Source organism: Saccopteryx leptura, chromosome 7, assembly GCF_036850995.1.
Source record: "Saccopteryx leptura isolate mSacLep1 chromosome 7, mSacLep1_pri_phased_curated, whole genome shotgun sequence".
Taxonomy (NCBI): Eukaryota; Metazoa; Chordata; class Mammalia; order Chiroptera; family Emballonuridae; genus Saccopteryx; species Saccopteryx leptura.
The window spans coordinates 83,689,140-83,833,318 of record NC_089509.1 but is presented as its reverse complement, the minus strand read 5'-3'; the positions used below and the strand labels follow the sequence as shown (position 1 = coordinate 83,833,318).

At 41.2% G+C, this 144,179-nt stretch overlaps 3 protein-coding genes, 1 long non-coding RNA gene and 2 other non-coding genes across 8 annotated transcripts in view; 3 read left to right on the top strand and 3 right to left on the bottom strand.

Moving 5' to 3' along the window:
- Window positions 1-9,000: 9,000 nt before the first annotated feature.
- On the bottom strand, window positions 9,001-11,907 carry MARS2 (methionyl-tRNA synthetase 2, mitochondrial). Its single transcript, XM_066346010.1, has one exon. It carries the CDS (start codon window positions 11,815-11,817, stop codon window positions 9,976-9,978), a length of 1,842 nt encoding a protein of 613 aa, XP_066202107.1. The 5' UTR covers window positions 11,818-11,907; the 3' UTR covers window positions 9,001-9,975.
- Window positions 11,908-18,567: 6,660 nt separating this feature from the next.
- Window positions 18,568-18,643, top strand: TRNAV-AAC (transfer RNA valine (anticodon AAC)). The gene has a single exon. It is a non-coding gene; the product is annotated as a tRNA-Val (tRNA).
- A 12,526-nt stretch (window positions 18,644-31,169) lies between these two features.
- On the top strand, window positions 31,170-115,300 carry RFTN2 (raftlin family member 2). Of its 2 annotated transcripts, none has more exons than XM_066344874.1 (9): window positions 31,170-31,829; window positions 62,381-62,564; window positions 64,543-64,657; window positions 69,801-70,074; window positions 73,617-73,859; window positions 82,999-83,120; window positions 84,308-84,411; window positions 96,825-96,903; window positions 113,843-115,300. In XM_066344874.1, the coding sequence occupies exons 1-9, from the start codon at window positions 31,691-31,693 to the stop codon at window positions 114,113-114,115; spliced, it is 1,533 nt and encodes a 510-aa protein (XP_066200971.1). In that variant the 5' UTR covers window positions 31,170-31,690; the 3' UTR covers window positions 114,116-115,300. The 2 variants fall into 2 exon arrangements, with proteins under 2 accessions (XP_066200971.1, XP_066200972.1); XM_066344875.1 differs by having other exon boundaries at window positions 31,171-31,829; window positions 73,656-73,859.
- LOC136378252 (uncharacterized) lies at window positions 59,769-66,288 on the bottom strand. The gene is made up of 3 exons (XR_010746592.1): window positions 66,209-66,288; window positions 64,836-65,027; window positions 59,769-59,828 (listed from the first exon to the last, which is right to left on the bottom strand). It is a non-coding gene; the product is annotated as an uncharacterized lncRNA (long non-coding RNA).
- Window positions 102,133-102,208, top strand: TRNAA-UGC (transfer RNA alanine (anticodon UGC)). Its single transcript has one exon. It is a non-coding gene; the product is annotated as a tRNA-Ala (tRNA).
- A 14,753-nt stretch (window positions 115,301-130,053) lies between the features above and the next one.
- The window catches only part of LOC136378931 (MOB-like protein phocein), a 64,251-nt gene continuing 50,125 nt past the window's right edge, over window positions 130,054-144,179 (bottom strand). For both annotated transcript variants that reach the window (XM_066346366.1, XM_066346364.1), the window contains 3 exons: window positions 135,915-135,994; window positions 133,043-133,154; window positions 130,054-132,914 (listed from right to left, as the gene is read on the bottom strand). In XM_066346366.1, coding sequence (XP_066202463.1) covers window positions 132,783-132,914; window positions 133,043-133,154; window positions 135,915-135,994 — 324 coding nt within the window. In that variant the 3' untranslated portion in view covers window positions 130,054-132,782. The remainder of the gene's footprint in view (window positions 132,915-133,042; window positions 133,155-135,914; window positions 135,995-144,179) is intronic.

Genomic DNA, 144,179 nt, shown 5'->3' with positions numbered 1-144,179 from the left:
GATAAAACATTTCAAACTCTAGGTTTACATTAGAAATTTTGATAGCCATTACTACATATAAAAATAATTTGTATATTTATGGAAATCTGTCATATTATTACCAATTATTTTTTACCAGTTACTATGGGCAAAATTGACACTATTCTTAAATATACTAAATTAGATACCTCCATATCTATTTCAGGCCCTCTTTTGTCATCCATATAAGGGTTCTTATAGCATCTTAGCAAGAATAGGCATTCACTGCATATATCATGTCAGATTCAACACATATTTCTCCCTTTAACACAGTGACACTGTCAATATTCCCTTTTATTTTCCATTCAGGTCTGTTTGTAAGATTATTTTATTCAGGCTATATCCAACAGCCTGTAAGAATGAGGACAGCTTTCAATTAAAATAACACACTTAATATCCTAATGTCTATCTATGCCAAAGGAAAAGAAACTCAGCAATGGTCCTGCTTCTACCAAATAGATGTTAATGCCTGTGCCCTAGCTACGTGTCTATCTTTAGAGAATGACTTGTTTAAAACTCTTGAGTTCAGACTTACCTAACTTAACATAATGAATATTTAAAACATCTACCTCTACAAACGTATCAATGGTGAATTTTGATGACTTGGTTGAACTTGGCTAGTGCCCTGGGTCTTACTACTCTCAATGTTAAGCAACAAGTTTTCACCATTTTTCCTTTGTTTCTGTCAGAGATAAGATTGACTTTCTAATTTTTATGCTGAGGTAGACATAGTTGTGCATTTATACTGGTTTTTGTGCCCCAGAACTTGTAACTCCACTTTTAGATGGTCTCCATGGATTATGGAAAAAGGAAGAAACCCTAACATATTCTCCTTAGGCTAGAAAACTTTAAATACATCTGTTACATCCAAAATGGTTTATTTAAAACTTGTTAGAATTATCTACCTTGTAAAGACTGACTTAATGTGTACATTTTAACAAGACAAAACTTGCTACTTTGAAGATCAATTATTAACTAATAGTTTTATACTAGGACAATGTCATAATGAATATTAAAAATATTTCCTTTATATTTAGTAAAAAAATACTCCTTCCAAATCCAAAAATGGTGTGGAAACTCAACCATCAGCTTTCATGCAGTTAACCATACATATTTTCAATAATTCATTTTATTTTAATAGTTTTCTCCTATAATACTGATATAGGCTTTTTACATGTTGTAACTTGATTTATTTAAATGTGTTCCAGTAATAAGTTATAAAAGAAACTAAACTCAGAACTAAAAAGTTTTGCTTTCTAAAAATGTAGGGAGTTTCCACAAAATAAGTTTTATAGAACTCTAGTTAAATGTAGTAATTTCAATAACCAAAATTGAAGATTTTTTACTTTGAGAAAGCCTTTATAAATTCCTTTAGTGATTTTAAGGTAATCAAAAAATTTCATATTTATAATACATACATCAGTGTAATTCTACTAGTGAGTCATAATCTGCCATGCAAAAAATACTAAAGAAAGAGGCCATCATGCCTTGTTAACTGTGGGACTGTGTAGCTTCAATTTAAAAGAGTTGTGGTGAAATTATTTAAAACATGGAATTAAGATATAGATGTTCTTGACCTTCCAAATTAGCAGGGTCTCTAATACCTTTTATAAAATACAATTTAGATGCTAGCTAAGAGTTTTATATAAACCTAGGTTTTATCACACTTCTCCAAGGTATAGCTTATGTCTAATGTAATAGCTACATTTTATAAAACATAAAATATGACTGTATTTTTTATGCAGTTCATAAAGTTTCTAATTTTAGGAAATTAGAACATGTTTTGATAGTCATATTTATGATTATATTTTACCAGGAATTATCCAGTATGCTGCATTTTAGCTAATGGGGTGGTATTTGCTTTGGTAATAACTGGTGTCAAAATGTATTTATCCTGGTTTCTGCAGGCTTGTTATGAAAGATGTCATAAGAATACAGTAATAAATGTTCAGTAAATTCATAGAATTTAAATTGTTAGTAAATAGATGATTTTTAATAAGTTCATTTGTATTAAAACTGTATGTATGAAATGAAAAAGTTTCAGTCTTTGTAAACTAATAAAATTCTCTGGCCATGTTACTATGATAGTTAATTCAACTAAAACTTTTGAATATTGATGTTTTCATGTATGGAGAATAAACGTATATTTTAAGTTATCAGTTAGTACAATGTTATTTCAAAATACTTAGCTTCATGAATATGATAAAATACTTTCACTTAGAGGAGAACTGTTGGAGCCAAGAATTTGGAACACTGTTCTGAAAATAAGAAACAGAATAATCTTAAGGAAAGTTAGAGACTAGAGTTATTAAATTTTTTTAAATTTTACATCTACAAACATAAGTAGGATTAGGATAATAAAGGAAACTATTAAAAGCAAAAGAGAAATATATTTTTGATAAAGGTAAGACTTTTCTAAGCTTCTATTTTGGCAGTCATCTGTTTCATAATCTAGTGATCCAGTGCTTCATCTTAAAACACTCATATTTCAATTAAGGCTTCTTAGGCTTTTCATCTTCAGGGCTTTAGATCTGATTATGCAACTTCCTCCTCTCCACAATACAGTGTCCTCGGTATATAAACTCACTGATTGTGGTTTTGGTGCTAAGGGTGGTGCTGAAGCTCTGGCATTGAGACAAGTTTGAGTCTAGACTCTTCCTGTTTTACAAGCTGTATAACCTTAGTCAAGTTACTTAATCTCTCTATGCCTCACTTTTTCATCAGTTAAACAGAAAGAATACTTCACAGAAAAATAAATGAGAGAACACATAAAAGGAACATAGAACTCTTGGTTCTCTCCCTTCACCTTCGCTTATTACTGAATAACAATTAGAAAATTTAGCAAAATTATGGCCATCATATTCTCCCTTTTAAATCCATAGAGAGGATTTACTGAAGATATAGTATATTCACTGACATTTCTATTCAAAAACCAAGTTATTATTTTCACAGAAGTATGCATGGAAAGAGTTTTAGTCACAATCTTGCCTGCTATAAGATTTTTTTTCACACTTAATGATAGTACACTTGGTAGTGAGCAATGAACTGCTAATATATAGTTTGTTATATTTTTACTTTCTCATTGTACACTATCTCTGAACTCATGAGGCTTTTTTTTTTTTTTGCAGACTTGAACATTTGTCATTTTCAATTCTAGCTTTAGCTTTTTATATGTTAAGACTGCATTATTAGATTGTATAAGTTCATAATCCTTAAAGCTTTTTGGCATTATTATTTTTATATCATCTTACTTTAGTAATGATTTTCTCTTCAATATAAATTGTCTACTATTAATATTATACCAGCTCTTTTGGTTAATATATGTCTGTGTTTTCTTTTTTTTTTTAAGAGAAAGGGAGATAGACTCCTGCATGCACACCAACCAGGATCCACCTGGCAGCCCCCATCTGGGGCTGATGCTAAAATCAGCCAAGCTCTCCTCAGCACCTGAGGCTGACACTCAAATCAGTCGTGCCACTGGCTGCGGGAGAGAAAGAGAGAGAGAGAGAAGGGGAGAGGGAGGTGGAGAGAAGCAGATGGTCACTTCTTGTGTGTGCGCTGACCGATGATTGAACCCAGGACATCCGCACACCGGGCTGATGCTTTATGCACTGAGCAAACTGGCCAGGGACTAGCTAGTGTTTCTTCACGTTGTATTTTCTGTTATGCTTAAGTTTATACCTTTTAACTACAGATAGCTAACTTTTTAAATTTAAGCTTGAACATTGCTGTCTTCTAACATTCTATTATGTTTCAACTACTAATACATTTGTATTTATTTATGTCATCTTATTATAGGTTTTCTTTTATCAGATTTTTTTATTTTTCTTTGCCTTTTTTCCTCCTGTATTCTGTTGTATTGAGTTTTCTTTAACATTTCTTTTCATGTGGTTTGAAAGAAATATCTATTTCTATTATTTTAATGTTAACCTAAAATGTGTAACATGTTTAACTTTGTTTTTAATGTTTATAGCTTTTAATCCAATAGACGCTTATAGACTAGTTCAAAGGAAGCTAAATTACTAAAACTATCTTATTTAATGTGTTCCAAAGCAATATTACCCTTTTAAAAATATTGTAATCAGGCCTGACCAGGTGGTGGTGCAGTGGATAGAGTGTAGGACTGGGATGCAGAGGGCCCAAGTTTGAAACCCCAAGGTCACCAGCTTGAGTGCGGGCTCATCTGGTTTGAGCAAGGCTCACCAGCTTGAGCCCAAGGTCGCTGGCTTGAGTAAGGGGTCACTCGGTCTGCTGTAGCCCCCGGTCAAGGCACATATGGGAAAGCAATCAATGAACAACTAAGGTGCCACAGTGAAGAACTGATGCTTCTCATCTCTCTCCGTTCCTGTCTCTGTCTCTGTCACTGTCACAAAATATATATAGTAATCAGAAAAATGTAATTGCTCATATATTATTTATTCAGTGTGTTGAATTAAGAGAATAGAACAATGATTCCAGTCTGTAACAATCATAAATTCATTTTTGAAAGCTCATCATGTTAAATCCCACAAACCAGTGATTGTCACTAATGGGGGTTACATGCATGGGGTTAGACTTGGGACTGGTATAGCATAAGGAGGTTAGTACCATTTCATTATACCGTAGGCTAAGAAAGTTGGCATCATCCACTTCCACAGTTATTCCTAGAGGTGTCATTCCAGTTTACTCAGTGAGTCTTCCAGGCCTTCAGAAATTTCACCCTAAAATCCTTAGTGGTTTGAAGGCAGGGCTTATCTCTCCTTGGAGCTATAATTTTCTTCTTGCAGATGGCACACTTGGTTTCCTGATCTCTCATACCATCTTACTCTTAAGTGAGGAGGTATCATGAACTTTAAAATCCATGGTGAGCCCTGGCCGGTTGGCTCAGCAGTAGAGCGTCGGCCTAGCGTGCGGAGGACCCGGGTTCGATTCCCGGCCAGGGCACATAGGGGAAGCGCCCATTTGCTTCTCCACCCCTCCGCCGCACTTTCCTCTCTGTCTCTCTCTTCCCCTCCCGCAGCCAAGGCTCCATTGGAGCAAAGATGGCCCGGGCGCTGGGGATGGCTCTGTGGCCTCTGCCCCAGGCGCTAGAGTGGCTCTGGTCTCAATATGGCGACGCCCAGGATGGGCAGAGCATCGCCCCCTGGTGGGCAGAGCGTCGCCCCATGGTGGGCGTGCCGGGTGGATCCCGGTCGGGCGCATGCGGGAGTCTGTCTGACTGTCTCTCCCCGTTTCCAGCTTCAGAAAAATGAAAAGAAAAAAAAAAAAAAAAAAAAATCCATGGTGAGTTAAACTGTCATAAATTAAATGAGGGTTAAATTCAGTTCATAGCCAAGTAGGGAACTTCTATACTATAGCCTTGCCTTACTTCGATGAAGATTCAAGTATGGCTGAGCAAAAGCTATTCATGGGGAGAGACAGTAGAGAGTACATTATTTCTAGTTGTCAGTGCATTAAAGATCTTCTTGGTGGGTAGCTCTTCCCAATTCCCTTTCCTCATCATGAAAATAGAAGTAGAAACTGATATAATCCTAATCAAAGTATTTTAAATATGGTCATTGATTCTATTAGATGGTTTCATTGATTCAGAGGCTCTATACAGGATAATGCAGGACAACCGAAACACAAAGGAAGAGTTGATTGTACCTTCAAATGGATTAGTCCCAGAAAGGAAGCCAGCTTAAGCCAGACTCATTGTGTTACCTTAGTTATTCATTGATTGCTTTCTCATATGTGCCTTGATCTCTGGGTCTACAGCAGAGTGAGTGACCCCTTGCTCAAGCCAGCAACCTTGGGCTCAAGCCAGCAGCAACCTTGGGCTTCAAGCCAGTGACCTTTGAGCTCAAGCCAGTGACCATAGGGTCATGTCTGATTCCATGCTTAAGCTAGCGACCCTGTGCTCAATCTGGGTGAGCCTGCACTCAAGTCCAATAAACCCACACTCAAGCCAGCAACCCGCGGGGCTTCGAACCTGGGTCCTCCGTGCCCCAGTCCGATGTTCCATCCACTGTGCCACTGCCTGGTCAGGCAGGCTGAGCTTCTTTTATCCTTTGTCTCAGAAAAGAATAAGATACTCTTCTTGAAAAGTTAAAATCCCCACTAACTAACTTTAGTTAACTTGGTTGTTATTGTTCTGGCCCTTCCAGCAATATTAACCTCAAAATTTGGTCATAAAAGTTAACCAATCCTATACCAAGCTCCTACAAGAGGAAGGGGCAGGCCTAGCTGTGTTGTACTGAAATGATATATTTGATACCATCTTTGTTTTTCAAGGCACTAAAAGGCTTTCTTCTAGAACTGCTCCCCCTAAAATAGACACATGGCTGTCAATATGTACATACCCTTTGTCAAGAGGGCAAGAACCCACTAAGATTTACGTTACAGCACCCCAGACCTCACCACCAACAGTTGCTCTATATCTGGCAGAATTCTGGAGGCATTACCTCCAGGAGGCAATTATAGGTAATCATACAGCAGCTTTATGGACCAAGTCTTGGTCAAGAGGCATAGCCTCCCCCCTAACTCAAATGCAGGCCAACTTACTAGGGGTCAGGCAGTCAAAGAGATCCAGGAAATCATCCCTACCTTAAAGGCAAGGAGGAATGCCTATTGAATGCCTGAATGCTTGGTACTGCCACATACTGCTCAAGTTACTTTATGATTACGTCCTCCTAGTTAGAGCCCCACAACCTGACCAACTACTGGCTTTACTAAAGTTTTAGAACTTCACAAATCTATAGAGCTATGTCCCACTCAACAGGTACAAATCCCCCCCCCCCCAAAAAAAAGACCTGTGCCTCAGGGCCCACCTTTCTGCCTAGGCTTTGTTGAGTACTTTTGCATCAACTGAGTAGTCAATTTATAGGCTCTTCTCGGCCCCTACAGTCACACAGGTCCATAATGAAAAAGAAGAGGCCAACCTCCAGAGTAACTGAATTTTCAGTGCAATCACAGATTATATCTATTTCTTGTTACTGCCTTTTTTTTTTTTAAAACAGGGACAGAGCGAGAGATAGATAGGGACAGAGAGACAGGGATAGGGACAAACAGGAATGAGGAGAGATGAGAAGCATCATTCAGTTTTTCGTTGCGACACCTTAGTTGTTCAATTGCTTTCTCATATGTGCCTTGACCGCGGGCCTTCAGCAGACTGAGTAACCCCTTGCTCGAGCCAGTGAACTGGGTCCAAGCTGGTGAGCTTTGCTCAAGCCAGATGAGCCCGTGCTCAAGCTGGCAACCTCGGGGTCTCGAACCTGGGTCCTTCCACATCCCAGTCCTACACTCTATCCACTGCGCCACCACCTGATCAGGCTGTTCCTGCCTATTCTTGAGACCTCCATATAGCCAAAGGTCTTCCAGCTTCAGAAGTGCCTGCTCTATAAGTTTACTTGTAGAATAGCCCTCTAGAATGATGCCACTTAAAAATTATACATTGCCACAACTTGTTGTGTGACTTCATAGATAGGACTGTAGTCTACTGACAGCTTGTTATTACTATAACGTGACATCCTGTGAACACCTGATTAGTGCTCTTTCATTACCTCCTGCAACACTGCCTATAAGAATAACCTATAATGAAAACTTGAGAGCCTCAAGTAGTAGTATTTGGGAGAAACCCCTTCTGGCCAAGGGATACAGAAATGCCTATGAGATGTTAGTTCTGGAGTAGTGGGAATACTTAGATGTCTACAAGTTGATTGTCTCCCAAAAGTGGTTAGGTTGCTGTCTCTTGGAAGTGCATGCCCTCAAGTTTTAAGTTTTACCTATCTTCTACTTGCCGATCAAACTGAATACATTGTACCTCCTACAGAGAATCAAATTGGTTCACCTTGCGTATCACACAGAATAGGTCAGATCTAACTTCCCATACCTCTTCACTCAAAATCTTGTCTTCTGTAATAATTATGCCCTTTCCTCTTTGAGTCCCCTCTTTTCTTGTGCCCTACAGTACAAAAGCTTTCTGGTAGCCAGTTAAATGCCTACATAAATGACAGATTGCACAAAAGGACTCCATTAACACCCAGCAAGCCAAGGTCCAGTGAATTGACCAGCACAAGGCCATAGGAAAGCTCAATCAATAGAAGACCCTATCTCTCCATTCATGACAGAAACTGTAAGACTACCTGAAGGGCACTTCAAACGCAGAGGATATCATTCCACTAGTTTTCCAAGTCATTTTTTTCTTTCATCCACGTGAACACATCCCATGTCTATCACCACTCTGCTCTATCCTGTTCTAAGAAACATATATTCCATCCTGGGGCCCAGTAATCAGCCCTAAAAATTCCAGCAGGTAACTGAAATATGTCATATGGAAAGCCAAGGATTCCAGTATGAAGAATAAGGAGGATCTGAAAAAAAAAAATTGTATAAATAATCCTTGAACCTTTAGAATGTCTTCAAGTATTCTTTTTTTAAGCAGTGTTTCCTAGCAAAAAGAAATCTCTCAACAGAAACGAGCTAGATAGTAGCAGATGAAATAAATTTGGGAAACGAGCAGCGTAATTGTGTCCTTTTCCATGAGCCCTCTCTGCTTGCCACCATGCTTAGAATGGATATTTCAAGGCAAGTTCTCATTTTAAATTTTGGCCTACCTATCCAGTCAATCACTTATGAGATACAATGCTGGCTTACTGTGTTATCGTCACTGTATAAATTGATACCTTAACATCTTCTCTGTGATGTTCTCTTATGAAGCCTTGGGAGATCCCTATATCCAGTTTGAGATTCTTGGAGCATTGATCATTTCCTCCCTTCACCATCACCTTCAACAAATGCAACAGTACATACCTGAATAAGGTACCTAAAAAGTTTTAAATTTTAATAACTTAAGTTTTAAAAGAGCAAAATAAACAATCAGTAAAAACTACTTTAAAGTGAATGTACTAACATTTATAATAACTATTCTACAATTTCTGTATTATATTATAGATACTGATTAACCAAAAGAAATCATATAAGGTAAATTATGTATGTGAATAACGAAATTAAGACTAAGAAATATAAAGAAAATACTGCCTTTTGGAACATTTTTCTGATTCTTAAATATCTCTAAATCTGTTATTAAATTTTTTAATGTTGAACATATCATGTACCTCAAGGGAACTTTATAGTTTATCATAGATAATCCAAACTTGATACATTTACTTACTTGCTTACTGAACATTTAAGTAGAATAAATATCCTTTTTCAGTAGTCTGAAGAAAACTGAGGATTCTGATCCTTTTTTTTACCGCTATCTATAAAAGACCAGCGGTTGTAGGTCTCTCATTTTAAGAAAAACAATGAAAATTTTCTTTAAATTCTGCAAAATTAGGAAGCAAAAAAATTCTCAAGATTCAGAAACCTCAATGTTGAGTAATTTTATATGTGAGACTAGAGCCATCAACTAGCTGGTTGAAGTGTAACGTAACAAAGCACAACTACTGGCCTATGAATAGTAACTAACAAAGTATAGGTAGTCGTAGGAACTGAAAATACAAACATGAACAAAAATCATCTGGTCGAGGACACTGATTTTTAAAGGTTTAATAAAAGAATCTTTTATCAGGAAACCCAAAGTAGGACTAAAAACTGAGGTAGGGGGCCTCCAATCCCCACTCTAATTTGCCCAGCAGAGGCCATGCCAATGGAAAACAAGCGATGCGAGGTAGTCTGGACATGTAACCTAACCGTGGTTTGGAAGGAGGCACAATAAGAAGGAATAGTATCAGCAAAGTTGTCTCTTACCCATCTTTTCCCTAGATACAGCTTAGAGACACTGGTATGCAAAAGACAGTGGTTAATGGACACAGAGAACTGAAGAGTCAGAGGTCAGCACCTGAAAGGTTATAAACTTCTTTTCACAGGGACATCGCTTATGTGCTCATTTGACACAACACTATAGAAAAACATTAATATACCTTTCCTGAAAATGCAAAATAAGAAAATAACATATTTGCTTTTTTTTACCACAAGCCATAAACCATAACTGAGTTTCTAGGTCCTATGGGCTTTCACCAGCCAGGACCTGGACTGGTCCAGTCGTGGAAACAAGAGCCCAGTTTCAGGTCCCAACCTCCTCCCTTCAAAAGGGCAAGGATGTCCATAGAATCGAGGCAAGAAATAGAGCTCTCCAAGGCCCCTCTCTGAGGCAGAGACCCCTAACCTGGACAGCAGCTTGTCAGCTAGGCTTGGAGTGACAGGTTGGAGCAAAGTTCCAAAGACTCGCAAACATTCCAAGGCCACATGAAGCACAGTACCCAGCCACGGAGCATCCACTGGGCTCTCCCAGTTCAACTTCCATGGTGCATGCCTTTGGACAAAGCCATTAGTTTGCCGGACACAGCTAGACACTGCCTCCAGAGCCTTATAGATCTGAAAGTTAGCATAGTGGTCTGCTACCTCTTTGGGCAAAGAGGCCATTGCGCTCACCAGAGCATAGTCCTCTGCCTGAGCACGAACTGATGTCCCCACCAACCCTGGCTCACTGGGAAAGCAGGTAGTGCAGAAGGCTGGGTAGGTCCCAGAAGGATTTATTCTACTGGCAGTGCATCGGTTCAAAAGACCTCCCAAAGCATCTGCCAGCTCAGAGTCAAGCAACTTAACCACCTTTTCATCATAGTAATCACAGTCCCAGCTGGGGACGCCCTGACGAAGAAGAAAGTAGCGGAAGCCATCCACAGTATAGCGGTCAAGGCAAGTTCTGGGATCCACCACGTTGCCCAAGCTCTTGGACATCTTTTGGCCACAGACTGTCCAGTGGGAGTGGACATAGATGCGGTATGGTGGACTCATTCCGGCCCCTAAGAGGAGAGCAGGCCAATAGATAGCATGGAATTTGAGAATGTCCTTGCCTATGACATGAGACGTGGTCGACCACCATGACTTGAACTGAGCATCTGGGTAGCCGATTACAGTAAGATAGTTTACCAAGGCATCCAGCCATACGTAGATGGTCTGTGAATCGTCCCCAGGCACTGGAATGCCCCAGTGCAAGTGGCTCCTCCTGCGAGAGACTGACAGGTCCGGCAGCTCTTCCTCCAGCCACTGAAGGACTTTGTGATGGAATGGCTCCGGGGTGATCACCTGAGGATTGTTCCGCAGCCAGCGCTGGAGCGGCTCGCGGAACTGGGAAAGTCTGAAGATGTAGTTTTCTTCCTTGGTCCAGGAGACGGGATGCCCGCTCTCGAGAGATACAGGACACGAATCTCCCGACGGGTCCGGCTGCCAGCTGACCTTGGTCTCTGGCAGGAAACATTCGTCAGAGGCGCAATACCAACCTTCATAGAGCCCCTTGTACAGCAGACCCCGGGCCTTCAGCATTCCCCAGAAGTGCTGCACTGCCACCCTGTGCCGGACCTCCGTGGTGCGGATGAAGTCGGTGGAGGAGATGCCAGCGTCCCGGAAAAGCTGCTGGAACTGGGCCGAGACTCGGTCGCACAGCTCAGTCGGGGCCAGGCCCGCAGCGGTCGCTGCCTGCTGAATCTTCAGGCCGTGCTCGTCTGTACCAGTGGAGAATCGCGTGGCGGCGGCGCTGGGAACTCGGAGGCGACGGTGGCGGCACAGAGCGTCCGCCAGTAGCGCCGAGTACAGGTGCCCAATGTGCGGCGCCGCGTTCACATAGAAAATGGGTGTCGTGAAGTAGGCGCGCGCATCGTGAGCGTCGTCGCCGGCACCGAGGGGGCCCGAACTGTAGCGGCGTGAGCTAGAGAACCCCGGGAGCGAGAGCCTAACCGCCAGTGTGCGTCCTAGCAGCCGCAAGGCAGAGATGCGCAGCATGGTGCAGACCCGGCCCAACCCGCGGAGGGGGCGTTCCGGCAGCACGTGTGAGGAGCGCATGCGCAGCGGGCCTCCCGCCGCTTCCGGCTGGAAAGCCAATGAAAACGGCCGAATCGCCGCCGGCCCGCCCGCCCGCGCCTCCCCTCCGCGGGTCTTGGAGCTCGGACTTTGCAGCTGCGTATTGCTGCAGGGTGACGGGGCTCTAATGTAGGCACTAGGCTAGGAGAAAGCTATGAAAGTGGGTAAATCCTTGGTTTTCTCTAACTTCCTGTATGTCCTGCTTTTGGGTTGTAATTTTATATTTAAAGATGTTTTCCTGTCTAGGCTGAGCTGTTTGTGGGCAAGAAATCTGTATTCGGGCATTTGTCAAACCCCAGTCAGGGCTAGCACAGAACAAGACTCACAGTGCCGTTTGCACCGGCTCTGGACATCGTAGGGCTCTGAAACACCTAAATTTTATCCGAGAACCTAGCGGACACAATCTGGGAAGGGGGAGGAAAGAGGAAGGAAGAAAAATAGTTACCTAGAGCACCTGAGGAAAGAATAAGAACCGAAAAAGAAAATCTTTAAACACGCTCAGTATTTGTTGATTCAACAAAAAAGATTTGTAACATGCCAGATCTTTGCCAAAGATTATTTAGCTCCAGGGAGGTGGAATGTAATATGTTATCACTGTGCAAATAAGGAACAGTCAATTTTCCAATTTATTTCACAAAGTAGTTATTAGTAATTTTCTTTTTAAATGGTTTTGGCGTTCCTCTTAGAGTAGGGTTTGTTTTGTTTTGTTTTTCATGTTTGTTTTTATTAACAGAACTCTAGCTCTATTGGAGGGGATGCTTCTGGAGCCCAGAATTGGATTAATATTAATCCTTGCCTCATGACATGGTCTCATCTTTGATCTATGACTAGCCAATTAGCCATTTTTTAATACTAGAGGTATTTTTAATATCTTTTTTAATTTTTATTCATTTTTTTAGAGGAGACAGAATGAAAAGGAGGGAGGAGCAGGAAGCATCAACTCCCATATGTGCCCTGACCGGGCAAGCCCAGGGTCTTGAACCAGTGACCTCAGCGTTCCAGGTCTACGCTTAATACTAGAGGCATTAATAATAAAATGCAATGGAGCAACCTGGGAACCCACAACTCAACCTAAGAACTAGAACTGGTTCTCTTAAATGTCCCAGAAGAGCAGCATTAGCAACACCTGGGACCTTATTAGAAATGCATATTCTTAGGCCTCACCCCCAATCCTCATCTTCTGAATGAAACTCTGAGGGTGGGAGCTAGCAATCCAAGTTTTAATGAGCTCTCCAGGTGATTCTGATGCACAGCAAAGTTTGAGAACCACTGAACTATATTAACAGTGATTAACAGATAACTATATTCAGATGTGTTTCTTTTCTCCTTCTCTTCCTGTTCTCCCAGAGGTAATCATTGTCAGATTTTGTACTTTTGTATTCATGTTAATATATATAATATTATATATTATATATGGTATATATTATACAGTGTGTCCGTAAAGTCATGGTGCACTTTTGACCGGTCACAGGAAAGCAACAAAAGATGATAGAAATGTGAAATCTGCACCAAATAAAAGGAAAACCCTCCCAGTTTCTGTAGGATGATGTGGCAGCATGTGCACGTGTGCAGATGATGACGTAACACCATGTATACAGCAGAGCAGCCCACGGCCATGCCAGTTGAGATGTGGACGGTACAGAGGAAAGTTCAGTGTGTTCTGTGGCTCTCTAAATTTGAATCTGTGACCAAAGTGCAATGTGAATATCGGCGCGTTTATAACATAGGTGTAACATTACTAGGTGGGATAAGCAGTTGAAAGAAACCGGCAGTTTGGTGGAGAAACCCCGTTCTGGTAGGCCATCAGTCAGTGACGAGTCTGTAGAGGCTATACGGGATAGTTTCCTAAGGAGCCCTAAAAAATGTGTGCGTGAGCTCACATCAAACTGCACTGAATAGGTATGAAACTGAGAGAGTTTTCCTTTTATTTCGTGCAGATTTCACATTTCTATCGTCTTTTGTTGCTTTCCTGTGACTGGTCAAAAGTGCACCATGACTTTACAGACACACTGTATATATTATATATATAATATATATTATATATATGATGTCTAAGCAACATATTCTTCCATTTTGCTTGTATTTAGACATTTTTTTATGCATATCATACTACATGTAGTCTTCAGCTTGCCTTTTTCACTCAACATTTTGTTTCTAAGATTCATTCATGCTTTTGCTTGTAACTCTAGTTGAGCCATTTTGACTGTGTTATAATAATTTATGAACAATGGCATATAGTAAATTGGATCTGATTTTTTTGGTGATATGGAAAGTGGACCAAATTCTCTGTAAGAGTTACATTAAGGACATCAAATATCCTGTGGGCATTTAGCTGAAGTGCTTTACTTGATCCAGCAGTTTAAGAAGGGAAGTGAAGGATAGGTGAAACTTAAAACTGGAGGGGATGTACACCTCCAGAACTAGGAAACAAATCCAGCCTACGTGTCAGAGAAATCAGCTTCTCCAACAGTTCCTCCCCTGACCCCCGCACTTCTTCATGGAATCTATTCTTCAGCATTGAAGCATGCTATTTTTTTCTACTTTAAAAAAAAATTCTCAATTCCTATTGTTGCTCCATTTCTTTCCTTCCCTTTATAGCAGAACTCCTTGAAACAAACAGCTGTTGATGCACATTTGATTGGTTTGTTTTTCCTCTTAGGAACACTACTGCAACTAACTTTCTCATATATTTTCTGATACTTATATGCTAAAGTTTATCTTGGATATATATATCTAGGAGTGAGATTGCTGGATCATAGAGGATGTGGATGTTCCATTTTGAGAGATAATGCTAAGTTGTTTCCCAACATGGTTAAACAAATTGACATTCCCATCAGCCTCACACCCTTAAAGGGGCCTCTCCAATTCTTAGATTTATCTAGTTCTTAATTTGTTGCCATTCAAACAATAAAATGCTACCTCACTGATGTTCATAGAAGCAATATTTACAATAGCCAAAAGGTGGAAACAACGCAAGTATTTCATCTGATGAATAGATGACCAAATGTTATAAAACCATACAGTGGAATCTCATTCTGCCATAAAAAGAAAAGGAGTATGGATACATACCACCAAATAGATAAACCTTTCAGCATTATGCTAAATGAAAGAAACCAGACACAGAAAATAACGTATCATAGATTCCATTTGTATGAAATATCTAGAATAGACAAATGATTAGAGGCGGATAGGAAATTAGTGATTGCCATGACATGGGAGAAAGTTGCAATGGAGAGTGAATGCTTAAAGGATATGAGTTTTCCTCTTAAGGTGACAAAAAAGTTCTGGAGCTAGATAGTGATGATCATTGTACAGTATTGCCTGAATTGTACAACACTTTAAATGGTTATAATGATAAATGTTTAATGTGTATTTTATGACAATAAAATGTTATCTCATTGTGGTCTTGATTTGCATTTCCTTAAATGAGCCATCTCTTCGTGTATTTATTAAACTATATGGGGTTTTTTTGCCTATGAAGTGCCTATTTATATCAATATTTTGTGTCTACTTTTTTATTGGCTTGTCTTTTTATATAATTATTTTCAGGAGTGCTTTATATATTATTGGTACTGTTTTTTTACTGGTTGATATTTTGCAAATCATCTACCAATTAGTATGTAGTCTTCACATTAAAGAGGCTTAAAGCATCAGGCCATACCCATTTATTGGAGGCTCACAAACACAATTATCTTACAATTGTTTTATGATTAATCATTTATGGTTATTTTATGACTATCATTTTGCCTTAAAAATACTCCTAGTTGTGACAGCATGGATGGACCTAGAAGGTATTATGTTCAGTGAAATAAGTCAGTCAGAGAGAGATAAATACCATAAACTTCACTGATATGTGAAATCTAAAGAACAAAATAAACCTGAAATAGACCTATAGAAACAGAGAAAACTGGTGGTTGTTGGGAAGTGGGAGGAGGTTAGGGACTGGATGAAAGATGGAAGGGAAATTGGGGAGATGAGTGAAAAGATGAAAGGATTAAGAGCTACAAATTGGTAGTTACAGAATAGTCACAGGGTATGATATAAATTATAGCATAGGGAATATACTCAATAATATAATACTTGCATATGGTGTGAAAGGAGTACGAGATTTATAATGATGATCACTTAGTAAGTTATATAATGTTTGATCACTGGGTTATTCACCTGAAACTAACATAATGTATGTCAACTGTAATTGAAAAACAAAAAAAATATTTTAAAAAATACTGTTAGAAAAAAAAATTTTAATTTAGTACTATGATGTCAGCATAAATATTTATATTTTCATATAAAAGCATAAAATTTTGGCTTCAGCATATTCATATTTTCATATAAAAGCATAAAACTTGCTTTTGATGTTCAAGTATTTTATATAGAATTGAAATTTTTTATATATGATATGAGGTGGGCATCCAATTTCTTCCCCAAATAGATAACCAGTTATTCCAGTTCCATTTCCCCACTGATATACCATGCCACTTCCACCATATGTTACATTTTCACATATACCATGTTTCTGTTTCTAGGCTGTCTATTCTGTTGCATTGGTTAACTTATCCGTGCTTTGCTAAAAACATTTAATTACTTTAGCTTTATAGTAAATCTTAATATAGAAAGAACCAATCTCTCCTTTTTATTCCTCAGAAATATCTCATTCTTGACTTTTTATCTTCCACATAAATATTAAAATCAACTTGACAAATTCCATTCAAAAAATGCCTGTTGGGGTTAATGTCACCATTGCATTAAATCTATAGCTTAAGGACAGGTGTCAAGGGCTGGGAGAGATATAGTTACAATATTAAGTGTTCTTTAAAATATGCATATCAAAGTTCGGGGCAAGATAGCGATGGAGTAGGTGAACATACCAACTTCCACCCCACAGAACCAAAGTGGATTACAACTTAATTTTAAAAACCATCATCTTAAAAAAACCAACTTTGGACTAAACCAAGAGGACTCTTTAACCAAGAAACACTGAAGAAGCCACACTGAGACTGGTAGGAAAAGCGGAAACGTGGAGAGGGCTGCCCAGCTCACCGGAGCGAACGGCAGCCGGGAGAGACTCACGTGGTGGGAAGTGAGTTTGGCAGAGAGGGAAGGGTACTGGGCCCCAGGAACAAAGCCCCAGCCTGCAGCCCCAGAGCCTAGAAGATGTGAATGGACAGTGTTTAGCTGCGAAACAAGTCAGGATACTTTTGTGAGAAAGAGACAGATTTCTCAGAGCCAGGATTCCTCTTAAAGGGACTTCACAGAACACCTCTTTCACAACCACTAACCCAGGACTCTGGGAGACTAGGAGAGTTGAGAGGACTGAAGTAGCAGGAAGAGAGTGTAATCTAGGAGACACAAAGAGAAACACTTTGAGGGATAGCCACCCTAACTCGGGCTGAGTCACTCCCCAAATCTAAAGTGAATATTTCCCCTGGAATCAGCAATACCAGCAAAGGGAAGCAGGACACCAGCCAAACAAGCTCTCCCACGGCACTCAAAGCAGAGTCATTTAGAAGGAGGGAGCCTTCAGGATTACAGTATTGAGTGCTGAGGTCTGAGCAGCAGCGCCCCCACCCACACTGCTTGCTTGAGAGCAGGCAGCAGCAGGACGTGAAAGCGTATCCCATAGGTGGGTGCAGAAGCCGGGCCATCCAAAACTGAGGCCTGGTGTGAGCTCAGTCTCGCCAGGCAAAGGCAGAAGGGGCACACAAAAGTGGTCCAACCCGTCTGTGGGTAGGGTGAGCAAGAGCAGTCCTGCCTGCAATCCCGCCCACCGGAGAAAGGCAAAAGCTGGGGAACTGCAGAGACCCACGGCAGAATGCAGGCACACAGCCCTGCTGGTACACAGACCCAGGGCTTGCAGCCAGTGCCCAAGCACAGCTCCACCTGTGGGGGCGGGGCGAAGACCGGTGGAGGCTTGTGGACTGGGCACGTGAACACAGCCCCTCCCATGGACGAGAGGTAGAAACTGCAGCGACAGCCGCAGCAGGCTGGCCCCAGCAACGCCCATACCCAAATGCCCAAGGCAGTGGCAGAGGGGGTGGCAGGCCTACAGACAGACCACACCTAGTGAACACAGAGGCCAACCCATTGGACTCCAGTGGCCACACCCTTTTTATACATAAACAGAATGGGAAGGCAGATAAATTCAACCCAAATGAATCAAGAGAAATCCCCAGAAAAGGACTTGAACAAGTCAGATATAACAAATTACCAGATGCAGAGTTTAAAATAATGGTTGTAAAAATGCTCAGAGATCTTTGAGGATGGTGGACATAACGACACCTAAATAAAGAGATAACAAGTATAAAAAAGGACATTGAAATAATAAAAAAGAATCAGTCAGAAATGACAAATACAATATCAGAAATGAAGACCACAATGGAAGGAATTAAAAGTAGGATGGATGAAGCTGAGGATTGAATCAGCGAGTTAGAGGACAAGATAAAGGCATGGAAGCAGAGCAGCAAAAAGAAAGACTCAAAAAGTCAGACTCAAAAACTCTAAGAGAACTCTGTGACAACATGAAGAGAAATAACATCCGCATCATAGGGGTTACTGAAGAAGAAGAGAAAGAACAAGGGATAGAGACTTTGTTCAATCAAATCACAGCTGAAAACTTCCTTAAATTGATGCAGGAAAAAGTCACACAAGTTCAAGAAGCACAGAGAATTCCATTTAAGAGAAACCCAAAGAAATCTACATGAAGACACATCATAATTAAAATATCAAAGCTAAGCCCTGGCCGGTTGGCTCAGTGGTAGAGCGTCGGCCTAACGTGTGGAGGACCCGGGTTCGATTCCCGGCCAGGGCACACAGGAGAAGCGCCCATTTGCTTCTCCACCCCTCCGCCGCGCTTTCCTCTCTGTCTCTCTCTTCCCCTCCCGCAGCCAAGGCTCCATTGGAGCAAAGATGGCCTGGGCGCTGGGGATGGCTCTGTGGCCTCTGCCTCAGGCGCTAGAGTGGCTCTGGTCACAACATGGCGACGCCCAGGATGGGCAGAGCATCGCCCCCTGGTGGGCAGAGCATCCCCCCTGGTGGGTGTGCCAGGTGGATCCCGGTCAGGCGCATGCGGGAGTCTGTCTGACTGTCTCTCCCTGTTTCCAGCTTCAAAAAAATGAAAAAAAAAATATCAAAGCTAAAAGATAAAGAGAAAAATATTAAAAGCTGCCAGAGAAAAAAAGGCTATCACCGACAAAGGAACCCCCATAAGTATGACATCTGACTTCTCAACAGAAACACTTGAGGCCAGAAGGAAATGGCAAGAAATATTCAAACTAATGCAGAACAAGAACCTACAACCAAGACTACTTTATCCAGCAAGGCTATCATTTAAAATTGAAGGAGAAATAAAAAGCTTCCCAGACAAAAAAAACTCAAGGAATTCATTACAACAAAACCAATGCTGCAGGAAATGTTAAGGGACCTGTTATAAACAGATCAAAGGGGAAAAAGAATATAGCAAAAGAGGAATAGAGCTTTAAAGAATAAAATGGCAATAAACCACTACATATCAATAATAATCTTAAATGTAAATGGATTAAATGATCCAATCAAAAGATATAGGGTAGCTGCATGGATAAGAAAACAGGACCCATACATATGCTGTCTACAAGAGACACACCTCAAAACAAAAAATGCACATAGACTGAAGGTAAAAGGATGAAAAAAATTTTTTTCATGCAAATGGAAATGAAAAAAAAAGCTGGGGTAGCAATACTTATATCAGACTAAATGGACTTTAAAACAAAGGCTATAGTAAGAGATAAAAAAGGTCACTACATAATGATAAAGGGAGCAATCCAACAGGAAGATATAACCGTTATAAATATCTACGCACCTAATATAGGAGCACCTAAATATATAAAGCAGATTTTGATGGATATAAAGGGTGAGATCAACAGCAATAATATAATAGTAGGGGATTTCAATACCCCACTAACATCACTAGATAGATCCTCAAGAAAGAAAATTAACAAAGACACAGCTGACTTAAAGGACACACTAGATCAGTGGTCCCCAACCCCTGGGCCATGGACTGGTACCAGTCCATGGGCCATTTGGTACTGGTCTGCAGAGAAAGAACAAATAACTTACATCATTTCCAGTTTTTTTATATTTAAGTCTGAACAATGTTTTCTTTTTTAAAAATGACCAGATTCCCTCTGTTACATTCGTCTAAGACTCACTCTTGACACTTGTTTCGGTCACGTGATACATTTATCCATCCCACCCTAAAGGCCAGTCCATGAAAATACTTTCTGACATTAAACTGGTCCATGGCCCAAAAGAGGTTGGGGACCACTGCACTAGATCAACTCGATTTAATAAATATCTTCAGAACCTTTCACCCTAAAGCAGAAGAATATACATTCTTTTCAAGTGCTCATGGTACATTCTCTAGGATAAACCACATGTTAGGGCACAAAAACGGTCTCAACAAATTTAAGAAGATTGAAATCATATCAAGCATTTTCTCTGATCACAATGGCATGAAACTAGAAATCAACCACAACAGAAAAAATGAAAAATACTCAAACACTTGGAAACTAAATAGCATGTTATTAAATAATGAATGAGTTAACAATAAGATCAAAGAAGAAATAAAAAAATTTCTAGAAACTAATGATAATGAGCGTACAACAACTCAAAATTTATGGGACACAGCAAAAGCAGTACTGAGAGGAAAGTTCATAACATTACAGACACACCTTAAGAAGCTAGAAAAGCTTAAATAAACAACTTAACCCTACAACTAAAATAACTAGAAAAAGTACAGCAAGTAAAGCCCAGAGGTAGTAGAAGAAAGAAAATAATAAAGGTCAGAGCAGAAATAAATGACATAGAGGCTAAAGAAACAATACAAAGGATCAATGAAACCAGGAGCTGGTTCTTTGAAAAGGTAAACAAGATCGATGAACCTTTAGCCAGACTCACCAAGAAAAAAAGAGAGAGGACTCAAATAAATAAAATTTGAAATAAGAGTGGAGAAATAACAACTGACACAACAGAAATACAAAGGATTGTAAGAAAATACTATGAAGAACTGTATACCAAAAAATTAGACAACCTAGATGAAATGGACAAATTTCTTGAAGCATATAATCTTTTAAAAACCTAAACAGACCGATTACAACAAATGACATCAATACAGTTATCAAAAACTTTGAACAAACAAAAGCCCAGACCCTGATGGCTTCACAAGTGAATTCTACAAAATATTCAAAGAACTTACTCCTATTCTTCTCAAGCTATTTCAAAAAATTCAAGAGGAAGGAAGACTTCCAAGCTCCTTTTATGAGGCAAGCATTATTCTGATTTTAAAACCAGGCAAAGACAACACAAAGAAAGAAAACTATAGGCCAATATCCCTGATGAATTTAGATGCTAAAATCCTCAACAAAATATTAGCAAACCAGATCCAGCAATATATGAAAAAAATCATACACTATGATCAAGTGGGATTTATTCTGGGGAGGCAAGGCTGGTACAATATTTGCAAATCAATCAATGTGATTCATCACATAAACAAAAGGAAGGAGAAAAACTACATGATAATTTCAATAGATGCAGAAAAAGCATTTGATAAAGTCCAGCACCCATTCATGATCAAAACTCTGAGCAAATTAGGAATACAGGGAACATACCTCAACATGATAAAGGCCATCTATGACAAACCCACAGCCAACATCATACTCAATGGGCAAAATTAAAAGCAATCCCCTTAAGATCAGGAACAAGGCAGGGGTGCCCCCTTTCACCACTCTTATTTAACATAGTTCTGGAAGTCCTAGCCACAGCAATCAGACAAGAAGAAGAAATAAAAGGCATCCAAATTGGAAAAGAAGAAGTAAAACTATCATTATTTGCAGATGATCTGATATTGAATATAGAAAACCCTAAAGTCTGAGTCAAAAAACTACTGGACGTGATAATGAATTCAGCAAGGTGGCAGGATATAAAATTAATACTCAGAAATCAGAGGCATTTTTATACACCAACAATGAACTGTCAGAAAGAGAAATTAAGGAAACAATCCCCTTCACTATTGCAACAAAAAAATAATAAAGTACCTAGGAGTAAATTGAACCAACGAGGTTAAAGACTTGTACTCAGAAAATTATAAAACATTGTTAAAAGAAATCAAGGAAGATACAAACAAGTGGAAGCATATAACATGCTCATGGTTAGGAAGAATAGACATCATTAAAATGTCTATATTACCAAAAGCAATTTATAAATTCAATGGAATACCAATTAAAATACCAATGACATACTTCAAAGATATAGAAGGCATATTCCAAAAATTTATATGGAACCAAAAAAGAACACAAATAGCCTCAGCAATCTTGAAAAGGAAGAATAAAGTGGGAGGCATCACACTTCCTGATATCAAGTTATACTTCAAGGCCATTGTACTCAAAACAGCTTGGGGCTCTGGCCGGTTTGCTCAGTGGTAGAGCGTCGGCCTGGCGTGCAGGAGTCCCGGGTTTGATTCCTGGCCAGGGCACACAGGAGAAGCGCCCATCTGCTTCTCCACCCCTCCCCCTCTCCTTCCTCTCTGTCTCTCTCTTCCCCGCCCGCAGCCGAGGCTCCATTGGAGCAAAGTTTGCCCAGGTGCTGAGGATGGCTCTGTGGCCTCTGCCTCAGGCGCTAGAATGGCTCTGATTGCGGCAGAGTGACGCCCCAAGATGGGCAGAGCATCGCCCCCTGGTGGGCATGCCGGGTGGATCCCGGTCGGGCACATGCGGGAGTCTGTCTGACTGCCTCCCCGTTTCCAGCTTTGGAAAAATACAAAAAAAAAAAAGAAACAGCTTGGTACTGGCATAAGAACAGGCATATAGATCAATGGAACAGTACAGATAACCCAGAAAAAAACCCACACCTTTATGGACAATTGATATTTGACAAAGGAGGGAAGAGCATACAATGAAGTAAAAACAGCCTCTTCAACAAATAGTGTTGGGAAAATTAGACAGCTACCTGCAAAAAAAAAAAAAAAAAAAAAAAAAAAATGAAACTAGACCACCAACTTACACTATTCACAAAAATAAACTCAAAATGAATAAAAGACTTAAATGTAAGTCATGAAACCAGAAGCATCTTAGAAGAAACATAGGCAGCAGTTTCTGACATCTCTTGCAGCAGTATATTTGTTGATTTATTCCATGGGCAAGTGAAATAAAAGACAGGATAAACAAATGGGACTATATCAAACTAAAAAACTTTTGCACAGCTAAAGACAATAAGAATAAAAAAACAAACCACACAATGGGAGAACATATTCGACAATACATCTGATAAGGGGTTAATAACCAAAATTTATAAAGAACTTGTAAAACTCAACACCAGGAAGATAAACAATCCAATCAAAAAATGGGCAAAAGAAATGAATAGACACTTCTCCAAAGAGGACATACAGATGGCCAATAAGCAGATGAAAAAATGTTCAACATCACTAATCATTAGAGAAATGCAAATTAAAACCACAATGAGATACCACCTCACACCAGTCAGAATGGCGCTCATCAACAAAACACCACATAATAAGTGCTGGCGAGGATGTGGAGAAACGGGAACCCTCCTGCACTGCTGGTGGGAATGCAGACTGGTGCAGCCACTGTGGAAAATAGTATGGAGATTTCTCAAAAAATTAAAAATTGAACTGCCTTTTGACCCAGACATCCCATTTTTAGGAATATATCCTAAGAACACCATAGCACTGTTTCAAAAGGAGAAATGCACCCACCCCCATGTTTGTGGCAGCATTGTTCACAATAGCGAAGATCTGGAAACAGCCCAAGTGTCTATCAGTGGACGAGTTGATTATAAAGCAGTGGTACATATATACAATGGAATACTATGGAGCCATGAAAAAGTAGGAAATCTTACCTTTTGCGACAAACTGAATGGACCTGGAAACTATTATGTTAAGTGAAATAAGCCAGGCAGAAAAAGAAAATATCATATGACCTCACTCATTTGAGGAATCCAATGAACAATGTGAACTGAGGAACGGAACTGAGACAGAGGAGAGATCAAAGGGACCAGAGGAAAAGAGGACAGAGGGAAAGGGGATGATAGGAGGGGATAAACCTGAAGGGAAGGGAGGAGGGCGTTATGAGGAGAGGGGCAAGGGAGATGTTGAGGGGAATATGGGGGAGGGGGAATGCATTCAGGACAACACTAGAATTTATGTAAACACAATAAATTAAAATCAATAAAAAATATGCATATCTCACTGTTTTCTTAGGTTTCCTTTCATATTGTTCAAGAAATGTTTTATAACTTTCTACATACAAGTCCAGCTTATATTTTGAGAGATTAATTACTAGAGAAAAACTACATAGTTTATCAATAATGTAATAGTGTACTTTTCTGAAAATTATAATTTTTTAACTGTTACTCAGGTTTATGAAACTGGTAAAAATCTAAGCTACTGAATTCTGTTTGAAGAAAGAGTGGCGGGGGGCCCAGAGCCCCACCTGCTCAGCCTTCTCTCGTGGGCAAAGGCCCATCTCTTCACAAGAACAGGCATCTCTTTGGAATCAGAGGCCTCTGCCATAGTAGTTTGAAAACTTCTGATCTAGAAGAATAAACAGTTAAGAATACTCAAAAAAGCCTGACCAGGCGGTGGCAGAGTGGATAGAGCATCGGACTGGGATGTAGAGGACCCAGGTTCGAGACCCTGAGGTCGCCAGCTTGAGCGCAGGCTCATCTGGTTTGAGCAAAGCTTGAACCCAAGGTCGCTGGCTCGAGCAAGGGGTTACTCGGTCTGCTGAAGGCCCGCGGTCAAGGCACATATGAGAAAGCAATCAATGAACAACTAAGGTGTTACAACACGCAATGAAAAACTAATGATTGATGCTTCTCATCTCTTTCCATTCCTGTCTGTCTATCCCTCTCTCTGACTCACTCTCTGTCTCTGTAAAAAATAAATAAATAAATAATAAAAAAAAATTTTTAAATACTCAAAAAAAATTTTTAAGAGTAATAATATTGTGGACTGCCCTGACCAGATAGCTCAGTTGGTTAGATCATCGTGCTGAAATTCAGAGGTTGCCAGTTCAAATCCCCAGTCAGGGCACATACAGGAACAGATCAATGTTCCTATTTTTCTCTCCCCCTTCCTCTCTTGCTAAAATCAATATGTAAACGTGTGTGTGTGTGTGTGTCTTGAACTGATGAACATTGAAAGACTATAAAGCTATAAATAATTTTAAATGTTATGTTGAGAAGTCAGACTATAGCAAACAAAATAAAAAGGCAAAAGACAAATCTTAGTCTATATAACTATTAACTATGTAATGAATATGGCAATTATAATCATTTTTAAAAAGTGTTTTTTGCCTGACCAGGCAGTGGCGCAGTGGATGACCCAGATTCGAAACCTAGAGGTTGCTGGCTTGAGTAAGGGATCACTTGGTCTGCTATAGCCCCCCCATCCCACTCCACCCCCGTCAAGGCAGATATGAGAAAGCAATCAATGAACAACTAAGGTGCCACAATGAAGAATTGATGCTTCTCATCTCTATCCCTTTCTGTCTGTCTGTCCCTCTCTCTGTCTCTGTCAACAAAAAAAGTTTTTTTCAATAAGTATTGCTTTCAATAAGTTACTAATGAGGAAATATGACTACATTGTGAAACTAACACTACATTAAAGAGTCAAAACTTAATATTAGTCTTCTAGCTTGTGAATTCTGGAGAGCATAAACTGGCTTTTTTATCTTTGTGTCCACATAGTGCCTTACATGTATAATAGGTGCTCCATAAAAATTTGTTGAATTATCATTAAATTTACATCTTTAGAGCAGGACCTCATAAAATAGATTGTATTTAAAAGTTATGTCCGGCCAGGTAACTCAGTTGATTAGAGCATCATCCCTGAATCACAAAGTTTGTCGGTTTGATCCCCAATCAGGGCACATACAGGAAGAGATCAATGTTTCTGTCTCTTTATCTCTAAAATCAATAAATTTATTTTTGTATTTTTTTTTTGTATTTTTTTTTTCTGAAGCTGGAAACGGGGAGAGACAGTCAGACAGACTCCTGCATGTGCCCGACTGGGATCCACCCGGCACGCCCACCAGGGGCGATGCTCTGTCCACCAGGGGGCGATGCTCTGCCCCTCCGGGGCGTCGCTCTGCCGCGACCAGAGCCACTCTAGCGCCTGGGGCAGAGGCCAAGGAGCCATCCCCAGCGCCCGGGCCATCTTTGCTCCAATGGAGCCTTGGCTGTGGGAGGGGAAGAGAGAGACAGAGAGGAAGGAGGAGGGGGTGGAGAAGCAAATGGGCGCTTCTCCTATGTGCCCTGGCCGGGAATCGAACCTGGGTCCCCGCACACCAGGCCGACGCTCTACCGCTGAGCCAACTGGCCAGGGCCTAAAATCAATAAATTTAAAACAGAAAAAAAGTTACTATTATGCAAGAACTTTTCTTTGGAGGAAACAGAGTGGATGATACCTAATTAACACTTAGAGGCCTTAAGACTGGTGAACTCAAGTGATCTAAATTCAAGTGATCTAAATTTGAGTAGTAACTAAGAATAATAAGCAGCTACCAATTGTGAAGAATTTTTCATAAGGTTCATTTATTCATTAAAGGACTAAGTGAGCCCACACTAGAACATAGACAAGAATTGATCATGAGTCTGCATCATACTCAGCCACATAAAAGCCTGCCTGCCCTGGGGAAAACCCCATTTAAAAGAAAATACAGAAGGCTGTCCCCAAAACCTACAGTTAGCAACAAACAAATATAACTCGATACAGAAAAAAATAACCAATGTTAGAAAACATTCCAAAAATTTATTTTAATTATTATAAGTACTAAATATATGACAAGCCTGGGAAACATAATTGGTAAAAGATTGTCTATGAAAACAAATATGGTTGTGACAGCTGGAAAGCAGGGTGGAAAAGAACAGAATTAGATTCACATCTTACCCTTCATAGTATAATGCCAGATGCATCCGAATAGAACCGGAAGTAAGGGTTGTGTGAATAGGTGGAGCACAGATAGGACAGTGATAGCACTCTGTAGGATACTGTAATGGTGGATACATGTCATACATTTGTCCAGATCCATAAAATGTACACCACCAAGTGTGACCCCTAATGGAAACTGTGGACTATGGTGATAATGATGTGTCAATGCAAAGTCATTGATAACTAATGTGCCACTCTGGTATTTGATGTTAGTGGATGTTAGTAGAAGGTTATGAATGTGTTGGGAGAGGGAATTCTCCTTACTTTCTGCTTAATTTTGCTGTAAACCTAACATTGCTCTAAAATATCAAGTTTATTTATTTAAAAACAAACAAATCAGCACTGACCTGGAATGCTAAGGTTGCCAGTTTGAAGCCCTGGGCTTGTCAAGGAGCATATGACAAGCAACCAATGAACAGCTAGAGTGAAAAAACTACTTCTCATCCCCTGCCCCCTCTCCGTAAAATCAATAAATAAAATCTTTTTTAAAAAATCAGAACATTTGTTCAAAAATTAGAAATATACCATCAAAGAAATGTACATTCTTTTTTCTTGAGAGAGAGAGAAAGGGAGAGAGATGAAAAGCATCAACTCATAGTTGCATCACTTTAGTTGTTCATTGATTGTTTCTCATATGTGCCTTTACTGGGGGTCTCAAGCCAAGCCAATGACCTCTTGTTCAAGCTAGTGACCCCACACTGAAGCTGGCAACCTCGGGGTTTTGAACCTGACACTTTAGCATCCCAGGTCAACACTCTAGGCACTGCACCACCACCACTCAGGCAAATGTACATTTTTCTTAAGGACAAAATGAAGAGGTGGAAATTTTTTTGACTGTAAGTATTTGTTTAAAAATGAAGAGGCAAAAATAAAATAATTAAAATTTAAATAAAGTAAAATGTCAAGGCAGTAAAGGGGTATGGAACAAATATATATGATAACCAACAAAGCTTACTATTCAAAATGCAGTTTTAAAGAAAAAAAGTAAGAGTAATGCCTTAAATAGTTTTATGGCCAACCACATATTTCTGTTTTTTTTATTTTTGTTTTTGTTTATGTTTTATTGTGGCAGAGACAGAGAAAGGGACAGATAGGGACAGACAGGCAGGAAGGGAGAGAGATGAGAAGCATCAGTTATTCATCATGGCTCCTTCATTGTTCATTGACTGCTTTCTCATATGTGCCTTGATGGGGAGGGAGAGGAGCTACAGGAAAGCAAGTGACCCATTGCTCAAAGCCAGCGACCCTGGGCTCAAGCCAGCGACCTTGGGCTTCAAGCCAATGACCTTTGGGCTCAAGCCAGCAACCATGGTGTCATGTCTAGGATCCCACGCTCAAGCCAGTGACCCTGTGCTCAAGCTGATGAGCCAGTGCTCAAGCTGGATGAGCCCTCGGTTCAAGCCAGCAACCTCAGAGTTTCAAACCTGAGTCCTCTGCGTCCCAGTCTGACGCTCTATCCACTGCGCCACTGCCTGGTCAGGCCCACAGATTTCATTTTGTAATATAAAGAATTATTTACTCATTAGAATACATTTTCTCTGCTTAATACTTTTTTTTTTTTTTTTTTTAATTTTTCTGAAGCTGGAAACAGGGAGAGACAGTCAGACAGACTCCCGCATGCGCCCGACCAGGATCCACCCGGCACGCCCACCATGGGGCGACGCTCTGCCCACCAGGGGGCGATGCTCTGCCCATCCTGGGCGTCGCCATATTGCGACCAGAGCCACTCTAGCGCCTGAGGCAGAGGCCACAGAGCCATCCCCAGCGCCCGGGCCATCTTTGCTCCAATGGAGCCTTGGCTGCGGGAGGGGAAGAGAGAGACAGAGAGGAAAGCACGGCGGAGGGGTGGAGAAGCAAATGGGCGCCTCTCCTGTGTGCCCTGGCCGGGAATCGAACCCGGGTCCTCCGCACGCCAGGCCGACGCTCTACCGCTGAGCCAACCGGCCAGGGCTCTGCTTAATACTTTTTAATTGATTTTCTTGTATGTAAACTATTTTTCTTTGACCATTTATGAAGTAAAATCTAAGTATCTAGGAAATACTAAAGTGGGAAAAAAATAATCTTTACAAATATCTTCACTATAAAAATTTTAAAAACACCCAAATGTTACTAACAAACATTGTACTAACTGATACAATGAAATTCCACATACCTGTTAAAACAGCAAGAATGTTTGCCATATTAATACCTGGAAATGTGTTGTTGAAATATTAAGATAAAATTTAATTTTGTTGGACTATGGAGACAAAAATGATTACTCGCTGGCTCAAATGTGAACTAAAGGAACTGTAGTTCCTTCTAAAAATAAAAGAAATTCTTTAGGGACATAATGATGCATCATATTCATTCATTCATTTGTTCAGTCATCAGCTATCAACCAGACTTCTGCAATACTCTCCTGACTGACTTGTCTCCCTCCATTCTTGTTCCCATGCAAACTGTCTTCTCCAAAGCAGTCTTAGTGATTCATCAAAAATACAAACCGATGTTACTTGCCTACTTCAAACTCCTCCTTTGATATTTTTCATTTGATTATTTGATTCTCCTTTGTGCCTACAGTATAAAGTCCAAATTCCCTTTGTATGGCATGTGGCCCATTACAACTTAGCCCTTCCCTCCCTTACAGTTTAGTCTTCTTTAAAATTTTATGTTCTAGTAATTTCTGTTTCATGTTCCGTCAAGTGTATGCATGCTGTTCCGTGACTCTTTGATATTGCTCATACTTTTCTCTTTCTCCTGACACACGCTTCCACCTTTCTTTATCTTACGCCTATTCGTACTCCAATACAGTTTATGTATCACCCTCCAGGCTGTGTTGGAGGCCTCTTCTTGGGTTCTACAGCATCTTATGCATGCTTTATCTCAGCAGCTATCAAATCATATTGAAATGATCTGTTTAGAAGTCTGCCTTCCCCATTGTATGTACGTTTCTTTAGGGCAGAAGCCACATTTAGTCATCTTGTGTATCCAGCCTACATCTGGAAGAGAGCAGACACGTAATAAATACAGTGAGTACTTAATAAATAATCTTCAAGCACTGCTATAAAAACTAATGAACTTCAAATATTCCATTTTCTACCATACAGGAGCTCACAGCCCATCACACAAAAGAGACCATAAAAATGACAGGCATGAAAGCACTGTGAATAGTCAAACGAGTCACACTGGGTCAGAGTCTGCTGTCTTGAGCCAAATTTACCCAGAAATTGCTTACCACCAACCATGATCATCTTTCAGAATGAAGGACTGTGGAATTTTCCTCTGTTACAAACACTTCTGAGAAGTAAACTATTTAAAGACAAGTAGACAGAAGGAAGAGAGAAGAGGTCATAGTAATCTACAAATTAAATAATCCATCCCCTCTCTGAGAGTTTTCATGTGTACTCTTAGTGTGATTGAAAAAAATCTTTTCAGGCTTGTGTTCTCTAGAATCTGAAATGTGATCAGGGTTTACTTTGTAAACAATGGGAGTGGTGGCAGAATCACTTCCTATTACTTCTCTCAACCCTGTTTTAGAATATAATAAATTTATTTTGTGCTATTAGGCAGGCATAGAATGTGAGATAAGATTATCTCATTCAACCTTCATAACAAATCTATGAAGTAAGTACTATTATTAACTTCATTTTATCAGGGAGGAAACTGAAAGTTGAAGAAGTCAAGTAACTTGCCAAAGATCACGTTTCTAGTAGGCACTAGAAGCAGGCTTGAACCCAAACTGCCTGATTCTGTGGCTCACAGTTTTGATGAATGCATCATAGCACCTGACCTGTAAATGGTAAAAATGCAGTGAACAGTCATTACAATTGGCCTGTCATAAATTGTTCTGGATTTTGGGTAAAGGGCAATTTATAAGACTGAATAAATCAAGTTGTCAGTATTGTTGTTTATTTAATTATGGATCGTTTAGGACCTGTAGAGTATTATTAGTTACTATCATAAGCCTTCTAATAGTAAAATATTTCAAACTTTAAAGATGTTGGGGGAAACTAGTTATCCACTTATCTGTCTCTCCTTTGCAATTAAATAAAGTCTTTTTATTAAAACATTTTAATATTTTTTTTCTATTTGGCAGTTGTAATTAGTGTATAATTTTTCCAGCAAAAAGAACCTTCATGTGGAAAGAAATCCTCAAAAGTACAACCTAAAAACTAAAAGCGTTTGTTTAAAAAAGAAAAACAACCTTTCTCCTTTTAGACTCCACACTTTCCTCATAAAGCTAACTTCCGTTCTGGAAATGATTTTTGTTCCTAACCATGTTGAAAATCCATTTCTTTCATCTCTTCCCTCTCTCCTTCTCCCTCTCTCTCTCTCTCTCTCCTTTTGCTTTCTTGGTAGTAGCCAGGAGGAAGGAGGGGGTGGGTACAGGAAAGAGGGGAAAAGAGAAAAAAAGAAAAAGAATCACACGCCACTGGGGTCTGAATATATCCTCTACTTGTAGATATTTCCATCTGAGTTGCACTTTTGCCTTTTTATTTCCGTTTTGGACACCTCTTTTATCATCCAGCCAACTGGAATAGACAAAGCACAGTTGGTGCTCTGAGCGACAGAACTCTGGTAGGGGGCTGGCTGTAAATTGACGTGGCATGGAAATTCTCCGCTAAGTTGTAGCAGCTTGCATGTTTCTCCGAAGATCAAGCCCAGCCTCCCGGAGCTGTAGCTTAATCATGACCGGCGCAACGACTGTACAAAAAAATGGATAGAAAAAGTCTTCAGATTCTTTCTTTGGACTCAAATGTTTTCTTTTTGAGTATCTATGGTTTAGCTGAAAAAATCAAAGCAGTTAGGTCTGTAACTTTCTTTTTGCAGCTTAAACAACACAGTTTGCTGCTCTCCTTCCTCTGTCCTGCAATTTAATTCATTACAGATTTTGCCATGGGGTGCGGACTTAGAAAGCTAGAAGACCCTGATGATAGCAGCCCTGGAAAAATATTTTCTACCCTGAAGAGACCGCAAGTGGAAACAAAGACAGAATTTGCTTACGAATATGTATTGCTGGATTTTACTTTACAAGGTACTTTTTCCTTCTGTTTTATTTGTTAAATGAAATGTTTCAAAGAAAGATAAAAGACTACTAATTTTTCTAAGTGTTGGTTTGTGAATTTTTAAATTGTTCTTCATAATCAGATTGTATAATCAATCTGACACTAATGCTTTGTCTCTTAATTATATATTAAGGATTTTATTTTGATTGCTTCGTTATTTTGTGACATGATTCATATGTACTTTATAAAATTAGAAAAACTGCTAAGAAATATTTCTCTCATTTTTAAATCAAATGCTTATTTGTAGAAGTGTAGATGGAAAATGCTTGATTTCAAGGCCAAATAGCTAATGCCTTAATGACAGTTTGTGTTTTGAAAATGATCTGAAAGGCACAGAAGGTAACATGTAGGAAATACTACTTGCATCGTGTGAAAGAGTATTTGCTAAGACAATTCTGAGGTTTCCAGCTACGTGAAATTTTGTGATTGTACTCGTTATATGATATTTTTGACCAAACTACACTTAAAGTTTCAACATACAGTAAAAAAGAAAAACATAGTCTCCTGTAAGACACTTCCTTTGCTTGGTGCCCTGTCCCTAACAGAAACTCCCTGTTCCAGAAAGTTGGAAACACAAATAAACAAGCCCAGATGGCAGCCCTGTGGAAGGAACAGAGGCAGCTCGACTTCACAAATACTTTGCCTCACTTCTTTGGGAAACTTAAGAGTTTCCAACCTCACAGATGAAACTGAGTTTTTACAAAGCAGAACTGTATCTTTACTAATGGGATATTAAAATGGAATTTAGAGCTTGCTGTTAGAATTTCCAGATACCAGTATTTTAAGTTCTTATTACAAAGTTATATACTTTTAATATGAGAAAGCCACACTTGTTATTGGTGGTTAGAAAGTTTAAACTGAGCATAGTATCATGTTGGATAGCATTTAATTTCTTTTCAACTTAAACACAAATTCTCCATGTTTTGGTTTGCCCTGTGAACAGTGCATCTTTGTGCGAGAAGCAGCAGCAGCCCATTTTTCTTTGTCAAAAACTGAGCTAGCCAGCCAGCAAACTCCCTTCCAGGGGCAGACACAAAATCTGTATAGATACTTTTAACATATTCACATTTTTACTTTTATCTAAGGATAAGGCTACCAAAGGGGGAAAAGGTTGGTGTTCTTAATTATCTTTTTAATTATGAAAATTAAAAGTCAATTAAGTTCATGGCAATTAAAGAAGTAACCAATCGTATGAACTTTCTCTATACTTTTTCAAAAACCATTATTTGAGAAAATTTTTGTGATGTTGTGCAATATTTCCTCCATTGATTGTCCATGTCTGTTATTTTTTAAGGCTGATTTCTGTAAATCCATAGGACACAAACAGTCACTCTCCTTAAACTTAAAACCTTGTCTAGTCATCAACTTCAGGCCAGGGCCATTTTGATCTGCACTTTAAGATTTGCTGCACAATTTCTCATGGGATCAAGAGCTTACAGTAACTTGAAATATTTTCTGTTTTATTTCCTCCCAACAATGTTAAAAATGTCAAACAAATCTGTGTAAATGCGGTCATCATTAAATCAGAAAGCTCTACAGCATTTTTTATAAGTCATTTTGATTTTGTTATTATCAGAAGTCCTCTCTGTGAAAGAAATACAATTTCTACCTTCCACACTAGGTGTTTGGAGGAGGTACCAGATTGTTACATTATAGTTTGCAAATGTTAACACACAAAGCAGGCATATATTTTAAAGTTGCATCTGGTTCCTATTTGGTCCAGATGCCCCATCTCCTGATGTTCCTTTTCTCACCAATTATTCCACGTTTTTGTTTTGGTTTGGTTTGGTTTTGTCTTTGCCTCAGAAGCAAAGGCTCTGCATCAGCCCAAGTCCACAGACCACCTTCCTGTTTCATCCCTGACCGCCACCAGCCACTCCAGCATACAGAGGAGCGAGTCAGGGAAGATGAAAACATGCCCGCCTTGCATTTGGCACTGGCGGTTCTGTCCCGGGATACCTGTAAGGAGGACGGAATAGTGGTACCCCTGCCTCTCAGCGGCCACTATGTAATGAGCACCCTTCCAGGAAACAAAATGGTCTGGTGACAGCTGTGTGTGCTCACGATGAGCCTATCTCTTACCTTGTCTTCCAAACACAGAACGCGAGACAGAGTAGTCTCAGTGGGGCAAGAGGAGGAGACTCTTCCAAATTTCCTGTTATGGGGGCTATAATTATCTTGAACAACTTAATTATTTTCCACTAAGTTACATGTTATAGTCTTTCCCTCTCTCTCTCTCTCTCTGCCTTCTCCTACACTTGTTTTTTTCATTGGGGGGGGGACATTCTTTGAGCCATTATTTACATCTCTGTGGGAGAGATAATAGCATGGTCATTAAGCATGAGCCTCTAGAGTCAAAAGGTTCTGAATCCCATAACTGTGGCAAGTTTGTAAACTTAGCTATACCTCAGTTTTCTCATCTGTAAAATGAGAGTTCAGTGGAGCTTACATAACAGAGTTAGTCTACGGATTAAAGGAGATAATATAAAATAATCTACTTGTAAAGGTACCTGGTACTTTAGTAAGTACTTAATAAAAAATTATTACTATACCCCCTGGCTTTATGCCAGGTGTACGAAATACACTAGTGAGATTTCAATACATTTTTGGTAATAAATTTTCTGGTTTATTGTATAATTGTGTATGTTCATTTACCAGAGTGTGTGAGTATATATATGAGTATCTTAAATATAACTTATTAATGAATAGTTAAATTAACTCTGCAAATTATTCAAAGGGTTTGTTTACCTCCCTGTACAAGCCCAGTAAACAATCTAAATAATAATAGACTTACGGATTTTTAGAGCATATTTAGCTTTATGACTAAAATGAGTTTCTATAATACTAAAACCCAACAGAAGGACAGCTGGTAGGTTCTTTATTTTAATTTCTAGTAGAATTATGTAAAATATATTAAGTAAAATTTTGCTGACCTCTAGCTTACTTTCTTATTATTAGAACAAGAAACTCTCGTTGTCTTTTATCATAACTGTTAACAACAATAAATATATATAATATATGTATTCTGTAGAACAGGGGTCCCCAAACTACGGCCCGCGGGCCGCATGCAGCCCCCTGAGGCCGTTTATCTGGCTCCCGCCGCACTTCCGGAAGGGGCACCTCTTTCATTGGTGGTCAGTGAGAGGAGCATAGTTCCTATTGAAGTACTGGTCAGTTTGTTGATTTAAATTTACTTTTTCTTTATTATAAATATTGTATTTGTTCCCGTTTTGTTTTTTTACTTTAAAATAAGATATGTGCAGTGTGCATAGGAATTTGTTCATAGTTTTTTTTATAGTCCAGCCCTCCAATGGTCTGAGGGACAGTGAACTGGCCCCTTGTGTAAAAAGTTTGGGGACCCCTGCTGTAGAAGATGCCAATAAGTAGTGCAAATGTAAAGAAGAACTAAGACATAATTTCTGCCCTCAAGTATTCTATATTATGATTGGTCAAAGGGGCCAAGACCATGAACTCCTCAAGGTCAGGAACAGTATCTTAACCACCTTTGTATCCCCTGTGTTCTAGCACAGGGTTTGACACAAAACCAATGGCTAATAAGTTATGTTGAATTAACAAATGAAAAATTGCAATACAAGACACAGGAGGTGTCAAGAAAAAGAAAGTCCATTCTGAATATGATTAGTTAGAACCCAAATTAGAATTTTAACTGACCCTGAAGAAAAAATAGGGCTTTGATAATCAGAAAAAGGCAAAGAGTTTGAGAGGCTCATTCAAGGGCTATTGAACAGAGCAATGAGCTAAGAGAGGTTATTTAGAGAGAAACAGAAAATACAATTGGAAATAAATGGAGTATGGAATGCTCTGATTTGAATAACGAGGGATTTCCTGATTCTATGAGGAATAAATAGCTATAAATAAAGTTTTTGAAAAAACAGTTGATAGATACAGAGAAATGATTTTAGAATATTCATGTGAGCCCTGGCCGGTTGGCTCAGCGGTAGAGCATCGGCCTAGCGTGCGGAGGACCCAGGTTCGATTCCCGGCCAGGGCACACAGGAGAAGCGCCCATTTGCTTCTCCACCCCTCTGCCGCACTTTCCTCTCTCTCTCTCTCTTCCCCTCCCGCAGCCAAGGCTCCATTGGAGCAAAGATAGCCCGGGCGCTGGGGATGGCTCTGTGGCCTCTGCCTCAGGCGCTAGAGTGGCTCTGGTCGCAACATGGCGACGCCCAGGATGGGCAGAGCATCGCCCCCTGGTGGGCAGAGCTTCGCCCCCTGGTGGGCGTGCTGGGTGGATCCCGGTCGGGCGCATGCGGGAGTCTGTCTGACTGTCTCTCCCTGTTTCCAGCTTCAGAAAAATGAAAAAAAAAAGAATATTCATGTGAATCTTCTGGAGAGATGAGAGGGAAGAGAAAAGTTAGAAGACAGCTGTGGTAGTCAAGGCTAATCAAGTAGGAGCCTCACATGAGGGGCAGAAATAAGTCTGGAATGCAAAGGGTAATTATAACAGACATCGTGAAGGAGGAACTGGCTGGATATGAAGGGACAGAAGGAATGAGGAATCCAGGTGACTTCCCTGTTCTGAGCCTGAGTAACTGTGGAAATACTGCCTCTTACAGTAGGAGGAATGTTCCAAAAAGAGCCTGTGTGCGGTGATAGAGCAGTTCCATTGCAGGCATGCTGCATTTGAGATGGCCAAGGAATATACTGATAGAGACAGTTATAGATGCAAGGCTGGCAATGATTTCCAGGAGAAATTGAAATAGATCAAGGCTTGAAAAGAGGGAATATAAGCAGAGCACAAGTGTCTTAGGCTGAGTTGTCAGGCATATTTAGCCACATTGAGGACAACTCAACAAAATAGCAGAGAATGAATGGATAGAGCCAGAGAACACAAGGAAAGGGAGGGTTTCCAAAACAAAACATGCTCAGCAACTTTACATACTAGAGAACGTTCCAGAATAATGAAGATGCAGCACTGAAGAGAATGCATTTTAAAAATCCACAAGTGCAAGCAAGGGGTTACTTGGTGCTGTAGCCCCACGGTCAAAGGCACATATGAGAAAGCAATCAATGAACAACTAAGGTGTCGCAAGGAAAAACTAATGATTGATGCTTCTCATCTCTCTCCGTTCCTGCCTGTCTGTTCCTATCTATCCCTCTCTCTGACTCTCTGTCTCTGAAAAAATAAAATAAAATTGAAAAAAAATTCACAAGTGATGAATAATGGATCAGAAAATAGGGGAGGGGAGGAGGGAGGGAGGGAGGGAAGGAGGGAGGGAGGGAGGGAGGGAGGGAGGGAGGAAGGAAGGAAGGAAGGAAGGAAGGAAGGAAGGAAGGAAGGAAGGAAGGAAGGAAAGATCCAGATAAAATTTCTATTTCTTTCTGAATCTGTTAAATTCTTGGGCATTTCCTCAAGCAGTCAAAAGATTTTCAAGCCTGACCAGGCTGTGGCACAGTGGATAGACCATCAGACTGGGACATGGAGGACTCAGGTTGGAAACCCCAAGGTTGCTGGCTTGAGCGCAGGCTCATTTAGCTTCAGCACAGGCTCACCAGCTTGAGCACAGCGTCACTGGCTTGAGCATAGGATCATAGACATGACCCCAAGGTCACTGGTTTGAACAATGGGTCACTCGCTCAGCTGCAGCACCCCACCATCAAGGCACATATGAGAAAGCAATCAGTGAACAACTAAGAAGCCACAACAAAGAATTGATGCTTCTCATCTCCCTTCCTGTCTGTCCCTATCTGTCTTCTCTCTCTCTCTCTCTCTCTCTCTCTCTCTCTCTCTCTGTCACACACACGCACACACACACACAAATTCAAATGTAAAATGCTACATAAAAAGAAATTAATAATAAAAAATATACTTACTTAAATGGCAACATAATCTCTATCATGGTGCCTAGCCTAAATTCCTACCAGGTGAAAAAACTGTATAAGAAGTTCCATTTTGTTTGACATGGTGAGATATTTTAATTTAGGAAAAACAATAAAACCTCACAAATTCAGACTGTTGTGGAAGAGAACGAGCTTATTCTGAACTGGGGGAGGAGAAAATCTTTCATAATAGCAGAGAGTTGACTCACTTTAGTAAATATCAAGTATACTACTGATGTTGGGAGAAAATGCATATACATTTCTATCAGCAACCTACATTATATTGGGATTTTGTTCCTATATATGGCTCTTCTCTCTGGTTAGACATGTATTCATTGTTGTTGTTTTAATTAATTAATTAATTTATTTTTGCAAGAGAGATAAGGACAGAGAGAGAGACAGAGAGAGGGACAGATAAGGACAGATAGGCAGGAAGGGAGAGAGATGAGAAGCATCAGTTCTTCGTTGCAGCACCTTAGTTGTTCATTTACTGCTTTCTCATATGTGCCTTGACCAGGGGCTACAGAAGAGCGAGTGACCCCTTGCTCAAGCCAACGACTTTGGGCTCAAGCCAGCGACCTTGGGCTTCAAGCCAGCGACCTTGGGCTTCAAGCCAGTGACCAATGAGGTCATGTCTATAATCCCTGGCTCAAGCCAGCAGCCCACGTGCAAGCTGGCGATCCCGCGCTAAAGCCTGATGAATCTGTGCTCAAGCCTGTGACCTCAGGGAGTCTAACCTGGGTCCTCTGCATCCCAGTTCCACACTCTATCCACTGCACCACCGCCTGCCTGGTCAGGCCATGTATTCACTGTTTGAGCCTAGTGCCTGTGCTCTATGAACTTGCATCCTGAGCATCCTACTGAGACACCAATAAAGGAGCACGCAGTTATAACATGTATACTGCATGCTGTGGTACAGGCTATGCTAGAGATGTAAAGGTTCTAGATCCTGAAAGAAGAGCACCCCAACCTGATTGGTAGGACCCACAAAGACTCCTTTAAAGAATGCCATCTTATCTGAGATCTAAAGAATGAGTAGGGCCTGACCTGTGGTGGTGCAGTGGATCAAGCATCGACCTGGAACGCTGAGGTCGCCAGTTCAAAACCCTGGGCTTGCCTGGTCAAGGCACATATGGGAGTTGATGCTTTCTGCTCCTCCCCCCCTTCTCTCTCTCTCTATCTCTCTCTGTGTCTCGTCTAATAAAAATGAATAAATAAAAATAATTTTTAAAAAAGAATGACTGAGACTTAGACAAAGATTTGTATCCAGAATACATAAAATATAACTGCAAATAAATCAGTAAGGAAAAGACAATCCAATAGAAAAATAGACAAGGACCTTGGACAGGCAATTCACAAAATAGAAAATCCAAATGGTCAATAGATGTATGAAAATGTGCTTGACTTCGTTAATAATCAGAAAAATGCATGTTAAAACTACAGTGGGGTACCACCACAAATCATTCAAAATGGCTAAAATGTAAAAGTACTGCTAATAATAGGTATTGGTAAATTAGTGGGATCAGGTTGAAAAAGTGCTTTGACATTATGTAGTTTGTGTACATATAATCAACAGAAATGTGGGCACGTGGGCACCAGGAGGCACATGCAAGAATGGTCATGGAAGTGTCATTTGTAATAACCCAAAAGCGAGAACAACTCAGAAATTCAAGAACAAGAGACAGGAAAGATAAACTGTGGGATAGTCACAGAATGTAACACTATCCTACAGACGTTAGCATACTTTTTCTGTAGAGGGCCAAATAGTAAGTTCTTTAGGCTTTGCAAGCCATATGGCCTTTGTCACAACTGCTTAGCTCTGCCGTTGTTGTGCCAACATACCGTTTGTAACCAAACAGGCCACAGGCGGCACTTTGCCAACCTCTGCTATGCTGCAATTTAAATGAACAAACTACAACCACACAAGCCACACCAGACAAATCTCGTAAACATAATGTTGAGTGAAAGAAGACAGACACAAAAGTACATACCGTATAATTCCATTTATATAAAGCTCAAAAAATTAGTAAAACTCAACTGTAGTGTTCAAGACTGCACACTTGGATAGCAAGCGGAAAAGGAGAGCAAGGAAGTGATGACCATAAGCATTCAAGTAGTACAGAGAGGGAGAGGAGGCGCAATTGGAAAGCGTGGAAGGGGAAGCTTCTAGAATGCTCACCGTTTTCTGATTTGTGAATGAAGCTGGCTGACAAAGTGTTGGCAATTCTAAGTATGTTTTGTGCATTCTTTTGTATGTTCCATTTCAACCCCCACCCAAACATTTTTTAAAGGTTAAAAAATAGACTGAGTAAGAAGTGAGGGAAAGGCAAACAAGGCTGAAAGACAAGATGTGCAGACTCAGAAATGACAGAAAACTATGTGTGTCTGGGAATTCCGAATAAAACAGAATGGAGGGGGAGCAGCACACGGTGGAGGCCGCAGGGAAACAGGGCTGCAGGAGCTCGGAATGGCCACAGTGTGATCCTTCTTGTATCCGCCTGGAACAATGAACTACATGGTTCAACAGAGATTTAGTGTATTTTAAAACTACAGGGATTGCCCTGGCCAGGCAGCCCAGGTGGCTAGAACATCATCCTGACACGTGAAGGTTGAGGATTCCGTCCTCGGTCAGGACACATACAAAAATCAACCAGTGAATGCATAAATAAGTGGAACAACAAACTGATGTCTCTGTCTCTCTTTCCCTCTCTCCCTTCCTCTCTCTCTAAAAGTAATAAATAAAAATTTTTAAATATATAAAAATAAAACTGCAGTTATATTACTTCAATTGAAAATATTAATGAGTGGCTACAAAAAAGGCAGCTTTCATTAAAAACATAAAAGAGGGTGGGGGGAGGGGGGATGGGGTGAAGAAGGAGAGAGGGGTTGGGGGAGGGGAGGGGCACAAAGAAAACCAGATAGAAGGTGACAGAAGACAATTTAACTTTGGGGGAGTGGTATACAGCACAATCAAATGTCAAAATAATCTAGAGATGTCTTCTCTCAACATATGTACCCTGATTTATCAATGTCACTGCATTAAATTTAATAATAAAATAAAATAATTTTAAAAAAACATAAAAGATTGCTCATTTAGATACGGTAGTTTATATGTCTACGTAATTTAAAATATTTTGATAAGTAAACCAGATACTCCTTTTAAAGCCCATACATTAATTACTTAATAATTAATTGTAGTCCAAAAGCTTTAGCCCAGCTCATGTCTGAATTTTCACAAATTCTGAATTAAAATAATCCAAATCAATGAAGGTTACTTTCCTATACGTGGTCAAGCGTCCTTAGGGTGGGGCACTGGCTCTGGAGTCACTCTGTCTGGTCCAATCATTCCTACCACTTAGTAGCAATTTGGACAATTTACCTACTGTCTCACATCCTGAGTTTTCTCATCTGAAAATAATGATAATATCTACCTTATGGAATGTGTTAGTTAAGATTAGAAATGTACAGCCATATTCATTGTATTGCAGAGTCAGTAATAAACCTTTGAAAATTGCACACACAAGAAAAGAAAGAGGTTAGGCATGTAAAGTATTTTGTGTGTCTGGAACAAAACATGCACTTGGTATATGTTCCTTATTCATTTTTACTATAATTGCTAGATAGAATATGGAGATTGACAGTCTGTTTCCTTTTGAAAATATGGTAAAATTACTTGCCAGTGTTTGCACATTGCATTATTATCTGAGAAAACACTGTTTTATAAATATTTCAAAAATATACACTAATGTTCAGAAGTAAACTGGTGGAAAGAAAATATATATGTCTTGGACTGTTTTCATAGTTACATCATCAGGGCAAAGCTTTTGGCATTGAATAAGTTCTCCACTTTATACTGGTGGTGTGACTTTCTGTTTTTAAAAGTTGGTCTTTATGAAGACTTTAAGGAAAGGAGAATTTAAAAGTCGTTGATCACTTTACTTCAGAAACTATAAGGATAAATGATTGCCGCTTAACCTTCAGCATGTTTTGATTTTAATCATAAATATCCACTTTGCTCTTGTATAGCTTTCAAAGCAAATTACAAAATGCCTTCTTTCATCAGTCCTTCACAATCGCCTTGTAAGGTATAATAAAGCTTTTACAAAGCATGTAGCGTCTATTTAACAGTAACCAACCACACCCATTAATGCTATGAAGGAACACCATTTGTTCCTTCTCCCAAAGAACTGAGAAAGAACGAATGGTGGTGAGCTCAGAGCAAGATGGTTTGCAGCTGCTGCTAACCGCCAGTGCTATTCAAATTCTAGCCAAAACAACCGCCACCTCCCCCATAGTTTCCTGTGTTTAAAAAAGTAATAGAGCCTCTGATATCACTGCCCCAGTGTAAGGATATCAAATCAAAGGTTTGGCCTCCAACACTGCACCTATCATGGAGACCCATGGGCACGCCTCAGTCTGTGTGCACGGCTCTCCCCTTCCTCACATCTCTAAGCTGAATCCGCCTTCCCGCCTCATTTCAGCACAGTGGAAAGCATTGTGAAGAATCAGGGAATTACATGGAGAAAAGTTCTCCACACAATTCCCAATTTATTTTTCCTCTTCTTGTTCCTGGGTTTAACTTTCTTGACTGATGCTAGCATGTTTAAAGCCAAGTCTTGCTGTAGGATAAGAAGGATGATTTGTAAATGGAGTGAACCGCAGTCCTCCTATTACCCTCACCATCCTCTCTCCACTAATGAGGGAGACTTGAGTCCCTTCTTCTGTGTCCCAAGATGCTGAACACTGTCTGAGTTGGTCTAGGACTCTAGATGGCATGGCCGAGACCTGGGAATGCTCTGGTCTGAGGAATCCTGGAGTTGACCCAGAGCATAAGTCACAAACCAATGAGACATGGGTCGTATTTTAGCCATGAAACAGGTCTCACTTGGTGTGTACAGGGTTAAAATACTTGAACTCACTGTCACTCTTAAAAATTGAAAGGTATTACATAAGAGTTTGGGGGTTTTGTGGAGATTATAAGATCCAGTAACACTGGACCCACACGCCCATACGGCAGCTCTCAGCAGGGCTGCTGCTCTCTTGGAATGAGGTTTTGAGTATCCGGCACCACAGCTCCTTTCTTTGTTTTATCAGCCTGGTGCCTATGGGCCTTTGAGTCCATGACTCAGTTTGGTAGGTCAGTGCGAGTGAGGGACCCCTGATCTGCAGTGTGAGCTAGGGACTCCTACTCTACAGTGTGAATGTGGGACCTGAGATTCAGAGCACGAGTGAGGGACCCCTGATCTGCAGTGTGAGCTAGGGACTCCTACTCTACAGTGTGAATGTGGGACCGGAGATTCAGAGCACGAGTGAGGGACCCCTGATCTGCAGTGTGAGCTAGGGACTCCTACTCTACAGTGTGAATGTGGGACCGGAGATTCAGAGCACGAGTGAGGGACCCCTGATCTGCAGTGTGAGCTAGGGACTCCTACTCTACAGTGTGAATGTGGGACCGGAGATTCAGAGCACGAGTGAGGGACCCCTGATCTGCAGTGTGAGCTAGGGACTCCTACTCTACAGGGTGAATGTGGGACCGGAGATTCAGAGCACGAGTGAGGGACCCCTGATCTGCAGTGTGAGCTAGGGACTCCTACTCTACAGTGTGAATGTGGGACCTGAGATTCAGAGCACGAGTCAGGGACCACTGAGAGTGTGAGTTAGGAGCCTTGATTAGATTTTTACAATTTGGGAGCCAGGCTATGTTTTTGGAATAAATCCAAATCTCTACAATGATCTTCTTCCTGGAGATTTTTTAAATGAGCAATGACTTGTCTCTGAGGACAACTTCATTTGAAACAATCTTCCTCAGAGCTGGGCCACCAATAGGACCATCTCTGAAGTCTGTGTGCTTACTCTGTGCCCGGTACTGGGCTCAGGCTTTATAGTTACTAGCAAAGCCACTCTAGAAAGTCAATACAGTGGTTTGTCTGTGTCTCAGAGAGGTACAGACTTGTTTCAGATCATATACCTAGTAAACGGCATAACTAGGATTCAAACCTAAGCAATATGCTTTTTTTTAATTTTTATTAATTTTAATTTATTGTGTTTACATGGATTCAACTGTCCCACTGAATACCTCACCCCCCACCCCGTGTCCCATTTTATACCCCCTTCCCTCCCCTCCCCCTAACTCCATCCCCCCTTCCCTCTAGGATTTGCTGTCCTGTTATCTATAGCTCTGTGTTATGTATATATAATTTCACTAATCCCTTTACCTTCTCTGATCCCGTCCTCTCATTCCCCTTCCCTCTGACTGCTGTCCCTCTACTCCCTGTGACCCAGGGACCCTCTGCCTCTAGCCCGTTCCTCAGTTCACTTTGTTCATTAGATTCCACATATAAGTGAGGTTATATGATATTTGTCTTTCTCTGTCTGACTTATTTCACTTAGCATAATAGTCTCCAGGTCCATCCATGTTGTTACAAATGGCAAGATTTTCTTCTTTTTAACGACCACTTGGTATTCTATTGTGTATTTGTACTACTGCTTTTTAATCCACTTATCCACTGACGGACACTTAGGCTGTTTCCAGATCTTCACTATTGTAAACAATGCTGCACTAAACATGGAGGTGCATATCCTCTTTTGAATCAGCGGTTTGGTATTCTTAGGATATATTCCTAAAAGTGGGATAGCTGGGTCAAAAGGCAGTTTCATTTTTAATTTTTTGAGGAAATGCCATACTGTTTTCCACAGTGGCTGCACCAGTCTGCATTCCCACCAGCAGTGCAGGAGGGTACCGGATTCTCCACACCCTCGTCAGCACTTATTCTGTATTGTTTTGATAATGAACGCCATTGTGACAGGTATGAAGTGGTAACTCGTGGATTTAATTTGTATTTCTCTGATGATTAGTGATGTTGAACATTTTTTCATCTGCCTATTGGCTATCTGTATGTCCTCTTTGGAGAAGTGTCTATTCAATTCTTTAGGCCATTTTTTAATTGCATTGTTTACCTACCTGGTGTTGAGTTTTAGTTCTTTATAAATTTTGGCTATTAACCTTATCAGATGTATTGGCGAATATGTTCTCCCACTGTGTGGGTTGTCTTTTTATTCTGTTTATGATGTCTTTTCCTGTGGAAAAAGCTTTTTAGTTTAATATAGTACCATTTGTTCATCCTGTCCTTTATTTCACTTGCCCATGGAGATAAATCAGCAAAAATATTGCTACGAGCCAACAACACATAATGGAGAAAAGAAAGCCTCTTCAACAAATGGTGCTGGGAAAACTGGAAAGCCACATGCAAAAGAATGAAACTCAGCTATAGTTTGTCCCCTTGTAATTAATTAATTACTAAAATTAATTCAAAATGGATCAAAGACCTAAATATAAGACTTGAAACAATAAATTACATAGAAGAAAACGTAGGTACTAAACTCATTGACCTTGGTTATAAAGAGCACTTTATGAATTTGACTCCAAAGGCAAGGGAAGTGAAGGCAAAGATAAATGAATGAGAGCACATCAGACTAAGAAGCTTTTGCACAGCAAGAGAAACTGACAATGAAACAAACAGAAAGCCAACTAAAGGGGAGATGATATTTTCAAACAACAGCTCAGATAAGGGCCTAATATCCAAAATATACAAAGAACTCATAAAAATAACAAACAATCAAACATTCCAATAAAAAAATGGGAAAAGGACATAAACAGACACTTCTCCCAGGAAGAAATACAAATGGCCAACAGATATATGAAAATATGCTCATCTTTATTAGTTGTTAGAGAAATGCAAATCAAAACTAAATGAGATACCACCTCACACCTGTTAGATAAGCTATTATCAACAAGACAGGTAATAACAAGTGTTGGAGAGGCTGTGGAGAAAAAGGAACCCTCATCCACTGTTGGTGGGAATGTAAAGTAGTACAACCATTATGGAAGAAAGTATGGTGGTACCTCAAAAAAACTAAAAATAGAACTACCATATGACCCAGCAATCCCACTACTGGGTATATACCCCAAAAACTCAAATACACTGGTACGTAAAGACACATGCAGCCCCATGTTCATTGCAGCATTGCTCACAGTGGCCAAGACATGGAAACAACCAAAAAGTCCTCCAATAGAAGACTGGATAAAAAAGATGTGGTACATATATACTATGGAATACTACTCAGCCATAAGAAATGATGACATTGGATCATTTACAACAACATGGATGGAACTTGATAATATTATACTGAGTAAAATAAGTAAATAAGAAAAAACTAAGAACTGTATGATTCCAAACATAGGTGGGACATAAAAATGAGACTAAGAGACATGGACAAGAGTGTGTTGGTTACAGAGGGGGGGAAGGAGAGAGAGGGAGTGGGGGGAGGGGAGGGGCACAAAGAAAACCAGATAGAAGGTGATGGAAGACAATTTGACTTTGGGTGATGGGTATGCAACATAATTAAATGTCAAAATAAACTAGAGATTTTTTCTCTAAACATATATACCCTGATTTATTAATGTCACCCCATTAAAACTAATAAAAAATATATATTGCTCTGAGAGATATTAGAGTTTACTGCCTGTTTCCTTCCAAGATGTTTATGGTTTCATGACTTACATTTAAGTCTTTTATCCATTTTGAGTTTATTTTTGTGAATGGTGTCCAAGTCTAGTTTTATCTTTTGCATGTACCTATCCAATTTTCCCAACACCATTTATTAAAGAGACTATCTTTACTCCATTGTATGCTTTTACCTCCTTAGTCAAATATCAATTGACCATAAAGGCATGGGTTTATTTCTGGGTTCTCTGTTCTGTTCTATTGATCTGTATGCCTGTTCTTCTACCAGTACCAAGCTGCTCTGATTACAATGGTCATGTAATATATAACTTGATATCAGGAAGTGTCAGGAACTTGATACCTCTCACTTTATTCTTCCTTTTCAAGATTGCTAAGGCTATTCGTGTTCTTTTTTGGTTCCATATAAATTTTTGGAATATGTGCTCTATATCTTTGAAGTATGCCATTGGTATTTTAATAGGAATTGCTTTGAATTTGTAGATTGCTTTGGGTAATATAGACACTTTAATGATGTTTAGTATTCCTATCCATGAACACGGTATATGCTTCCACTTGTTTGTATCTTTCTTGACTTCTTTTTTCAATGTCTTATAATTTTCTGAGTACAAGTCTTTTACTTTCTTGGTTAAATTTACTCCTAGGTACTTTATTTTTTTTGTTGTAATAGTGAAGGGAATTGTTTCCTTAATTTTTCTTTCAGACAGTTTATTTGGTGATGTATAAAAATGCCACTGATTTCTGAATATTAATTTTATATCCTGCCAACTTGCTGAATTCATTTATCAGGTCTAGTAGTTTTTTGACTGAGACTTTAGGGTTTTCTGTGTAGAGTATCATGTCATCTGCAAATAATGATCATTTTACTTCTTCTTTTCCCATTTGAATGCCTTTTATTTCTTCTTCTTGTCTGATTGCTGTGGCTAGGACTTCCAAAACTATGTTAAATAAGAGTGGTGAAAGGGGGCACCCCTGCCTTGTTCCTGATCTTAAGGAGATTGCTTTTAATTTTTGCCCATTGATTATGATGTTGGCTGTGGGTTTGTCATAGATGACCTTTATTATGTTGAGGTATGTTCCCTGTATTCCTAATTTGCTCAGAGTTTTGATCATAAATAAATGCCAGATTTTATCAAATGCTTTTTCTACATCTATTAATATTATCATGTGATTTTTATCCTTCCTTTTGTTTATGTGATGAATCACATTGATTGATTTGCAAATATTGTACCAGCCTTGCCTACCCAGAATAAATCCCACTTGATCATGGTGTATCATTTTTTTCATATGTTGCTGGAATCAGTTTGCTAATATTTTGTTGAGGATTTTAGCATCTATATTCATCAGGGATATTGGCCTATAATTTTCTTTCTTTGTGTTGTCTTTGCCTGGTTTTAAAATCAGAATAATGCTCGCCTCATAAAAGGAGCTTGGGAGTCTTCCTTCCTCTTGAATTTTTTGAAATAGCTTGAGAAGAATAGGAATTAGTTCTTTGAATATTCTGTAGAATTCACTTGTGAAGCCATCAGGCCCCGAACTTTTGTTTGTTCAAAGTTTTTGATAATTGTATTGATGTCATTTGTTGTAATCAGTCTGTTTAGGTTTTCTGATTCTTCCAGATTGATTTTTAAAAGATTATATGTTTCAAGAAATTTGTCCATTTCATCTAGGTTGTCTAATATTTTGGTATACAGTTCTTCATAGTATTTTCTTACAATCCTTTGTATTTCTGTTGTGTCAGTTGTTATTTCTCCACTCTTATTTCAAATTTTATTTATTTGAGTCCTCTCTCTTTTTTTCTTGGTGAGTCTGGCTAAAGGTTCATCGATCTTGTTTACCTTTTCAAAGAACCAGCTCCTGGTTTCATTGATCCTCTGTATTGTTTCTTTAGCCTCTATGTCATTTTTTTCTGCTCTGACCTTTATTATTTTCTTTCTTCTACTACCTCTGGGCTTTACTTGCTGTACTTTTTCTAGTTATTTTAGTTGTAGGGTTAAGTTGTTTATTTAAGCTTTTCTAGCTTCTTAAGGTATGTCTGTAATGCTATGAACTTTCCTCTCAGTACTGCTTTTGCTGTGTCCCATAAATTTTGAGTTGTTGTATGCTCATTATCATTCATTTCTAGAAATCTTTTATTTCTTCTTTGATCTTATTGTTAACTCATTCATTATTTAATAACATGCTATTTAGTTTCCAAGTGTTTGAGTATTTTTCAGTTTTTCTGTTGTGGTTGATTTCTAGTTTCATGCCATTGTGATCAGAGAAAATGCTTGATATGATTTCAATCTTCTTAAATTTGTTGAGACCGTTTTTGTGCCCCAACATGTGGTCTATCCTACAGAATGTACCATGAGCACTTGAAAAGAATGTATATTCTGCTACTTTGGGGTGAAAGGTTCTGAAGATATCAATTAAATCTAGTTGATCTAGTGCAGAGGTCCCCAAACTTTTTACACAGGGGCCAGTTCACTGTCCCTCAGACCGTTGGAAGGCCGGACTATAAAAAAAACTATGAACAAATCCCTATGCACACTGCACATATCTTATTTTAAAGTAAAAAAACAAAACGAGAACAAATACAATATTTAAAATACAGAACTTGTAAATTTAAATCAACAAACTGACCAGTATTTCAATGGGAACTATGCTCATTTCACTGACCACCAATGAAAGAAGTGCCCCTTCTAGAAGTGTGGTGGTGGCCAGATATATGGCTTCAGGGGGCCGCATGCAACCTGCGGGCTGTAGTTTGGGGACCCCTGATCTAGTGTGTCACTTAAGGCCCCTGTTTCTTTGTTAATTTTCTGTCTGGAAGATTTATTCATTGATGTTAGTGGGGCATTAAAATCCCCTATTATGGCCCTGGCTGGTTGGCTCAGTGGTAGAGCATCAGCCCAGTGTATGGAAGTCCCAGGTTCAATTCCCGGCCAGGGCACACAGGAGCAGTGTGCTTTTTCCCCCTTTCTCTTCTCTGTCCTCTCTCTCCCTTCCCCTGCCATAGCCAAGGCTCCATTGTAGCAAAGTTGGCCCCGGGCACTGAGGACTGCTCTATGGCCTCTGCCTCAAGCACTAGAATGGCTTTGGTTGCAATGGAGCAACAGCCAGAAGAGCAGAGCATCGCCTCCTAGTGGGCTTGCTTGATGGATCCCGGTTGGGTGCATGCGGGAGTCTTTCTGACTGCCTCCCTGCTTCTAATATCAGAAAAATACAAAAAATAATAATAATAATTAAAAAATATATCCCCTACTATTATAGTATTGCTGTCGTCTTGCCCTTTATGTCCATCAGAATCTGTTTTATATATTTAGGTACTCCTATATTAGGTGCATAAGTATTTACAATGGTTATATCCTTTTTATGGATTGCTCTCTTTATCATTATGTAGAGACCTTCTTTATCTCTTACTATACCTTTGTTTTAAAGGCTATTTTATCAGATATAAGTATTGCTACCCAAGCTTTTTTTTCCTTTCCATTTGTGTAAAATACTTTTTTTTTTTTTTTGTATTTTTCTGAAGCTAGAAACGGGGAGAGACAGTCAGACAGACTCCCGCATGCGCCCGACCGGGACCCACCCAGCACGCCCACCAGGGGGCAACGCTCTGCCCACCAGGGGGCAATGCTCTGCCCCTCCGGGGCATCGCTCTGTTGTGACAAGAGCCACTGTAGCACCTGGGGCAGAGGCCAAGGAGCCATCCCCAGTACCCGGGCCATCTTTGCTCCAATGGAGCCTCGGCTGCGGGAGGGGAAGAGAGAGACAGAGAGGAAGGAGAGGGGGAAGGGTGGAGAAGCAGATGGGCACTTCTCCTGTGTGCCCTGGCTGGGAATCGAACCCGGGACTTCTGCACGCCAGGCCAACGCTCTACCACTGAGCCAACCGGCCAGGACATAAAATACTTTTTTCTATCCCTTCACTTTTAGTCTATGTGTATCTTTTGTTCTGAGGTGGGTCTCTTGTAGACAGTATATGTACGAGCCCTGTTTTCTTATCCATGCAGCTACTCTATGTCTTTTGATTGGAGCAATTAATCTATTTACATTTAAGGTTATTCTTGACATGTACTTATTTGTTGCCATTTTATTCTTTAAATCTACATTCCTCTTTTCTCGATTTATTCTTTTCCTTTGCTCTTTTTACAGCAGTTCTTTAACATTTCTTACAGCACTGGTTTGGTTGTAATGAATTCCTTGAGTCTTTTTTTGTCTGGGAAACTTTTTATTTCTCCAATTTTAAATGATAGCATTGCTGGGTAAAGTAGTCTTGGTTGTAGGTTCTTGTTTTGCATCACTTTGAATATTTCTTGCCAATCCCTTCTAGCTTCAAGTGTTTCTGTTAAAAAGTTGAATGTCAGCCCTGGCTGGTTGGCTCAGCTTTAGAGCATCAGCCTGGCATGTGGGGTTCCCAGGTTCGATTCTCGGCCAGGGCAAACAAGAGAAGCACCCATCTGCTTCTCCACCCTTCCCCCTCTCCTTTCTATCACTCTCTTCCCCTCCTGCAGCCAAGGCTCCATAGGAGCAAAGTTGGCCCGGGCACTGAGGATGGCTCCATGTCCTCTGCGTTTGGTGCTAGAATGGCCCCGATTGCAGTGGAGCAATGCTCAAGAGGGGCCAAGCATCACCCCCGGGGCGGACATGCCGGTTGGATCCCAGTCGGGCGCATGTGAGAGTCTGTCTGTCTGCCTCCCCCTTGCTTCTCACTTCGGAAGAATACAAAAAAAAAAAAAAAAAAGTTGGATGTCATCCTTATGGAGGCTCCTCTGTAAGTAATTAACTGCTTTTCTCTTGCAGCTTTTAGTATTCTTTCTTTGTCTCTTAACTTTGGCATTTTAATTATGATGTGTCTTGGTGTAGGCCTCTTTGGGTTCCTTTTTAATGGGACTCTTTGTGCTTCTTGAACTTGTGTGACTTTTTCCTTCATCGATTTAGGGAAATTTTCAGCTATGATTTTTTTCAAACAGGTTCTCTATCCCTTGTTTGTTCTCTTCTCCTTCAGGAAATCCTATGATGCAGATGTTGTTTCACTTCATGTTGTCACAGCAGTCCTGTAGAGTTTCCTCAGTTTTTATGGGCCTCTTTTTGTTTTGCTGTTCTACTTCTGTGCTTATGTTTATCTTGTCTTCTAAATCGCTGATTTGATCCTCTGCTTCACCCAGCCTGCTACTGATTCCTTCTAGTGCCACCTTCATTTCTGATATTGTATTTGTCATTTCTGACTGGTTCTTTTCTATGATTTTAATGTCCTTTTTGATACTTGCTATCTCTTTATTTAGGTATTCATTATGACCATCCATTGTTGCTCTAAGATCCTTGAGCATCCTAAAAATCATTATTTTAAACTCTGCATCTGGTAGTTTGGTTACTTCTATTTAATTTAGTTCTTTTTCTGGGGATTTCTCTTGTTGATTCATTTGGGTCACATTTCTCTGTCTGCCCATTTTGTCTGTGTACTAGGTAGCGCTGTCTGACTTTGAACTTTTTGTAGTTTCTTTATGAAGAAGATGGGCTCAGTGGTACTGACCTTCAGGCCACCTGTTTTCCTTGTTCCAGGAATGCTTCTTGAGGGTACTATTTTTCTTCCTTTGTCTTTGAGTATTGAATGCAGTTGGACCTTTTGTGGGTATGGTTATTTCTTTAGGCTGGCTAGCTCTAAGAATCAACCTTGATCATGTGTATAACACACTGTGCAATGTCCATTTTGTTGGGCATATTTATTCTCCACAGTGTCTGGTACCTGCTAGACTCCTCCTTTGAGGAGCTAGTTTGTGTAGCTAGCTGAGTCTAAGATTGGTGCTGTCTGCCACCCACTACCAGTTGTGTTGGTTCTAGAGCTTCTTGGGTTGGTGTCAGCTATTGTCTGTAACCCACTGCTCTTTTTGCTGTTTGTGTCTTCATTTTCTGTGCCTGGGTAGTGTGGGAGGGGGCAACCTTTGTATGAGGATTAGCTTCTTCCTGCTTATAGGTGACAGCAGCTCCGTAAAAGCCCCAAGCTTTGTAAGATTTGCCTCCACTTTTCAGCTGCTCCACCTCCTCTTGCAGCTGCCTGGTCTTCCCACAGAGTCTTCTGTAGAAAGACTATATATAGTGTGGGCCCAGACTGACCTCACCCAACTAACCCTCCTTCAGGTTGCAAGCTTATTTTGTTAGGGAAGCTGAGGTTGGGAATCCAACATTAGTGGGACCCCCTATTTCAGGGGTCTCTTGGTCAGTAGCTCAGTACAGGGAACATGGCTTCTACTTCAGAGCCTAATCCCTCAGACACTGATGGATACTCAAATTTTATTTCTCCCCAACAAGGTGATCAGCAGGTTCAGGTCAAAGTGGGGCTGACAGTCCCCTCTGCAAAAGTTCTTACAGCTGGTGAGACCCTGGTCTCAGGGAGGAAGACTGAGAAAATCCTCTCCTGGGGCTGACTGTGCCCCCACAGAAAGTGGCTAAGCCCCTCGACCAGATCCAACACTAGGCTCACAGGGACCTACACTTTAAATGTCCATGTTTCAAGCCTCTCTCTCTTCCCCCAGTGGAATCTAGCCCAGTATGGCAGGATATCCAGCACCTGGGCTGGCTGACTGTGAAACTCCACCCTATTCAATGCACATGAGCCGCTGTGCTGGTGCTGATCACAGAGAATGAAATTTGCCTCAGCTGGGCCAGATGTGGAGTCCTTCCTTTGGATACCACGCTAGCAAGGGTTGTTAGATCCTGAACCGATGCTCTCCATAGCTGGCCACTGGATGTGCCAGCCCTGGTACTCTCTGGCAGGAACCCAGCACAGACCAGTGGGAGACACCACCCATTAGTAGACCTCAGCAACTTCTTGGAGTTACAAGCAATCTAGAGTTTGTGGCTGCCTCTGCTGGGACCAGGTGCACATAGAAATACCAAGCTGGACACCTAGGCTGGGTTTTACCACAGTAGTCCTGGAAGAAAGTTCCCTGAGTCCTGCCTCCTACAGTCTCTGTTTGCTTGCTGGCTGTTTGTTGGGCTCCACCACTGAAAAAACCTCTGCTAGAGTCTAGAGCAGAGGTCCCCAAACTACGGCCCATGGGCCGCATGCGGCCCCCTGAGGCCATTTATCCGGCCCCCACCGCACTTCCAGAAGGGGCACCTCTTTCATTGGTGGTCAGTGAGAGGAGCATAGTTTCCATTGAAATACTGGTCAGTTTGTTGATTTAAATTTACTTATTCTTTATTTTAAATATTGTATTTGTTCCCGTTTTGTTTTTTTTTACTTTAAAATAAGATATGTGCAGTGTGCATAGGGATTTGTTCATAGTTTTTTTTATAGTCCGGCCCTCCAACGGTCTGAGGGACAATGAACTGGCCGCCTGTGTACAAAGTTTGGAGACCCCTGGTCTAGAGCCTGCAGCAGTTCGGGGATTAGGAAGGGTGGTGGGTGTGGCTCCACCCCTGTCCCCAAGTGTCAGTCTGTCCAAACTTTTTCCACAGACCTCAGTAGGGTGTGGCACCAGGAGTCTGGTGAGTATGGCCTCTGAGACCCAGAGGTATGGTCTGCCCACACTCTGGACAGTTTCCACTGAGTCTCCCGTGAGGTGGAATTAACAGTCTTAGACTCTGGAGCATGGGGGCAGGGGGAAGCTCTGACCTCAACACCAGAAAACTGAGTCACTGACTGCTTCTGCCTCCTGGCTTCTCAGTACAACCCAGTCGCCATGACTGGAGCAGGAAATACTCCCAAGGGTGGAGCAGTTGCTTCTCCGTAGGCTGGTGCCACTCAGTGGGCACTGCTCCACCCAAGAAAAATGGTGACTGCAGTACTGGAGAATGACTCAGCAGAGGGGTTCCGGTGGCCGTCTCCCACAGTGTCTCTACCTGGGCCTCCAACATTACACTCTCCTCATGCACCTAACTCTAGTTCTCTCAGCTCTCCCCCGCTGGAGCCCCAGTAAGTGGCTGAGCACGAGATTTTCTGCAGGGGCCCTTTAAGACAGAGTTGGCATCTCCGAGAGCTCAGTCTCTTTCTTTTCTTTTCTTTTTTTTTTTTTTTTTTTTTTGTATTTTTGTATTTTTCTGAAGTTGGAAACGGGGAGAGACAGTCAGACAGACTCCTGCATGCGCCCAACCGGGATCCACCCAGCACGCCCACCAGGGGCCACGCTCTGCCCACCAGGGGGCAATGCTCTGCCCCTCTGGGGCGTCGCTCTGCCGCGACCAGAGCCACTCTAGTGCCTGGGGCAGAGGCCAAGGAGCCATCCCCAGCGCCCGGGCCATCCTTGCTCCAATGGAGCCTTGGCTGCGGGAGGGGAAGAGAGATACAGAGAGGAAGGGGGGGTGGAGAAGCAAATGGGCGCCTCTCCTATGTGCCCTGGCCGGGAATCGAACCCAGGTTCCCCACACACCAGGCCGACTCTCTACCGCTGAGCCAACCAGCCAGGGCCATCAGTCTCTTTCTTACAGACAAAAACCCTGCCCTTTTCACCGCCAAATATCTGGGTGCCTCTTCTAGGCTCTGGGGCTCTAGGCTAGGGCTCTGGGCCTCGGGCTGAGCACCCACACTTCTCAGGGAGACCCTCCCCGCAGTGAGAGTCCCTCCTGACCTTAAAGTCCACTCACTCCTGAGAGCGGGGCAGCCCTTTCCGCATCTCCACCCTTCCTACCAGTCTTGGTGTGGCTTCTTCTGTCTAGAGCCTAATGCTCTTAATGAGAATAATGTTTCCCTGTAAACAAGAGTTGACCCTATCTAACAAAGCACTCACTACATACCAGATACCATCTAGGAACAAATATTAATTTATTTAATCCTCCTAACAACACTCTAAGGTAGATTCTATTATTTTTCTCACTTTGCAGATGAGGAAACAGAGACAGATGGATGTAAAAGTATCCTGCCAGGCACGTCAGCAGCAGAGCTGGACTTTGGAGCCAGACAGTCTGGTCCTAGAGTCTATTCTCTAAACCCCTGCTCTATGAGTACCCTGGAGCTCTATTAATAGAATATATAAACATTGGCCCTGGCCAGTTGGCTCAGTGGTAGAGCCTTGGCCCATGTGTGGATGTCCCAGGTTTGATTCTCAGTCAGAGGACACAGGAGGAGCAACCATCTGCTTCTCCACCTCTCCCCCTCTTGCTTCTCTCTCTCTCCCCTCTCTTCCCGCACCCATGGCTCGATTGGCTCAAGCAAGTTGGCCTGAGGATGACTCCATGGCCTCCACCTCAGGCACTAAAAAAAATGGCTCCCCGTTGCAATGGAGCAACAGCCCTAGATGGGCAGAGCATCACCCCCTAGTGGGCTTGCTGGGTGGATCCTGGTCTGGGCACTTGTGGGAATCTGTCTCAGCCTCCCTTCTTCTCACTAAAATAATAATAATAATAATAATAATAATAATAATAATAATAATAAATATGTAAAGGTTACATCCAATGTTTTACTCAGGTTGTTTTGTTTTTTGTTTTGGGGGTTTTGTGTTGTTGTTGTTTTGAGAGAGAGAGAGAGAGAGAGAGGAAGGGAGAGAAAAAGAAAGAGAGAAGCATCAACTCATTATTCCACTTAATTGTGCCATTAGTTGCTTCTCATATGTGCCCTGACCAGGGATCAAACCAGTGACCTTGGTCGAGCCAGCCACCCTGAGATGGACCCCATGACCTCAGCTCTCCTGGATGATGTTCTATCCACTGCACCACCAGGCAGGGCTCAGTTAGTTTTTAAATATTTCTTAAGCACTTACTGTAATTGTCATGGCTATGCTGAGTGCTATTTATCAAATACAGAGACATCAAGGTAGGAGAACATTTACACATGAGACAGTTAAATAATTAACATAGAGCACTGGGGCCAAAACAAACTTGATCTTTACATAAGTTTGGTAAGATATGTTTATTAGTACTGATGTACAATATTTTTTCCTTTATAAATTGTCTTTCTCAGTTTGTAATCCTCCTGAAGCTCCCTTTGTGAGTTTGTGAGCTTCATGCATTAAAATTTATTTTGTTTTGTTTCAAGAACTAACATTACTTTATCAAGAGGGCAGGAGACTGTAGATTAGATCAGAAAAGCTAGATTTATTCCATCAAAACAAAATTTCTCTTACATATCCAGAGAATAGGGTGTTCCTTAGAATTACATTCTCTACCTGAACAGGGTCCTCTTTAAGCACCAGTGTTATTCTGTTATAGGTACCTTCTTGGTGATAGTTTTTAACATGGTAAATAAACCCTCTTTTGAAAACCATGTACTGAAACAATACAGTGGAGGGAATGATTTTCATTATCAATTTGGGCCAATGAAGTGTGGAAAGCTCTTTAAGTGACCTCAGACTGTCAAGTTTTTATAGTTCTTTTATATAGTTTATAATTCATTTTATTCCCTCTAATATCATCTGTCCCCTTAGCTGTTATCAGAATGCCCCTGCTATTTTTAACCGAGTGGGTCTCCAAACCTCCACCCAATGACTTAGCATTGGACATGAGATGCTTTTAAGTCGTACACACAGACACAGAATTTAATAACATTGAAACACATAGATAGAAAGTTGTGTGCTATTCAATTCTTTTTAAGCCTTCCAGTTTAGAGTTATATCTTTGACACCTCTCTAATGATTAATTTTCCTTTTCAACAAAGAGCAGTGCTATGGCTCAGAGTCTTTGGCAGATAACAGTATCTAGGTAAAGTCTAATGTGTTTTCTTTTATTGTATTTATTTGTATGGTAATTGATTCTGTTTTTATGGGTATACAAGAGATAAATTCTTTTTGATATAAATGTCAGTTTATTACAATGCACGAATTAAACTATGCCTTACTATTTTGTTTTATAACTTAGTAATTTTATTTTAACCATCTTAACCATTCTTTAATGTACAGGTCAGTGTTACTAAGTACATACACATTTTTGGGCAACCATCACCTATCTCCAGATAATAATAATCGTTAATGATGAAGGGGGTGTTATACAACTAAATAGCCAAATACGGTTGACTCTTAAACAACACAGCTATTGGGGTGCTGAACCTCCAAACACACACAGTTGAAAAATTCATGTATAACTTTTGACTCCCCCCAAAAATTAACTACTAATAGTCTACTATTAACCAGAAGCCTTACCAGTAGCATAAACAGTCAATTAACACATATTCTGTATATTTTAGGCATTACATACTGTTTTCATACAATAAAGTAAGCCAGAGAAAAGAAAACATCAGAAAGAAAAAATACATTGACAAAATTTATTGAAAAAAATCTGCCCATAAGTGGATTTCAAATCTGCGTTGTTCAAGGGTCAACTGTAATATTACTAACTGCTGAGCATCTGGTGAGAATACAGAATAATTTAAATATTTTCAAATATTCTATATTTAATAACAACTTAAGTGCTTCTTTGAACTCATGATATGTTTCTCATGTGTCAGCCACTGTACTACCCCACTCTCTGGGAAAGTGACAAGATCTCAGAGAACAGGCAGGACATCAGGCTGCCTAAAGTGCTCTGAACTCTAACCCAGGGCTCCAGGAGAGAGGGAGAGGGGACTGTTCCCAACCCTCAGTTCTTTTTTTATCTTTTTTTATCTTTTTTTTTTTTTTTTGAGATAGAGAGGGTGGTAGAGAGAGAGATACAGGAAGGGAAAGAGATGAGAAGCATCAACTCATAATTGAGACACTTTAATTGTTCATTGATTGCTTTTTCATATGTCCATTGACGGGGTTGGGGGACTCTAGCCAAGCCAGTGACCCCCTGGTCAAGCCAGCGACCTTGGGCTTCAAACCAGTGACCTTTGGGGTCAATCCAGCGACCCCGTGCTCAAGCTGGATGAACCCATGCTCAAGCCAGTGACCTTGGGGTTCAAATCTGGGTCCTCAGTGATCCAAGGAGTCACTTCATTGACCCCTTACTCAAGCCAGTGACCATGGGGTCGTGATCCCATGCTCAAGCTGGCAACCTGGTGGTTTCCAACCTAGGACCTCAGCATCCCAGGTCCACGCTCTATCCACAAACCACCACCGGGCAGGCCCAACCCTAAGTTCTTGATTCCTGGGATTTCCTTGTAAGCAATGCTACCAGAGTAGACTGGCTGAGACACTATAGGACCTAACAGCAACTCCAACTAGCCAGAGAGAGAAGCCAGGCGAACAAGAGCCAGAAGCAACCCCCAAACCACAGGCTCATTCTCTGTCTGGGGTGCAATCCTCTCCTAAATTGTTATCCAGACCTCAAGATGGAGCTGATTATACCCAGCGTAGCTCCACCTCTCATTACTTTTTACCTTATTTGAAACATGGGTTTTGTATTTTCTTTCCATTGTACTGTCATTAACCAGAGGAACCTAAAGGCGGGCCTCAAGCGAGAGCCGTCTGAAGTGAGAATGGCCTTTCATTCTACCCGGTTGTATTCTCTCTAAGTTCTTGACCACTTTCACTTTTATAGCCAAAAGATAACAATTGTACAATGCTGCCTATGTGTTCTTTCCCTGTTGTGTCTCTCTTTTTGAAGGCCTAGATAACCTGTCTGATTTTTTCTAAATTTTATGACCCTTTTTTTTTATTCCCACTAACTAACTTGATGGCTTTTCCTCCTTTCTGTAATAATTTCACCTCAATTCCCCTTATGAATGGTAATCCCCACTTAACATAATGTCCTAGGAAAATGGCAGGCATAGAAAGAGGAACGAGGTAGGTTTCTTGTCCTTAAGGGACTCTTAGTGGAACAGCAGAGTGAAGCATAGAAATAATGAACCGTGACACAGTCCATTAAGGGAAGTAGCGGCACGCACAGCACAGAGGAGTGACTGACTCAGGCCCGGGGGAGCAGGGCAGGAAGCAGCGTGCAGCTCCAGGACTCCAGCAGCTCGGGCCTGACGAAGCAGACATGCAAGAAGGACAGAGCAAAGGCTGAAACATAGGCAGGGGCCAGACGATGAGCCTCTTTTGTATCATGCTATAGCATTTCCACATTCTCCAATAAGTCCATTAAATATTGAAATTTTCTTTAAAACTTTGTAGGATTCGTATATAGTTCTAAAAAATAAGTTTATGTTCATTCCTAGTCTTAACAGTTTATTCTGTTTAATAGTTTTCCGGTACCTTTATTTGGAAATCAGCGTTGACAGTTAAAATACTGAAAAATGGTAGAACTCTACCTAACCAGGTGATGGCATAGTAGATGGAGCATTGGCCTGGGACACTGGACTCAGGTTCGAACCCTGAGGTCACCAGCTTGAGCGTGGGCTCATAGGGCTTGAGCATGGGCTCACCAGCTTGAGCACAGGGTCGCCAACTTGACCCTATCTATGGTCACTGGGTCAGTGGTTTGAGCCCAAAGGTCACTGACTTGAGCAAGGGGTCACTGGCTTGGCTGGACAAACCCCCCCAAGCAAGGCACATACAAAAAAGCTATCAATGAACAACTAAAGTGCCACAACTATGAGTTGATGCCTCTCATCTCTCTCCCTACCTGTCTGTCTGTCTCTGTCTGTCCCTCTCTATATCTCTCTATCTATCTATCCCTCTCGCTAAAAAAAAAAAAAAAAAAAATTAAAAAGAAAACAATCCAATGACTCACAGAGTAATTGCCACACACTGGGCAGAACTGGGTTGTTCTGCAATGAAACTCAGCTGTGTCTTCAAAGTCCAGGGTCATTCTCTGGTTTTTTTCATTCCTATTCATATTGATGAAGAAAATAGATTATAAATAGATTACTTTAAATCCAAAAGAGGATAAAAACTTGAGGAGATAGATTCGTCTTGTTATATATAACTTTTCCACTGAGTGCTATACTTTTGTTGGAGAAGTTAGCAGGAATACCCATAGATGACTGATTTCAGTCTGTCACGTGGACATGGGTGTGCAAGGAGGAGGGGATTTCCTCTGACCCTTCTCCCCTGTCTGCTTCCTAACCTCTTTCCTGTATTCAGGCTGTTAGCAGCAGTTCTGTGCTGGACGTCACTGTCCACACCGACAGAGGGCCAACAGCCAGCACTGCCCATACCTAGAATTAATTTTATATGTTTTGTTACTCAAAAGATATTCAAACCGCAGGCCTTTTTCTAGATATTAATTCTCGATTGTTTTCCAGAAAATAAGAAATTACAGAAAGCTATTTTTTAAATTAATACTGCTGGAACGCTAAGAACATTTTCCCAAGTAACACACCCTATTTCTTTTACTAAAAACTGTACTGATTGTACTATTGTATAGTTTCTAAAGATTTACTTTGCTTCAAGGGGATGGTTGAGTTGCATATCAAGTATACCGGTACATTTAAATTTCCTATACATTTAGAATTCCTACTTATTAAAAAGAACTTCTGAATACCATTACTTTTTCAATTTAACATTTTTTTACATTTATATAAGTGCCATAAGACATCATATTTTTGTCCCTGGCCAGGTAGCTCAGTCAGTTGGAGTATTGTCCTGATGCTCCAAGGTTGCAGGTTTGATCCCAGTCAGGGCATATATAAGAGTCAACGAGCCCTGGCCAGTTGGCTCAGTGGTAGAGCGTCGGCCTAGCATGCAGGAGTCCTGGGTTCAATTCCCGGCCAGGGCACAAAGGAGAAGCACCCGTCTGCTTCTCCACCCTTACCCCTCTCCTTCCTCTCTGTCTATCTCTTCCCCTCCCGCAGCCAAGGCTCCATTGGAGCAAAGTTGGCCTGGGCCCTGAGGGTGGCTCTGTGGCCTCTGCCTCAGGCACTAGAATGGCTCTGATTGTGACAGAGTGATGCCCCAGATGGGCAGAGCATCGCCCTCTGGTGGGCATGCTGGGTGGATCCCGGTAGGGCACATGCGGGAGTCTGTCTGAATACCTCTCCATTTCCAACTTCAGAAAAATACAAAAAAAATTTTTTTTAATTAATTAAATAAATAAATAAATAAATAAAGAGTCAACCAATGAAGGCAACAACAAATTGATGGAACAACAAATTGTTTCTCTCTTTTCCCTTCTTCCCTCTCTAAAAGTCAATAAATTAAATGAAATCTTATTTTTAGCTTTCCAGAAAAACTTAAAACGTGGTTTAAAAGTGTAGTTGGAAATGATAATTCTTACTTAGCAAATACCATTTCTCCCATTTTTAATTTTTAGATTTGTATAAATTTTTAAGAAATTATACATCTCATCTTGTTCAGAATCATAAAAGCAATTAGCTCTTCAACTTAATATTGTTTCTCTTATGTATGTCTTCACTATTAATGGAAATATTGTCAAGTGAAATCCTAAGAAATAAAGCTGCCTTAATTGAAAAAAAGTAAACATATAAAGCATTACCATATTTTTCGCTCCACACTTTTTTTTCCCCAAAAGTGAAGGGGGAAATACCTGTGCGTCTTAAGGAGTGAATGTTCTTTTTTTTTTTTTTAGCTGCTGCAGGTTCCCAACAACTAGAAGAGTATTTGAATTATTAAAGTCTCTTCTCATTTGTTAATGACAGTGCTAATGGTGTTGATACTGCTGTTGAGTTTACATTGTTTAAATATTATTATGGTATATTTTATTAAATATTTTAACACACCATTTGGTTCAGAATATTTTTTTTCTTATTTTCCTCCTTTAAACCCGAGGTATGTCCTATGGAGCAAAAAACACGGTATATTTTTACTTTTGGGGGGGTTGTTTATTTTTTTTTGTATTTTTCCGAAGCTGGAAACGGGGAGGCATTCAGACAGACTCCCACATGCGCCCGACCAGGATCCACCCGGCATGCCCACCAGGGGGCGATGCTCTGCCCATCTGGGGCGTTGCTCTGCTGCAACCAGAGCCATTCTAGCGCCTGAGGCAGAGGCCATGGAGCCATCCTCAGTGCCCGGGCCAACTTTGCTCCAATGGATCCTTGGCTGCGGGAGGGGAAGAGAGAGACAGAGAGGAAGGAGAGGGGTAGGGGTGGAGAAGCAGATGGGCGCTTCTCCTGTGTTCCCTGGCTGGGAATCGAACCCAGGATGCCAGACTGATGCTCTACCACTGAGCCAACTGGCCAGGGCCTATATTTTTACTTTAAGATGTATTGGTAATATTATATATCTACCAGTTCATAAGGTTACTGGTCTTTTTCGGAAATTAATTTAGAAAATATATAATACATGATAGTATAAATTTATTTAAAATTAAGTCATATAGCTATGTTTCCTACTCATTAGTATTATCACATGTAAGTAGAAATAATATATTATTCAATTTTATGAATGTACAAATTTCTCTTTGTATTTGATATTTCAGCTTCACCAAACCCAGAAGTCATCAAGATAAATTCAATTCCTGATATAGTAACAAAAGTGGAAGATTACTATCTTAAAGGATATATTGTTGGGGCTATTCATCCTGTCATACAACCTGTGCGGCAGCGAAAACACCTACCTGCGAGTTATCTATACAGGGTGGTGCTGTCACGCTTAAAGTTAAGGTAAGCCTGCTGCTCAGAAACAGTCACCTGAAGAAGCTGTTGAGAACGGCAGTTTTCTTTGGCCAAAAGAATGGAAAGTTTGAACAAAGTAATAGAAATAAAGGATAAGTAGGGCTTTGGGTTTAAGACACGTTTTACAGCAGCTGAATTGGACTGGGGACAGAAACTTACGTTTCCTTCCGTAAAACTCCTCATTGATTTTAGCCCCTTGCAGACAGACAGGTGCTACTGAGGGCATCAGTGAACAAAGGGGAAGGGAAACAGACGGGAGCAGCACCTGGAAGCTCCTACCGCACCCTCAGCAGCTGAGCGGGGAGCAGTTAGTGACAAGTCCCACCTCTGGGCCAGCGGAGCTGGCTGGACTGATGAAATCCACTTTCTCTGAGCATTTCTTTGAACTGTCCTATATTATTTTATTAACAGTGGCCACAGAAACCATCCTTGCCTTCTAAAACATTTACTTCAGAAGGCGTGCATGCCAGATTCTCACAAATTGGATAAACCTCTTACCAGCTTGTTCTGAAAAATAGGATGTAAAAGCCACCTATTTTAGTTCTGTTGTTTTTTTTAACTTTTAAAAATAGCTACTTTCCCAAACAATACCACAACCATTTTTGCCAACCTAGCTTATACGTTTGATAGTTTTCAAATACTGTTTCTTCTTCCAATGAAGAATGAAAATAACTAGACCAATTTTCTTTGACTAATACATTACGTTTGTTGTTTTTTTTTTTTAAACAACTCTTCATCTATATCAAAACCACTTCAAAGATCAGGGTAAAAACTGTGTTTTCTCTTTATAGTAATGGACTAATACATCACCCACTTACAGCATGAAAGGGCTAAGCAGAGAAGAGAAAATGAGTTAAAAAAAGAGAGGAAACAGGAATATTGAAGAAAAAGAGGTTTTTAAAAAAAATGTAGGCCCTGGCCGGTTGGCTCAGGGGTAGAGCGTCGGCCTGGCGTGAGGGGGACCCGGGTTCGATTCCCGGACAGGGCACATAGGAGAAACGTCCATTTGCTTCTCCACCCCCCCCCCTTCCTCTCTGTCTCTCTCTTCCCCTCCCGCAGCCAAGGCTCCATTGGAGCAAAGATGGCCCAGGCGCTGGGGATGGCTCCTTGGCCGCTGCCCCAGGCGCTAGAGTGGCTCTGGTCACGGCAGAGCGACGCCTTGGAGGGGCAGAGCATCGCCCCCTGGTGGGCAGAGCTTCGCCCCTGGTGGGCGTGCCGGGTGGATCCCGGTCGGGCGCATGCGGGAGTCTGTCTGACTGTCTCTCCCCGTTTCCAGCTTCAGAAAAATAAAAGGGAAAAAAAAATGTAGGTGTGCTTGTAAGGGATACTATCTGCTGCTGCGTTAGGGCCCACTTGTTCGTGTCCCAGAGGCTGTACACAGGCTTCAGCCTTCACTCCGATGTGGGCCTCATCAGACGTTTGCTAGTCCAATCATTCCTAAGCAAGCATGCCATTTTATCACACAGTAGTAACACTTATTTCTTAATTACAGCTTTATAAACCGTGTATACACTATTTTGTTCTCTGTTGGCATTACTTAAAATAGACTCAGTAGTGCCCTGACAAGGCTAAGAATAAGTAAGTGTTAAAGAGCAGGAAAGAAAGAAGAGGAAAAAATACAGGGTAGTATTCATCTGCCTTAGAATAAGATTTTTGCTTGTGCTTTTGTACAATAATGAGGTATAACAGCGATCTAAAATCATTTCTTATAACTTTTGTTAAAATAACAGACATGAAAATTTTCTTTCATATTAAATTAGAAATTAATTGAGATTTAAATTAAGAAGATTTAAATTAATACAAGTTTCTGGTATTTTTGCATAAGAAGACAAACATTGGGCTTGAAATAACAACAAAGAAATTATTGCCTCGACCTTACTTGCAAGTTGCTCACTCGTTTTCAAATGAGCATATTAGCTTAAAATTGGCAATTGGCTTCCAACCCTGACTATATTCTCTGTTACAGCCCAAAGCATCCAGCAGCACCCAGTGGACAAAGACGACCACGACTTGTGATTGAGGAATGTCCTCTAGCTTATGAGACACAAACAAATGACATTGCAAAAGAACTGATAGAAAAGGTACTAAATGTATACATTTTTTCATGGGGTATTGATAAACATTTGATATTTCTTCATTAATTTCCTTTCTTGCTTTTGAAAAGAACAAGAAAATAATAGGTCATTTGTTCTACCATAATTTAAAACAGATTGAAGCATGTATACTAAATTGTACAGAATTAGAAACAGAAACACAGACCTGACTGGTGGTGGCTCAGTGGATAGAGCATCAACCTGGGACACTGAAGTTCCAGGCTCAAAACCTGAAGTCACCGACTTGAACGCTGGCTTATCTGGCTTGAGTGCAGGCTCACCATCTGGAGCACAGCATCATCGAGATGATCCCAAGGTCGCTGGCTTGAGCAAGGGGTCACTGGCTCAGCTGGAGCCCCTGGTCAAGGCACATATGAGAAAGCAATCAATGAACAACTAAGGTGTCGCAACTACAAGTTGACGCCCCTCATCCTTCCCCCTTTCTGTCTCTTTCTTGCTAAAAAAATAATAATAATAATTAAACAAATAATTAAAAACAGAAATACAGACTAGTGAAACAAAATGGGAGTCCCAGAAATAATTTTATACACATAGAAGTTTTTAAATAAACCTGATGAAATAAAAGAGGGGAACAAACATTACTTAAGTGCTCCTGGGATAGTGGGCAGTATTTCTGTAGGAGATACATGCCACAGATTTCAATTGAGATAAAGATATATATTTTAAATGAGAGGAGGGGAGATAGTAATAGAGACTCTCACGTGCATCTCAACCAGGATCAACCCAGCAACCCCCTTCTGGGGCTGATGCTCAATAAACTGAGCTATTTTTAGGGCCTGAGGCTGATGTGCTGGGACCAACCGAGCTATCCTCAGCACCTGGGCCAATGCTCGAACCATTTGAGCCACTGACAGTGGGAGGGGAAGAGGGAGAGAAAGAAGAGAGGATGGGGGAGAGAAGCAGATGGTCGCTTAAGAGATCATTTTTAAGCCTGACCAGGCAATGGCACAGTGGATAGAGCATCAGACTGGGACGGAGACAACTCAGGTTCGAAACCCTGAGGTCACTGGCTTGAGCATGGGCTCATCTGGCTTGAGCATGGGCTCACCAACTTGAGTGCAGCGTCACTGGCTTGAGCATGGGATCATAGACATGATCCCATGGTGACTGGCTTGAGCCCAAAGGTCACTGGCTTGAAGCCCAAGGTTTCTGGCTTGAGCAAGGGGTTGGTCACTGTGCTGCAGCCCCCCACCCCAGTCAAGGCACATATAAGAAAGCAATCAATGAACAACTAAGGTGCTGCAATGGAGAATTGATGCTTCTCATCTCTCTCCTTCCCGTCTGTCCCTATCTATCCCTCTCTCTGTCTCTCTCTGTCTCTGTCACACAAAAAATTTTTAAAAAAATAATTTTTAAGTATAAAAAATCTGGAAGAAAATGAAAAAGTAGACAAATTCAATTATAAATAGATTGAGGAATTTGAGTTTAGTATATAAATACAACATACACTAGGAAAATGAAGCTTTAAAGAAAGAATCCGGGGGAAATCTGTAACAAAAGTGTCCTATGGTGCCTGACCTGTGGTGGCGCAGTGGATAAAGCGTTGACCTGGAAATGCTGAGGTCGCCGGTTTGAAACCCTGGACTTGCCTGGTCAAGGCACATATGGGAGTTGATGCTTCCAGCTCCTCCCCCCTTCTCTCTGTCTCTCTCTCCTCTCTCTCCTCTCTAAAAATGAATAAATAAAATTTAAAAAAAAAACTAATTTGAAAAAAAGAAAAGTGTCCTATGGCAATTTGGTTTCAGACTATATATGAAATGAATACAAATGCATCAAAGTGAGGTTCAGTCCTGAATGAACAGACAGAATCCATAAACAGAGAATGCAAAAGAAAACACAAATAATAAAGAGATATTTGGCAAAAGTTCAATGTAATTGATAATTTTTAATGTAAAAATAACTGAGAATTAATACCTCACCAGTATTAAATGAGAAATTAAATTGAAAGCATTAAATCTAGTGTTGGAAGAGCTTTAAGAAAAATTCCCATATTGCAACTGACATTGTAAAAAAAATTAGTACAGTGTGCCTGCATATCAATTTGGTAATAAAAATTATCAATCCCATTTTACTTTGTGACTCAGTAATTTTCTCTCTAGGAATCTGTTCCAAGAAATTAATGAAGAAGGAAAAAAGTCATTTCTATACAAATTCATTATAATCAACAGTGAAAAGGGGGCCAAATTCTCAGTAATTGGAAAACTGAGAAGGAAGCAGTGGTATAACAAACAATACAATGGGATATTTTATGGTTGTTAAACATGAGAACTATATTGACTGTCATAAAACCTAGTTGAAACTTAAATGAAAAACACAATATATATACATATTGATGAAAATCAAGAAAAATATATACCCTTATAGGTTTCCTAGACAAACGAGCTTTTATAGTGAAAGTTTTCTTTTTAGTTGCACTAACATATTTGTAAGGTTTTAGCTTTTATTTAAATGAGTACAACTGAAAACCTAAGGCATTTCCTTTCCAGTAAGAAACTGTGGACATTGTAAACAACTGTGTGTGTAAGATCGCCTGTGGTTTGCATATAGCTAGTTATAGCTGCTAATGATATTTCCCATGTTGGTATAAAGTCACCATTCAATAAGGTTTTTCAGGAACACTCTTTGAGACTAGATTTTTATAAATAAGTTACACATACTGTTTACTACTACTATTCTGGGAAATTTCTATTTTTTTCTGGGAATAAGTCCACAATAAAACATTTCTTTTGAAAACAAAAATGTAACTACTAATTTATTAGTAGATCACCATCAGAGCTCTTGTTTTGCATTTGATTTCCTGGAGATAGTTAAAGATCTATTCAAACAGGAAAGTGCTGTTATTTCAGCAATTGGAGTAATGGGGTTATTTCATAAAGAGAAAAGCTTCAGGAAACATAGCACAGGAGATATTTGAACGTTGTCCCATATGTGAACAAGAGCAATAGATGAATGCCTAGTGTTATTCTTGAACGGCTGCCTGGTATAAAGAGTTGGCTGTTGAACAGCTAGATTTTAAGTCATTTCAATGTTATATCAGTGCTTGCTCTATTTTTAAAATTAGGTATCCAACTGTTTTCCCCTGGATTTTCAAGTAAAAATAACATTGGAAAATATCAATCCTCCAACTTAAAAAGTGGAAAAAACTAAATAATACAGTCTATTTGTTACCAGACTTTGCCAGATAAAGCTTTCCAGTAGTAGAAAAAGCCTTCTGCAGAATGCCAGCCAGGTCAAGGATGCTTCCTTACCGCCTCCCTCTCTTCACAGGACGCCTGACATAAAGGACAAGTGATTATTTTTAAGGTCTAGTGCATGTTACAATGTCAGTATGTTAACTTATACGAGTAAATAAATGATATTGTATCAGCACAGTCCTTTGTCCTAGCTCACACACCCACACTCCATCCTTCTCAGAAGTAGTCTTCACTTCATCAGCAGAAGCAAAATTACAGTCACCACCTTTGACTGGACATTGTTCTCTGGCTTTGCCTCACTTCTTCCTAGCCTTTTTATTCCATTTTCTTTCTGACTATAGGTGTTTACATTTGCAACCTTCATCATGTCCTTCTTCCCCTCCCAGCTAACATTTAAAACATTTAATGCCTGACCTGTGGTGGCACAGTGGATAAAGCATCGACTTGGAATGCTGAGGTTGCCAGTTCAAAACCCCAGGCTTGCCTGTTCAAGGCACATATGGGAGTGATGCTTCCTACTCCTCGTCCTCCTCTCTCTTTCTCTCTCTTTTGTCTCTCTAAATAAGTAAATAACCTTTTAAAAAACCATTTAATGTAAATGCTTAAAACAGCAACCATGTAAAAGACTCCACTCCTTCATTTTAATTTATTTAAAAAGTACTTATAAGGCACCGATAAGTACAAAACATTACAATACAAAGATGAATAAGACACGGTCCTGCCCTCGAAATAATTGCCATTTAACATGGTGGGGGTGGGGGGAAGACATCGACACAAAAAGAACAAAGAAATGAAGCAAAAGCAGAGAAAAGGAAAAGTGCTGTGTGTGAAAATAACCACTCTTAATGTCTGAAATTGTTTCAGTGCAATTTCTATGCCATATGCTTCTAAATCCTATTCTTCAACTTCTAGGATTAAATCTAATGTGTTTATCTGGCCAGATAGGCGACAATACATCAAGATACAGAAAGTTTCCTAAGAAATGTATTATGAATTGGGTTTATACATTATACATACACATTTGTCAAGAATTCATCTTTTACCATTTTTCTTTACCTACATCAAACAATGAATTGCCAAATATTTTTGAGCAACTGTATTTCTTTTTGCTTTTAAATTAACCTCTCTTTTTATTTTATTAAGATGTTTAGTAAGGCCTGACCAGGCAGTGGTGCAGTGGATAGAGCGTACGACTGGGACACAGAGGTGGCAGGTTTGCAACCCCAAGGTTGCCGGCTTGAGCACGGCTCACCGGCTTGAGTGTGGGTCGCTGGCTTGAGCAGGGGATCATAGACATGACCACATGGTCGCTGGCTTGAGTCCAAAGTTAGCTGGCTTGAAGCTCAAGGTCACTGGCTTGAGCAAAGGGGTCACTCACTCTGCTATAGCCCCCCTGTCAAGACACATATGAGAAAGCAATCAATGAACAACTAAGGTGCAGCAACAAAGAATTGATGATGCTTCTCCTCTCTCTCCCTTTCTGTCTGTCCCTATCTGTCCCTCTCTGTCTCTCTAAAAAAAAAAAAAATTTGGTAAGGTTATTTTTGAGGATTACTTGGAATAGTTTTTCATTTTGCTTCAACAGGAAAGACCATGTGTTAACAGGTCTGCAAGAATTATATTGTAGAATTCTTAGTTCTTTCCTAATAGTAAGCTTTTAAAGAAAAATATAATTTCTGCTTTTATAATTTCTGAAGTGTACTAGTTCTGTCTGAAGAAATCACGTTAGTAGTTTGACATAGACTCAGGAGTAGTGCTCTATTAGAGGTTGTTAATTTGTTTAGGAATGGCTCTTTAGTTACTGGCAATTTTACTCCTTCTTATAAATTTCCTTAATAAGCCTAAAAGTTAATTAATATGGTGATCAATTCAAATAAAATTTATATTATGTTCTACCCTCTCTTTTTAAACTTCAGATTAATGAAGCTTCTAAAAGTGGAATGAGATTTGTTGGGTTCATATCACAGCATTACCCACCATTCTGCAATGGAACCAGCCATGACAGAGAGACAGAATCAACACCGCGCGTGAGACACACGTCAGAGGAAAACTGTAAAAGCTGGAGTGAAGGAACATTAAGTAGACAATCACTGGAAAGTGGAATTGAGGAAGAATTTCATCATGAAAGTCGGCAGTGTCAAATGGAACGAGATGGCAGTCCCAGTTCCTCTAAATCAAAAAACGGAGAAGGTAACAGACAAGGGTAGAAACAGAACATATATTACATTAAATTTAGCAAAATAAGCGTTTTAGAATATAAGGCAAAGTAAAATTCTAAAGGTTATAATAACTAAGTAAACTAATACAAACTTGTTTTGATTCTTTAAAATTATTATAGCCAGAATAAGGTAGGACAATTTCAAATAGTTGTCTCTGGTGTGGTCATAGACTGCCACCCACATAAGGAAACTTTGTGTTGAAAATTGCTTTCCGTCTGACCAGGCAGTGTCGCAGTGGATAGAGCATTGGACTGGGATGCAGAGAATGCAGGTTCAAAACCTCAAGGTTACTGGCTTGAGTGCAGGCTCACCAGCTAGAGCTAGGGGTCGCTGGCTTAAGCCAAAGGTCGCTGGCTTGAGCCCAAGGTCATGGGATTGAGCAAGTGGTCACTCACTCTGCTGGAGCCCCTGATCAATGCACATAATGAAAAAGCAATCAATGAGCAACTAAGAATTGATGCTTCTTATCTCTCTCCCTTCCTGTCTGTCTTTCCCTCTCTCTGTCTCTGTCTCTGTCAGACACACACACAAAAAAAGAAAATTGCTTTCCATTTAGTCATTCACCAGCTCCCCTATAAAAATGCAGGCTGTACATGTATATTAAAAAGTGATTCTATAAAGAAGGCTGTGCTAATTTATGTTTGTCCTTATAAACAGTGTGTGAGAATTTTAGTTTTAGCTTTTCCCATTTCAAGGATGGTTTTTACCCTTGAAGTTAATTTGGCTTTCTTTGATCATCAGTTTAGAATATGAAAATGGCACATCATGATGAAGCAATTAAAGTAACAATAGTGCCTTCATCCTAAAATGTCTTTAAAGAATAGTTTTATTGTTCTCAGCCAACTAGTAAGTCTTTCGAAGAAACTGAGAGTATTTTACTCATGTTTTTGGACTGTTCAAAGTTTTCTGATACCTTAACAGGCATGCCTTAAAAAGCACTATTAGAGAAAGGCTGTATACCTTAGAGTTAAGAATATACTTAACTTCTGGAATAAGAATAAGACTGCCTCAACTTCTTTATAGAAAGGGGGTTGTTGTGAGAAAAGACAAGAGATGTCTATAAAGTGCTTGGCACAGTGCCTGGCACAGAATAAACTCTGTATTAAGTTAGCTAGTATTAACTAATCCTTTAATCAGTGTTGGTGCTGCAGCTGCACAAACTGGTGACATCAGCTTTCTGGGTTGTAGTTGAGATGTGCTTAACGTCCTGTACATGACAAAGACCCATTTGACCAAGGCCAGCACAATCTTTTAAAAATCCGAGAGCATTTTCCAACTCATCATCTCACCCATCCCCTCTACCACCACCATCCCCTTTTCCACCAGTTCCCTAGCTAGCCACCACGCTGATGCTTCTGCAGTGTAAAAAAATTAGGACTGTAAGAGTGAACAAGGGTTGGAGCTGTGATCAGAGAGCTCTTCACTATCTTTCATCATGGCTACTGATTGGTTCCTATCCTGAATTGATTAGATCAGGTGTCTAGTTCCAGTTTTTTTCAGTTCTAAACCCAGTATACTACCTACTCAATTTAAGTATCAATCTTTAGATTCCACTTTCCAAGTAGTATATTTTTAAATTATATACTTCTTAATAACTTTTCTGTGGCAGTGGTTCTAAGAACCACTAAGAGGAGTTGGGAGAACAGACACATACAAAAGACCTCTTAGAGAATCTGATGAAATTCAACCCAGAAAAATGCACATAACACACATACCCAAATTCTTTTGTTTGTAATGCAAGTGGTATTAGACTTTCTAAAACATGATCACAGATATGGGTCCATATCCCCCCAAAATTAAGAATAAGAATTTTACAACTTGCTGTAAAATATAAGATATGACTCAACAATTCCATGTCTAAGTATGTATTCTAGAGTCATTCTTACACGTTTCCAAGGAGACATGAATAATATTTACAATAATAAAAAATTGGAAGCAGTGTATATGTTCATCAGTAGAGAACAGTAAAATGGAATGCTAGTATTAATTATACTTCAAAAGAATAATATTGAACAAGAAAATTTATAGTTTGACTTATATAGTATGATACCATTTTTTTTAGAAGTTTCCTGTGACCCTGGCCTTTTGGCTCAGTGGTAGAACATTGGCCCGGCACATGGATGTCTTGGGTTTGATTCCTAGTCAGGGCACACAGGAAAGGCAACCATCTGCTTCTTTACCCCTCTGCCCTCTTGCTTCTCTCTTTCTCTCTTTTCTTTTCCCGCAGCCATGGCTCAATTGGTGCAAGTTGGCCCTAGGCACTAAGGATGGCTCCCCATGGCCTCTGCCTCAGGCACTATGAATAGCTCGGTTGCCAAGCAGTGGAGCAATGCCTCAGATGGGCAGAGCATAGCCCCTTATGGGGCTAAAGGGGTGGATCCTGGGCAGGGCATATGCAAGAGTCTGTCTCTGCGTCTCCTCCTCTCACTTAATAAAAGAAAAAAGATTTTTGTTTTTTTGTTTTTGTTTCTTTTTTTACAGAGACAGAGAGAGAGTCAGAGAAAAGAATAGAAAGGGACAGACAGACAGGAACAGAGAGAGATGGGAAGCATCAATCATCAGTTTTTTGTTGTGGCACTTTTAGATGTTCATTGATTGCTTTCTCATATGTCCTTGACCATGGGGCTACAGCAGACCGAGTAACCCCTTGCTCAAGCCAGCAACCTTGGGTCCAAGCTGGTGAGCTTTGCTCAAACCAGATGAGCCCAGGCTCAAGCTGGCGACCTCGGGGTCTCAAACCTGGGCCCTCTGCATCCCAGTCCGATGCTTTATCCACTGCGCCACTGCCTGGTCAGGCAAGAAAAAAGTTTTTTGTTATTCTTGTTTTTCTTTTTCCAAGTGAGAGATAGGTGGACTCCTGCATGCACCCCAACTGGGATCCATCTGGCAACTCCCATCTGGGGCTGATGCTCTGCTCATCTGGGGCTATGCTTACAACCAAGCTATTTTTAGCACCTGAGGCAGAGGCTCCACAGAGGCATCCTCAGTGCCCAGGGCTGATGTGCTTGAACCAATCAAGCAATGGCTGTGGGAGGCAAAGAGAGAGAGAGGGAGAGAAATGTAAGGGGGAGAAGTGGAGAAGCAGATGGTCGCTTCTCCTGTGTGCCCTGACCAGAAATCAAACCCAGGACTCCCACACACCAGGCTGACACTCTACCACTGAGCCAACTGGCCAGGGCCAGAAGTTTTTTAAGCTGCAAAACATTGTATATAATTTGTGGGTATATAAATATCTCTTGAAAGAATAAAAGCATGTATGAGAGTGATAAAAAACAAATTCATTATAATAGTACCTATTTCTGGAGAATAGCATAAGGGAAGATTACAAAGTAAGTCTAAACTATATCTGTTTCTCAATTTCTTGATAAAAGTCTGAAGTAAACATGGCATACTGTTAATATTTTATAAAGCTGAACGGTAGATAATTTTATTATTCTCTTTGCTTGTTTATATGTTTGAAATAGCTTGTGATTAATAAAAAATAATTTCAGAATCTTCTCAATGAAATTATAGTTTTTCTCTTTTTTCTTCCTTCTGAATGCCTATCCTCAGATAACAAGTTGTATATAGTCTTCAATGTTTTTGATGATGAATCAACCTGCTGGACCTATCAGGAAGGCATCCTGTCAGTGAAAATAACAAGAAAAGGCTCTGTCATTAGTACACTTGATGCCGATTGGCTGGAGTTAACTACATTTTATTATAAGCAAGGCTTGTCTTTAATTGATTCTTTTGTATGCTGGGAAACATCTAAAGGTAAGTTTTAAGTTATGACATACTGATATCTGAAAAAGTTCACCTTGTTAGAGTTGGTAAAAATGTTTTTGCCTCTCATGTTCAGTGGCTAAAAGGTCAGATATATTCCTGAGGAAATAGATTCAAATCCTTCAACAGCTATGTAGCTTTAATTTAAAAGCTTAACCAGCCTGTGGAATGGAATGCTTGCTGTTGGATTGTAACTGTCAGGACTAGACAAACTATTGTATGAGTGACAAGTAGGACTTTTGAAATATAATGTACTACACAACCCAATCAGGAGGCTTACAATAGCATTTGATAATTACTATCCAAATTTGTTATAGTATTCCAATTTTGGATGCCTACCTACCTGACTCTTTCTATATTTAGTCTAGGAAAATAATTTTTGGTCCAGAAAATGATGTTGATCCCATTTTTTTTTAATTTTATTTATTTATTTATTTTTTACAGAGACAGAGAGTCAGAGAGAGGGACAGACAGGGACGGAGAGAGATGAGAAGCATCAATCATTCATTTTTCGTTGCGTGTTGCAATACCTTAGTTGTTCATTGATTGCTTTCTCATATGTGCCTTGACCGTGGGCTTTCAGCAGACCAAGTAAACCCGTGCTGGGGCCAGCGACCCTGGGCTCAAGCTGGTGGGCTTTTTGCTCAAACCAGATGAACCCGCGCTCAAGCCGGGGACCTGGGGGTCTCGAACCTGGGTCCTCCGCATCCCAGTCCGACGCTCTATCCACTGCGCCACCATCTGGTCAGGCGATCCCATATTTATTTCTGCCTTCCCCCTCTCTTTCATCTGTCTCTAGCCTTCCTCTTTTATAGTTACAATGGAATCTGTAATCATTCATCTATAGCACCAAAGCAAAAGACAGACAAACAAAACTTTCCAAAAGTGACTTTCTATAGGAAGTGTTTTTAAAAAGAGATTAGTGCTAGCCCTGGCCAGTTGGCTCAATGGTAGAGTGTCGGCCTGGCGTGCAGGAGTCCCGGGTTCGATTCCCAGCCAGGGCACACAGGAGAAGCGCCCATCTGCTTCTCCACGCCCCCCTCCTTCCTCTCTGTCTCTCTCTTCCCCTCCCGCAGCCGAGGCTCCATTGGAGCAAAGTTTTCCCAGGCGTTGAGGATGGCTCTGTGGCCTCTGCTTCAGGCACTAGAATGGCTCTGGTTGCAACGAAACAACACCCCAGATAGGCAGAGCATCGCCCCCTGGTGGGCATGCCAGGTGGATCCCAGTCGGGCGCATGCGGGAGTCTGACTGCCTCCCCGTTTCCAACTTCAGAAAAAGAAGAAAAAAAAAGAGATTAGTGCTAAAAGAAAAGGAAAATAGAAAGTAAGGAGACTGGAAAGAAACATGGAAGGATGGAGATTATGAAAAGCACAATAATTCGGGACCCTGACTCAATGAGGGTAGAGAAAAGAAAGAAACAGTAAATAAGACGAGAGCTCAGTATAGTTTATTATCATTAAATCAGTCTAGTGAGAACTTCACTAATACAACTAAACACTTTGGATGAATACTTTCAATTATCAAGAGTCATATTCTGGTAGATCCTTCTGACTAGAACCAAGATTAAGGGTCAAGCTCACTGGAGCACCCAGAATACAGCACCTTGAATAGTGCTTGGCACATAGCAAGTACTCAGTAAATATTTTTTAGTATTTTTTGGTTGTTGGAAACTTCTTCCAAGTTGGTCTAATCGGAAGAGCATGGGCTTTAAGATCAGACAGACCTGGGTTTGAATCCTACATTTTCTACTTATTAGCTATGTGATCTGGAGAAGTTAGTTGCGCTGACTGAGCCCCAGTTTTTGCAGAGGAGGATAAAAACACTATTACTTTAATTCATAGAAACAGAGACCAAAGGAATGATTACCAGAAGGAAGGGGGTGGGCGAAAAAGACGAAGGGGAATATAATCAATAATACTGTGATAAGTTTGCACGGTAACAGATGGTCACTAGAATTAGTGGGGTGATTACGTTGTAAGGTTAAAAATGTTAAATCTCTATATTGTATACCTGAAATTAATCTAACCCATATAAGATCATATATCAACTAGACTTAAATTTAAAAAATTTTTAAATACTCCTACTTCACTGTTGTGAGAACTTCATAAGCTATAATACAAGCCAAGTGCTCCCGCAGTGCCCCACCCACTGTCAGAGTTCCTTTTCTGGGGTTAATCTTCTTTCCTTTTCTTTCATTACGTACAGTTACAGTGCTTTTAGTATGGATCTTCCATTTGGAGGTGGTTCCTGCCTCATATTTCTCTCCCTCCTCCCCCCACCTCTGCATCTTTCCTTCCAAAGGGTCTAAGCTGGAGCCATTTCAAATTCTGGTTTGTGACTAACTGCTGAAGGAAAAATGAAAAATACTCCTTTCACAGTCTCTTTCAGGCATTTGCCCGATGAAAATAAAATTAGGCACAGCAGTTGGCAGTGAGAGGCTCTGCAGGGCTTTTGTTCTTAAAGCCTCAGAAGCTATTTAGAGAGCCCAGAGGGAGAGTCTCTCCTCAGCGGCCCTGGAACGTGTCCCTGGACACTTCACACTGTGGCGGTCCGGCGAGCCCCTAAGGAGCCACCTCTGTGTGGGGCCAGGCAACTGGGCGTGTCCCTCAGGACTACACAGGGAAGCTGCAGAGGGGAAATTGTGACCAATGCCTCTGTCACTGTGAGAGGCAAGTCTGGAGGAAGCAGCGCTGAATTGGTCGCTTTGTTCTGGGACAGTTGATGCCTGACATCTAAAGCGCATGGTGGACAATGCATATTTTGTTTTGTCTTTCTGCTATCCTCTTCCATAATATTGTCAGAAGTCAGTGTACCAAAGGAATAGAAGTCCAAAGCCAGACATCGCACAGAAATTTGAATGTTACTCCACAAGTCTCATTTTATAAAATACCTCCCTCCAGAAACAGAAGAGGGAAAAAAAACTTTTAAGACGTTTCCTCCTTTGGCAGGGTCACGGTGGAAAATTGTCAGGTCAGCGAAGTTCCTCTTGCACCGCCCGCAAAGGCTTTCTGCTTGGGAAGCGGCCCTCTTGCTGTTCCGCAGCCTGAGGGTTCTCACGGCCTGGCCCCGGGGCCCGCCCTCTCCGGCAGCGCTGGGCCTCCCCCAGTGGGATGCGCTGCGCAGTCACCCGGGACGTGCACAGTGGGGTCAAACTTTCAGAGAACCCAGGAGAGCCAACCCAACTGAGCAAACAAAGACAAAACACTTGATCCGACTAGAACATACAGAGATTCAGCGGGCAGCCAACATGGGTAAGATGGGCAGCTCTACCCACTGGTACAAAACGTACACCCACACACATGCACACACATGCGCACACACGTACACGTGTGCACACACATGTGCGCGCACACACACACACCAGCCCCATCATCCTCAGAGCTCGGTCTCTTCCATCCCAGCTCCAGTATATCCCCACATCTTAAGGCTACACTTTAGTTCTTTATGAATTCTTTTCAGATGTCACTTGATCCTCAGTTCAATCTCTTCAGCCCTGTAAAAATGCTCGTGTGGAACTGGCGGGGGATGTATCAGCATGGGGGTGGGTAGAGTAATGACACTGAAACGTGTTTATTCACTTCACATAGATGTATATGCCAGGCCCTGAGCTTACAATAATGAGCAAAATGGTCATCTTCTCTGCTCTCGAGGATCTAGACATGTGGCACCAGGCACTAACAGGTATCAAAACATACATATTTAACTTAAAAGTTGAGAAAAGTGTTGAGATGTTACCCAACAGGATATTGTAATGAGAGTAACAAGGAAGCGTCCACTCAGAGGGATGCTCAGGATGACCCGCCCGCCAAGATAACAATCTCACTGAGACCAAGCCTGGAAAGGAGCCAGCCGGAGGTAGACAGAGGTAGACGGTTCAAGGCCGAGGAATCGCCCCTCCCCCCACATACAAAGCCTCTGGGGCAGGAAAGAGGGCCTGGGAAAAGGTCTCTGTCGCTGGAGAGAGCATGGCTCCAGACAAGGGGGCAGAAGTAAGCGGCAGCCCCTCCATGCAGTCTGACAGTATAAGTAATGTGACACGGGTCAACATGTATTTGTGCTTCCTCTGGGCCCACATGGCTCTAAGCACTTTACATTTATTAATTCATTTCATTCCCACAGCAACGCTGTGAGGGAGGCATGATTATTCTCCTTTTACAGATGAGGGAACTGAGGCACAGAGCTATTAAACACTGTGCCCCTGTTCACACAACTAGAAAGAGGGAGCACCCGAGTGGAGTGCGTGCCCTTAAGCAATTTGCCATCCTAACAGAACTTCTATTCCAAGTCATTTGTTAAAAATTTAAAGAAGGAGCGTGACCAGGTGGTGGTACAGTGGATAGAGCATTGGCCTGGGACACAGAGGACCCAGGTTCAAAACCCCAAGGTTGCTGGCTTAAGCATGGGATCATAGATATGACCCCATAGTCACTGGCTTGAGTCCAAGGTCTCTGGCTTGAGCAAGGGGTCCCTCGCTCTGCTGTAGCCCCCGGTCAAGGCACATATGAGAAAGCAATCAGTGAACAACTAAAGAGACTAAGGAGCTGCAACGAAGAATTGGTGCTTCTCATCTCTCTCCCTTCCTGTCTGTCTATCCCAATCGTCTCTCTATCTCTCTTGCTGAAAAGAAAACAAATTTAAAAAAGGAGTTATGACCTGATCTGCATTTTTAAAAGAATCTCTTTGGCCTCATTTTGGGAAATGGATCACAGAGGCAAGAGTGGACATGGGAGGCTGCTGCAATGATCCTCACAGAGATGTTGGTGGAGGTGGGGAGAAGCAGACAGGCTAAGATTCGTTTGGGAGACAGAACATTCAGGAAGGAAGTACAGAATAAGAGTTCCCATATGTGCTTGCTCTCCACTTTTCAGAGAGGGTGCTGGGCCCACTGCTGAGCAGTTTAATGCCAAAAATGACACGTGGACCAAAAACTACTAAAATGGCATAGTACCCTTCCTCACATTTACAGGAAAGTCGGTATCATAGCTAGCTAAAATGAATGTGGAAGATCACATGTCCAGACAAGTAAACTACTCCCTGGGAACCCTCTAAACTTGTGTTTCTCAAACCAGGCCCAGAGTACCCTCGGGACACGCAGCCTTGTGCCGGGAGTTCACAGGATAACCCTCCTCCTAGAGGGTTAATGTTTCTTTAAGAGGGCAGAGGGGAGAGCATTACTTCTTTACACAATATGAATATATTTGAAAAGAATGCAAAGTTTGTGTGGATTTTTAAGAACAACATTAGACTTTAAGGAAACTTTATGCTTTCCAAAAATCACTTGAGACCATCCTTCATTGATACAAGAGTACTTTCCTTTGCTATTGGCCTTAAAAAAATTATTTTTGAGAAGCAGTGGGTCAGTGCTTTGTAACTTCTTTGTATTAGGCACACACATAAAAAATGGTAGTATTGTGGGGTGGACAAAGCTGCTCTGGGCAGGAGGGGGCGCCCTGTATCTTGGCACACCCCTATCCAGTTCTTAGCACACAAATGGGCCAAGGCACACTGGGTGGGAAGTTCTTGGATATGTAACATTAGAGGTGAGTCATTTCGGGGACAGTTATTAAGTAATTGTTCAGAACTATCACCTCACCTCATTACCTGGAAGATTCATCACACCAAACGCCCACATGGTCACTGCTCCCACGAGACCTTCCCTGCTACCCTCCCTAGCTGCTCTTCTGTTAGGGAGAATTTCTCAGAAGATAGAAGTACTCCCTCCAGTCAAGTGTCAGTCTTCTGTGGCTCTGGGTCTGGCTGTGGGGACTGGCGTGAGCCCTAAGTTGGCTGTCTGGGGAGCTGTCAAGTGAAAAGGATAGACTTTGTTTTTTTAACTTAAGTATGACATACATATAAACAGTGCATTAATCTAATGTGTACAGCTGTTCAGTACACAGAACATTTCCTGATACATCAATTATATATCAACAAAGCTGGAGGGAAAAATCATGTCTATTATAGCTCAAGAAATCTGGGGGAAAAAAGAAATGCAGCCTGACCAGGTGATGGCACAGTGGATAGATTGTCAACCTGAGACACTGAGGACCCAGGTTCGAAACCCCGAGGTTGCCAGCTTGAGTATGGGCTCATCTGGCTTGAACACGGGCTCACCACCTTGAGCGCAGGGTCACTGGCTTGAGTGTGGGATCATTGGTTTGAGACCAAAGGTAGCTGGCTAGCGGCCCAAGGTCCTGGCTTGAGCAAGGGATCACTGGTTCAGCTGGAGCTTCCCAATCAAGGAACATATGAGAAGCAATCAATGAACAATGAAAGTGTCACAACTATGAACTAAGCTTCTCATATCTCTCTCTTCCTGTCTGTTTCTGTCTCTGTCACTCTTTCTGTCTCTCTCACTCTCTCTTTAAAAAAAAGAGAAAAATAAAAAGAAACAAAATGCAAAAACAAGGCCCTGGACAGTTGGCTCAGTGGTAGAGCGTCGGCCTGGCATGCAGGAGTCCCAGGTTCGATTCCTGGCCAGGGCACACAGGAGGAGCGCCCATCTGTTTCTCCACCCCTCCCCCTCTCCTTCCTCTCTGTCTCTCTCTTCCCCTCCCGCAGCCAAGGCTCCATTGGAGCAAAGATGGCCCGGGCGCTGGGGATGGCTCCTTGGCCTCTGCCCCAGGCGCTAGAGTGGCTCTGGTCGCAACAGAGCGACGCCCCAGAGGGGCAGAGCATCGCCCCCTAGTGGGCGTGCCGGGTGGATCCCGGTCGGGCGCACGCGGGAGTGTCTGACTGTCTCTCCCCGTTTCCAGCTTCAGAAAAAAGAAAAAAAAAAATGCAAAAACAGAAATAAAAAATGCAGAAAATATAAAACATTTTCAAAATCCCGGAAGGGCCTCCTCGTGACCCTTCTCGGTCAGGATCCTCCCACCCAAAGATAGCATTATTTTTGCCTGTCCTGTTCTTGAACTTCACATAGGTTAAAACAAAAGTATGTAGTCTTTTTTTTTTTTTTTTTTCATTTTTCTGAAGCTGGAAACAGGGAGAGACAGTCAGACAGACTCCCGCATGCGCCCAACCGAGATCCACCCGGCACGCCCACCAGGGGGCGACGCTCTGCCCACCAGGGGGCAATGCTCTGCCCATCCTGGGCGTCGCCATGTTGCGACCAGAGCCACTCTAGCGCCTGAGGCAGAGGCCACAGAGCCATCCCCAGCGCCCGGGCCATCTTTGCTCCAATGGAGCCTTGGCTGCGGGAGGGGAAGAGAGAGACAGAGAGGAAAGCGCGGCGGAGGGGTGGAGAAGCAAATGGGCGCTTCTCCTGGGTGCCCTGGCCAGGAATCGAACCCTGGTCCTCCTCACGCTAGGCTGACGCTCTACCGCTGAGCCAACCGGCCAGGGCAGTATGTAGTCTTTTATCTCTTTTATATCTGGCTTCTTTTGCTCAACATAGTATCTCTGAAATGCATCCATGTTGCTGCATAGCAGTGAGTTTTACTTGTTTATTCTCAGTGTTGCATCATATGAGTCTACTATACTTTCTTTCAAACTAAAAGAAGTTTGGAAGTACAAGGGAAACGCAATTCTGAGACCCACAAAACAGATACAGAGCCACAAAACCTATGGTTCCCACATTGTATAATTCCAAAGTAAACAGATTATGAATAACTACATTGTAATCAAAGTACATAATTATTTTTAAAATTCATGCCCCCATTCCAAAAAAGGACTTAGGTCATACATTTTCAAAGATGATTTAGTGATGCCCTGAACGAGCATCAGAAACAGGTTTGATTCCTCTGATCATGGTGACCAGTACATTTAAAGGAAATAGAGCATATACTGTAATTAGAAAACCATTTCCAACTAATGAATCAAATTCTACTGGTTCTTGGAAACTACTCTGAACTATGTAAATTCTTTATGATATTCTGCCTTAACTGTAAGTGATGTTAAAATGATATAATGATTTTTCTCCTAAAATTGCTAGCCTGTTAATATAAATTAAAACTAAAAATTATATTGAAATAATTTTTGTCTTTTTTATATTTAACTATAGTAGATTATTTGAAAACTTTGTAGGCCTTTCTTTATTGTTTAGATGACTGTCAATCAGGGAAACTTTGATGTGACATTGGACCGTATAAAAACCAAAATGTTTAACCCACATGTGACCATGGGAAAATTGTCTCCTATTACAAAATTGGAGACAAAAGAACTTCCATAAAATCAGTTTAGTTGTGGCCAGATGGTTCTTGTCAGCTATTCAAGAAAATGTCAGAGAGGCCCTCCCTTAAAACTTCCTTCCCAGCAGGAATTCTCTTGACAATGACTTCTGTTTAGAATCTTCCTGTTACCATTCTTTTTTTTTAAGCATCATAGAAGTAATGAATTGTTCTGTGTTTATATTTTTTGAAGTAATCTTACCTCATATTAGTTTTAATATCACACCTGTAAATTTCAAGGATTAACATTTTAGATGTTCTCTTAATAGTAAAATTAACATGCATACAACATGACAGGGTGAGGCAAACAATTTACTGTTGTATGTGAAACAGAATTTATTCTTGTGTTATTATTTATTAATTATTGTATTATTTTTTGTACAAACAATGGTAAACCTACTTTTGCCCCACCCTGTATAGATCAGAAACCAAAATTCAAAGTGAAGTTATTCCCAGATGCTTTTTAGGCTTAGAAAATCTACACAGGCCTGACCTGTGGTGGCGCAGTGGATAAAAGTGTCGACCTGGAACTCTGAGGTCACCGGTTCGAAACCCTGGGCTTGCCTGGTCAAGGCACATATGGGAGTTGATGCTTCCTGCTCCTCCCCTTCTCTCTCTCGCTCTCTCTTCCTCTCTCCCTCTCTCTCTCTAAAAAATTAATAAAGTCCTAAAAAAAATCTACATGCCTCTCACTATATAATATTATTTTATCTTGTTTTTGTTATTGTAGTTTTCGTGTTTACAGTCTGATGTTCATTCAGTAAAATATAAAACTGTCTTGACCTTTGCCAAAAAAACTTTAACCTTCAAAGAGAAGGAGGATGTTATTGATTGAGCCATAACAAGTGTTTATTAATGGATATGTTTTTCTTTCTGCTTCCTACAAGGGTTATTTAAGGATTTAGATGATCTTAAGAAACACTTAGTATTTACAACTCTTCTTAATTGTATCCTTTTCCTCACAGGGGACCATTTGCCTAAATCTTTGGAAGGATTCTTTATCTATGAAGAAGAAGGCTCGGGCCTTCCAGGTTCCGGTAGGAAAGGAAATGATGCCATTGTCGTAGAACAATGGACTGTTATCGAGGTAAACTGCAATTTTCTGACAATTTAGCTTTACTTTTGCTTAGTTTCACATGTTAAAGATCTTCCCTGTCTAACACAGTGAAGTCCTTCTGACAATCTGTGCTGCAGTGTTCAGAATTTCATCACAAATGCATGAGCAAACTTCTTTCAGGTTTGTGAGCACTGCATTACCCAATGTCAACTTTGTTATGAGAGAGCAAAAATAATCATCTATACATAAATAGCAGTGTATTCCCAAAGATCGGTGTTCTAATCCTAAACAAACCCCTGGCACTGAGCTTCTCTTTACACAATGGCATGACAACTATTTGAAAGTAAAAAAAAAATTCAGTCAGTAAGTAGTATTTTATCTCCAAGCAACCAATGGGACTGACTTTTTACCTTGTGAACTATCAAAGGCAAAAATATCCAAAAAGTGTTCTCTCTGTCTCAGGCCAAACGTGCACACAGAGCATTGTCCTTGCAATGAGAGATGACACTGCTGCTGCTGGGCCCTCTGAACTCAGCAGCTGGCTCCCGCGGGTCCAGACTGAGGGCCGGTACATTGCGGTGTTCATACCAGACTTGCTCTTTCGTGGACACTCTTGCCTTTCTGGTCTTACAAAGGTTAGAGACATAGCCCATTGTTCAAAGAAACCAGGATTCCCATTGAGAGGAATAAACAGGACTGGGGAAGAGGTAAAGCTCCAAGTAAAAATCAAATTCCAGTTCCAAGCTCAAAAAAAAAATCAAAACCAACTCTAAGCTCCTCTTACCTGTCCCCAGTTTGCACTCCCCACTCCTGTCCTCAGCTCCCAGCCCCTAGACAGGTGTTTCTGAAAGTGTGGTCTGTAAACCGCTTGGATCCAAACCACCTAGGAAGCTCATTTGAAAGGCAGATTCCCACCTCCCCGCCCCCTATCAGTGTTTGATGCCAGAACAAGACCACGGCAACAAGGAAAGCCCAAACTTTGGAGAGCAGATGGAAAGCTCGCTCCACTCTGATCCCCAGAGTTTCTAACTTGGCTCAGGGGTTAGAAGGCAGCAGGGAGCAGGAAATGCAGCCCAGGACGACTGCTCCACAGTGAGAATGTACTTAATGGACTGTAAACTCCCCTCATCAGCACGCCCACCTCCCTTTATTCTAATCACTTGTGTAGCTGGCTGTCCTTGCCGTTAGCCTGTGAGCTTCTATGCTTACTCACGCAGGGCTGTGAAATCAAGACGGATTACGGCCCTCTGCTGCACACTCTGGCCGAGTTTGGGTGGCTCCTGACCAGCGTGCTGCCTACACCTATCCTGAGACATGACAGGTAACGCCAAAGTGGCCTCACATACGGCCTTTTAATTCTAAAATATGGTTCATTTGTTAGGTAATTCAATTTAACAAATGCCTATTTAGTGCCTACAGAAAGCATTTCAGAGGGCAGGGAGGCATAAATGGTGATGGACGAAGACCGGGGAGGATGAACACAATACAGTGTACAGGTAACATGTGTATACTTGAGCACCTGAAACCTGTATACTTATGTTAACTAGAGTCACCCTAATAAATTCAATTTTTTTAAAAAAAAGCATTTCACTGAACTCCTAATCTGATTTCATGGACCTTGGAGATCAGCAAATCTAATCCCCTCACATTATGTATGTACAAGCTATTTCATGTCCTTCCCAAGGGCATACAGGTCAGGATGGCAGAGCTAGAGCAGGGACACGGGAGACTGCCTCCCAACTGCGTGCTGCCTCGGCGCTCGTCCACTGGAAGATCGCATTCCTTTTTCTAACTCAGAAATCCAGTTCTTCCCTAGAGTGGAGACTGAGCCAGTATCAATCTGCGAACAGGGGTTGCTGTAGGGCCCATCCTCGGCTTCTCTGCTCCGCACATGCGAAGCGTCCTCATGCAGCACACAGCCTGAGTCGGGCGCACGGGGTCCTGAGCGGCCAGGGCGGAGGAGGGCGGCACCTCCGCCTCCATTCACCCCCCGCAGTGTGCTGGCTTCGCTTTCCCGGGACAGACGTGTTAGCTGTTTCCACTAAAATAAATGCCTGTCTTAGAACCAAAATACCAACACTTCACTAATACCAACTTTTCCTTTTCTCCTTTTACTGATTTTCCCTATATCCTTTCCTGGGAAGGAAAATTTAATTGTACTATTCTTTTTTAGAGAGAGAGAAAGACCAGTTAAGTCGTCCGTATAAAGTGCTTTCCTGTCCCTTGGACTCAGAGATGTCCCTCTGCCCCAGTTGGCATCGGGACCTGCAGGGCTGCCCTGTCTGGGCGGGTGACTACCTGCAGAGGACAGCACAGTGCCACTTGGGCCTTCCCTCCCAGCAAGGTCAGTGTGGCTTAACATTCTGCACACTGTCACGTGTAGCTGAGGAAGTCTCATCTGCCCTCCTCGCCTCTGGTTCACCCGGCTTAGCAATTTACCAGTGTCCCGAGGTCCCCACAACCTTTAAAAACATTTGGCTGACATGGCTTTATAATGAAGCCACACCTCTTCAGGTGGGGAGAGAGGTCCAGGTGGGTGCAGAGTAAACACACCACGCTTTAAAAGGAGGGCTCAGAAGTGAGCGAAGCCATCCATCTGCTTTTCTTCTGAGGGCCATTGGTAACCTCTCAGACTGAGAGTGACCACTCCCCGAAGCATTATTTCCTGTTTTTCTAAAACCTGTGACATACCTGTCAGATCACAGTACAGCAGTAATTCTCAGGACTTTGTCTTCAGAGCTAGCAATATGAATCACCTGGGAGCCCACCCCAGGGACGCTCAGAAGCCTTGAGGGCGGAACCTGTGGGTCTATCTCACAAGCTCCTGAAGCTTATTAGCATCTGATGAACTTTTCAGGAGGAGTGAGAAGGGAACACCTGTTCCCACCTTGCTACTACCCCTCACTGTCCGTCTGCCAAGCCATTGGTCTAGCTAGCCCACTGCCCAGACTTCCTTAGAATGTGTACATTTGGCCTTCTCACCGCTTTTTGGTGGCTCCTCTAGGTGTATAATTTAGTGTCAATTGGCTTGTTACAGTTAACCCTTCCTGAAAGTACTCACTATGTTCTGAGGGTTTCGTGCTCCTTTATCCCCAATAAAAAACATATTAACTGCCTGACCAGGCAGTGGCACAGTGGGTGGCGCGTCAACCTAGGATGCTGAAGACCCAGGTTCGAAACCCAAGGTTGAGCGTAGAATCATAGACATGACCCCATGGTCACTGGCATGAGCCCAAAGGTCGCTGGCTTGAGCCTACATGTTACTGGTTTGAGCCCAAGGTTTCTGGCTTGTTTGAGCAAGGAATCACTGGCTCGGCTGGAGCCCCCTGGTCAAGGCACTTATGAGAAGCAATTAATGAACAACTAAGGTGCCACAACAATGAGCTGATGCCTCTCATCTCTCTCCCTTCCTGTCTGTCTGTCCCTCCGTCTGTCTCTGTCTGTCTCTCTCACATGCTAAAAACAAAAACAAAAAAAAACATATTAACCATTTCTCCCTCACATTCACTCAGGGCTTCGGCTCTCGTGAGTCTAACTCTTTCCGAAGGGATGTAGAGACGTGGATGAGTGGTCGGGCACTAGTTTGGAGGGCGAGCCCAGCGCGCAGCGGGCTGCGGAACCAGGAACCCCGGCCCAGCTCCCTCTTCGTCACCTGCTTCCGGCTGGTTTGGGAATGAGGACGGGACAAAGACCAATGGTGGGAAAGAAGAGGTCTCACATGTAAGGGGGAAGGTGGAGGGGCCTGGAGCCACACACGGCTTAACCACCTGGTCCTGCATGACAAACTGTGCAAGGTCACAGGCTGTCCCCAGGGGTAAGGCACTCCACTTGAATGGGCAGTGGCTGTTTCTAGTTGTTGGTGCAGAGATGGCACCACCACCGCCCAGCACCCCAGTCCCCTGCGCCCCTCCCCTCCAGCAAGGCTCTGTGGACAGACGCACCAGGCACTTTTTGGGTCTTCCTCAGGGAGGCTCATCTTTGTGTATAATTAATATAGCAAAGGAGCTTGCACTGGGCTGCTCATTAAACTACTGACTGTAGCAGGGAAACACTAGACATAGTATAAGTGTCGATCAATAGAAACTGCTTAAATGAATTATGAACTTTCCATAAAATTGAATAAAATGAAGCTGATTTTTAAAAAATGAGAATGTAGTTTATAGAATTCTCTGTTGATAATTGTTGAGTTTTTTTTTTAAAAAAAAGGTTTGGGACCTGTGGTGGCGCAGTGGATAAAGCGTCGACCTGGAATGTTGAGGTCGCTGGTTCGAAACCCTGGGCTTGCCTGGTCAAGGCACATATGGGAGTTGATGCTTCCAGCTCCTCCCCCCTGTCTCTCTCTCCTCTCTCTTTCTGTCTCTCTCTCTCTCTCTCCTCTCTAAAATGAATAAATAAAAATAAAAATGAAAAAAAAGGTTTGGGGCAATAATATAGCACAATCTCAACTTTTTAAAGTTTATACATTTTGAACATATCTAGCAAAACTCTGAAAGGCTACATAGCAAATTCTAGTAAGTGGCTAGCTCTTGGGATTATGGAGGGGACAGGGGATTTTTACTTGGTCTTTATATGTTTTCTGTGTGATTTGACTTTTTACAAGGAATATGTTTATTCTGTGATTTTTTTAAAAAATCTGTGTTAAAAATCAAAGAATCAATCAGTTGATGAAAGGATGTGGAAGCTCTACAGCAGGAGTTGGGAACCTATGGCTCGCGAGCCAGATGTGGCTCTTTTGATGGCTGCATCTGGCTCGCAGACAAATCTTTAATAAAAAAAATAATAACGTTAAAAATATAAAACATTCTCATGTATTACAATTCATTTATTTCCTACCGCTCATGTTCATGGTTGTGGGTGGCTGGAGCCAATCACAGCTGTGCTCTGGGACACCACCAAATTTTTATTGGATAATGCATAACGTACACGGGTCGTTGTATGGCTCTCATGGAATTACATTTTAAAATATGTGGCGTTCATGGCTCTCTCAGCCAAAAACGTTCCCGACCCCTGCTCTACTGAGTGTCTGCCCTGAAGAAGTTCATTGTTGGCTAAGTGTACATTCAGTACCTAACCAAGGGCCTGCATTCAGGTTGGGACAGGTCAAGTTTCTGTATTGTATAGTATAATATAGTAACTAATCAAGGGCTAGGAAGTAGTTTAGTCTGTAGGTTCCATAGGACTATTAAAAATAAGAGAATATGGACTGTCAAAGTTAAATGGAACCTTCAAACAGTAATGAGATTAAAAAGCAGTATCACTACTTAGCAGAACCCCATTTAGGTTAAGTACCGTTGACCCGGGAGAGAAGGTAGTAGAAAAATGTACTTTAAAAGTAATTGCCCTTAGCGTGCGGAGGACCTGGGTTCGATTCCCGGCCAGGGCACACAGGAGAAGCGCCCATTTGCTTCTCCACCCCTCCGCCGCGCCTTCCTCTCTGTCTCTCTCTTCCCCTCCCGCAGCCAAGGCTCCATTGGAGCAAAGATGGCCCAGGCGCTGGGGATGGCTCTGTGGCCTCTGCCTCAGGCGCTAGAGTGGCTCTGGTCGCAACATGGCGACGCCCAGGATGGGCAGAGCATCACCCCCTGGTGGGCAGAGCGTCGCCCCATGGTGGGCATGCCGGGTGGATCCCGGTCGGGCGCATGAGGGAGTCTGTCTGACTGCCTCTCCCTGTTTCCAGCTTCAGAAAAATGCAAAAAAAAAAAAGTAATTGCCCTTATGCAACAGGCATACTAAAACACACAGTGTCTGCTTTTCTTTCCTATACCAGGAACATTTTGCAATATTGATGTTTCCTTTGTTCCTTTACCTTTTGTACATTGGGTCCTTCCAAGTGCCTGCAAGGTAGACAACCCAGGATGAAGGTAAAGGTATATTGTGATGTGGTAACAAAGACTGTTGGGTAAACCTGTTCATACTCTGCCTTTTGAGTCTTATTCAAATATGCTGTCCCTGTGAGAGTCACATGCCAGTCTTAGCTGCTTCAGTGCACACAAAGACAGTACTGTCAGTCATGTCATCTTTATAGAAAGAAAAATATTACATACAATTCATCTTGATCCAGGTGGGCGATGGAACCTGGAACTTTTTCGTCTCTGAAACTAGAATAATAGTCTGGGCTTTGAGTTACACACATTTCATTTTAATTAGTTTCACCATTAACTAGCTGTATGATTTTGGGAAGTCACCTAACTTCTTTAGGTCTCAGTTTTCTCATCTGGAAAAATGGTACAATAAATATCAACTCTACTGGACTGTCATGATAATATATTAAACGAGATAATATATGCAAAGTATCTATGCAGGGGCTATGCATACGAGGCTAATAAATTAGAGTTATTATGTGTGACCTAATCCTTTAGCAGAGCCAAGGTCCCTAAGAAGTTGAAACCAACTGGGGAAGGATAAGTTGACCAGTCCTAAATCATGATATTTCAGAAAATGTGAATCGTGTAGTTCACTCCATCCAAAATCAGCACTGAGAATTACAAGCCAGCAAAAACAGAAATAAATAACCACCCTATAAAGATATATGCTTACATGTATGCAACGAGTGTCTGTCCTGCTCTTTCTTCTGGAGCCCACATGTCTGAAACCGTAGCTCAGCACCACTGCCATGAAAACTTTCTTCCTTAAGTAGTTTTGTCTCATATACAATCGGGTCTTAAACAATTTCAACTTTTTTCTTTTCTTCTATTACCTAAGCCATAACTTCAATGGTCTATTCATAAGGTATTTTCCCCATATTGCTTTCATTACTCAAATATATCCTGTCATCAGATAGCACTAAGGTATTTTCTCAGTGTGTTTCTAGGTCAAGGTTGTTGCTTTATTACCCCCTAGGCAATATCACACCACCAAAGTTTAAAGTTACCATGGAAACATCACAATGTAATCTGATATCACTACATTATTACAAGATTATTGTTGTCAGCATCCCTTCTTAATCATTATCACTATATATTTATATAAATAAATTAAGGTAAAAATTGATGATCTCTATAGGACAAATCTGGTGGAGGATCAAATCAGCTGCGCTAGCAGCTAATATTGCTGACCTTTAACTAGTCACAGGAATAAAATGGAAGTGGGAGCCCAAGTTCCCTCTGTTTGACTACCTAAGACTGCATCACCCCGCTCACCCCAAATAATAATGGGGGGCAGGATGTGCATTTTAACAAGAATCCAAGGTGATTCTAATGCACTTTCACAACCACTGAATTATAACCTACATTAAGACAGAAAACGAGAGAAATGTTAAAATCAAGTGATACTTGATTTTATAAAGTCTGGTCCTTAAGGACAAGGTATGAATAACAGAGAAAATGATCTTCTCATTGATGTCAGGCCCACTCCCCTCTTCCATTTTCTGCAGCCTCGACAAAAAATGCTCTACCGCCCTGCGGTCCCCACAGCCCAGAAGGGCCAAAGTCCCTGTGGTTGTCTGACACACTTAAGTGGACCAAATCATTTCCTCTCAACCCTCAAGTGACAGCCAGAGCAGGAGCTGCATGTTTACACAGTCGCAGGAGAGGCTAGGGTTTCATGTTGGGCCCTTTTCATGCGCTTCTCCTCCGTTTCTGGTTGAACTTCTATGCAAACAGTATTGTGCAATTCCACTGTGACCTATACTCACAGTAATGTTGCAGTGAGCAGCATTTTGAAAAGGCCACTTTAAAAAAAGAAAAACGTCCATTTGTCCGTTTTATATACTTCCAGTAATCACTCTTCCTCATGTGACCTTCAATTTTTCACATTTTGTCAGGAAGAAGGGTTGGGAGGAGTTAAATTGTAGTAGGGCCCTTTGGTGTCTTTCACACACATGTTAATCCCTGAGAAATAAATTAGGGTCATAGGTAGGTAAAGAAACACAGAGCTGGCTACAAAGCTGCAAGCTAAAATTTAGTTTTATAATTTTTCTTTTAAAAAGTTCATTTTTATTTCATATTTTATTTCCAAGTTACACTCATTTAAATCATAGCAATTAATTAAGATACAAGATGAAGCAAAAATCATTAGAAAATACAAAATAACAATTCTGTTTCCTCTAGTTCTAGTCCAATGGATTTTGAACACTTTTTAAAGGAGTATTTTTATTTCAAAAGTGACCAAGCAGTTTCAGATAAATCACTCATTTGAAACAGCTCAGTTGTATTCAACCTGATTACACTCTTGCATTTATTTTATTTATTTATTTATTTTTATTTTATTTTATTTTTTTTTTCATTTTTCTGAAGCTGGAAACAGGGAGAGACAGTCTGACAGACTCCCGCATGCGCCCGACCGGGATCCACCCAGCACGCCCACCAGGGGCTACGCTCTGCCCACCAGGGGGCGATGCTGTGCCCATCCTGGGCGTCGCCATGTTGCGACCAGAGCCACTCTAGCGCCTGAGGCAGAGGCCACAGAGCCATCCCCAGCGCCCGGGCCATCTTTGCTCCAATGGAGCCTTGGCTGCGGGAGGGGAAGAGAGAGACAGAGAGGAAAGCGCGGCGGAGGGGTGGAGAAGCAAATGGGCGCTTCTCCTGTGTGCCCTGGCCGGGAATCAAACCCGGGTCCTCCACACGCTAGGCCGACGCTCTACCGCTGAGCCAACCGGCCAGGGCTCTTGCATTTATTTTAAACAGAATAGTTCTTTAGTTCAACTCAAATATTTATTGAGGGCCTGATATGTACAGGTAATATTTTACCGACTCTTGGGACAGACTTAGGTTTCCAAGAACTCATAATCTGCTCGGAGAGAAAACAGTCACAGAGAACTAATGCAGAACAGACCATGAGGCCTGCAGTGGAGGTCTAGAGCATGTGTTCTCAATAGGGGGATATTATTACCCTAAGGGGCAAAAATTAGTTATGCTGGGCTGAGAAAAATCTTAGATATTAAAATGGCTTGTGGGCCCTGGCTGGTGGCTCAGTGGATAGAGTGTTGGCCCAATGTATGGTTTGATTCCCACCCAGTCAGGGCACACAGGAGAAGCAACCATCTGCTTTTTCCCCCCTCCTTCTCTCCTGTCTCTCCCTTTTCCCCTCCTGCAGCCAGCCAGTGGCTCAATTGATTTAAGCATGGCCTGGGTGCTAAGGATAGTTCCATTGAAGCATATAGGCTTCAGGCACTAAAAATAGCTCAGTACTTGAGCATCGGCCTCAGATGGGGTTGCAGTGGATCCTGGTTGAGGCTCATGCAGGAGTCTGCCTATTTCCCCTCTTCTCACCTAAAATAAATAAATAAATAAATAAATAAATAAATAAATAAATAATAAAATGGTTGTGGTCCTCCAACATAGTACATAAACAGATACACAACATATCTTAGGTATTAAAATTTAAGGGGGGAGGGAAGAGAAATGAGGGGGAAATATCTAAAAAGTTTCCTTGAGGAATCAATGAAAAAAGAGCTGAGTGTGAGGCAGGTGAATATGGCAGAGGACATCAGTGAGGAGAGCAGGTCTGTGAAGGTTATGTGTGAAACTTCCAATGATTCATCTTTTACATGGAACTTGAATGCCACAGGTCATGAACTCCTTCCTTTGGCCACAGCAACACCATGGCCTGTATGGTTTATTTAAATAATCTAATTGGCCCAGAAAAAATGAACTAGAGGTGACCAAGACAAAACTCTTAAAAACTCTGAGTATCAATTTCCTTATCTACAAAATGGGGAAAAAATGTCTTCTCTGCACACCTTAAAGGACTATCATGAGAAACAAATGTGCTCACTTACATGGAAAGTGCACAGTACATCCTAAGTACTACACAAGATGAAGTACTTTTCTTAGTTTAGTCCATGAGATCTCCTGTTATTGGGAAGCCGGGCTTTTACTTGGTAGTCTGTTAATACCATTGCAAAACCCTCTTCCTTAAGTGACTCTTCTTTTTGTTTCCTTATGAAACACATAGAAGAGAAGGTAGCGAGGAGGACACATTTTTTGAGTATCTACTATGCTCAGGGTGTGTGCAAAAACACTTTGTATCTACCGACTCACTAATATTGGTACAATCATCTCCTTTACAGAAAAGAAACAGGAGGCTCAGAAAGATGGGGTGACTAGCTCTGTGTCACACAGCTAGTAAACAGCAGAGCTGGGATGCACACCCAGAGTAGTCTGTCTGCCTCAAGCCAATATGCCGTTTCCCTCACACCCGACCGCTTCTCTGACAAATGCATCATGGGAACATGATGTGTCCTGACATTTGTAGCGTGAAGCTGTGGAACTGGTCGAACTGTTTTCCTCCCGCATCTGGCACTTCTTGGATAATAATTTCTGTAGGAAGAGGTAATACAGGCCCTGTCCTCTGAGGGCAGCCAGGGCATTCGAAGCACTCTCTGGTCCCATAATGACTTCACCAGTCAAACCCTTTCAGAAGTTTGTGCTACCGGGAAAATACAGGGTGAGGCCAAAATAGGTTTACAGCTGTTCATATGGAAAACAAGACAATAATTAATAAATAACAATGCAAGAATAAACTGTGTTTTGCATACTTACAATTGTAAATGTACTTTTGCCGCCCCCCCAGAGCCCTTATTCTATCTCAGCTCAGTACATACAGTGACCTCAGGAGCCTCGGAGACTATGAGGGACTCACTTGCCCTGACAAACAGTTGTCACTTTGCAAGCCTTCAGACTTATTTTAAATCAAAATGGCCCTCAGAACACCAGGGACACAGAGGTCTCAGACATTTCAAATTGAAGATCTGGCTGTGAGGACTTCCCAGGAGATGGGAAGCTGCTGACCTTCAGAGTCTTATCTGGGCATCTGGAGTCTGTCCGAGGATAGTCCGCCTCTGCGAGGCCGTCCCCACATTCGCTGTCCCCACATTCACCGTCTGCCCTGTTAGTACAGTTGGAGAAGCCTGCTCTCGAGCAAACCAGGATGTAGTGCACTCAGACTCGCCCCATCCGATAATCCCACCAGCATCCCCCACAGTCCCGACCCTGACATTCTCCTGCTTTCTAGTTAAGAAGAATTCTACCCTAATCTGTCCTTCTCATGTTTGGATAGTTCTAGGCCTTTGTTCCCCCATGTGATTCTCAGAGTGGATCACACACCTAGAATGTTACCCAGAAACCTCTTCTCTATTCTCGTGTAACCTTTCCTCGGCTTTTCCATTCTTGCTTCTGAGATCATTCCCTCCCTGTTAACTCCACCACCCCCCCCCCCTTTCATTGAGGGAATGGTGGAGGAAGAGGAATGAAATTACATCTGTTGTGCTCCTTCCAGTGGCTGACACACTGGAGGGTCGTCATGGACATGGACTTATTGATCCTTCACAAGGTCCCTGATAGGAAAGGAAAGTCAGAGAATTTAAGGACTTTGCTAGAGGCATTAGCTAGTAAGTACTACGGTAGAGTCAGGATTTGAACCAAGAAACTTCCGGTTCCAAAGCAACTTCTGGTTCCTTTCCCAGTACACCTGGGCCTTCCAAACACAGACCAGGCCGTTCTGTGTCCTGCTAGTGTCTGCCCTATGCCAACGTCATAACTGAGGTCTCCTGATGATTTCAGTTGTTCCAAAATTATGATATATTTTCACACTGTCTTCTAAGGTAAAACTAAAATGAGATTAGACTAAAATCAATCTTTTAAAAAAATAAATGAGCCCTGGTTGCATAGCCCATTGGTTAGAGCATCATCCTCAAATGCAGAGGTTGCTGGTTCCATCCCTGGTCAATCACATCAAGGAACAGATTGGTGTTCCTGTCTCTCTCTCTCCCACTCTCTCTTCTTCTCTCTCACTAAAATCAATCAATAAATAAAAAAATTTAAATAAAAAAATAATGAAATAGAAAAACATTTAATAGATAAATAAAAATGAAAAAGAAGCTGTCTCCCACGACCACCTTGGAAGATCTGCTTGCTTCTCAAAATTCAATAGTACCAGTAAGTTTGGGATGCTCAAATGGTGTGGAGTTGACATATATCTCTAAGAGCCAGAGTTTCACTGTCACATTGTTTTCCAGAAAAAGAGCTCGGCATAAAATGCAGCAAATAGTGAGGTTTTGTTTGGGTTTTTTGCATAATAAAAGTCGTAACTGAGCAACATTAGATACAGACACTCCTCCCCAAAAATCCATGGAGACTCTGTGAAAAACATCTCAGAGAAATCCAAACGCCAAGTAGCCTTTGGCAAAGGGTAATTTGCCATGATGGTAGTTAAATAAGGGGAATACTGAGTAGCTGCCCACAAAGGAGCAACTGAAAAGAAAACTAGCTGTGGCTCCATTCCCTCAGCTGAAAAGCTACATAAAACATTCTCACATGTGGCACCCAAATTAGTCTCTTCTTTTTCAAAGGCAAATTTGACTGTGTAAACAAAATGTTTAAATCATACACTTTTGACTTAATAATCCCACTCCTGAGAATTTATCTCAACATTTCCTTGAGTCATAAGAATAGGAAGACTATATACATGTTTCTTGAGTCATAGAAATAAGAAAACTATACATATTTCTATATAGCTTTATTTATAATTAGCAGAAAACTGAAAACAACTTAATTTTTTAATAATAAAGAACAGAATTAGAATATTTTGGTATCTTAAGTTTTTGAGATGCTACGCACCTATTAAGAATAAACCATGGGGCCCTGGCCAGTTGGCTCAGTGGTAGAGCATTGGCCTGGCATGCAGGAGTCCAGGGTTTGATTCCCGGCCAGGGCACACAGGAGAAGTGCCCATCTGCTTCTCCACCCCTCCCCCTCTCCTTCCTCTTTGTCTCTCTCTTCCCCTCCCGCAGCCAAGGCTCCATTGGAGCAAAAGTTTGCCCAGGCGCTGAGGATGGCTCTGTGGCCTCTGCCTCAGGCGCTAGAATGGCTCTGATTGCAGCAGAGCAACGCCCCAGATGGGCAGAGCATCGCCCCCTGGTGGGCATGCTGGGTGGATCCCGGTCGGGTGTATGCGGGAGTCTGTCTGACTGCCTCCCCGTTTCCAACTTCAGAAAAATGCAAAAAAAAAAAAAAAAGAATAAACCATGGTCTGACCAGGTGGTGACGCAGTGGATAGAGTATCGGACTGGGACATGGAGGACCTGGGTTCGAAACCCTGAGGTCGCTGGCTTGAGCGTGGGCTTATCCAGCTTGAGTATAGGCTCACCAGCTTGAACAAGGAGTCGTTGGCTTGAGCATGGAATCATAGACATGAGCCCATTGTCTCTGGCTTGAAGCCCCAGGTCCCTGGTTTAAGCAAGGGAGTCACTCACTCTGCTGTAGCCCATCCCCCCCCACCCCGTCAAGGCACATATGAGAAAGCAATCACTGAACAACTAAGGAGCTGCAACAAAGAAATGATGTTTCTCATCTCTCTCCCTTCCCGTCTATCTGTCTCTCTCTCTCTCTGACTCTCTGTCTCTGTCCAAAAAAAAAAAAAAAAAAGAATATGACCATGGTGTACAAACAAGGAAAAGGTGTTAAGTGAAAAGCCCAGAACACAGAAATGCAAATATCCAATGGTTACTGACATGCAGAAATACATTATGCTGATAACTAAAAGGGAACAAAGAGATGAAAATTCATGTTAGCATGGTGAGGTTACAACTTTTAAACATTAAAATTTTCGTTTGTAGTGACTATATTTAGTTTTTTAGGGATTTTTCCCTTTGTTTTTCTAGCTGCAACTTATATAAAATTATGTCTTAATTATTTTTGGATCAGGAGATTATTTTACAAAGGAACATTTTAGCCAAGTGTGAAATCTAGAGAATTACTAATGCACAAATACTAATGCTGTTGTTTTCATTCACAGCGAGGGGAATTTGGCTACAAAGCAGGTGGTATTTCTTCAGAGACCAGTTATATGGAATTCAGCTGCTCAAACACCAGAAGTGAGTAATACTGATGCTTTATGAACTGAATGTTATAGTGAAGCATTTAATCCTTAAACTCTCATTGTACTTCTAAATGTTGAATACAGTGGGGAAGTGTGGTTTTGATATGGAAATAGTCTTCTGAACTAACATACTATAAGGGAAATGTGTAGGCAACCACGCAACATGATACAGCACAAAGGGAATCAGAAGATACCCATTCAAAATACACCACTTGAGCATAGGATTATTTCTGAGCTGAAGGCAATTAAGAAAGAGCAGACACAGGAGGATAGCTATAGCCTCCTTCTTTCTGACAAAAAACAGGGCATAAATTTGTAAAGTTGCCCGCTGTCCTGTTTCAGAAGAGAAAAAAACAATCACCAGAAATTACTGTCAGTGGGGACAGCACTGACTTGAGTTTGCATAAGCACCTTCCCAAAACAAACCTTGTCTTCCACTAGTTTCCCCAGTACTCACCGCCCACAATTTTCTGCCCCTAGAAGCTCAAACCCCTTTTCCAAATCTAAACACTCCTCGACAATTTATCACCTGTTGTTAAAGTGATATATACATAGATAAGCTCCTGCTCCAACTGCCCCTTTGGGTTTTCCCCGTCCTCTCTGTGAAGGCCCATGTGCATCCAAAATAAGCCTTTCCTTCTGCTCACCTGTATTTTGTCAGTGTAATTTGTAGGCACTGAACCTAAGAGGGTAGAGGAAAGTCCCCCCCAGCAGTCCTACATCTTGTAAGTGAATGCGACTCAACTGCAGCACACCTGTGCACACGTGTCTATCTTGATCTCTGTCAGTACTTCTATACTGTCTCCTTAGGTTCATATTTTTCAATCCAGTACATTTTCTTTTTCTATATACAGGGGGTCCTCGGGTTACGACACAATTCCATTCCTACAACAGTGATGTAACCCGAATTTTGGTATAAGTCGAAACATACCCTAGCCTATGTCACTTACTTATCCTAACACAGTTGTAAAATCATAATCTAGAACATAAAAACACAACTAAGCCACAGAAAAAAGAAAAGGACATAAATATACTGTCCTGTACACTGCACTGTAATAACAGAAAAAAAAGACGAAAAATGAGTGTAAAATAATTCCTTACCTTTATTCCTGTGGTTGGCTTGCGCACTGGAAGGGACATTGCAAGGTGGGAGAGAGTGACCTATTGGGAGGAGGATGCTGGAGAGACAGGAGAACCTGCAGAAGGTGCTGGAGACACTGGGTCAGGTGAATCAGGATTGCCTAAGGAACATGCAGGAGACGCTGGAGACGATTCTACCTGAACTACAGGTGTTTCATCTCAAGAAGCAGCTGAGGTAGAAGGTACAGGATCTGTTGCAGGCCTCTCTACCTTTTTAAAGAATTGTTCCAGGCTAGTCTGGAAGGTCGATGACTTCTTCTCTTCCCAAATCTGCCTATAACATTTCAAGGCATCCGTAACAGCTCTGTAGATCTCACTGAGTCTGTCATCGCTGGGGTCCTCAGCCTGAAATTTTTGCCAACCCATCCTCTACCACAGAAAAAACTGCTGCCAAACCCTTGGTAGTAAATCTCTTGGGTTCTGGGGTTTCTATCTCTTCTCTTCAGTCAGCTTCTTCTCCAGCTGAATGAGGTCCTCAGCAGACAGCTCCTCTCCAAGTGATGCCAGTAGCTCTGACTTTCATTTAGGAGCCATGATAAGGGCCAAAAAGTTGCCAAACAAAGCAACCCAAATGGAACACTTGCACTTTTAACAGTCCAAAATGGCGTAGGAAAGCGTACCAGGGTACTTCCTCAATCATCTGCCACGTTACTGCGTATTCTTCCACCACACTCAACCAAACTAGTTTGCCCAGGTAGTCCGTAAGTATGGCACTAACAGCGTAAGCTAAAACACATCTCAATTTTTCAAAGTTCTTATGGGAGTAAGCATCATAAACTTAAAACATCGTATGTCGAGGCTGTCATAACACAAGGACCCCCTGTATTGTCAGTGTAAGAAACATCCAAACCTGTAGAGAATTTTTATGAGTTTATTTGAGCCAAACTGACAATTGCTGGGAAGCAAAATCTCAACAGATTGAGAAAATGCTCTGGAGAATGGAGTTTTGCAGTTTATTTTATATATTACAATCAGAGGAGGCGTTAGGAGGGTTACACAAAACTCATTGGTGGTAGATTGTAAAGGCCCAGGAAAGCAAAACGGGGAAATCTCTGAGATTGAATAAAGAATAAAATGGAGAGACATATAATTCTTTTGCATTGGTGGGTATAGGATAGTTAACAACATTTACAACACATGGAGATGGTATTTGGGCGACAAGGTAACAACGAGGGGTTCTGTGGTCTCATGCTCTGGTGGAGACTGTGCCCTGAGGTGTCTGAAAAAAAGCGAGGCTTACTCAGACATCCCAAAGGTATGTTATCTTAGATGCAAAAAGACAGTAGACAGGCTACATTAGGGTAAATATTAACCTTTGTCAAGGACGATACTGGCCTAGAACATGACTACCTGCCATGACTCACTTTTTTTTTGGGGGGGGGGGGATTTTTCTAAAATAAGAAGTGGGAAAGCAGAGAGACAGATTCCTGCATGCGCCCAACATAGATCCACCCAGCATGCCCACCAAGGGGCAGTGCTCTGCCCATCTGGGGCATTGCTCCGTTGCAACCAGAGCCATTCTAGCGCCTGAGGTGGAGGCCATGGAGCCATCCTCAGCGCCCGGGCCAACTTTGATCCAGTGGAGCCTTGGCTGCAGGAGGGAAGAGAAAGACAAAGGAGAGGTAGAAGAGTGGAGAAGCAGATAGGCATTTCTCCTGTGTGTCCTAGCCAGGAATTGAAACATGGACTTCCACACGCTGAGCCTACGCTCTACCACTGAGCCAACAGCAAGGGCCATGACTCGCTTTTAGTTAGGAAGTTTTCATCTCAGACCATCCTATGTGGTTACTTTAGCTCTCTGAGTTTGTAAGTCCCCTCCAGCCCATGGAGGCATCCCCTTAGCTTGTCATCTTTAGTATGTGGCCCCTTTTTTGTCCACAATATTAAAAATACTGACAAGCCATCTGGTCAAGATGGTGGCCTAGGTAAACACAGCACTCAAATTCTCTCACAACCACATCAAAATTACAACTAAACTACAGAAGAACCATCATTCAGAACCACTGAAATCTAGCTGAATGGAAATCCTACAACTAGAGAATTTAAAAAGAAGCCACATCAAGACTGGTAGGAGTGGTGATAATGTGGAATGGGCTGGTCCCACACCTATGTGACAAATTATTTTTATTTATTTTTTATTTTTTTGTATTTTTCTGAAGTGAGAAGCGGAGAGAAAGGAGAGAGGGAGGTGTAGAGATGCAGATAGGTGCTTCTCCAGTGTGCCGTGGCTGGGAATTGAACCTGGGACTTCCACAAACGGGGCCAACGCTCTACCACTGAGCCAACCAGCCAGGGCCCTATGTGACAGTTTAAAATCGGGAAGGATATCTTGGCTGCGGAGGTTCCTCCTTGAGAAGCAAGGGTCCTAGTCTCATACCAGGCCTCCCAGCCCAGGGTTCCAGGGCCAGGAAGAAACGTCTCTATAACTTCTGGCTGTAAAAGCCGGTGGGGATTGTGGCTGAGTGAGACGGAGGGCTGTGGGAGTCCCGAGCAGCTCCTCTTTGAGGGCCTGTGCATGGACGTACCCAGCCTCACTTCCTCCGAGGTCCAGCACTAGGGCAGCAGCTTGCAAGGAACCAGGGACAAACAGAGAGGAACGGAACTGTCTGGTATCAGTGCAAGAACTTGGAGGGCAGCTTTCTGCCAGTTAAAAGTACTGTCAGAGGCCATTGTTCCTTTTCTGAAATGACCACCCCCCCCCCCCGAAAAAAAACAGAGCCGGCAGGGCGGCACCATATTTGTTTCCATCGACCTGATTCCCTGAGGCCCCGCACCGCACAACAGGCCCACCAAGCTGTTTCCAGTGTTTTTTCCATACACATGGCCTCTTGACTCATGCTTTGTACTTTCCTCAAATCTCCCAAACAAGCAGCATCTGGCCTTTTCATACCCTGTACCTTTTTGTAAGTGGCCCCAGGCCTGGCCCTAATAGCAGCTGGCCTTGGTTCATAGCTTGGCCCCTCCTGGGCACCTCTAAGCCCAGCACAAGTAGCAGCTACATACCTGCAGATTGCTTTGTAGCTATGCCACGTGGCCCCAGCAGGGCGGACTCAGTGAGCACCAAGCCTCACTGAAGCAAGACTCGCTCTGTCAGGTTGACACCTGCATAGCAACTCCTCCACTGTAATCACAGGTGGTCCTGGGGGTGCAGGGTGTCTATCCATTCCAGTGATACCAACAGCAATCAAAGCTGAACTACAGAACAGTGCTCACAGCCCACACAGGGGCACACTGGCGCACCCAGCTCAGGTGACCAAGAGAGCTGTGACACTGGGCCCCACAGGACACCCACTACACACAGTCGCTCTACCAAGTTCAGGAGCCATAGCAGCCCTACCTAATACACGGAAACAAACACAGGGAAGCAGCCAAACTGTGGAAACAAAGACATATGCCCAGATGAAAGAAGAGGAGAAGTCTCCAGGAAAAGAACTAAATGAAATGGAGGCAAGCAAACTATCAGATACAGAGTCCAAAACAATGCTTATGAGGATGCTCCAGGAACTTAGTGAGGACAGAGAAACTATGAAAAATGAAGGATATACTAACTGAAATGGAGAATAATTACAGGGAATCAACAGTAGATAGAGTACATGAAGCTGAGACTCAAATCAGCAATTTGGAATATACAGAAGCAAAACCACCCAATCAGAACAGCAAAAAGAATCCAAAAATATGAGGATAGTGTAAGGAACCTCTGAGACAACGTCAAGCATACCAGCATTTGCATCATGGGGGTGCTGGAAGAAGAAACGAGAAAGCAAGATATTGAAAACCTATTTGAAAAAATAATGACAGAAAACTTACTTAACCTGATGAAGGAAATAGACACACGAGTCCAGGAAGTGCAGAGAATCCCAAACAAGATGATCCCAAAGAGGTCCACACCAAGATACAGCGTAATTAAAATGCAGCTGGAGAAAAGCAGTTAGTTACCTGAAAGGGAGCTCCCATAAGACTGTGGGATGATTTCTTAAGAAAAACTTTGCAGGCCAGAAGTGGCAAGAAATATTCACTGATGAAAAGCGAGGACCTACAACCAAGATTACTCAGTAAAGCTATCATTAAGATTTAAAGGTCCTCAGCCCTGGCTGGTTGGCTCAGTGGTAGAGCGTCGGCCTTGCGTGCAGAAGTCCTGGGTTCGATTCCCGGCCAGGGCACACAGGAGAAGCGCCCATCTGCTTCTCCACCCCTCCCCCTCTCCTTCCTCTCTGTCTCTCTCTTCCCCTCCCGCAGCCGAGGCTCCATTGGAGCAGGGATGGCCCGGGCGCTGGGGATGGCTCCTTGGCCTCTGCCCCAGGCGCTAGAGTGGCTCTGGATGCAACAGAGCGACGCCCTGGAGGGGCAGAGCATCGCCCCCTGGTGGGCGTGCTGGGTGGATCCCGGTCGGGTGCATGCAGGAGTCTGTCTGTCTCTCCCCATTTCCAGCTTCAGAAAAATACAAAAAAAAAAAAAAGATTTAAAGGTCCTGACCTGTGGTGGTGCAGTGGATAAAGCGTCGACCTGGAAATGCTGAGGTCGTCGGTTTGAAACCCTGGGCTTGCCTGGTCAAGGCACATATGGGAGTTGATGCTTCCAGCTCTTCCCCTCCTTCTCTCCCTTTCCTCTCTAAAATGAATAAATAAATAAAAAATTTTAAAAAAAATTAAAAAAAAAAGAAACATAAAAAAAAAAAAAAAAAGCCTGACCTGTGGTGGCGCAGTGGATAAAGCATTGACCTGGAATGCTGAGGTTGCTGGTTCAAAACCCTGGGCTTGCCCGGTCAAGGCACATATGGGAGTTGAAGCTTCCTGCTCCTCTCCCCCTTCTCTCTCTCTCTCTCTCTCTCTCTCTCCTCTAAAATGAATAAATAAATAAAAATAATTTAAAAAAAAAGATTTAAAGGTCATAGAAAGAGCTTCCCAGCCTTACCAGGCAGTGGCACAGTGATTAGAACACCAGCCTGGGGTGCAGAAGACCCAGGTTAGAAACCCCAAGGCTGCTGGCCTGCGTGAGGGCTCATCCAGCTAGAGTGGGGGCTCACCAACTTGAGTGTGGGATTATCGGCTTGAGTGGGGTCACCGGCTTGAGGCATGACGCTATGGTCACTGGCTTGAGCCCAAAGTCGCTGACTTGAGCAAGGGGTCACCGGCTCAGCTGGAGCCCCCCAGTCAAAGCACTTATAAGAAAGAAATCAATGAACAACTAAGGTACTGTAGTTATGAGCTGATGCTTCTCATCTCTCTCCCTGTCTGTCCCTGTCTGTCCCCCCGACCCCCAAAAAAGTAGACTATTAATATCACATAGAATTAATTTAGCTATCTCATATGTACATATTTTGTGAAAATTGTATTTATGATAATCCTTGAACAAAAATTATGTAGGTATAGGTCCCTAATGGCACTATTCTTTACTTGTACCTTGAAATCAGTTGTTTGGGAGAGGTTGATGGGAAAATTGCTTAATTTGTCAAGTTTTTCAAATAATTTTTTTAAGGTGTATAGTTGTAAAAGCAGTTGGTGGAAATTGCAAGTATTGCTCTAGGATTGTCAGTAAGTTTTCATGAAAATGATAAATGTCATGGGCTGGTAGAAAACTGATCTAGAGTTTGACCCTTGAAAAAGAGTTTCTTTCTACTGAGACTAATGTCTTGATGTATAAGGCTTCCATATTCAGTTGCACTCAACCTAGAACAGCACTTTCATATTAAAGAAATCCATTTCATGCTTTTGTTATGGAGAGGGAATTAAGAATTTTATTTTTTTTATTTTTATTTTTGTATTTTTCTGAAGCTGGAAACGGGGAGGCAGTCAGACAGAATCCCGCATGCGCCCCACCGGGATCCACCCGGCACGCCCACCAGGGGGCGATGTTCTTCTGCCCATCTGGGGCGTCGCTCTGTTGCGACCAGAGCCACTCTAGCGCCTGGGGCAGAGGCCAAGGAGCCATCCCCAGCGCCCGGGCCATCTTTGCTCCAATGGAGCCTTCGGCTGTGGGAGGGGAAGAGAGAGACAGAGAGGAAGGAGAGGGGGAGGGGTGGAGAAGCAGGTGGGCGCCTCTCCTGTGTGCCCTGGCCGGGAATCGAACCTGGGACTTCCGCACGCCAGGCCGACGCTCTACCACTGAGCAAACCAGCCAGGGCCTGAGAATTTTATAATGAAGTATACTGTTGGAATATTTTCCCTCTGACGTATCAAGACCTTTGTTTTTGGAATTTGTTTTATATTTCATAGATATGTTATATGCAATATTCTAGGTAGCTTGAGAATACATTAAACATGGAGAATGTCAATTCAGAATATTTATGCTACCACTTACTTCTAAATTTTCTATAAAGTATTGAAAGATAGTTTGTTTTAATAAAATTCGAAAACTTTTAGAAAAGAAAACAGGAGAAAAATATTCATGAAGTGGGGCTAGGCAAACAGTTTTTAGACATGTGAAACCAAAAGCATAATTATAAAAAAAATTGATGTTAGATTTTATCAAAATTAGCAAGTTTTGTTCTGCTATAACACTAAGAATATGAAAAGACAAGTTACATACTGGAAGAAAAGAACTTGAAAATCACACGTATGACAAAGGACTTCTATCCAGACTGAATCAAGTACTCTGAAAACTCAACAATAAGAAAACAAGCAATCCAGTCAAAAACTGTTAAAAATGCCTGGTCTGTGGTGGTGCAGTGGACAGCAGTGACCTGGAACACCGAGATCGCTGGTTTGAATACCTGGGCTTCCCCTGTCAGGGTACATACAAAAAGCAACAAATGGACATCTAGAGTGAAGAAACTCTTCTCATAACCCTCCTCCTCTCTCTGTAAAATCAATAAATTTTTAAAAATGTTTTAAATGTTAACACTTGGGTGCCTCATCAATGAGGTTATGTAGATAAATGAACACATAAAAAGATACATAAATCATTAGCTATCAGGGAAAGGCAAATGAAAACCATGATGAGACACTACCATACACCTGTTAGAATGACTAAAAAATACAGACAATACAAAGAACTGACAAGGATGAGGACCAATTGGAATTCTCATACACTGCTGATAGGAATGCAAAGTGGTATAGCCACTCTGGAAAAGTTTGGTAGCTTCTTACAAGATTAAACATACACTTACCATGTGATCCAGCAATTCACTCTTGGGTGCTAAGAATAAAAACTTGAATTCACCAAAAAATCTATACATAAAACTGTTTACAGTAGGTTCATTCATAATCTCCAAGAACCAGGAAGAATCCAGATGTCTTCCATAGGTGAATGAATAAACAGCTGTGCTGAATCCATACAATAAAATACTACTCAGGAAAAGGGATGGGACTGCTAATCCACACAATAACTTGGATTAATTTCAAAGCCATCCTGATCAAAAGAAGTGAGTGTTAAAATGTTAGACTGCACTATTCCATTTATAGGATATTCTCAAAAAGACAGGACTGTAGCGTGGAGAACAGGTTAGTGGTTGCCAGGGATTAGGTGTTTGGGGAAGGTTTGAAGGAAAAAATGGAGCTGTTGTTCTGTATCCTGATTGTGATTACACAAATCTATACACATGTGCTAACATTCATAGAACTATAAATTTTACTTATGATAATTTAAAGATTAAATTTAAAAGATTGGTGCCTGACCAGGCGGTAGCGCAGTGGATAGCGCATCGGACTGGGATGCCAAGGACCCAGGTTCGAGACCCCGAGGTCGCCAGCTTGAGCGTGGGCTCATCTGGTTTGAGCAAAAAGCTCACTAGCTTGGACCCAAGGTCCCTGGCTCAAGCGAGAAGGTCCCTGGCTCAAGCGAGGAGTTACTCGGTCTGCTGAAGGCCCGTGGTCAAGGCACATATGAGAAAGCAATCAATGAACAACTAAGGTGTCGCAATGCGCAACGAAAAACTAATGATTGATGCTTCTCATCTCTCCATTCCTGTCTGTCTGTTCCTGTCTATCCCTCTCTCTGACTCTCTCTGTCTCTATAAAAAATAAAAAATAAAAATAAAAGATTGTTTGCTTTATGCCACATAGATGAAATTTTTTTATCTTTGTTCTTCAGTAAATACTGTTTTTGAGGAATGAAATTCTTATGAAGTGTGATGAGGTTGTTAACCTCCCCCCTTTCCTCTACATGAGGCTGTGTAGTGTAATAAAGAAAAGTTCTTTTTATTTTGCTATTTCTTTTATCTATTTTTCTTCACTTCGGAGAGAGGCCTCTAAATGGGTTCAAGGAAGTGAGAGCTATGCTGAGTAGGGTAAGAGACTCTGACCCTGATTTTCCCTCCATCTGTTAAATGTTCTTCACAGTTTTTCTTCCAAGATCTCCTTTCTTAAGTTCCTTTCTTTTGAAGACTCAAATAAAATTCATCGGATTTTTTATTACCTAAAGGTCTCCATTTCAGTTCAGTTCTTCAGCCTACTGCCCTTTGAATCAAAAGGCCATTTAAAAGTATTTAGTTTCAACTAACTTGGAGTAGGGTTCTCGGTGTGCGTGTGTGCGCAGCATGCGTGCGCAGTGTCTGCCGCATTCTCCCAGCCTCCGTGTCCTCATCTGTAAAATATGGACAACATTAGTATGGACCATGGGTTGTAAGGAGCATTCAGTTAGAAAACATGTGGAGGGCTCAGCACAAAGCCTCTTCATATGTTGCTTTTGCTTACTTAGGAATGCTTGCTTTCAATACTAAGTGATTAAACACAATTAACTCTGGAGAAACTGAAGAAAAATCCAGAAACTCCTAATAATCCTCTATTTTTTCCAGCTAAAAATTACCTTCAGTTAGAATGTAAGAATGTAGTGTATGTTAATGTTTTATGATGTTCTAAAATGCATATATATATATATATATATATATATATATATATATATATATCAAATATGGCAAGCTATTAACAAGTGTTAAATTAGGTGGTAGGTATATGGGTAGTCATTGTACTATCCTTTAAACTCCTTATACTTAAAGTTTCATAATTGAAGCCTGACCAGGAGGTGGCGCAGTGAATGGAGCGATGGCCTGGGATGCTGAGGACCCAGGTTCGAAACCCCGAGGTCACCAGCTTGAGTGTAGGATCATAGACATGACCCCATGGTCACTGGCTTGAAGCCCAAGGTCGCTAGCTTGAGCAAGGAGTCACTGGCTTGGCTGCAGCCCCCTGGTAAAGGCACTTATGAGAAAGAAATCAATGAACAACTAAGGTGCCACACTATGAATTGATGCTTCTCATCTCTCTCCCTTCCTGTCTGTCCCTGAATGACTGTCTGTCTCTCTCTTGCTTAAAAAAAGTTTCATAATTGTAAAGTTGGGAGAAATTAGGCTGAAAAGTGTTAGTTACCAACAACTTTTTTCAGTTAGTTATGAATTGGTCACTAGTTACTAAGATGCTATACCAAAAGATCAATATAGAATGATTTAAATACAATACAAGGTTCTCTCTCCTGTAATAGTCTAAAGATGGACAGGCACGCGAGGGTACAGCATGGCTCTGTGTCACGACCGGCCAGCTCTGCCACCCTCGACATTTGGCTTCTGCCTCTGGACCCAGGGCTGCTGCCACGGTTGTTGCTATGTCCAGCCAGCAAGAAGTAGTCATGAAGAATTCCAGGCATGCTTCTATGGCTCTGACCCCGAGTCACAGACATATTTCTTCTCATATCCCATTGGTCTAAGCTTATTTATATCACCACAAGCATGTGCAAGGAGGCTGGGAAATGCAATCTGGCCGACCGTGAGCTGGTACTGCAGTCAAATACCACTTGCTCAGCTAAAAATTGCAAGGTGTTGGGGGTGGGAGGATTTCTGTTATTAAAAGAATTAGGAAGAATAGATGCTGGGAGACTGTGGTTTAATTTTAATGGTTCCAATTTTTCTTCTTTAGTTTTTCATTCAAATGATTTTGTCTTTAAAATGTATCTCAAAATGATTAAGTTCAAGAGGTAAAGAGTTCTTGGATACACCTGTTGAATTATTTCTCTACTGCAAAGCTAGAAGTGAAGGAGCAGCAGCCAGAGAAATGTTCTGAATTACATCTTTTCCAGGGTGACTAAAACAAAATTTTATGAACACTAAAAAATATTTTATATACACATTAACTTCTTTCTTTACCTTACTGTAAGACAGTTATTTATCAAACTCCATTCTTACTCTTTTAGTCACTTGAAGTTCATTTGAAATCACTTGAAAATCACAAGGGTCACATTTCCTTCATTAGCTGTTAGTATCCTGGAGTGAAGTCCCGATGAGGTTAAATCAGGTGAAGGTGTAGATGGAGGATGTCAGGTCTCTCGAGGAGCAGCATGTAAAAATGAAGAGGCAAGCGTTTTGCTTTTCTCATTAACGAAGTTCTTCATCTAGGATGCACCTCCCACTCAAAGCAGCTAGGCTTTTCCTGCTGTGGGCACACTACCAAGAGCGGTCGCTGCCGCCACAGGGCAAGTGCAGGCTACCCATGTTTGTTTCCACACTGCATACTGGTGTGCCTTGGGGGGTCAGAAATCCTGCTCAGATTAGCCTGTGTATATAAGGGAATGTTGGCTTTTAAATAGAAAGGATACTGGCATAGCTCATATATCAACAACAACAACAAAAAAAAAAAAAAAAAGGAAAGGAAAGAAGCTCCAAGGACCAAAGCCTCGGGTATAGCAAGAGCAGAGATTTGCCGATGCCAGAATGCTCCTGCTCATTTGCCTCAGTTTGTGTGTGTGTGTGTGTGTGTGTGTGTGTGTGTGTGTCACTTTTTTTTTATTTTTTATAAAAACAAGCACTTCTTTATGCCCTAGTCAGCATGCCATCCCAGGGAAGGATTCTGGTGGGATCTGATTGGGTCACGTGCCCACACTGCAGCAGAGAAGAAGGTAGATAGGAAAGCTCGCTGAAACTGTGCACACCTTCTCCTCTCCCAGGCTAGAATGATTCTGACATCCCCAAGCTGGGATGACCCAAGAACATATCCTGTGAGCAGACAGCAGTGGTGAGTCTCTGTAGATTGTGAAACCTCTACCTTCCATGTGGTGCTAGAGCCTCTTAGGCTGGCAGCTGCTTCCTAACCTCCCCCAAGCCCGAGGCACATGGGGAAGAGAAATCTTGAATAGCTACTCCATTTTTCTATTGTTTTATAAACCGTATTAATTTTTTTAGCTACTACACTATTATTTTATTATCCTAGTGTGCCTCCAGAAAAGTTGTGACAATTTTCATGACAGAGAGCATCTCCTGAGTTAAGACATGGATAGGACAGGATGGAAAGCTGGCTTCTTGGCGTGGGTCTTCTTCTGACACACAGATGATTCTTGCTGAGTCCCATAAAGCATATCTTTTTAGCTACTCTTTCCCTCTGTACATTATAGCACTGTCCAAGACAATGCAATGTCTTATGATTGCTGGTATAATTCTGACTCTGTTCTCCTGTTTTTGTTTTTAAGACACTGACAGCAAATGAAAGGCACTGAGTCTCATGTATTTAAAACAGGTCACCCATTTTTAGTAAATGAGATTCTCAGCAGTTGATATATTTTATCAAGGCTGACATTACATCTGCATCCAAGTTCTGGTATAATTTCCCCCAACTTTATAGTGAAAATTCAGAAGAAAGTAAGAAGCTGCCTGACCAGACAATGGCGCAGTGGATAGAGCATCAGCCTAGGACACTGAGGACCCAGGTTTGAAACCCCAAGATCACCAGCTTGAGTGCAGGATCACCAGCTTGAGCGTGGATCATAGACATGACCCCATGGTCGCTGGCTTGAGCAGAGTCCCTGGCTCCTATCAAGCCCCCTGATCAAGGCATGTATTAGAATGCAATCGATGAACAACTAAGGTGCTGAGCTGATGCTTCTCATCTCTCTCCCTTCCTGTCTATCCCTGTCTCTCTCTCTCTCTCTTGCTAAAAAAAGAAAGAAGCTATAAAAACAAGCCTGGCATTGTAGCATGGAAAATCTCTATTGACATAAAAAAAATATTTAAAATATACTGCTAAGTGGAAAAGTGAGCTCCACACACCTACGTGTGGGCATGGAAGTGCATGCATATTCAATATTTAGAGAAGAAAACACTAAAATACACCAATTGTAACAGTAATATCTCTGCAAAATGGGACTGTGGGTGGATTTTGCTTTTTCTTTGTTTTTGCCAGGTTTTCTACACTGAACTTGTATTTTGTAATTGAGGGAAATTTTCATTTGGGAACACACACATCTTTGACCACAAATCTACCCATATTTTTTGCAGATGTAGGGATTATAAATGTGAAAAGAGTAAAGTGAGACACTCAGACTCCAGTTCGAGGTCAGCCTTTCCCATCTTCTCTCTGGGCCTGGGCCCTACTACTGTAGAACAAGCAGATAGGTAGACAGTCTCCTAAAACTGGTCAGGCTTCAGACGCCGGCACTCTAAGTTATAAGAAAACTGCTCTCTGATTTGTTGGAAAAGCTATTATTTCATGCGGAGTGAGGGTGGAGTAGGGGAGGCATTATCATTGCTGAAGATGTATTTGTTAAGAATCACATGGCAAAAAAGAAGTGTTCTGAAATCTTTTTTAAAGTTACCATGTTAGGTATATGTCATCTTCTAATTTTTGACATTTGATGGCTGTTTGCTTAATACTTGTCTATGAACAAAATAAACTAACAAATAAAATATGAACAGACACAGATACAGAGAACAGACTGACAGCTGTCAGAGGGGAGGAGGGTTGGGGCTGCGTGAAAAAGGTGAAGGGATTAAGCAAAAAACCCCACAAAAAGTCTCAGACGCAGACAGCAGTATGGAGATTACAGGAGGGAAGAGCGGTGGGGGGAGTGGAAGGGAGTTCAGGGGGTCAGTGGTGGTGAAATTGGGCACACTTGACTCAGGGGTGGTGAACATACAATACAATATGCAGAGGATGTATGATAGAATTGTACACCTGAAACCTACATAGTTTTATTGACCAATGTCGCCATAATACATTCAATAAATAAATTTAAAAGTGCTTATCTAAAAGTGGATTATTTTCCTGGCCGGATAGCTCAGTTGGTTGGAGCATCATCCTAAAGCACGGAGGTTGCCAGTTCCATCTCCAGGCAGGGCGCATACAAGAACGGCTGGATTTTCTTGTCTCTCTTTCTCTTCCCTTCTTGCTGAAATCAATAAATCTAAAACTATTTTTTTAAAAAGTGAATTACTATGAATATCTTATTATTTGAATAATACCCAATTTTTTCTAAGGAAACTCTCATTGAGGACGTGAGAGCGGGCCTCTGTTGGCTAGGAAGGTATTGCAGTTTACCTTTGGCCCTGGTGCCGGTGAGGGAGGAAAGACCCTGGCAGCCCAGTGCTCCCAGGCACTCTGCGCTCCCATTTCCATTCAGTCAGCACTGAGAGGTCATTCGAGAGTGAACGCATTCTTTATGCATGTGGGGAAGGAGCCAGCAGCCAGGCTGGGGAAAGGAGCCCAGGCAGGCAGGACCCATCAGCGCGGCCTACCGCCCGAAGACCGAGTCCTCCCTGGCCAGCGTCCCCACGCCAGGAGAACATGCTATTCTCAAACCCTGTGTCCTGTGTAAATCTGCCAGGTTCCACTCCTTCTATGAGATCCAATACATTTGGTGAATGAGAATAAAAAGGAAAAGGATTTGAGACCTGATCTTTTCATTTGTTTAATGCAATGGTAGTCAACCTGGTCCCTACCGCCCACTAGTGGGCGTTCCAGCTTTCACGGTGGGCGGTAGCAGAGCAACCAAAGTATAAATAAAAGGATAGATTTAACTATAATAAGTTGTTTTATAAAGATTTATTCTGCCAAACTTAGCGAAAATCTGACATAAAGTACTTGGTAGTTATTATTATATGCTTTAACTTGCTGTAACGCTGCTTTATAAATTTTATAAAGTTACTTCCCTACTTTATAAATCACCATTACTGTGGAACCAGTGGGAGGTTAGAAAATTTTACTACTAACAGAGATACAGAAGTGGGCGGTAGGTATAAAAAGGTTGACTACCCCTGGTTTAATGCAAAGGCACTGATGGAAAATGTTACCGCCAAGCTACGTCTGATTTGGGGTCCACGAAGCTGGGCCTCTGTTGAAGCAGGATCCACTGTAGACCTATTGCCTTAAACTTGCCCAGCGACTTGAGGAACTCACCACAAAAAGGATGAGCTGCCAACACACACCTGTGACTGTAGCCTGCTGACGGCTGCATCTTCCTGGACAAACCATGGTAGAAACAGAGATTCCATCCCACAAGAGCCCACAGAATCCAATTTAATAAAGCGGTTTGCTTTATATATTTGTCTTGAAAACCAGTAGAAAATACTTTTGTATTTTATACACTACAGTTCAACAAACCATTGGGTTAGCAAACTTTTGTAAGACTAGCCTGGGCATCTGATTTCTATGGGGGGTTTTTCCCAAAGAATTTTATAATTTTAGCTCCTACATTTAGAAAAATGTAATTCTAGTTCCCAAATAACATATAAATGAACTTTCTACAAACAAATTCTTTGTAAACTGGAAATTACTGTGATTTTAAAAATTTATCACTTTTATCTTTTTAAAATTTATCTTTATCTTTTTTATTTACCTCTTTTTTTTTTTTTTTGCCTAAGAATATATGATCATATTCTAATGTAGGTCATATTACCAGTGTTAAAGTAGCCCTTGTAAGGAAGTCAGATCAGGAGTCTGACTCCCACATTTTGAGCAGCTAGTTCTCTCCCTGGGCTTTCCTTTTATTAACTTAGAGATCTTATTCTGACTTACGTCGCCTTGGCAGAGACCCTGTCCTCCTCTTTAATCTGAACTGCACCAAGAACACTGTCAGCCCTCAGTAAATATTTCATAGCAAAAACATCCACAGCTTATCAGACAGTGCAGAATGAGCTAGTCCAGTTGCTGAGCACGGCCCAACTCATGTCACTAAGAAGCAGTCTGTGGCAGGATAAGGGGAGGCATCCACTTGACCTAAGAAGAAGCTCCAGGTATAAACTCAGTCTGAATTATCTGTGACTTTTCTGTGCAGCCTATTCTTTTTTTTTTCCTTTTTTTGTATTTTTCTGAAGTTGGAAACAGGGAGGCAGTCAGACAGACTCCCGCATGCGCCCGACCGGGATCCACCCGGCACGCCCACCAGGGGGCGACGCTCTGCCCACCAGGGGGCGATGCTCTGCCCATCTGGGGCGTTGCTCTGTTGCAACCAGGACCATTCTAGCACCTGAGGCAGAGGCCACAGAGCCATCCCCAGCGCCCGGGCCAACTTTGCTCCAATGGAGTCTTGGTTGCTGGAGGGGAAGAGAAAGAGAGGAAGGAGAGGGGGAGGGGTGGAGAAGCAGATGGGCGCTTCTCCTGTGTGCCCTGGCCGGGAATCAAACCCGGGACTCTTGCATGCCAGGCCGACGCTCTACCACTGAGCCAACTGGCCAGGGCTGCAGCCTATTCTTAAGTGAAATGGGTGTGAGGTGGCCACTGGAAGACCTTTTCTGTTGTTAGATTCGAATTAACACCAAGAAAAAAAATGGAACCCTTAATGTATTTCCAGCCTGCTTTGTTCCACAACACATTTCTCTCCTCAGAGGTGCCATTGAGGGCCTAGACATGTGCACAGCCAACCTGCCAGTGAAGACAATAACGTGCCAGGAGGCTACAAAGGGTTGTAAAACAGAGAGAGGGGCCTCATTTCCATTGGCAGGGGGTGGAAAGTGAAGAGGTCTGAGCTGGTCCTTGACATGAACAGGACTTTGAAGAGAAGCAGGGACAGGATATTCCAGGCAGAGTACAGCATGTGCTACATCAGAGGGACAGGAGAGCAGCTGTCTTTTTAACTCCTGGTTGCCAATCTGTGTGTTTCAGAGGAAAGGCAGCCGGCATATCAAAGGTGAAGACAGGAACAAAGTCACCAGTAGGAGCATTGGGTTGGACACAGCCGCGTCACAGCCCCCTGAGAACAGAGAGCCCCCCGAGGAAGGCCTCCTCTCTCCTTCTAGGGAGTGCTGGGTGAAGGAGAAGAGGCCGCCCCACTACAGCAGCTTCTCGGGCTTCAGCAGCAGCGACAGCGTCCTGCGGGAATTAGACGACGGACAGTTTGACCAGGAAGATGGAGTGACTCAGGTCACCTGTATGTGAGCAATGAAGTAAAGCAACAGGCAGCCTGGACACGATTATTAAAACAACTGCCCCCTGACGTTATTGTATTACTTTATCTGCATTTATGTAATAGGAATTTTTCCAGGTTCAGGCTTTCTTCTAATCTCCATAAACTTTGGCTCAACCTCCAGGCAAGGAAGAATAACCAACATATTCGTACATTTAGAATCATGTTTACACTTCTCTCAAATGAAAATCTCTGTTTAAACAGATGTCTCCTTAGGTTTTAACTGATAATCTACTTCATTTTCTCATGAATGTACAAGGTATACTTTTCTTATGATCCCTGGTAAGAAGACTAAATAGCTCAACCAGTATTATACCTAATTAGAAAGTTCTCAGGAAGTTAAGAGTCTTACATAAACTGAAAAATAATGGCTCCCTTTCTCTCTCTCTCTCTCTCTGGCACACATGCATAAACATATACAGGGCTAATTAATGAAATACCTATTTCCTGAATATAACAATGAATCCAACTTTTGTATTTAACCATGGTGTGTACATACAAAGCAAACCCCTATTTGTTAAAATATTATTGGAAAAAAAATCCTTTTTTTTGTCTTTGCTTTTAAAGGGTCACCATGTTACCAATCCTGTACTGATTCATTGAGGTTTAACATTGTTGTTTCTAATAGCCTAGAATAGAGCGAAGCAGCATCCCTTACCATTCAGTATGGAAAGAACCCAATCTCAACAGTCAAAAATCTTAGTAGACAGAGTCTTATTTCTTTTATATTGCAAATAGTATGAAAAGGGAAAACCTCAACTGTGAATGGAAACTGAACCCTTTTACATCTGTCTAGAGTTGAACTATGCTTTTATTTTGATGGCTAAATCACGAGGAAGCTGGAAACCCAGAATTCTCCATCCTACAGGCGTAGAAATGTGCCCCTAACACACGTGCTGGGTCTAGTGACCTGGCTGTCCCATGTCTGTTTTGTGTTCTGCTAAGACGGTGCCTTTGCCTTGTTCAGAGTTTAACAGATAAAGATTAAAATTCTACAAAATAGAGAATTTTCATTTATCTATGAAACACTTCCTTTGAAATGTGGGAACCTTCAAGTGAACTACAATTGACTTTGCCATTGATGAACTCAACATATTTTTTATTAGCATTGATGTTGACATTATAAGGTCACTTGAATAATAAAATGTCATTTGTTATTGGGCTATTGTTTTATTGAACATAAAGGTTTGTAATGTTTTATACACTTATGTATTATGTGTTATAGAATATCTTATGTAATTTAACTAGGTCGATGAATTGTGGATAAGGTTAACATGGTGTTCTTCCCCTTCTACCATGCTGAATGAAGTCTTACCCTTATAAGTACAAAGGAACTTAAGAATATTCTGCTCAGAATTATTCTGTGGAAATAGCTAACAACATTTGTAGAAATGTCTTTGTTTTGATTTTTAGATGACCCTAACTAAGTTCCATATTCAAGAGTTGGTGAATTTTTTGTAGAAATAAGCATTACTTCTAGAGCTTACTAAATGCATGGGTTATGAAAAGAAAAGGCACTCAGAAAAGCCAGACAGCTTTTCCCTATGCCACAGAAGGCAGGGACCCCGCGCCATTCTGTCAGCACAGAGGGGAGCAGAAGTACTAAAATCAGACAGATGCTTATATTTGACTAAAGGAAAACTGAAGACTATAGCAATCACTTTTCATTTTTAAAAATTTGTGTCAGCTTACTTTCTTTTTAGTTTGCTTTTAATCTGTTATTTTTTATTTAAAAACTTTTTATTAAACTACCCAGTCATATCCTCCAAACCTATTTCATAAGCATTTATTCCGATACTTATCCTCAAGTTACATGGCAAATTTGTTTTATAGTGAATAAATAATGACCGAGTGGTTTTAGAGTACTCTAAAACTTTATAAATAAATAAATATATGTAAATTTTAGTATGTTTTTTTTTAAGTAACAAACCTTGGACTCTGTATGCCTAAGGAGTCAAATGTGACCGACTAACCTTATCATTATCTGCCAGTTGTACATTCAGTTCTTTTCATAATACTATTAATTCCCTAGGGGCTCTGCCACATGAATTTATAGTACCTATAAGTTAGGATGAAAAGATTCAAGATCACAGATGTGGGCGTGAAGTTCTGCCATTCCCCTTAGTGCAGTAACTCTTCTGTCCGAGGTTTCAGTAACCCCTTGCTAGTTCCACTCCGTTTGGATTAAAGTGTTCCCCTGTTATCTTTCATGGACATTAACACCTAATCACCAGAGAAATCAACACTGAGCTAAGGACCAGCTCTACCGAGGTCACTACAGTTCTCTTCATGAGAGAGAAATGCAGTCACTGTCTTTAAGAGACTCTAGGGCTCTCAGGAGTCTTCAGACACCCACACCAGCAGGAGGCATTAGAAATTACCCAATCTGACCAGAAAGAGAATAGACTAAAAACAAACAAAAAAGAACCTCAGAACATTAGACTATAACAAAATAACAAAAGTATATATTTATGTCATCCCTGTTCTGGTGGAAGCAATGGAGAGAATGGGACTGAAGAAGTATTTGTCTATGAGAGTGGGGCGAGGCCGGCGGCTGCCCTCTGACCCGCTCGGCCACTCTGACAGAGCACCAGACTGGGCGGCCCATAGACAAGGGAAATCTGTTTCCAGCTCTGAGGCTGCAAGTCCCAGATCACGGCATGCGCAGATCCAGTCTTTGCTGGGAGCCTCCCTGGCTCACAGATGGCCGTCTTCTCAACATCACTTCACATGAGAGAAGGGACAAGGGAGCTCTCAGGGGTCTCTCTTATATGGGCATGATCACAATCATGAGGCCTCCACCCTCAGGACCTAAAACCTCCCGAAGGCCTCACTTCCGAACACCGTCACATTGGGAATTAGGGTTTCAACACAGGGATTTTGGAGGGACACTTTTAGTACACTGCTCACAAATATCAGGGGATATTTCATCACTTCACAGTCATTTTGAAATACCCCCTAACTTTTGTGAGCAGTACATAGAGCAACTATAGAGATGCATGGGGAATCTCTGGGGTGGCAGAAACCTTTCTGTCTTTATTTGGTAAAAAATAACACAAAATCAAAGCTAATTGAACTGTACAATTAAGATAGGTTCATCTTACGATATATAAATTGTGTGATAATAGAAGAACTATTTATCAGCGAATTCGCAGAACTGGTGGGAGAACCAAGCTCAATGCTAAGCCAGCAGGAACAAGGTGCACACCCACGTGACAGCGCAAGCCCGCTGTGTGGGGACCGAGCCCGGCCACCAGGAACCCACCTTTCCAAGGCACAGCTGCGGCGGTTTGTGGGACCTCACACCCTCCACAACCCAAACGCTTCTGCTGCCACCCTCTAAGCAAGACAGGTGCCCGTTGCTCTGCTTTCCTCCTCTCATGACCTACTTTTGAGTCAGTCTCATATGGGACCGCTTGTGCTCTAATTGGGAAAGTGTTCTGGGTCCTGCAGAACATAAAGAACATATTCCAGGCAGGCAGAACTCATTAGGCTCAAGATTCCTCAAACATAGCACACATATTTGTTTATATCACCAAGTCAAATTTTGATTGGGCCTTAACCAAGTGATCAAAGTTAACATCACCAACAATGGGACAAGCCAACATCCTGTGACTCCTGAGATGATATGCTGAGGCACATCACTTCTGGGGTATTTCGAGCAAAAACGCACAATCTGAATGTTATTATTAGAAAACATTAGACAAACCCAAACTGAGGGACATTCTATGAAACAACTAGCCTATATAGCTTCAAAAATGTCAAAATCATGAACAACAAAGAAACTATTTTACATCAAGGAACACTAAGGATCCTAGCCTGTGGTAGAAAGAGCATCAACCTGGAATGCTAAGGTCACTAGTTCGAAACCCTAGGCTTGCCCGGTTTGAGGTGCATACAGGAAGCAATCAATGAACAACTAAAGTGAAGCAACTATGAATGGTTACTTCTCGCTTCCCCACCTCTCTCCTCTCTGTAAAATCAATAAATCTTGCCTGACCAGGCGGTGGCGCAGTGGATAGAGCGTTGGACTGGGATGCGCAGAACCCAGGCTCGAGACCCCAAGGTTGCCAGCTTGAGCGCGGGCTCATCTGGTTTGAGAAGAGCTCACCAGCTTGGACCCAAGGTTGCTGGCTCGAGCAAGGGATTACTCGGTCTGCTGTAACCCCACGGTCAAGGCACATATGAGAAAGCAATCAATGAACAACTAAGGTGTCACAACGAAAAACTAATGATTTATGCTTCTCATCTCTTTCCATTCCTATCTGTCTGTCCCTATATATTCCTCTCTCTCTCTCTCTGTCTCTGTAAAAAATAAATAAATAAATAAATAAATCTTTTAAAAAAAACCAAAGCAAAACAACACAAAGGAGACATGATAACTAACTGTGACACCTGAGCCCAGATTGGATCCTAGATGGAGGGATGGGATGGCTGATGTGTGATACAAACACGACATAACCACGACTATGGACCTATGGACTGTTGACAATAACATTGTTTTATGTTGTATTAATGTTAAATTTTCTTTTTTTTTAAGCAAGGAGAAACAGACAGGAAGGAAAGAGATGAGAAGCATCCAGTCTTTGTTGTGGCACCTTAGTTGTGATTGCTTTCATATATGTGCCTTGACCAGGGACTATAGCCGAGCCAGTGACCCCTTACTCAAGCCAGTGAAATTGGGTTCAAGCCAGCGACCTTGGGCTTTAACCCAGTGATCTTTTGGCTCAAGCCAGTGACCATGGGATCATATCTATGATCCTATGCTCAAGCCGGCGACCCCATGCGCAAGCTGGATGAGCCCACATTCAAGCTGGCGACCTCAGGGTTTCAAACCCAGGTCCTCTGCATCCCAGGCTGACATTCTATCCACTGTGCCATCGCCTGGTCAGGCAATGTTAAATTTCTTGATTTAGATTACTGTACTATGCTATGCAAAAACATCCATATGAAATATACACAAAAATACTTAGGGGTTAAGGTGACTAATGCCTGCTACTCTCAAATACTTCAGAAGTGTGCGTGCACACGTCCATGTGTGAAAGGGACACAGAGAACTTGAGAAAGCAAATGGGCCGATATGTAAACAGTTGGTGAATCTGGATAAAGGGTATAGGAGAGTTATTTTTACTCTTGCAATCTCTAAATTCGAAATTGTATCAAATAAAAGGCTTAAAAAAAAAAAGAAGGTACCAGTCAGCCAGAAAACATGACATATTTACTACAAATAGCAGTGACTGTCTATCAGTTTGCTATAAAGGTCCTGGGTTTCCTAGGGACTGACACCCGGTATCATGGCTAGATACAGCTTGTCCTCTCCACCAGTTTAGCTAAAGATCCTGCTTATTCTACCAGGATCCTGAGAGCATGTTAAAAGGACACTTGAAGATACTTAAAATGCTATAAAATACGAAAGATGACAAGTCCTAAAGGAAAAAAGGAGACTAGAACTATTGAGCAGCTAGTATTTACCAGACATTAGAGCAGGTGCTTTCAAATATGCTGTCTCATTCCCACAGAAATCACCTAAATGTGGGTTTATTCCAGTTCACAGATGAGAAAACAGAGACGTGGAAAGTTTAAGTAATTGCTCAATTTTTTCTTCTTCTTTTCCAAGTGAGCGGAGGGGAGATAGACTCCGGCATGTGCCCTGACCAGGATCCAACAGGCAATACCCGTCTGGGGCTGATGCTCTGCCCATTTGGGGCCATGCTCGCAACCTAATATCAACACTAGAGGCAGAGGCTCCACGGAGCCATCCTCTCCTGGGCCAATGCGCTCAAACCAACCAAGCCATGGCTGGGGGGGGGGGGGGGGGGGGGGAGCAGGAGAGGTAGAGAAGCAGGTGTTCGCTTCTCCTGTATGCGCTGACAAAGAATCAAACCTGGACACCCACACTGGGCCAAAGCTCTACCACTGAGCCAACCAACCGGTCAGGGCCGAGAACTTTTAACTTCCTTCACCTATTGAGTCATTTCCCTGCAAAACATTAATTGCTTAAAAAATAAGTTCCAAAGGGTGCACTAAGACATAAAAGGTTAATGAAGCAAAACATGAAGAAGTGACAATCAAGTTATTATTTTCTCATCAAAAAGAGAATCACTAAATAAAACAGGAATCAGAAAACGTGCCTGCACGGAAAGGAAGTTTGAATCCACCATACGGGTTTCCGCAGTGTTCACTGTGCCCTCCTAACCACCGCTGCCGAGCCAGCAGCAGTACCGGCTCCCTGGGGTGGGCTGGCCAGGAACCACCCAAATGGACATCTGAGGGATCTGAAGTCTAAAGTAAGAATTTCTTTTGTTGGTTATGCAAAAAAGTAAAATGAAATACTAAAAACATTCATTTAATCTTCTTTGTGTCTTAATGGGCACACTAATCCTCACAAAGTTGTTTTCAACACATTAAAGTTTCAAAAAGAGAACCACTCACATCACTGTAATAGATGTGCTAAGGAAAATGACTTTTTATTTCTTACAGCAAGAGAAGAGCATGTCTTTAATTTCAACGATTTATATAAAACTGAAACACACCAAATTTGGATATTTTATTTACATCTCCTTTTTCTTTCCCAGACTAGTGGCATTATAGTTTATACCACACACAAAAAAAGTGGGTTTTAACATTTCAACATTTTTTCTGTAAACATTAGTTCCTTAACCACATGTCATTCCTTTGGATGTTCTTCTGGGAAACCATGTGTTTCAAGATTTTTTTCCTTTTGTAACCCTGTCCAAAAGCATTAGTTAGAATTCCAGTTTATAAACCTTCCAGCTTTCTGAGAGTTGCAGTCTGACATGTTTTCTTCCCACGTCTTCATGTGAAGACAACTGCCACGACCCAAGTTAAACTGAATGAGATTCACTCCTTATTCCAAAATACTGTCCAGATGAAATAAAGACTTAAATGTAAAAAAACAAAACTATAAAATAGTGAATATATGAGCAAATACTTACATAATTCAAAACCCAGAAGCCATAAACTGTACCTAAATACTAAAAGTTTTAAACTGTTACCTAGAAACACACTCTATAAACAACCTCAAAAGGTAAACAGAAACTGAAATCAGGAAACAATCAAATGACAAAGGCTAATATTCTAAGTACACTGAGATGTCTATAGAAAATACAGCCAAGTAGAAAAACTGCAAATGACACAAATAGGTAATTTTAAAAAAAATCAATAAACATAAGATTTAAATTCACTAATAAAAAACTGAAAAAAACAAACAAACATCAAACCTTTATTTTTCTCTCATTGAATTAGCAATTTAAAAAAGATTGAAAATACCACTGTTGGCCAGTGTGTTGAGCCGGGGGGGGGGGGGGGGGGGCCCTTCTTGTAACCATGAAAGAGCTGGCCTTGAGAATGGAGGCCACGTCCCAGGGACCACGGACTGGGAAGACAGAGGACCAATGAAGGACCCTGGAACTGCTGCACTAACCCAGGGTTGCTGGCTTCTGGTCTTGTTACAAAGAAAAACAAAACTTTTATTTGGTTAAGCCACTCCATTCCAACACACGCCGCCTAACTCAATCCTACTGATAGGAGAATGAAACGGGTTTTCCAAGGATGAGTTGCAACAATGCTCAGAAATGCCCAATCTTTGGAGCCTGGACTGAATTCGGAGCCTGACCCTGCTACTTGTTCCTGCAGACACAAGTTAAATTGGATGACGGTTAAGTAGGAAATTGTGGGCCTGTACTTAACACAGTTTGCGACACCTAGTTGGGTGCTCAATAAATAGAAACCCTTATTTTTTTAAAGGTTCAGTTTTAAGTTTGCAAAGTTCTCTGTAGAGTGGTGAACAAGATTATGCCTGGGGACATGCTAGAATAAATACAGGGCATCTTTAAAACTTGAACATAATATTCACAAACATTTAAATATATTTATATGTGGTTAATAAAGATTCATCAGCACTTTGCTAAGGATATTAGGTAGTTCACAGATCTCCAGAAGAGCCAGACCCAAAACCAGATGCTAAGCAGCCAAGGACAAATCGTGTCTGCCAAAGATCATGCTGCCATCACTACAGGCAGACACTGAAGGGAGACAGTCTTAACAAAAGATGGAGGGAAGATACATTTATTAAGAATGCTTCTCAGCCTGACCAGGCGGTGGCGCAGTGGATAGAGGGGATCTGTGTGGACAGAGGGGACACAGAGGACACAGGTCCAAAACCTCTTAGTCGCTGCTTGAGCACAGGCTCATCCAACTTGACCCCACGGTCACTGGCTTGAGCCCAAAGGTTGCTGGCTTGAAGCCCAAGATCACTGGTTTGAGCCCAAGGTTGCTGGCTTGAGCAAGGTGTCACTCACTCTGCTGTAGCCCCCCACCCCCATCAAGGCACATATGGGAAAGCAAACATTGAACTAAGGTGCCGCAATGAAGAATTTAAGCTTCTCATCTCTCTCCCTTCCTGTCCCTATCTGTCCCTCTCTTTCTCTGTCACACACAAAAAAAGAATGCTTCTCAGTTTTCAATGCTCAGGCTCTTGACAACAATGAAGCCCTCCTCCTAAAACAGAATCCCTATGAGAGGATGCAGGTTCACTCTCTGTTCAGTCATTTAACAAGTATTATATTGACTCTTAGATGCCATGCCAGGGACTAGAGAGCAAATCGACAGTCTTGCTTTTATGGACTCACTAGGCTAACAGAGAAGAAAGATTGTAGATGAGTAATAATAGAAATAACTATGTGGCCTGACCTGTGGTGGCACAGTTGATAAAGCGTGAACCTGGAAATGCTGAGGTCGCCGGTTCAAAACCCTGGGCTTGCCTGGTCAAGGCACATATGGGAGTTGATGCTTCCTGCTCCTCCCCCTTCTCTCTCTCTCTCTCTTTCCCCTCTCTATAATGAATAAATAAAATCTTAAAAAAAAAAAAAAATAACTATGTAATCGTAGTACAGTACAGGGAAATACTCTTATAGGAAGCAACGTTTGTTAGTAGCACATGTAACAGACAAATCTAAGGTCAGGGAATGTAGGGAATCACCCATCTAACCTTGAGCCCTCTAAGACTTGGACTGGGGAACTTTAGTTAAAAGCCCTGAGAGAATGTCCCTTGGATGCAAACACCAAGAGAAACTGTGTGAGTGACCTTTGTGCAGACACAAAGGAATCCATGTGAACAGGCTTTCAAAAATTAGCCTAGAGGTTCTAGATTGCCCCTTCCTTTGTGCTTGTTAATTAGCAAAAGAAAAAGAATGTACTGACCCAAATTAGCCCTTTCTCCATGTCAGCAAAATGGCCCTTAATTATTCTTTCCCCTTATCACCTGGTCTCCCTCCCCTGTAATTCTGTTACCTCTGTTCTGCTTCTGGTCAATAAAAACTAAGAAAGGAGATTCAGGTCTTCTTTGCCTCCCTTGGCAGGCCTCCCCCTCTTCCTCTTGACATCAGTTTGTGTCTTAATTAGGTTTCTTCCATGTGACACTGGTAGTTCCCAGTGGGCTGGAGTACTATAAGGGAAGCCTTCCCTGAGCAAAAAATACTTATTTCTAATAACAGTATGTGCTTATGTTATAAAATTATAAGCAGATCATTCTAAATATGAGGACCTATGAACTATTCAGTGGTCCCAAAAATTTGAGAGAACAGTTAAACAATATGTTAGCTCTAAAATGTGAAAACTGCAAAACTGAAATAATTAAATAGCTATAAAAATCTATACATTTCATAATTATAAAAATGTCACTTGTTAAAAATAATTTGTAAATTAGCTTTTCTCAATTCAAAGGAATTCCAAAGAATATGTGATGACTGACAAGAAACCATAGTCAACTAAATAACCAAAAGAGAACCCAATGTTGAAGATCAATTATAAAAAGTTATTCAAATTTAAGTATAAAAATTATATTTACTGCAAAATGGGGCTACATTTTAATATCCTTGGTCTTATGTGGATAGAATCTGGTATCTACAAAGATCTTAAAAGTACAGAAACTTGTGATGATCAGGGCAGAGGATCTCAGTGCAGAGCAGATGGTTGAGCCAGGGTCAGAGATTAGGGGGACAGATGGGGCCTTATCCAGTAGGTACAGGATATCACAGGAACTGGAAGAGAGTAGGCAATAGAGAACTCACAAGGTGAAAACTTCCCCTCCTGTAGATCAAGAAAGCATTGCATTAAGAGAAATACATGCCTATCTGTTGCCCTCCATGTGAGACTCCTTTTGCCAGGCCACCATGTTGGCCTTTTCACATTATCCTTTGTTTTAAAGAGATGATTTTTATTTTTGAATGAGTATATAATGAGCTCTAAGGTACTGGTGAACCCTAGAGTCTTGCAAATGAGTGGAGTCTGAGTCTGAGGGGTGGCAGAGGATGTGACACCTTAAGATTTGGAAGGTCTTGACAGCCAGAAAGGCACACCCAAAAAGCCCCTCCTTCTGACACTTAACACCTCTCACTTCACAGACTGTGGCCTCTCCGAAAGCCTCAGAAATGTGACACCAATCAATTCGGTCACATTCTACTTGTTAATATCCTGTTAGATCTGAGTTTTCCAGTCTCAATTGATGGGTCCTTCCCACAGTGATTGCACTATATCTGGAAACTGGCATTTAATCAAAATAACAAGGACTTAGTCTCTACCCTTGCTCTAAAAGTTGGCATCTTATTCAGAAATAAAGAACCGCATTTATTTCATCCATAATCCTCTCACCAATAACTAAAAAGTTGATTTTGCATTCATCTTTCTACATTTCCCCCTGCTCCAAGTAATGCTTGAAAAGTCCTTCTCTTCCCAATTCCCACAAATCATCACCAGTTATTTTAAATCTTGTTGTATTAATACATTTAACTATCATCAGGTGTTCACAATAACTACAGATAAATATAGCACCAAAGAGAAATCTTCATTGATTGCTAAATGGACAACATGTGAATATAACTTAGGAAATACTTATTAATGTGAATAAGAAAAAAGGATGTTTTAATAGAGGTTGTTGCCAAGACTTACAGCCTCTTCAACTAGACAGAAGGTACTTTTTAACATCAGAGAATTTAAAAACTATAAATTGTAAGATATTCCAAATTTACTTAGGGAGAAACTAAAAACCTATAATAAAAGATACACTTTTCCATAATTTATTCCTCTCCTTTTAATGTCACAAATATCACATTTTCTTTATTCTCTCATTTCTAGCCTCCAGAAAGCTGTGCTGTTTACATAGATGTAAACTATACTTTCTAATTTACTTCCATCATCATAGTCTTTAAAATGATTTAACTAGACATGATAAAAATATATTAGAAAGACTTCTAAGAGAAACGATATATGTCATCTGTATTAATAGCTAACAATTTTTCAATTTATTCACTCAATTGGATCTAGATTATCATGAACTAAATTTTCTATTTTAATTAGATCACTTGATGCATAAAAAGAGGTGAGGGCTGCCTGACTAGGCGGTAGCGCAGAGCATCAGACTGGGACGCGGAGGACCCAGGTTTGAGACCCTGAGGTCGCCAGCTTGAGCCCAGGCTCAGCAGGTTTGAGCAAGGCTCACCAGCTTGAGCCCAAGGTCGCTGGCTCAAGCAAGGGATCACTTGCTGTGCTGTAGCCCCTCCCCCCTGTCAGGGCACATATGAGAAAGCAATCAATGAACAACTAAGGAACCGCAAGGAAGAATTGATGTTTCTCATCTCTCTCCCTTCCTGTCTATCCCTATCTGTCCCTCTCTCTGACTCTCTGTCTCTGACACACACACACACACACAAAAAGAGGTGAGGACTGAGTGACAACTGCAAGGGGCAATTCTGACGCAAAGCAGCACATCTGGGTCCAACTTGAGAAATCCACCAAGTTAGTACTTGGTTGTATAGGAGGCCTCAGGGAAGAATGAGTACATTGTGAAACTTCTGGCATACTTGTAAATTAGTTAATAAAAGCTAAAGGCAAGTGGGATTTTAGCCAGTTGATGACTGGCCTATTTTTAAATTTAGAATTGTAAGCAGGACAAGGGACTGTTTATAATCAGCCAAAATCACAGAAGTGATTAAGATACTCCTGGAAATAAGTCAGGGATCTTGGAAGTCCCCAAACATCCCTACTGGTGTACTACACATTGACATACCAAATACTCTTATTAGATGACTAGACTTCACACAACTCCTAAACTCTAACCTACTCCCAGAGACTCAGATGACCGCAATGTTAAGCTCTGGCCCACAAGATACACTTTTGGGCTTACACACAGAATTCTAACACACAAGTTAACTTGAGTGTTTAAAGAATGGAGATTACCTGATAGTACATGATCTCTATAGTACTGGTACTACTGAGAAATCATATGGGAGGGGATGAGGTTTCCTAGGCCCCATCAGATGAACTTTTCCTTCTTCACCTCTTCTACTTTAACTTCCACTATGCAGGGAGTTGAGGCCCCGGTTCTGCATGATCTATGGGAGTTCTGAACAATCATTTCATCTCTATGGCCTTAGCTCGTTGGAGTTTTTATTTTGTTTTTAAATCTGTAAAAGAAGACAGGAAAGGAGGGCTTAACTCAACGATCCCTAAGATTCCTTTCCTAGTGTGGAATATATTTTTATTTTTTTGCTTGGGATTTGTTAAATAATACCAGCACAATGGAGCTCTTTTAATTGTACTAGGAAGTTGCCAACTCTTTAGATTCAGTTCCCCAAATAAAGCAAACACAAGTAATTCAAGAGTGGTGATATAAAGGCTGCATTTAATATCTATAATGTACCCACACAAATATGCTCCTCAATCTAGTGTGTGTGTGTGTGTGTGTGTGTGTGTGTGTGTGTGGCTGAAAATACCTGCTGGCAAAAAAATTACTCTTCCCACTAAGTGCCTGAAAGTAATGGGGCATACTCATGTTTTCAGAAAAGAAAATCTAAATAGCAATTTCCACCCATACCCATCTGAGGATGCACTTGGAAAATCTGCAATGGCAGCAGCCTCACTCTGAAAGGAAGCGAAACATTACAAACCTATTAGAATTTACCTGATTTCCTTCAATCAAATCAAACCAAACTACTAAAGGGTTATCTTCAATGCCACAGTTATATGTCTTCACAAAGAGTCTCATAAAACAAGGCTTCTGAATTCCATCACACTGTGGGATTCAACATATCTCAAATAGGCCCCCACATTAAAACAACTCTGGCAACAAAGCTGGTTAGAGGCAGCGTCAGCTGAGCACCCTCCTTCCTCATTTTGCACTAGGTAGCCTTCGCCATCATCAGCAACCCTGGGAGTAGATGATATGCCCCACACACTCCTTCCCCTGGGAACTTACCTTAGAGCACAATGTTCTTGCCATTGCCAGATTTATCTTCCGCTGAGAAAATGCTGGCTACAATTACTATTTACTCATTTGAAAAAATGTACCTTTTACCTCATCACCTACATTTCCCAGTAGTTTCCATAACTGATGAAAAGCTTTTAGAAGCCCAGATTCAGCAGAAAGAGATACACTAAAGGAGAAAGCAATGTGATCATGGAGGTATAGACTAGAATGATGCAGCCACAAGCCAAAGAATGCCAGCAGCTGCCAGCAGCCAACAGCAGCAAGAAGCAAGGAACAGATTCTTCCCTGGAGACTCTAGAAAGAACCAGGAACCTAACTTGAGCCCATTAAAACTGATTTCAAGTTCGTCAGAGAATAAAATTACATTGTTTTAAACCACTAAACTTGTGGTAATTTACTAAACTGGACACTAGAAACAAAACAAAGTCATTAATATGGTCTCTCAATAATAAGTCCAAGATCTGCATTTTATAAAATGTTTAAAAAACCAAAAGCACCAAATATTTAATGTGGTTTAACTACTACCCAAATCATGGCAAGCATAATCTCTATATATACACCTGGTTTTTAAAACACAATGCCATTTTTTAGGGCAGTTAAGTAGGACTTGACCCACAAAAATCAAAAGAATTCTATTGAATCACTGGAATTAGGAGAAGGGGGCACCAAGTTTCCCAGTGCAATAATGACAATACCCTCCTCCTCTCTGGGTGCCCCTTAACTCCCCTGAATCTTATCTCTGAAGGAAACAATGGAAAATATGAGGATAGAATCCTACTGTTTCTAGTTGATTCAACCTCTTATTTTTAGAACAAAGTATAAAGCGTTTTTTAAAAAATTAACTTTTTAATACTAAGAAAAACCAAAATATTAAAATCAGCAAATATAAATGTAGATGAAAATTTCTAATTGTTGTACAAGTTAGAGATGGCTCTCATGAGGCCCACCCAAAATAAAGTGGTAAATATACTGTTAATGGAATTATAAACTGCTTTTACCAAGATTCATAGTAGAAATCAGATTAGGATAAAATGCTTTCATTTTAAAAAATGAGTTATCTTACTAATTTTGAATGCTGATGCTATAATTGGTCCTAGAATCAATATCAGACACTTGACATACTACCTTCATGGATTGAAATTCAGGTCAGCCTGACCAGACGGTGGCGCAGTGGATAAGAGTGTCGGACTGGGATGCGGAGGACCCAGGTTCGAGACCCCGAGGTCTCCAGCTTGAGCACGGGCTCATCTGGTTGAGCAAAAGCTCACCAGCTTGGACCCAAGGTCGCTGGCTCGAGCAAGGGGTTACTCAGTCTGCTGAAGGCCCATGGTCAGGGCACATATGAGAAAGCAATCAATGAACAACTAAGGTGTCGCAATGCGCAACGAAAAACTAATGATTGATGCTTCTCATCTCTCTCCCTTTGTGTGTCTGTCACTGTCTATCCCTCTCTCTGTAAAAAAAAAAAAAAAAAAAAAAAAAAAAAAGAATTTCAGGTCAACTGCATTTCTTAGACATTTAGGTTATTATGAAATTTAGTATTTGCTTAATTACATTAGATTCCCAGCCCACATAAAATAACTTTTAAAATATGCATCCCAAATATTAAAAAATGAGGCCCCTACATGAATCTTTTAAGTGAGTAATATAACCTACTACGTCTAGCAATTTTCAACCATTTTCACCCCATGGTATAAACTAATTATCAAAATTCTGTGGCACAGCCTGACTGGGTGGTGGCGCAGTGGATAGAGTGTTGGACTGGGATGCGGAGGACCCAGGTTCGAGATCCCGAGGTCGCCAGCTTGAGCGCGGGCTCATCTGGTTTGAGCAAAGCTCACCAGCTTGGACCCAAGGTCGCTGGCTCAAGCAAGGGGTTACTCAGTCTGCTGAAGGCCCGCGGTCAAGGCACATATGAGAAAGCAATCAATGAACTAAAGTGCCACAACAAAAAACTGATGATTGATGCTTCTCATCTCTCTGCGTTCCTGTCTGTCCCTATCTATCCCTCTGACTCTCGCTCTGTCTCTGTATAAAAATAAAAAAAAATCTGTAGCACACCAAAACGTAATTTTTACCAATCTGCCAAAAAAAAAAAAAAAAAGTGTGATTTTGATTAATTCACACTTGATGGTATGGCATTGGCTGTTGTCCTTTCCTTATTTGACAATGTAAGAAACGAAAAGAGGTCAGTGTCCCTTAATAAATAGTTAGGTATTGCAATATTTAAAAATTTTTGAAGCACACCGGTTGAAATTGCTGCTCTAGCAGATTCACTTGATATCATCTGGTTTTATAGTGTACTCCACTAATAATGCATATTTTTTCAGAAAAACATTTAGATGTTTTGATCATCTCAAATAAGCTGTTAAATGTGTTGTACTAATAATACATCTGTAGTGTCTGCTTAGTTAACAATTAGCTGCATTTAAGAAACAAAAATTGCCCAGGTTGGTTAGCCCAGTTGGTTAGAGGGTCCTCCTGAAACACCAAGGTTGCATGTTCAGTTCTGGCCAGGGCACAATGAACACACAACTAAGCAACAAATGAATGCTTCCCCCCTCCCTCCCTGTCCTTTACTTTCTCTATCTCTCTAAAATCAATCAATAAAAAAAGATAAAGAAATGAAAATGAACTACTTTTACTAAAACATAGCATGGAAGAACTACATAGCATGGGAGAATTACACCAAGAAACCTTTAGCACATCCAAGTATGCAAAACAATGTATATAATAAAATGTAGAATTTAACTGCGCAAATAAAATTATAGGAAGCCTTCAGGTAAAAAGGTGCTCTCCTATAGTGAGTAGGACAATGTATACAGAGAACAAATAATTAATTCTATTTACAATAAATTTGGCATTACTCAGTAAATGTATTTAAAACATAGCACAGTCCTTGCTAACAACGTAATCACAGATTTTTAATGCTATTCTGATAATAAAATCTGTAACCGTATTACGAATTTAATTGAGAAACTTCTAGAATTGCAAATGTATCCTCAAGTCAGAGAAAAGAAAACGCACACACACAAAAGGTCATGGATACTTATGGAAACATAAATTAAGTTAGCTACTTTTCCATATGTGATAGAAGAAAAAGAGTGAATTGATAATATAGTCAAAATAATTTCATGAAAGAAAACTTTAACTTTTGGATCTATACTGGTAATCCAAACAAAAAGTGTAGCTTAACTTCCTCGTTATACAGAACTGAATTTTCTATTCCCCTCTTCTTAGAACCCTTACTTTATAAATCAATGGTTTGCCAGGGTCATTAATTTTTTCCATACCACTTAAATACATGTATATTTTCAAAAGTCTGAAAACAGTATTAAGGAAAAACAGTAACTGTTCCATTTAGGTCTACCTAGTATAGTGAGTCAATTTCACAGGCAATGAGTAAAAAAAAGATGTCAGTATGAATACAAAAGCAAAATACAAACTGTATTTCCTCGGGGGTTTTTTGTTTGTGTTTTATGATTAATTCCAAACAGCACAGGGAAGATGGAATGGGTAATAAAAAATAAAAAATATATATTTTATTTTCCCATTACACTAAGCCATGTTATTCAAAATGTGTTTCAAAATACTTAGCCAGATTGCTAACCCAGCCACTGCAACAGAAAGCCACTGAGACACCAGCTAGAAAGAACAGCTACATTGCTACATATAATTTATTAACTTAGTAGTTTAGTCTCTCGATATTTAGCAAGTTCATGTAAAATTAATATTACCATTGGTTTATAGTGACATTAATATAAATGTATAATTTCAAATTTCACTATGACCATAAAACTTCTTAAAAAATAGTTGGGGTTTGGGGTTAAGTAATGACTGGCTGCTAGTAGAGCGCTCTTCCAAAATGACATATACCGGCAGGCTTGGAACGGCGGAAGTATATACCTCTCAGTATGCTACTCTTTCCCACATTTTTGCTGTACTACTTTGTTTCATTATATAAAATATTTCCTCAAATTAAAAAAACCAATCCAGTAAGATACATTTTCATCTTCATTTCAAAATAATAATTTTAAATAAATTCCATGTTTAACTCTGTTCAAGAGATGGATTAATATATTTTCTTCACTACATGTACAATTTTTTACCTTTAGTGCCTCATTACAGTTTAGCGATCAGACCTCCAGTGTTGTTAAAAACTTCACTCAGTAAATTATAAGATTGTAAAATCTGCAGCTGAATTCTTGTTAGTTATTGAACTATAACAAAGTTCAAAAAATGTATGACCATGCACCAACATCCTTGGAACCTGTAAATTACTGCATTCAAGTATCACATATGCATATAATTCAAACATAAACTTTGCAGGGAGGCGTCATAAAATAAATACTACGGTATTTTTCTAACTCAATTTAAATGATGCCTTGATGGTTAGATGAAAAGATTAGTATTATTAACAGAAAGTCAAACTGTTTAAGAAACTGTTTTCCACGTAGTTAAACAATATTGCAAAACAAAGATAAGAGCCTATGCCAAAACATTTTTCCTGTAGTGTAATTGCTAATATGAGGTATAATCTGTAAGCAGTTAATACAATATAAATAGGTATAAGCCACCACTTATCACAGTCTGGTGAAAAGCTTCTCAGCTAATGTAGATTGGGGAGGGAATTAAGGGGAATGAAGGAAAGGACAGGTAGGTTTCCAGAGGGAACATTACGTACGCACCTTAACATTATCACCAGTTATGTAACAGTCCACTGTTGCAAAAAGGTAAACCCTTTCCAAGTATGTGGGTCTAGAATATACTTTATGTAGTATTAAGATTATGTCAGTATTACTAATGTTTCATTTGATTTGTACTTGGATATACACATAATCATATATGTGTATCAAAAACTATAAACAGAAATTTAAAACACTTCTATCTCATTTGTGAAAAGTGAATAGTAAAGACTAAACTATGTACTACAGAATTTTCTAGACTATCTAAACTCGGGTAAAACTAAAGGAAAACATTACTATTTCTTTACTAAATGGCTTGTGTGAAACCTCAAGCTCACTCATCTTTCTATAGATAGGTTTATCTGATGAGGATTGTGATCCAATGATTGTTTAGCAGCAATTTTACCAAACTGTAAATTTTTTTATTAACAGGCATTATAAACAGATACTACTAATCTCATTTAAAAACCATGAGTGCCACACCAGTGAATATACAGCCCATGAATAACTTAAAAAGTATTTCCCATTTTAAAACTCAGCATACAAAAATCTATACTAAACAAAGAGGCTATAATATGGATACATGATTGATGTGTCTAAAATGATACATATACAGTACATAATTAATGTTAATTATGCGATCAGTAAATTTTTTCTATATGATTCCCTTCATGCTTCACTTTCCCCAGAAACTGAATTCTGAACTTCCTCTTCTAAAATTGGTACAATCAGGTTATCCTTGGACATCAAATTATATTTCATCACAAATTTAGTAAACCGATGACACAAAAATGTTTCATTCTGTAAAGAACAAAGAAAAGTGTTATTTTAATTTACTACCCAAACCCAAAAAAACTAGATATAATATCAGCATGCATTACTGTCATTCTGATAAGGATGCATCAGGTTAATAAGTAAAATATACTTACTTCATATTCATCAAATATCTGTCGATGATGAAAATAAGCATGTGAAAATATTCTGTAAATCCTACGGCATACTGATCCTAGTTTTGCTACAGATGATTCCTTTATGCTAACCCTAGAAACAGAAATCACAGATTCATAGAGCTGGACAGATCTTAGGAACAATATATTCCAATATTCTCAGTTCACAAGTGTGGAAACAGACACCCAGGGAAAATAAGTTCCCAGTCCAAGGTCAAAGTGCTAGCACGTGGCAAGAACAGGACTACAATCCCTGTCCACTCCTGGGCCAAGGCGCTTTCTATGTAACCACAGTGTCTAAGAAATTCAGTATCACAGATTTTAAAACCTTGCAGTTTAATGAAATTAAAACAAATCCCTGACAAGTCAAAGCTTACTAAAACATACACACACGGCATTAATTCTTTGTTCTCTTTTTTTTTTTTTTTTTTAAAGATTTTATTTATTCATTTTAGAGAGCATAGAGAAGGGATGGGGAGGACAGGAAGCATCAACTCCCATATGTGCCTTGACCAAGCAAGCCCTGAGTTTCAAACCGGCAACCTCAGCATTCCAGGTCGGTGCTTTATCCACTGCGCCACCACAAGTCAGGCCTCTTTGTTCTCTAGAGATGATTAAAACTACTAAAAGGAGGCTAACCAGGCAGTTGGCACAGTGGACAGAGCTTCGGCCTGGGAAGCTGAGGACCCCGGTTCAAAACCCTGAGGTAACCAGCTTGAGTGCAGGCTCACTCGGCTTGAGCGCAGGGTTGCTGGCTTGAGCGTAGGATCATAGATATAACCCATGGTTGATGGCTTGAAGCCCAAGGTTGCTGGTTTGAGCAAGGGGTCAATGGCTCTATAAGAAAGTAATCAATGAACTAAGGTGCCAAAATGAAGAATTGATGCTTCTCATCTCTCTCCCTTCCTGTCTGTTCCATTTTCTGTCTCCCTCACTAAAAAAAACAACTACTAAGAAGAATTACTGCCTGACCAGGCAGTGGCACAGTGGATAGAGCGTCGGACTGGGATGCAGAGGACCCAGGTTCGAGACCCCGAGGTCGCCAGCTTGAGTGCGGGCTTATCTGGTTTGAGCAAAAGCCCACCAGCTTGAACCCAAGGTTGCTGGCTCCAGCAACGGGTTACTCGGTCTGCTAAAGGCCCGCGGTCAAGGCACGTATGAGAAAGCAATAAATGAACAACTAAGGTGTTGCAACGCGCAACAAAAAACTGATGATTGATGCTTCTCATCTCTCTCCGTTCCTGTCTGTCTGTCCCTGTCTATCCTTCTCTCTGACTCACTGTCTCTGTAAAAAATTAATTTTTAAAAAAAGAATTACTGAATTATTCTATACAACTTGATTCATTTTTATTTTTGAAAAGCGTCGGCCTGGCATGCAGGAGTCCCGAGTTCAATTCAGGCCAGGGCACACAGGAGAAGCGCCCATCTACTTCTCCACCCCTCCCCCTCTCCTTCAGCTCTGTCTCTCTCTTCCCCTCCCACAGCTAAGGCTCCATTGGAGCAAAGATGGCCTGGGCGCTGAGCATGGCTCCATGGCCTCTGCCTCAGGTGCTAGAATGGCTCTGGCTGCAACAGAGCATCGCCCCAGATGGGCAGAGCATCACCCCCTGGTGGGCATGCCGGGTGGATCCCGGTCGGGCGCATGCGGGAGTCTGTCTGACTGCCTCCCCGTTTCCAACTTCAGAAAAATACAAAAAAAACCCCAAAAAGTAGCAGCCTAGCGTGCGGAGGACCCAGGTTCGATTCCCGGCCAGGGCACATAGGAGAAGCGCCCATTTGCTTCTCCACCCCTCCGCCGCGCTTTCCTCTCTGTCTCTCTCTTCCCCTCCCGCAGCCAAGGCTCCATTGGAGCAAAGATGGCCCGGGCGCTGGGCATGGCTCTGTGGCCTCTGCCTTAGGCGCTAGAGTGGCTCTGGTCGCAATATGGCAACGCCCAGGATGGGCAGAGCACCGCCCCTGGTGGGCGTGCCGGGTGGATCCCGGTCGGGCGCATGCGGGAGTCTGTCTGACTGTCTCTCCCTGTTTCCAGCTTCAGAAAAATGGAAAAAAAAAACAAAAAAAAAACCCAAAAAGAACAGTGTAAATTGCTTCCATATTCCTGATACTTTAAAAAAAAATTTATATAGGATACTGAGGCAAAATCCAATATTTTTTTTTACCTACTTTATGTGAGCTCTTTGGAGTTAATGATATTTGGAGAGAAATAAAATTTCCAAATCAATCTACCTGGTAAAGAATAAAAGACCAATCACAAACCTCATCAATTATATATTACAGTATACACAAGCTTCTTCCCAGACTTTATTTGATGAGGATTGTAATAGGCAAGGCTATGGAATCCTTAATGATCAGTTCAATTAAGGAAATTCTGCTCTTTAGTTTAAGACAGGGGTCTCAAACTCGCGGCCCGCGGGCCGCATGCAGCCCGCCCACCAATTTTGTGTGGCCCGCAGACTGGCCCACAGACTAATCCACGAAGTTTGATTAGTCTGCAGGCCGCACAAAATTGGTGGGCGGGCCGCGAGTTTGAGACCCCTGGTTTAAGAGGAGACTGACTTATAATAGCGATTCAAGTAAGCAAATGTGTACATATCCCTTCTTAAGCATCAAAGAGAAAGCCCTGGACAATGATACACAGCAGTAGGGACTACCCTTGACTGAACTGGCCTGTGAGCTTTGGGAGCTATGTCCTGCTACTTTTAGTTTAGCTATAACCCTAATTTTAAAACTTGAATTAATAAAAAAATTTAAAGAATATAATACATTAACTGGAAACCTACTTTTAGTTTTAAAAACAACAATCTTTCAATTACATCCAAAAAAGTTTAATACCATGTTTAAAAGTTTTGTTTACCTGCTTGGAAAATACTTATTGCTATTCAGAAGACATGCAGCACCATCAAGTGTGTGTCTAGTATAGTCTATAGCAGGACACTATAAAGGAAAGGATAGAAAAATTCATCAACAAAGAGCTCTCTTCAGTTAGGTGTATTTTTATATATGTGTCTTATTCCAAAAACCTGAATACATTCTAAGAAAACAATTGCCTTACAATATCAGAATGACTGTAAAATTCAATGTTACATCAATAAATAAGATTTTATTATCCCTATGAACAATATTTGACCTCTAGAGCAGTGGTCCCCAACCTTTTTTGAGCCACAGACGGGTTTAATGTCAGAAAATATTTTTACGGACCGGCCTTTAGGGTGGGACGGATAAATGTATCACATGACCGAGACAAGCATCAAGAGTGAGTCTTAGACGGATGTAACAGAGGGAATCTGGTCATTTGTTAAAAATAAAACATTGTTCAGACTTAAATTTAAATAAAATGGAAATAATGTAAGTTATTTATTCTTTCTCTGAGGACCGGTACCAAATGGCCCATGGACCGGTCCCGGTCCATGGCCCGGGGGTTGGGGACCACTGCTCTAGAAGATACATGCATCAGTCTCCTAATTTCTCACTGCTAACACTGTACCTAGAAGAAAACAACACTTAGAGCTAGACAGAACACCTGATTATCTAATCCAGCGGTTCTCAACCTGTGGGTCGCGACCCCAGCGGGAGTCGAACGACCAAAACACAAAACACAGGGGTCGCCTAATATGTATTTTCCGATGGCTTTAGGTGACCCCTGTGTTTTGTGTTTTGGTCGTTCGAACCCCACCGGGGTCACAACCCACAGGTTGAGAACTGCTGATCTAATCTAACCTTCTGACTTTAGAAATGAGGAAACAGACTGGTCAGTTTGCAGAGCATGCACAGGCTTCTTCCAAGTCTTAAAGTTATCTGTAGGCAAGGACAAGGATCTTTCAAAACAAGCAGTCCAGCTTAGAAAAACAAAAAAGATCACAGGGACTCAAGTAAGCAAACATGTAAGTATCCCCAACTCTAAAGCCTAAGAGGGAGTGCCCAGGAGAATGACACGCAGCAGCAGGGACTATCGTCAACTGATGGCCAGTGACTTAAGAATGATCATACAGTTAGGAAGGACTCAAAAACCTATTTATACTCACTCTTGACGCTTGTCTCGGTCACGTGATACCTTTATCCGTCCCACCCTAAAGGCGGTCCATGAAAATATTTTCTGACATTAAACCGGTCAGTGGCCCAAAAAAGGTGGGGACCACTTTCTTAAAGGAAAAATAAAACTGCAAAGTTATCTCCTCAGTTCTTCTGAGGGTAGATAGAGAATATACTGACTCCTGGTCCACTAATTTATATTTTACCAAGAGGTTCAGAATCCTCCTTCTCTTCACAAATACCTCGAGGGACCACTACCTCCTAACATTCTAGAAGCACCCTGTTATCCTAGCAACTCTCTGAAGAATTTTTCTCTTTCCCTGACCTGTGGTGGCACATGGATAAAGCGTCGACCTGGAACACTGAGGTCGATGGTTCAAAGCCCTGGGCTTGCAACTGGGCAAGGCCCATATGGGAGTTGATGCTTCCTGCTCCTCCCCCCTTCTCTCTCTCTCTCTAAAAACAAATAAATAAAAATCTAAAATAAATCAATAAATAAAAATATATATATATAAATTTTCTTGAATCTTCTTTGAAATTTAACATAAAATGGATAGCTTTATGTTTTAATAAACCTGTCTTATCCTATTCCATTTATCAGAAACAATGAAACAATGATTTGTCTCATGGCAAATCAGTAGATCTCTTAAAGCAGTGGTCCCCAACTCCCGGGCTGCGGACCGGTACCGGTCCGTGGGCCTTTTGGTACCGGTCCTCAGAGAAAGAATAAATAACTTACATTATTTCTGTTTATTTATTTATTTTATTTATTTATTTTTTTTGTATTTTTCTGAAGCTGGAAACAGGGAGAGACAGTCAGACAGACTCTCGCATGCGCCCAACTGGGATCCACCCAGCACGCCCACCAGGGGCAATGCTATGCCCCTCCGGGGCGTCGCTCTGCCGACCAGAGCCACTCTAGCACCTGGGGCAGAGGCCAAGGAGCCATCCCCAGCGCCCGGGCCATCTTTGCTCCAATGGAGCTTCGGCTGCAGGAGGGGAAGAGAGAGACAGAGAGGAAGGAAGGGGGGTGGAGAAGCAGATGGGCGCTTCTCCTATGTGCCCTGGCCGGGAATCGAACCCGGGTCCCCCGCAAGCCAGGCCAACGCTCTACCGCTGAGCCAACCGGCCAGGGCCTATTTCTGTTTTATTTATATTTAAGTCTGAACAATGTTTTATTTTTTAAAAATGACCAGATTCCCTTTGTTACATCCGTCTAAGACTCACTCTTGACGCTTGTCTCGGTCACGTGATGCATTTATCCGTCCCACCCTAAAGGCCGGTTCATGAAAATATTTTCTGACATTAAACCGGTCGGTGGCCCAAAAAAGGTGGGGGACCACTGTCTTAAAGGAAAAATAAAACTGCAAAGTTATCTCCTCAGTTCTTTTGAGGGTAGATAGAGAAATGAGTCAAAGGAAAGGAGCAGTGAGAATGAACCAGGGAGCTACTTGAAGGAAAAATTAAACTGGATTAAAGAATAACAATGATTCTAACTCTACCCAGTAACTAGAATACTTGTCAAGTGAAGCTAGTATTTAGAAATGTAAATTAATAACTACTATATGGGTCTTATTATAGTGCCAATGGCAAATACATAAAGATTATCTAGACACAAAAAAAGCATTTCTCTAACTATATATCCATAGAAATTTATGGTTAGTGGACTCGCTGCCTTAAACAGTACTATGACCAATATTTACTGAAAAAATTGTATTTCCCCATATATATATGATTACAGGTGATTTGTTAAAAACAAATACCCTAAGTCACTATGTTTCTCATACTGGTCATTTGGGACAGTTTACAACCTTTAAATCAGGACTGTCCAATGGAAATATAATACAAGCCATACATTTCATTTTATATTTTCTTTTTTTTTTTCTTTTTTTTATTTTTTTTATTTTTTTTTATTTATTCATTTTTAGAGAGGAGAGAGAGAGAGAGAGACAGAGAGAGGAAAGAGAGAGAGACAGAGAGAAGGAAGGGGGGAGGAGCTGGAAGCATCAACTCCCATATGTGCCTTGACCAGGCAAGCCCAGGGTTTTGAACCGGCGACCTCAGCATTTCCAGGTCGATGCTTTATCCACTGCGCCACCACAGGTCAGGCCAAAATTTATTTACTTTTTTAGATTTTATTTATTCATTTTTATTAGACAGAGAGGGGAGAGAGAGAGAGAACAGGGGGAGGAGCAGGAAGCATCAACTCCCATATGTGCCTTGACCAGGCAAGCCCAGGGTTTTGAACCGGCGACCTCAGCATTCCAGGTCGACACTTTATCCACTGCGCCACCACAGGTAAGGCCCATTTTATATTTTCTAATAGCCATATTAAAAATGTAAAAAGAAACTGGTGAAATTAATTTTAATAATGTACTTTAACTCTGTATAGCCAAAATTATCATTTCAACATAATTGATATAAAAATTATTAATGAGCTTTTTGGGGATATTTTTAAATTAAGATATAATTCATATACGATATATGATAAAATTTGTTTTAAAGTACACAATTCAGTAGTTTTTAGTATATTCAAAAAATTGTACAGCCATTATTAACTATATTTCAGAACATTTTCATCACCCCAGAAAGAAACCCAGTATCAACAAACAGCATTCACTTCTCATTTTCTCCTCCTAACCTGAAGCAACAACTAATCTACTTTCTGTCATCTACGGTTTTGCCTATTCTGGATATTTCCGTAAAATGAGTATGTGGCCTTTTTTGTCACTTAACATGTTTTCAAGGCTCATCCACAGTGCAGCATGAATCAGTACTTCATAACTTTTTAATTTCAAAACCTTGTTTTTAGACTTTGTTTTTAAGCACATACAAAATGGCTGTAAAATGTTTCTCCCTCCATAGGCTTATTCCTTTTTATGGCTGAATAATATTCCATTGCATACATGTACCACTTTTGGTTCTTTACGATTCATCAATTGATGGAAATTTGGCTGTTTCCATTCTGCGTTATCATAAATAATGTAAATGTGAGCCTTAGCGTAAAAATCTTCTGTGGACACGTTTTCATTTCTTATGGGACCATACCTATGATTGGAATCACCACGTCATATGATAACTCTATGCTTATTATTTTGAGGAACTTCCAAACTGTTTTCCAAAGGGCTACAGTATATTACAAATCCGTCAGCAATGTACAAAAGTTCTACTTTTCTCCACATCCTGGCCAACACTTGTTATCTTTTATATTTCAGTCATGTTAGTGGGTGAAGTGTATGCCATTGTGGGATATGTCTTTTTTTTTTAATGTGGTTAAAAAAAACCCAACTGTGACTAAAATATATATATTTTCACTTTTTAAATGTACAATTCAGTGGCATTAATTATATTTAGTGTTTTGCAACCAACACCACTTTGTTTCTAATCAGAGATTTTTCATCATCCCAAACAGTAACTCTAATATCAATCAATAATTTCCAATGCCCCCCACTCCCCAGTCCCTGGCAACCTCTAATCTACTTTCTGTCTATAAATTTGCTCTTTCAAGATATTCCATACTAGCTGTACCCGGCACGCATTGCTGTGGCTCAGTCTGGTTAAATGGAAAAGAAAGAAAAGAGAAAGCACACATTTCTAATATGTTTAATTTCACAATGCTTGTGGGTATTATTTGTTTTTCCATTGTCTGTGCAGATATAGAGATTGTCTGGTTTGCTGACTCTAGATCACACAACATATAATTGTCCATGTGAGAAGCAATCCATGTCTAGATCGAAACCGCACAATTCTAAAGATTGGCCCTAAGCTTTGTTGATGGCGATTGCAAACGCCAATCGAATTGGGAACTGCAATCCCTTAAATTGAAATGGCATATCCATTGGAATCATAGGAATGCAAGGAATGAGGACTTCTTCACCTTTGAAAGGTCCTGTCAAGATTGTTGCTTCTACGACGTTGCTCATTAAAATTTTTACTGCAAGCCGTGTGCTGTTGCAAAGCTTTGGCTGGTTGATATTTTGCAACATGATAATGAGCACGCCGATTTTCAACTGCAGTCTGTGCGGTGGCATCCCTGGCAGATCGAGTGAATTCAAAAATTCTGTTGGATAATTAACCGCTTCATCTGCTTCCACAACTGTGTCGATGGACTTGTATGTGACTGCCTCACTTTGAATGTTAGACTGAATAACATTATTAAGTTCATAGATGTCTTTGTTCTTGGCCGCAAGAATAGCTCGTTCACTCAGCCAATCGTGATTCTTATAATTGGTCTGAATATTGGGAAATACTTTTTCAACCAATTCTTCTTTGACATCACTAAATTGCAGAAGTTATGAGGCAATGAAATTCGTCCTGAGGTCAGATCAACTGACACCTTTCCGTTCCCAATTTCCAGCAATTGATGTGAGAATATCTCAGCTGATCGATCGTTTTGCAGCTGAACATGCATATTTGTAGTTAATTTTAATGTCTTTACATGTCGCCAAAAAGGAGAGTATTTCAGGCAAGCATTTATTTCATCCGCTGGTGTCGATCGAGGAATTACAGGTAATGTTTGCCTGAAATCTCCTGCAAGCAATATAAATGCATTCTCAAATGGTCTGATGTTTCCACGCAAATCTTGCAATGACAGATCAAGAGCCTCGAGCGATTTTTTTGTGTGCCACTGTGCATTCATCCCAAACAATAAGTTTGCATTTCTGCAATACTTTTCCCATGCCGGATGCTTTGGAAATGTTGCACGTGGGAGTTTCAATGAATTGCATGTTCAATGGCAATTTCAAAGCGGAATGAGCAGTTCTTCTACCTGGTAGCAATGTCACAGCTATTCCAGACGACGCAAGAGCTAAGACTGTATCATTTTGGGATCAAATTGCTGCCAGAATCAATCTAATTAGAAATGTTTTACCAGTTCCTCCTGGCGCATCTAAGAAGATTTCTCCAACCCCGTTATTGTCAGTTTGCATTATCTGATCGTAAATGACTTTTTGCTCAACCGTTAGCTTAGGAATATTTGATTGCACATATGACAAAAGATCACCCATGTTGTAATTTTGTTCACGATGCAATTCTACATCGAACGAAGCAGTAGCAGATCGACTCAGTGATGGCGTACCCAATTGATTGAGAACTTTGTCCGCGATTTCTAAGCACAAATCTTCAATCATTATCAACGCTTCGTTGAAGATTTCTGCTGTGAAATCCATGTTCATATTTGAATTTTCCTTGTGTATTCGACAAAAAATATCTTCAGCCATGTGTGATTTATATTTCTCCCATAACATTGAAATGGAATCGTAAAATATTTAGTATAACGTGTGTTGCTTTTACATCCAACAGATGGTGCTGTTTTTTAAAAAAAGGCATGTTTTTACCTGTCACAGGTGTGACATCTATATAATAGTAGGTATACAAAAACAAAAACACACGCATATTCAAATACAATGGTGTGTTAAAATGTCAAAGCAATCAGTGAAGAACTTTCGGAGATTTAAGATTTTGAACAAATGAATATTTACATTTTTATTTATATAGATATGTAAAATCATAAAATAGCTTCCCTTTAGTGTTTGGCTTATTTGGCTCAGCATTCTGTCTTCAAGGTTCATTCATGCTGTGGCATATATCAAAACTTCATTCCACCTCATCAGGAGGTGGCGCAGTGGATAGAACATCAGGCTGTGACACAGAGAACCCAGGTTTGAGACCCCAAGGTCGCCAGCTTGAGTGCAGGCTCATTGGGTTTCAGCAAGGCTCACCAGCTTGAATTCAAGGTTGCTGGCTCGAGCAACGGTTCACTCAGTCTGCTGTAGCCTCCCCCCCCCCCCCCCCCCCCCCGTCAAGGCACATATGAGAAATCAATCAATGAACAACTAAGGAACCACAATGAAGAACTGATGTTTCTCATCTCTCTCCCTTCCTGTCTGTCTGTCCCTATCTGTCCTTCTCTCTGACTCTCTCTGTCTCTGCCACAAAAACAAAACAAAACTTCATTCCCTTTTATGACTGAAAAATATTCCACTGTATGTATGTATGTGTGTGTGTATATATATATATACTCACACACCACATTTTGTTTATCCATTTTCATTGTGGTTTTTATTTGCATTTGCCTATGATTAATGATGTTGATCATCTTTTCACATACTTATTGGCTATTTGTATATCTTTTTTGAGAAAAGTCTATTCAAAACTTTGGCTTATTTTTCAGATAGGTTCAATTTTGATGTAATCTGAATTACCTTTATCTTCTTCCATTGCTTGTGTTTTTGGTATTATATTTAAGAAATTATGGCCTAGATCAAGGTCATGAAGATCTATACTTGTGTTATCCCCCCAGAGTTTTATAATTTTAAGCTCTTACATGTAGGTCTTTAATCCATTCTGAGCTAATTTTGACATGTGATATGAGGTTAGGGTCTAACTTATTCTTTTGTATGTCTAGGTCCACTTATCTCTTAATGAGCTATTTTACATTGTCTTTTTAACTAAGTCTTTGAAATCAACATTTTACACTTAGAACATACAGTATTTTGGGGTACCCATAATTAGGTGCCCCAGAATCACAAGTGATGCATGGCTACTGTATTAGGCAGCATAACTTTAGATCTTTAATTAATTTCTGAATTTTTTTTGGAGTTGAGGAAGAGTTTTGCCTCGTCGTACTGGCTTCCCTCCACAAAGTATAGCAGGTTACAAAATAGTAAGTACTGTGTTCACAAACTTTTATAAATTATATTTTTCTAAATATATATTAATAACACTACTGCAAGTGATAGCAATATACATGTGATTAAAAGGGCTAGCAGATAGCCTGACCAGGTGGTGGCGCAGTGGATAGAGCGTCGGACTGAGATGCTGAGGACCCAGGTTCGAGACCCCAAGGTCGCCAGCTTGAGTGCGAGCTCATCAGGTTTCAGCAAGGCTCACCAACTTGAACCCAAGATTGCTGGCTCAAGCAAGGGGTCACTCAGTCTGCTGTAGCCCCCCGGTCAAGGCACATATGAGAAAGCAATCAATGAACAACTAAGGTGCTGCAACGAAGAATTGATGCTTCTCATCTCTCTCCCTTCCTGTCTGTCCCTCTCTCTGTCACAAAATAAATAAATAAAATTAAAATGCTTTAAAA

Coding starts and splice junctions, on each gene's coding strand:
- MARS2 (XM_066346010.1), bottom strand. CDS start 11,817: ATGCGCTCCTCACACGTGCTGCCGGAACGCCCCCTCCGCGGGTTGGGC.
- RFTN2 (XM_066344874.1), top strand. CDS start 31,691: ATGGGGTGCGGACTTAGAAAGCTAGAAGACCCTGATGATAGCAGCCCT. Junction 31,830..62,380: donor GCTGGATTTTACTTTACAAG/GTACTTTTTCCT, acceptor TTGATATTTCAG/CTTCACCAAACCCAGAAGTC. Junction 62,565..64,542: donor CTGTCACGCTTAAAGTTAAG/GTAAGCCTGCTG, acceptor TCTCTGTTACAG/CCCAAAGCATCCAGCAGCAC.